Source organism: Salvelinus namaycush, chromosome 15 (assembly GCF_016432855.1).
Source record: "Salvelinus namaycush isolate Seneca chromosome 15, SaNama_1.0, whole genome shotgun sequence".
NCBI lineage: Eukaryota > Metazoa > Chordata > Actinopteri > Salmoniformes > Salmonidae > Salvelinus > Salvelinus namaycush.
Window position 1 is genome coordinate 5338593 of NC_052321.1, and position 125365 is coordinate 5463957.

The 125365-nt window shown below is 43.8% G+C and overlaps 3 protein-coding genes, 1 long non-coding RNA gene and 1 pseudogene across 5 annotated transcripts; 2 read left to right on the forward strand and 3 right to left on the reverse strand.

Moving 5' to 3' along the window:
• Window positions 1-13019: 13019 nt before the first annotated feature.
• Window positions 13020-15085, forward strand: LOC120060139 (annotated as a pseudogene).
• Window positions 15086-30998: 15913 nt separating this feature from the next.
• On the reverse strand, window positions 30999-31876 carry LOC120059804. The gene is made up of 2 exons (XR_005478174.1): window positions 31352-31876; window positions 30999-31124 (listed from the first exon to the last, which is right to left on the reverse strand). It is a non-coding gene; the product is annotated as an uncharacterized LOC120059804 (long non-coding RNA).
• Window positions 31877-48995: 17119 nt separating this feature from the next.
• LOC120060141 (oocyte zinc finger protein XlCOF6.1-like) lies at window positions 48996-86743 on the reverse strand. 2 transcript variants are annotated; one of them, XM_039009242.1, is made up of 5 exons: window positions 86571-86743; window positions 78219-78415; window positions 64697-64922; window positions 59978-60088; window positions 48996-50580 (listed from the first exon to the last, which is right to left on the reverse strand). In XM_039009242.1, exons 3-5 carry the CDS (start codon window positions 64794-64796, stop codon window positions 49475-49477), a joined length of 1317 nt encoding a protein of 438 aa, XP_038865170.1. In that variant the 5' UTR covers window positions 64797-64922; window positions 78219-78415; window positions 86571-86743; the 3' UTR covers window positions 48996-49474. The 2 variants fall into 2 exon arrangements, with proteins under 2 accessions (XP_038865170.1, XP_038865169.1); XM_039009241.1 differs by lacking the exons at window positions 78219-78415; window positions 86571-86743 and adding an exon at window positions 66412-66573.
• Window positions 72596-87268, forward strand: LOC120060140 (zinc finger protein 585A-like). The gene is made up of 4 exons (XM_039009240.1): window positions 72596-72681; window positions 80789-81504; window positions 83864-84095; window positions 84505-87268. Exons 2-4 carry the CDS (start codon window positions 81076-81078, stop codon window positions 87159-87161), a joined length of 3318 nt encoding a protein of 1105 aa, XP_038865168.1. The 5' UTR covers window positions 72596-72681; window positions 80789-81075; the 3' UTR covers window positions 87162-87268.
• Window positions 87269-94003: 6735 nt separating this feature from the next.
• LOC120059735 (synaptosomal-associated protein 25-B-like) lies at window positions 94004-120614 on the reverse strand. Its single transcript, XM_039008790.1, has 6 exons — window positions 120609-120614; window positions 109717-109765; window positions 99807-99924; window positions 94490-94609; window positions 94236-94380; window positions 94004-94066 (listed from the first exon to the last, which is right to left on the reverse strand). Exons 1-6 carry the CDS (start codon window positions 120612-120614, stop codon window positions 94004-94006), a joined length of 501 nt encoding a protein of 166 aa, XP_038864718.1.
• Window positions 120615-125365: the final 4751 nt, after the last annotated feature.

The following is a 125365-nucleotide window of genomic DNA, read 5'->3' on the forward strand; positions in this document are numbered from 1 at the left end:
ACACCAGAAGTTAAGGGTTATAGGAGGAAGGTATATAGTGGGTGCAACTAAGCTTAGAATGTGTTGAGTGCAGGGAAGGGATTACATGTGACAGGCATTGATAAGGGGAGACAGGTGGAGAGCTTAGAAACTAACAATGTCACTGAGGGAGAGAGGGTAATGTATAATGTTCACATTATGTCAGGACATGTTATTGTTAGCCATCGGGGATCCTCTGGGAGGAGAAGAGACACAGTCTGGTATCAATAACCATGACAGCCTTGAGTTGGGGAGGAGTGAACACTTTGGGGTAGAGATCAGGTCAGATGAAGTGAGGAAGAACAGATATCACTAATGTTCTGTCTAGCAACAGGGATGCTTTGGCTGTTCAGTTGTGGAGGAGGAGACTCAGCCTAGGAGAAAGGGTTTTAAACATCGTTAAATATCAGTGCTTGTGTGAAATGTTTTTTTTTTTCTGAATACAGCTATGTCGAACCTTTGGGAAGAATTAAACTTGGTTAAGCTTCTCTCGTGTCCGTGAGTTATTTACTCTGAAAAATAAGAACCTAACAGAGGGATGAGGCAAAACACATTTCAAATCTGTGTGGCTGCACAGCTGATCATCAAACGTACTGTATATTGAGGAATGAAATCAAATTTTATTTGTCACATACACATGGTTAGCAGATGTTAATGCGAGTATAGCGAAATGCTTGTGCTTCTAGTTCCGACCATGCAGTAATATCTAACAAGTAATCTAACAATTTCACAACAACTACCTTATACACACAACTGTAAAGGAATGAATAAGAATATGTACATAAAAATATATGGATGAGCGATGGCCAAACGGCATAGGCAAGATGCAGTAGATGGTATAGAGTATATACATATGAGATGAGTAATGTAGGGTATGTAAACATTATATAAAGTGGCATTGTTTAAAGTGGCTCGTGATACATTTATTACATCAATTTTTCATTATTAAAGTGGCTAGAGATGAGTCAGTATGTTGGCAGCAGCCACTAAATGTTAGTGGTGGCTGTTTAACAGTCTGATGGCCTTGAGATAGAAGCTGTTTTTCAGTCTCTCGGTCCCCGCTTTGATGCAAATGACTGATGATTGGCTGAAAGACATTGATAATAAGAAGCTTGTTAAGCTGTTTTGTTAGATTTCACTGCAGCTTTTTACATTATTGACCATAATCTGCTGCTGGAAAAACGTACGTGTTATGGATTTACATCCCCTGCTATAGAGTCGATCGAGAGTTACCTATCTAACAACAATGGAATTCTCTCCCACATAATCGAATCAAATCAAATTGTATTTGTCACGTGCTGCTGAATAGAACAGGTGTAGTAGACCTTACAGTGAAATGCTGACTGACAAGCCCTTAACCCAACAATGCAGTTTTAAGAAAAATAAGTGTTAAGTAAAAAAATAGATAAGTAAACATTTAAATAAAAGTAACAAGTAATTAAAGAGCAGCAGTAAAATAACAGTAGCGAGGCTATATACAGGGGGTACCGGTACAGAGTCAATGTGGAGGCTATATACAGGAGGTACCGGTACAGAGTCAATGTGGAGGCTATATACAGGAGGTACCGGTACAGAGTCAATGTGGAGGCTATATACAGGGGGTACCGGTACAGAGTCAATGTGGAGGCTATATACAGGAGGTACCAGTACAGAGTCAATGTGGAGGCTATATACAGGGGGTACCGGTACAGAGTCAATGTGGAGGCTATATACAGGGGGTACCGGTACAGAGTCAATGTGGAGGCTTTATACAGGGGGTACCGGTACAGAGTCAATGTGGAGGCTATATACAGGGGGTACCGGTACAGAGTCAATGTGGAGGCTATATACAGGGGGTACCGGTACAGAGTCAATGTGGAGGCTATATACAGGGGGTACCGGTACAGAGTCAATGTGGAGGCTATATACAGGGGGTACCGGTACAGAGTCAATGTGTTTTGAGTGTGCAAAGCTGTCATCAAGGCAAAGGGTGGCTACTTTGAAGAATCTCAAATATAAAATATATTTTAATTTGTTTAACACTTGTTTGATTACTACATGTTTCCATATGTGTTATTTCATAGTGTTGATGTCTTCACTATTACTCTACAATGTAGAAAATAGTAAAAATAAAGAAAAACCCTGGTACTGTGTACTGGTACTGTACACCTGCTAGCTCCCGAGATTGCTGAAAAGGCTATAAAATATTGTGTGCACAAACACCACCCACACATTGCTCTTGGCTGTGAAACATGTCTGTTATCACCACAGCCTTCCATGGTAGAGTGTAATAAAAATAGTATACAAGCAGTTTTACTAGGACTTCTGCCTTGCATGGCTGGACTAGTCCCGTGCCCTGGGGAAGAACATTTTAAAGGCACCTCTCATGGCATCAGAGTGAACAATGTGCAGTGTTCAAGCACATGTTGCCATGGAGATTGAGTTGGAAAAACAACATATTATTGATGGAGGGCTGTGAATACCAGTGACGGTCTGTGACGTTTACATTTCAGTCATTTAGCAGACACTGTTATCCAGGGCGATTTACAGGAGCAATTAGGATTAAGTGCCTTGCTAATGGGCACATTTACAGATTTTTCACCTAGTTGGCTCGGGGATTGGAACCAGCAACATTTTGTTTAAAGGCTCAACGCTCTTAATCACTAGGCTGCTACCTGTTTAAGATGAGGGAGGACGATAATTTTTTATGAGCATGGCCTATTTTCTAATACAGCATATTGGATGACTGTCATTCATATTCCATTCATCCAGCTCAACGTAACATTGATAGGCTTAGGCTACTACATGAAACTCAAATATTCCCTATACCCATCATGACCTAGCCTATGAATTAATGTTTACAACGTAGGTGCACAGGTCGAGACAAAGATGAATTAATTAAGGTGACAGACAGTGACATATTCAATACAACCTTGTACACTGTTGCCTGCATATATCTGATCTAGGGTGTAGTCATTAATCCAACAGTTGCAAACTAGTTTCTATTGGACAAATTCAGATATGTTTATTCCCATTTCATTCCGTTCATGAAACGTTTTTCAACAGAATCGGCAGAATGAATGAACACCCCTGATCAGACACAAACATAGTTCTCTTTAATAGCAGCCACATACAAACAGCATGAACATTTTGCTCGTTGTAGAATTCCTTCTCGCATCTACGCTCTCTCCTCCTCTCACCTTTTCCCTTCGCTTGTGGAATTCAGTGCACATCACATCAGCTGTCTGACCAGGCGAAAAAAACTTAAGCCAACCGCTACACAGCCTATTGTCAGAAACGTGTGTATAGGTGGCAGGGAAGTCAGGCGCAGGAGAGTCAAACGGAGTGTAAAATGGAGTCTTTTAATAAATGTCCAAGAAACATGCTCCATAACACTAAATAGAAAATGAATAATAAACAAATATGGGTACGAAGACCCGTCGCGCACCTATACAAAATAAACACTATACTGACAACAAACAATCTCTGACAAAGACATGAGGGGAAACAGAGGGTTAAATACACAAGAGGTAATGGATGGGATTGAAAACAGGTGTGTGGGAAGACAAGACAAAACCAATGGAAAATGAAAAATGGATCGATGATGGCTAGAAGACCGGTGACGTCGACCGCCGAACACCGCCCGAACAAGGAGAGGCAACGACTTCGGCAGAAGTCGTGACACCTATATTGTTGATTATAGCCATAGCCATAGCCAGCTAGCTAAAATAACATCCTTCTCTGTTTGAGCCAGGTGTTTGAGTAGGCTAAACTAGCTAGCTGCATTAGCTAGCTAAGTGAAAGTTTAAAAAAAATAAAACTAAATATAACTCTCTCTCTCTCTTTTCTTGCTTTTTCATTTTTAAAGAAATGTACATTTGTTCAAAACTGTTCAACTGTTGTCTTTCTCTCTCTCTCTCTCTCTCTCTCTCTCTCTCTCTCTCTCTCGAGTCAACAACTCACCACATTTTATGAACTGCCGTTCTAGCTAGCTGTAGTTTATGCTTTCAATACTAGATTCATTCTGATCCTTTGATTGGGTGGACAACATGTCAGTTCATGCCGCAAGAGCTCTTTGGTATTTTATTAGGTTCCTCATTAGCTGTTGCAAAGCAGCAGCTACTCTTCCTGGGGTCCACACAAAACATGAAACATAATACAGAATGACATAATACAGAACATCAATAGACAAGAGCAGCTCAAGAACAGAACTACATAAAATGTTTAAAAGTCACACGTAGCCTACATATCAACGAATACACACAAACTATCTAGGTTAAATAGGGGAGAGGCATTGTGTCATGAGGTGTTGCTTTGTAAGTCCATGGAAGGGGTGAGAACCATGAGCCTCCTAGGTTTTGTATTAAAGTCAATGTGCCCCAATAGGGGGCGCTAGTGCACATGGAGTAAAAGTGTTCCTTCAGATGTCCTCTTCTGAGAATTTTTTTATCTTTAATTTTTACAGTTTTATTTCCAGGTTTGCCCCCAAAAATAATATACACGTTGTTTAGTATATTCCCCAGGCACTAACTAGCAGGAAATAGTGAAATATGGCTAAGAAAACCAACAGAACATCTAACGCAAAGTAGACAAAGGCCCAGGCCCAACAGGCAGCAGCTAGCGCCATTTTGTGTACTGATGACAACAACAACTCTCTAGATACCGAGCAAAAGGATTTATCTTTGCCAGAATCTTCCAATTTTTCTTACCTCTTAATTTTTTAAGACATTGGATTCGACAATCTTGCCATTTGTCTTGGATTACAAAAACCATCGTATTTGTAAAACCTACTTGCAAAAGCCCAAGGAAAGTGGCGGCTTAGGCCTATGTAACGGATGTGAAATGTACACCTACCCATCTTTAAGCATTACTACTGGGCTGCAAATGTCAGGGCAACTGGGTTTCCCTGATAAATTGGACATGGTTGCCCCCCTGTGGCTAAATATGGAAGTCAAGTCTGTAATCAATTCAATCTCTCCTATTTAAAAAAAATTCTCCATTATTTACAAGTCAGACACTATATCAAAGGGCTAATTAAAAATGTTGATACCCTCCCTGTATAACATTCTTTTTGTGATTTGCTACAGCGCCCTCCCAACACAAAACACCCCATCTCACAGTTTGTCTCCTTTTTCTCCAACGATACAGAGGCCTCTACTAGTCATCTCAAGGACACCTGGGGAATCGAGTTAAATATTGAGATCTCAGATGATCTATGGGAAGAAGCCCTGTCTAGAATTCACTCTTGTTCCTTCAATGCCAGATATCAATTGATACAATACAAAGTCATGCATATACTTAATTTCTCCAAAACCAAATGAAATATAATTAATCCCCAGGTCTCCCCACTTTGTGGCTCTGCCTCCTACTTAATCATTTTTGGAGGAACATCTTTGATTGGCTATTCAAAGGTATATGAGAGGGCCATTGACCCTGACCCAGAACTTGCTCTCTTTGGCTGCTCAGAGTCTGTTCTAAGATCGGCCTATGAGGAACAACAGGCTCTGATGTTTGGAACGGTGGCTGCAACTATGAAAAAAAATCCTCACAGAATGGAAGACACACACCCCTCCCTTGCTTCCTTAGATGGCTAGCAGAAATGATTACCACCATAAACTTGGATAATATACGTTTTTTAAGGGCTAACCCCTCCATCAGATTTCTCGGGATTTGGGGTCCGTTTCTACCCCGTTTCTACCCCGTGGACGGAGACTGACTGTGAACACTGATCTGGAACACTTACTGTTGTTGTAACTGTCATTGTTGTTCTATTCTTGTCCCATGTCTTGCCTAAGCAATACTTCATTTCATATGTCGGGCAGCTGTGTTTTTTTGTTTTGTACTAAATTGCAAAATAAAATCTTTTTTTTTTCAAGTATAAAAGTAAAATATTATTCACACAATATACAGTATGTCATCACTATGTTGATAGGTAAATTTCAGTCAATAATTTGTAATGAAAAGTTAGCTAGGTAGGTTAGCCAGCCTGTGCATTTCAAATCAAATCAAACTTTATTTGTCACATGCGCCGAATACAACAAGTGTAGACCTTACCGTGAAATGCTTACTTACAAGCCCTTAACCAACAGTGCAGTTCAAGAAGAATTAAGAAAATATTTACCAAATAAACTAAAGTACAAAAAAAATAAAAATAAGTTACACACTAACATAACAATAACGAGGCTATATACAGGGGGTATCGGTATCAAGTCACTGTGCGGGGGTACAGGTTAGTTGAGGTTAATTTGTACATGTAGGTAGGGGTGAAGTGACTATGCATAGATAATTAACAGTGAGTAGCAGCAGTGTACAAAACAAATGGAGGGGGTCAACGCAGTCCAGTGGCCATGTGATTAGTTGTTCAGCAGTCTTATGGCTTGGGGGTAGAAGCTGTTAAAAATTAAGGAGCCTTTTGGTCCTAGACTTGGCGCTCCGGTACCGCTTGCCATGCGGTAGCAGAAAAAACTGTCTATGACTTGGGTGACTGGAGTCTCTGACAATTTTATGGGCTTTCTTCTGACACCGCCTATTATATAGGTTCTGGATGGCAGGAAGCTTGGCCCCAGTGATGTACTGGGCCATACGCACTACCCTCTGTAGCGCCTTACGGTCAGATGCCGAGCAGTTGCCATACCAGGCAGTGATGCAACCGGTCAGGATGCTCTCGATGGTGCAGCTGTAGAACTTTTTAAGGATCTGGGGACCCATGCCAAATCTTTTCGGTCTCCTAAGGGGGAAAAGGTTTTGTCGTGCCCTCTTCACGACTGTCTTGGTGTGTTTGGACCATAATAGTTTGTTGGTGATGTGAACACCAAGGAACTTGAAACTCTCGACCTGCTCCACTACAGCCCTGTTGATGTTAATGTGGGCCTGTTCGGCCTGCCTTTTGCTGTAGTCCACGATCAGCTCCTTTGTCTTGCTCACATTGAGGGAGTGGTTGTTGTCCTGGCACCACACTGCCAGGTCTCTGACTTCCTCCCTATAGGCTGCCTCATCATTGTCGGTGATCAGGCCTACCACTGTTGTGTCATCAGCAAACTTAATGATGGTGTTGGAGTCATGTTTGGCCACTCAGTCGTGTGTGAACAGGGAGTACAGGAGGGGACTAAGCACACACCACTGAGGGGCCCCAGTGTTGAGGATCAGCGTGGCAGACGTGTTGCTGCCTACCCTTACCACCTGGGGGCGGCCCGTCAGGAAGTCCAGGATCCAGTTGCAGAAGGAGGTGACGAATTTTGTGGGCACTATGGTGTTGAACGCTGAGCTGTAGTCAATGAACAGCATTCTCACATAAATCAAATCAAATGTATTTATAAAGCCCTTCTTACATCAGCTGATATCTCAAAGTGCTGTACAGAAACCCAGCCTAAAACTCCAAACAGCAAGCAATGCAGTTGTAGAAGCACGGTGGTCAGGAAAAACTCCCTAGAAAGGCCAGAACCTAGGAAGAACCCTAGAGAGGAACCAGACTATGAGGGGTGGCCAGTCCTCTTCTGGCTGTGCCGGGTGGAGATTATAACAGAACACGGCCAAGATGTTCAAATGTTCATAGATGACCAACAGGGTCAAATAGGTGTTCCTTTTGTCCAGGTGGGAAAGGGCAGGGTGTAGTGTGAATGAGATTGCGTCATCTGTGGATCTGTTGGGGAGGTATGCTAATTGGAGTGGGTCTCGGGTACCCGGCAGGATGCTGTTGATGTGAGCCATGACCAGCCTTTCAAAGCACTTCATGGCTACTGACTTGAGTGCTACGGGGCGGTAATCATTTAGGCAGGTTACCTTTGCTTCCTTGGGCACAGGGACTATGGTGGTCTGCTTGAAACATGTAGGTATTACATACTTAGTCAGGGAGAGGTTGAAAATGTCAGTGATGACACTTGCCAGTTAGTCCGCGCATGCTTTGAGTACACATCCTGGTAATCCATCTGGCCCTGCGGCATTGTGAATGTTGACCTGTTTAGAGGTCTTGCTCACATCGGCTACCGAGAAAGTTATCACACTGTCATCCAGAACAGCTGGTGCTCTCGTGCATGCTTCAGTGTTGCTTGCCTTGAAGCGAGCATAAAAGGCATTTAGCTCATCTAGTAGGCTTGCGTCACTGGGCAACTCACGTCTGGGTTACCGTTTGTAGTCCATAATAGTTTTCAAGCCCTGCCACATCTGACGAGCGTCAAAGCCGGTGTAGTATGATTCAATCTTTATCCTGTTATGACGTGCTTTGTTTGTTTGATGGTACGTCTGAGGGCATAGCGGGATTTCTTATAAACGTTCGGATTATTAGGCCGTCATTGAAAATAAGAATGTGTTCTTAACTGACTTGCCTAGTTAATAAATAAAGGTAAAATAAAAATGTTAAAATAATTATTATTGTCCCGCTCCTTGAAAGCGGCAGCTCTATACTTTAGCTCGATGCCGATGTTGCCTGTAATCCATGGCTTCTGGTTGGTGTATGTACGTATGGTCACTGTGGGGACGACGTCGTCGAGGCACTTATTGATGAAGCCGATGACTGAGGTGGTATACTCCTCAATGCCATTGTATGAATCCCGGAACATATTCCAGTCTGTGCTGGCAAAACAGTCCTGTAGTGTAGCATCCGCGTCATCTGACCACTTCCGTAATGAGGTAGTCACTGGTACATCCTGCTTTAGTTTTTGCTTGTAAGCAGGAATCAGGAGGATAGCATTATGGTCAGATTTGCCAAATGGAGGGCGGGGGAGAGTTTTGTATGCATCTCTGTGTGTGGAGTAAAGTTGGTCTGAAGTTTTTTTCCTCTGGTTGCACATGTGACATGCTGGTAAGAATTTGGTAAAACTGATTTAAGTTTGCCTGCATTAAAGTACCTGGCCACTAGGAGCACCGCTTCTGGATGAGCATTTTCTTGTTTTCTTATGGCCTTATAGAGATGGTTGAGTGTAGTCTTAGTGCCAGAATCTGTCTGTGGTGGTAAATAGACGGCTATGAAAAATATAGATGAGAACTCTCATGATAAATAGCGTGGTCTACAGCTTATCATAAGGTACTCTACCTCAGGCGAGCAATAACTCAAGACTTATTTAATATTAGACATCGCGCACCAGCTGTTATTGACAAAAAGACACACACCCCCACCCCTTGTCTTACCAAATGTAGCATCTCTCTTCTGCCAGCGCATTGAAAATCCCACCAGCTCTATATTTTCTGTGTTGTCGTTCAGCTACGACTCGGTGAAACATAAGATATTACAGTTCTTAATGTCCCGTTGGTAGGATAATCGAAATCGTAGGTCATCAATTTTATTTTCCAATGATTGCATGTTAGCTAGTAGAATGGATGGCAGTGGGAGATTACTCGCTCGCCTACGGATTCTCAGAAGGCAGCCCGATCTGCGTCCTATTTTCCTCGCCTTTTCTTCACGCAAATGACATTGATTTGGTCCTGTTCCCGGGAGAGCATATATCCTTCTCGTCGGACTCGTTAAAGGAAAAAGGTTTTTCTAGTTTGTGGTGAGAAGTTATTTTCGTCAAAAGAGACGGTAACAGCAACATTATGTACAAAATAAGTTACAAACAATGAAGAAAAAAAATAACAAAATAGCACAATTGGTCAGGGGCATGTAAAATGTCAGCCATCCTCTTCGGTGCCATCTTGTGGCATACCTTGTGTGTTAGTGGCGGATGGCTGGCTTGGGTCTCCAATCTTTTCCGTTGTCTGTTGTCATCCACAACACCCTCTTGCAGGTACTACCTTCATCTTCTCTGCGTCCTAAAGCAGGATAAGTGGAGAAAAGAGAACGAGAGGGGGTAAAAAGAGGCAGGGGTGTTAAACTGTACAGGCTGTGCTGTGAGTCATGATTCCTGTGCTGAAGGGTAAGTGGGCAGCCATCGCCACAGACACCTACGGCGTGACGTTATATGGGCTTCTGTTGTTAAGTTAAATTACCTCTGCAACTACTTCTTGCCGTACTTGAGGAACACCTCGTTTCCAAAACGTTGTGTTTCACTTTGAGGACTCGATCTATGAGTGTCGATGGCCCTTAGTTAAGTAGAGAGTCGACATGGGCTATAAATCTATAGTAAGTGATGCCTTCTCGACATGGCTCCTCGTGTTTAACTCTGAAATACAAAAAGGTACATTTCTACACACCTTTTATAGGGTTAGTGTTAGTGTTCCCACACGGCCATATCTCCATGTTAAGTAGCTTGTTTACGGAAGACATAAGCCGCCACCTGTGGTAATTAGCTATCTTGGGTGTTCCCGAACACCTGTGTGCAAGCCAACTGGGGAGGAAGTCAACTGGAGAGGAAGTCAACTGGGGAGGAAGTCAACTGGAGAGGAAGTCAACTGGGGAGGAAGTCAACTGGAGAGGAAGTCAACTGGAGAGGAAGTCAACTGGGGAGGAAGCCAACTGGGGAGGAAGTCAACTGGAGAGGAAGCCAACTGGGGAGGAAGTCAACTGGAGAGGAAGTCAACTGGGGAGGAAGTCAACTGGGGAGGAAGTCAACTGGGGAGGAAGTCAACTGGGGAGGAAGTGTAGTTCATCAACTGGATATGGATCTAAACTGCTACAGGAAGTGTATTTTTATTATTTGGAAAGATTATTTCTCGCTGACATGAAAGATAAAGGGGGAATATCAGCATTCGTTTTGAAAACCGTTTCGAAAGCGATGATTTATTGACGTTTCTAAACGTTAAAACACACAGCGTCGGAATTGTAGTTTTCACAGAGCCAAATGTGGGCGAATGTAATGACTGAAAACCTTACATACGAAGATGGTTTTCGAGTGTTACCTGTCACCCAGTCATTTATGATGCAGTTCTACCACTTTATTTAGGCCTTTCAATGTCTTATAGGCCTATCATGCAAACATACACATTTTTAAATCAATCATTCACTTGTGTGTCATGCCTATAATTTCCACTCGGACATCACAGTGCCACCTCTCCCTGTCTTCCCCCCACCTGTCTTCCCCAAACACTTCACCCTGTCTTCCCCAACACACCTCTCACTGTCGTCCCCAGCCCCCCCCCCCCCCCCCCCCTCCCTTGTCTTCATCAGCACACACCTACAGTAGGGCTCTATTTTCGGCTGCCGTTAAGGTGGCGCTAGTGTCATCACGTTTGTTGACAATTTCGACCTGTTAAAGCCAGCGCTCTGCTATTTTCAAACTGTTTCGCAACGATTGGTAATTCACCTATATCAGCTTGCTTGCACTCAGATGGGAGGGGTGGAAATATTTGAGGTGTGTCCTTAACGTCCTTAACGTATAGTGCTAATTTCAGGCAGCGCTGGTAGAGATATTTAAGACCAACCAAAATGTGGTTTTCTTGTGCCATTTTCAAACCCATGAGGCTTTCGACATTGCCGCTGACTTTAAAGGCAATTCGAGACTGACTGATCTACAAATCACTTTGCATCATAAATAACTACTCACTATTTTTGTTTAGATCAATCAGTCAGTCACAATTTACCCATGATACATTACGGCTTTGATGCTCTCGAACACGGCCACAGTTCGCCTAAAAATGGGGATTTGTGCAGTATCAATGAGATAATAAGATACATTTAATAATAAGAGATAAGAGCTTAATATTATATATATTGTATGAACTGTACAGCCAACATATAACTCAAACGTTGGCATAAAAGCAACTACATGACCACATCGCGTCTTTTAATGTGGGTTGATGTTAGTCTTTCAAAAATAGAAGCCTATTTACAGAACATTTGGAATTGATGTGGACTGTTTCCAGGCAGCACAGTCATATTCATGCCTGATTGTTTTTTAATGTATTTTTTAAAAAGAAAAAACGATTGTGGACAGAGAGACTCATCGGACTGCACTGCGGAGCCAGAGTTGTCGAGTAGCTGAAGGGGCCTCTTGTGCCATTTCCTGCAATTGAAGTTGTGCCACTTCCATTATTTAAACAAACACAGGAAGTGCTCTGCAGCCACATTTATTTACATACCACAGGAACTAAAGAACAATTCACTGACCCTGCTCAAGATCACTCCAATGGTACACTCTTAGAAAAAAAAGTGTTGTTTCCAGGTAGAACTCTTTAGGTTCCGAGTAGAACCGTTTTGGGTTCCATGTACAACCCTTTCCACAGAGGATTCTACATGTAACCCAAAATGGTTCTACCCGGGACCAAAAAGGGTTTTTACCTGGAACCAAAAATGTCCTCCAATGAGGTCAGCCGAAGAATCCATTTGGAACCCTTTTCTCTAAGAGTGTAGTATATAGCAACCTCAAATGACTATATTAAAACGACACACCTATGGGAATCGGTTGAAATATCAGCATTTACTTTTCTCAACCACATAAAACCATGGACACATAACAATAACAAGACAGCTAATACCACTAACATTATAGAACAAAATCACACATAGACACATTGAACATCTGTCAGTGGCTGTTTTTAATCAGTTATTCGGGTATAACAAAAAAAAGTAATGCTATCCTGTCTGCCAAGGGTAAAACACAGTGTTTAAGATGGCGGTGAGACTGACTGAGCTTCCACCAGCAGCCCTCAATAATAGCCTGCCAGTATGTCCCCTTGTTGTACTTACACAACCTGACCCATGAACCGGCATGGGTGTGAACTTCCTAGCATCTCTTCCCCATCCTGTCTATCTATTGTTTTAGAAATGAACTATTGTGCTTTTTCCCGGGCTTTCATGTCAGCAGAGGTTTTAAATTAGTTAGAAAAGGTTGTCTGGAAAGGGACCCTTTTTGTCCGTCCATTTAGAATGTAAATGAAAGGCTTAATTCTCTCAATTTAAATGAGATTAGTCGTTTCACATAACTAAATTAACTAAATTAATAATCAAATCAACAACTATAGCCTATCGAAAATGAAAGAAATATAATCTGACAAATTATTACAAACAAATCGTTATTTTCATATGAATTAATACATCGGGAAATCATTAAAATGCCATGTTATAGCGCTTTCATTTTTTTGCAAGCTATACATTATTTGATGCAGTTCGGTTGTTGTTTTTGTCCAGCTGGAAGATGATTACGTGACTTTGTATAGGATAAACAAGCAGTCTGACATTACGTTTACTCAGCACGGGAGCCATCTGGAGTACAAGTCAAAACAATGAGTGTGCTGCTATTGTTTTGGTTTTCCATAACGGAACTTGCTTCAGCGGGAGACAAAAACCAACTGGGGGAAAAAATTCCCGTCTTAAGTGTATATAGAAAACAGGATGCAGGAGGTTGAATGTACAATTCAAAGTCGCAACACGTTGTACTTTGGCAGGGAATAGAGAGCCTCATTTGTCATCCGTTTGCAAATTAGGCATAAATGTAGCATATAAAATATTTAAATCAATGGTTGTTGTTGGATTATGTGGGAATGATGCTTTTGCTACTTTTACTGCAAATCTCTGTCTGGGGAGCCACTGGAGCAGACACTGGCGGAGAAGTAACCGTGTGCACATCCAACGCCTGTTTCACTTTTCATATGGAGGGAGTCAGCTTCGAAGACGCTCGTATGAAATGTGTAGATAACGGGGGTTACTTGGTAACAACTAAAGACAAATCCGAGGAAGCGGAGCTTCAATCAATCCTTACACAGATCGATTTAAGACATCGCAATTTGGACTACAAATGTTGGATCGGACTGCAATTACATAAAGGGGACTGCATTATAACGGGCTTGAGTCTCCGAGGTTTTAAGTGGATATCTGGAAGTGAAACTTCCCAATATGCCAACTGGGAGAAGGAACCTCGCAGCACCTGCACAGAAGAGCGTTGCGTATTGGTATACTATTCTTCATCCGGTCGCAATGAATTAAAATGGACAGATGGATCTTGCAAAGAAAAGGCTTATTACGCGTGCAAATTCTACTTCAAGGGCATGTGTAAACCTTTGTTGTTGGCAGGAGGGGAGCAAGTGAATTACAAGCTCCCGTTCTCAGAAACTCCATTAAATGGGGCTAGTAACTTGACTGCGTTTCCATTTGGAACATTTGCTGAAATACGATGTAATGGCAACGACCACTCTTCTATTTGTAAATTAACGGATGGTGTCTATGGCTGGACTCTCCCCGGTCCGTTTTGCGCCACGGATAAACAGAGTTGTGGCTATAAAAACGGTGGATGTGATCATGTGTGCTTTGATAGTGACGCCGGTGGTGTCCGTTGTGGATGCAAGGACGGCTATGTGTTAGGACAGGACAGAGTATCTTGTGACTTAATGGAATATTGTCACAGTTCTCCATGTCAATACCAATGCGTAACAGGACCAACGGGGTTCTCCTGCGTATGCCCAAGCGGCTTCCAATTGGATAAAGACCAATTTGGTTGTATCGATGTTGATGAATGCCAAATGAATGCCTGCGACGGTGATCATTGCATCAATACCCAAGGTAGTTACACATGTAAGTGCAATAAAGGCTACAGAATGGTTGAGGGCAAATGCCACGATATAGACGAGTGCACTGAGACTAGATGTCGACAAATATGTCTTAACTCTGAAGGATCCTTCTCCTGCCATTGCATCGCAGGGTTCACTGTGTCCGAGGACGGACATACTTGTATAGATATAGACGAATGCCTCAGTAATCGATGCGAGGACAAATGCACTAATACCATTGGTAGTTTCAGGTGTTCTTGCCATCAGCACTTCCGGTTACACCCTAATGGAATCGCCTGCGTTCGAGATGTGACTGTTGTCTCCACTGCTGCGACGTCAAATGTTTATAGAGACAACGACCAACACGACAGGACCATTGACACTAAAACCATATCTACGGTTGAATTACAGAACGAGCCTCAGTTCACCGACGGACCACCTCAAGGCACTATTACGCGCGAGGAGCCATCCAGCAAAACCACCGGGACGAGTTGGTTTACGCAGAATGGCTCTTTTTTGAGCTCGTGGCTGTTTATTTGCATTATTGCTTCTCTTGTTCCACTACTTCTTCTAATTGCAGTAACCTCTGGTATTGTCATGTTTCGATGTAGTCGTTCAAAAAGAGAAGCGAGGAAGAAAATCGCCACTGCTGACAGTTATTGTTGGGTGGCTTCTGGTATAGAGACTCAGTTAGAACAATTTGACGGGTCACTTGAAAGCACGGCGTGAAATAGTGTCAACTCGGGAATGTAAAAACAATATAATTCTGACATTGCATTATCTACGAATATATAAATAAAAGGTGTTATTAATAAAATAACGGTTTTTTAAATTATGTTTGAGATCTTTGACTGTGCTTCAAAAAAGCACATGTTTTCTATGATTATTCATAAAGGTTACAATCGTATTTAATCATCATAGCAACCTGGTCTCAGAGTATTTCCCAATATTCTGTACGTACATACATCAGAGAAACTCCATTTAGTATAATATGTTATGTTTCATATGGTATTCATTGTGGATTTTTATCATCCCTTTCGTATGAGATGTTACGAATTTGCAAAACATACAATATGTTATGAATTTGGAAAACGTACAATATCTTACAACTTTGCAAAAGTATGATATGTTATGAATTCCATCTTGCTATGGCTAACGTCTAAGACACTACATCTCAGTGCAAGAGGCGTCACTGCAGTAGCTGATTTGAATCGAGTCTGCATCACATCCGGCCGTGATTGGGAGTCCCATAGGGCGGCGCACAGTTGTCTCAGTGTCATCTGGGTTTGGCCAGGTTAGGCCTTCATTGTAAATAAGAATTTGTCCTTAATGCAATATACACACTCTCTGATGTGTCTTCATCAGTATAGGTTTTACATTGGGGCTAAAGATGAAAATCCACTCACATTTTCTTTGACACATTTAACAATCTTACAGTATAGTGAGCTGTTTAATGATATTTCACCATTTTACAGTGTATTGACACCTCTGTACGCCAAACTGAAACACTATCTGATAGGCTCAACCATCAGTATGGGTTTCACATTGTAGATAAAGAGGAAAATCAACCCAAATGGTCTTTGGCACATTGGATGTGGCTTCTGCATTGGATTTTGCTCTCATTTAGTCTATTACAACCCTGCTGTTCACTTGTGTATGAGGACCTCTAGTGGTATACATTGGTACTGTTTCATTCGAAGTTGTCTTGTTTAGTAATGTAACGACCCTCGGTTTATAAGCGCTGAAATCGACTCTGTCGCACAAGCATGCTTTTGCGGCCCAGTCGATAGCGCGCTGGGCTTCGGGCTAGAAGGTCGAGGGTTCGAGACCTGCTCCCTGCTGTTTCATTACAGTAATTTGAAATTAGAACATAAAAAAAACTAATGGGGGAATGAAAACCTTATAGAATATGTACGACTCCCAGGTCGTTATATATTTGGAACTGGGTGATCATAAAGGCATAATAACATCATAAAACACTTTATACTGTTTTGATGGAAATCATTTATCTTAATAAATAGGTTGACAGTTTATCAATATGAATCAAGAAAAACGATAGGATGGTCGATCAATAAGAAGACACATTTTTTTATCAAGCTATTCACAAAATAATTGCCAGTGACACAAAGTTATTGACGCTAACATAAAGTGTAATTTAATTAAAATAGTAATTTGTTTCTCAGTAAGCCGTTGAAACACAAAGCAGAGGACAATGTTCAATGTTGTTAATTAAATGTGCAGTATGTTCAATCAAGCAATAATGCCTTGACAGAAGAAAACGGGGGTAAAAGCAAAAGTATCCAATTGACTGAAGCATGTAGATCCAGCCATTTCACACGCACTGACGCATTCTCCCTCGGCCACTGTTGAAATCAATATCGTTGGACAGACTCTACATAGCCTCCTAGAGGAACATTTGCCGACAAGTTAGTCTAGTGGTCAGAGCGTTGGGCTGGATCGAATCCCCGAACTGACAAGGTAAAAGTCTGTCGTTCTGCCCTTGAGCAACACTGTTCCCCGGGCCGTGGATGTTGATTAAGGCAGTCCCCCGCACCTCTCTGATTCAGAGGGGTTGGGTTAAATGCGGAAGACACATTTCAGTTGAATGCATTCAGTTGTACAACTGACTAGGTATCCCCCTTTCCCAGGCTGACAAAAATGGTGAGTTGTTTGGCTAGCTATCTACACTCTTTTGAGAAACTTTGCTAGATAGCTATTTATTGATTTGATATTAATATGACGCTTGCTAGTTAGCTAACTAACAAGCGTAGCTAGCTAGTAAACGTTAGCATTTATTGTGAGCAAAACTATGGGGGACATGCTTCATTGTTTAGTTTTGTATAAATATAAGGACATTTCTGTTAACGAAACAAAAATATGTAAACGCAACATGTAAAGTGTTGGTCCCATGTTTCATGAGCTGAAATAAAAGATCCCTAAAATTTTCCATATGCACAAAAAGCTTATTTCTCTCATTTGATGCGCTAATGTGTTTACATCCCTGAAACTGATTAAACAGCATGACCATTACACAGGTGCACCTTGTGCTGGGGACAATAAAAGACCACTCTAAAATGTGCAGTTATGTCACACACAATGCCACAAGTTTTGAAGGGCGCTGCAATTGGCATGCTGGTTACAGGGATGTCCACCAGAGCTGTTTCCAGATAATTGAATGTTCATTTCTCTACCATAAGTCTCATCCAACGTGGTTTTAGAGAATTTGGCAGTACGTCCAACCGGCCTCAACTGGTAAAAGTGAAAAATGTTCTTCATGGGGCCATCGCTACGAACAGACATTAGCGCTCAGTCCATCAGGTAAAGGGTTGTCCATTTTGCAGGCAATGGTAAAGTACTTAAGTAAAAATACTTTAAAGTACTAAAGTAATTTTGGGGTATCTGTACTTTACTTTTACTCCACGACATTCCTATAGAAAATATACATTTTCCCTGACATCCAAAAGTACTTTATATATTTAGAATGCTTAGCAGGACAGGAAAATGGTCCAATTCACACATCCCAGGTCACCCCTACTGCCTCTGATATGGTGGACTCACTAAACAGACATGTTTTATTTGTAAATTATGTCTGAATGTTGGAGTATGCCCCTGGCTATCTGTAATTTACAAAAAACAAGAATGGTGTCATCTGGTTTATTAATATAAGAAATGTTAAATTATTTATACTTTTAATACTTATGCATATTTTAGCAATCACATTTACTTTGTTATACTTAAGTACATTTAAAACCAAATACTTAGACTTTTACTCAAGTAGTATTTTACTGGGTGACTAACTTTTACTTGAATCATTTTCTATTAAATGAATCATTTCATCTGCTTCAATAAGGTACTGAGTAAAGGGTCTGAATATTTATGTAAATGTAATTTCATTATTTAATTTATTTGCAAACATTTCTAAAAACCTGTTTCTGCTTTGTCATTATGGGGTAGTGTGTGGGGGGGGGGGGACAACAATTTGATACATTTTTGAATAAGGCTGTAATGTAACAAATTGTGGAAAAAGTCAAGGGGTCTGAATACTTCCCGAATGCACATTACATCCCTCCATATTTACCATGATGTCTTACGAGGGTCCTGAACCTCCTTATTTGTAACATTTCTACTGATATTGCCCTAAAAATAAATACTTTACCCAAGACTATAATGATATTTCCCATTGACATATCGTAGTTCTTCAGATCCCCTAACAATACAGTTTGCAGGTCCATCTGAACCATGTTATTATGACACAGTAACCATTCCTGGACCTGAATCCAAAAGCGAGCCACCGATGGACAGTACCAGAGAATAAGCTCGCTTTATTGACTTTGTTTCCTTGTGGCAGTCTGCATAAGGCTGACTGTTCAATGCCCCCATACACTGAGTGTACAGAACATTAGGAACACCTTTCTAATATTGAGTTGCATACCCTTTTGCCCTCAGAACAGCCTCAGTGTGTCAGGGCATGGACTACAAGGGGTCGAAAGCATTCCACATAGATGTTGGCCCATGTTGACTCCAATGCTTCCCACAGTTGTGTCCAGTTGGCTGGATGTCCTTTGGGTGGTGGACCATTATTGATGCAAACACAAAACTGTTGAGCGTGGAAAAACCCAGCACTGGCAGTTCTTGAAACACTCAAACCGGTATGACTGGCACTTCCTCTTGAATTTGCAGACGTGTTGCTGTGCGTTTTGTTGCTGTGCGTTTTGTTGCCAACCTTACTTTACTAGCTGACAACTTTACGTTTTTTTTTTTTTCTTTTTAATTACCGTTTATATTTTTAGTTTTTCCATCACAACTTTTTTCCCTCATTCAACCTTTTCACTCCGGACGCTTTATCTGGACATGGTTCGTCAGCACTTTCAACAGCCGAAGCTAAGTAGTAACATTAACATGATGTCTTCTAATTGCAGTCGCTGTACTCATAATATACAGGAGAACGATCGCCTTACGTCGAGGATAGCTGTGCTGCAAGCCCAGCTTCAGACGCAATCGTTAGGCAAGGGTAATTTCAGTGTAGGAAAGGATGAAACAGCGTCTGTGCCACCAGTAAGTACAGATAGTAACGTTAGTATAAATCCCCTCGCACAGTCCCCGCAGCCGGACAATTTTCTCATGGCTTCTGGAAGGAAACGCTGTAGGAATGCTCAACCGGTGTCGCTCATTCAGCCGACAGAAACTTTCAACCGGTTCTCCCCATTAAGCAGAGAGTCGGAGTCAGAGGCCGAGCCTTCTCTGGTCTCTACTCCTCCCGTTACGGGGTCTGAGACGCCGAAGGCTCCCACCATTAGCTCTGACAAATTGAAAACCCTAGTCATTGGCGACTCCATTACCCGCAGTATTAGACTTAAAACGAATCACCCAGCGATCATACACTGTTTACCAGGGGGCAGGGCTACCGACGTTAAGGCTAATCTGAAGATGGTGCTGGCTAAAGCTAAAACTGGCGAGTGTATAGAGTATAGAGATATTGTTATCCACGACGGCACCAACGATGTTAGGATGAAACAGTCAGAGGTCACCAAGCGCAACATAGCTTCAGCGTGTAAATCAGCTAGAAAGATGTCGGCATCGAGTAATTGTCTCTGGCCCCCTCCCAGTTAGGGGGAGTGACGAGCTCTACAGCAGAGTCTCACAACTCAATCGCTGGTTGAAAACTGTTTTCTGCCCCTCCCAAAAGATAGAATTTGTAGATAATTGGCCCTCTTTCTGGGACTCACCCACAAACAGGACCAAGCCTGACCTGCTGAGGAGTGACGGACTCCATCCTAGCTGGAGGGGTGCTCTCATCTTATCTACCAACATAGACAGGGCTCTAACTTCTCTAGCTCCACAATGAAATAGGGTGCAGGCCAGGCAGCAGGCTGTTAGCCAACCTGCCAGCTTAGTGGAGTCTGCCACTAGCATAGTCAGTGTAGTCAGCTCAGCCATCCCCATTGAGACTGTGTCTGTGCCTCGACCTAGGTTGGGCAAAACTAAACATGGCGGTGTTCGCCTTAGCAATCTCATTAGGATAAAGACCTCCTCCATTCCTGCCATTATTGAAAGAGATCATGATACCTCACATCTCAAAATAGGGTTACTTAATGTTAGATCCCTCACTTCAAAGGCAGTTATAGTCAATGAACTAATCACTGATCATAATCTTGATGTGATTGGCCTGACTGAAACATGGCTTAAGCCTGATGAATTTACTGTGTTAAATGAGGCCTCTCCTCCTGGTTACACTAGTGACCATATCCCCCGTGCATCCCGCAAAGGCGGAGGTGTTGCTAACATTTACGATAGCAAATTTCAATTTACAAAAAAAAAAATCGACTGCGTTTTCGTATTTTGAGCTTCTAGTCATGAAATCTATGCAGCCTACTCAATCACTTTTTATAGCTACTGTTTACAGGCCTCCTGGGCCATATACAGCGTTCCTCTCTGAGTTCCCTGAATTCCTATCGGACCTTGTAGTCATAGCAGATCATATTCTAATTTTTGGTGATTTTAATATTCATATGGAGAAGTCCACAGACCCACTCCAAAAGGCTTTCGGAGCCATCATCGACTCAGTGGGTTTTGTCCAACATGTCTCTGGACCTACTCACTGCCACAGTCATACTCTGGACCTAGTTTTGTCCCATGGAATAAATGTTGTAGATCTTAATGTTTTTCCTCATAATCCTGGACTATCGGACCACCATTTTATTACGTTTGCAATCGCAACAAATAATCTGCTCAGACCCCAACCAAGGAGCATCAAAAGTCGTGCTATAAATTCTCAGACAACACAAAAATTCCTTGACGCCCTTCCAGACTCCTTCTGCCTACCCAAGGACGTCAGAGGACAAAAATCAGTTAACCACCTAACTGAGGAACTCAATTTAACCTTGCGCAATACCCTAGATGCAGTTGCACCCCTAAAAATGAAAAACATTTGTCATAAGAAACTAGCTCCCTGGTATACAGAAAATACCCAAGCTCTGAAGCAAGCTTCCAGAAAATTGGAACGGAAATGGCGCCACACCAAACTGGAAGTCTTCCGACTAGCTTGGAAAGACAGTACCGTGCAGTATCGAAGAGCCCTCACTGCTGCTCGATCATCCTACTTTTCCAACTTAATTGAGGAAAATAAGAACAATCCAAAATTTATTTTTGATACTGTTGCAAAGCTAACTAAAAAGCAGCATTCCCCAAGAGAGGATGGCTTTCACTTCAGCAGTAATAAATTCATGAACTTCTTTGAGGAAAAGATCATGATCATTAGAAAGCAAATTACGGACTCCTCTTTAAATCTGCGTATTCCTCCAGGGCTTAGCTGTCCTGGATCTGCACAGCTCTGCCAGGGCCTGGGATCGGGAGAGACACTTAAGTGTTTTAGTACTATATCTCTTGACACAATGATGAAAATAATCATGGCCTCTAAACCTTCAAGCTGCATACTGGATCCTATTCCAACTAAACTACTGAAAGAGCTGCTTCATGTGCTTGGCCCTCCTATGTTGAACATAATAAACGGCTCTCTATCCACCGGATGTGTACCAAACTCACTAAAAGTGGCAGTAATAAAGCCTCTCTTGAAAAAGCCAAACCTTGACCCGGAAAATATAAAAAACTATCGGCCTATATCGAATCTTCCATTCCTCTCAAAAATGTTAGAAAAAGCTGTTGCGCAGCAACTCACTGCCTTCCTGAAGACAAACAATGTATACGAAATGCTTCAGTCTGGTTTTAGACCCCATCATAGCACTGAGACTGCACTTGTGAAGGTGGTAAATGACCTTTTAATGGCGACAGACCGAGGCTCTGCATCTGTCCTCGTGCTACTAGACCTTAGTGCTGCCTTTGACACCATCGATCACCACATTCTTTTGGAGAGACTGGAAACCCAAATTGGAACCCATTTGTTACTTCTAGGTTAGACTACTGCAATGCTCTACTTTCCGGCTACCCGGATAAAGCACTAAATAAACTTCAGTTAGTGCTAAGTACGGCTGCTAGAATCCTGACTAGAACCAAGAAATTTGATCATATTACTCCAGTGCTAGCTTCCCTACACTGGCTTCCTGTTAAGGCAAGGGCTGATTTCAAGGTTTTACTGTTAACCTATAAAGCGTTACATGGGCTTGCTCCTACCTATCTTTCCAAGTTGGTCCTGCCGTACATACCTACACGTACGCTACGGTCACAAGACGCAGGCCTCCTTACTGTCCCTAGAATTTCTAAGCAAATAGCTGGAGGCAGGGCTTTGTCCTATAGAGCTCCATTTTTATGGAATGGTCTGCCTACCCATGTGAGAGACGCAGACTCGGTCTCAACCTTTAAGTCTTTACTGAAGACTTATCTCTTCAGTAGGTCATATGATTGAGTGTAGTCTGGCCCTGGAGTGTGAAGGTGAACGGAAAGGCTCTGGAGCAACGAACCACCCTTGCTGTCTCTGCCTGGCCGGTTCCCCTCTCTCCACTGGGATTCTCTGCCTCTAACCCTATTACAGGGGCTGAGTCACTGGCTTACTGGTGCTCTTTCATGCCGTCCCTAGGAGGGGTGCGTCACTTGAGTGGGTTGAGTTACTGACGTGATCTTCCTGTCTGGGTTGGCGCCCCCCCTTGGTTTGTGCTGTGGTGGAGATCTTTGTGGGCTATACTCGGCCTTGTCTCAGGATTGTAAGTTGGTGGTTGAAGATATCCCTCTAGTGGTGCGGGGGCTGTGCTTTGGCAAAGTGGGTGGGGTTATATCCTTCCTGTTTGGCCCTGTCCGGGGGTATCATCGGATGGGGCCACAGTGTCTCCTGACCCCTCCTGTCTCAGCCTCCAGTATTTATGCTGCAGTAGTTTATGTGTCGGGGGGCTAGGGTCAGTTGGTTATATCTGGAGTACTTCTCCTGTCTTATCCAGTGTCCTGTGTGAATTTAAGTATGCTCTCTCTAATTCTCTCCTTCTCTCTTTCTTTCTCTCTCTCGGAGAACCTGAGCCCTAGGACCATACGTCAGGACTACCGGGCATGATGACTCCTTGCTGTCCCCAGTCCACCTTGCCTTGCTGCTGTTCCAGTTTCAACTGTTCTGCCTGCGGTTATGGAACCCCTACCTGTCCCAGACCTGCTGCTTTCAACTCTTAATGATCGGCTATGAAAAGCCAACTGACATTTATTCCTGATTAGTATTTGACCATGCTTGTCACTTATGAACATTTTGAACATCTTGGCCATGTTCTGTTATAATCTCCACCCGGCACAGCCAGAAGAGGACTGGCCACCCCTCATAGCCTGGTTCCTCTCTAGGTTTCTTCCTAGGTGTTGGCCTTTCTAGGGAGTTTTTCCTAGCCACCGTGCTTCTACACCTGCATTGCTTGCTGTTTGGGGTTTTAGGCTGGGTTTCTGTACAGCACTTCGAGATATTAGCTGATGTACGAAGGGCTATATAAAATAAACTTGATTTGATTTGACCTACTACCATGTCCCATTCAAAGGCACTTAAAATCTTTTGTCTTGCCCATTCACCCTCTGAATGGCACACAAGCCATTTCTCAATTGTCTCAAGGCTCAAAAGTCCTTCCTGTCTCCTCCCCTACTTCTATCCTGATTTGAAATGGATTTAACGGGTGACATCAATAAGGGATCCTAATTTTCACCTTGTCAGTCTGTCATGGAAAGAACAGGAGTTCCTAAATGTTTTGTACATTTTATTTTTGTAACAAGTATTTTATATAATAGCTTAAATTGAAACGAATGGATTGATGTGTCAACTGTTGTTTTATACGTCCGTTCATAGACCCGATACCAAGGTATTTGGACATCAAAGACTTGTTCCCAACTAACTTGAATTTTATATGGCATTGTTTTCAAACCTTTTGACTTTAAGTAAAACTAATACATGTATTTATTTATACTAATTATTTCATCCATTTATGATCTTTAATGGACTAATAAAGAAATTAAATTAAGTAATTTTCTCTCGCAATTTGGTGGCAGAGCTGCGATGATTTGGTTATAAAATGGTATTGATCATACACCTCCATACACTGTTAGTTGCTTGTGTGACAATTTTACCGTCCTTGTTTACAATGTCCTTCATAAACATTATACCTTGTACATTTTCTCCAAGAAAATAGTTTCTTTTTCTCTAGCAGTACATTGAAGTTTAACCATATTATTTGCTGCAATGTTACATCTGACTTTTCTGGAGGATGAAATTGAAATGTGTAGAAAGGAGGATACTTTAACTTCTACTTCATCACAATCCCGGATCCGGGAGCACCCCCATCAGTAAAAAAGCTGACTAGCATAGCCTAGCATAGCGTCACAAGTAAATACTAGCATCTAAATATCATTAAATCACAAGTCCAAGACACCAGATGAAAGATACACATCTTGTGAATCCAGCCATCATTTCTGATTTTTAAAATGTTTTACAGGGAAGACACAATATGTCAATCTATTAGCTAACCACGATAGCAAAAGACACAACTTTTTTTTCTCCACCATTTTTTTCCTGCATAGGTAGCTATCACAATTGACCAAATAAAGATATAAATAGCCACTAACCAAGAAACAACTTCATCAGATGACAGTCTGATAACATATTTATTGTATAGCATATGTTTTGTTAGAAAAATGTGCATATTTCAGGTATAAATCATAGTTTACCATTGCAGCCACCATCACAACTCTCACCAAAGCAACTAGAATAACTACAGAGACCATCGTGTATTACCTAAATACTCATCATAAAACATTTCTGAAAAATACACAGCGTACAGCAAATGAAAGACAAAGATCTTGTGAATCCAGCCAATATTTCAGATTTTTTAAGTGTTTTACAGCGAAAACACAATATAGCATTATATTAGCTTACTACAATAGCCAACCACACAACAGCATTGATTCAGGCCAACAATAGCGATAACGAATAAACCAGCAAAAGATATTAATTTTTTCACTAACCTTCTCAAACTTCTTCAGATGACAGTCCTATAACATCATATTACACAATACATATAGAGTTTGTTCGAAAATGTGCATATTTAGCGGCACAAATCGTGGTCATACAATGAGAAAAGTAGCCAAGCTGCCAACAATATGTCGGGAGAAATCTTGGGAGAGGCATCTAAATCAGTAACTAATCCTAAACTTGACTAAAAAATACAGGTTGGACAGCAAATGAAAGATACATTAGTTCTTAATGCAATCGCTGTGTTAGATTTTTAAAATTAACGTTACTACGACATACAGCGTGCGTTAAAGCGAGACCGCACCGAAATTAATGGCGGAATATGAGTTTAACATTTTTCAACAGAACAACGAATTACCATCATAAATAGTTCTTACTTTTTGATGAGCTCCCATCAGAATCTTGGGCAAGTTGTCCTTTGTCCAAAAGAATCGTTGCTCGGTTGTAGAATGTAGTCTTCAACGTTGGAATTAGCAGTAAACATTAGCCATGTGGCAAAGACGTGTCCAACTCACTATAACGCAGCACTAATAAATATCCGAAAATCGCAATATACTGATATAACTCGGTTTAAAATAACATTATGATGTCTTTAACACCTATATCGAATAAGAACAGCCGGATATATCTAAGGGCTATAACGGGAGCTTTCTAGAACGACATCCAGAGGTCCTTTTTGCATCAGGGCGAAGAGAAGAAAGGGGGAACCCCACGTTGCCAGCCCATTTATAAGCTCTCAGATCTGCCCAGCAACTCCATTTCAATTCTCACTATTCGCTGACATCCAGGGGAAGGCGTATGCAGTGCATCTCAACCAATAGAAGACAGGCAAATTAATAAACCGACCTCAGAACAGCCAGCAGAATTCAGCATTCTCACATCCTCATAGGAAAATTGCTCTAACTCCAGTTCTGTTTTACTCACAGATATAATTCAAACGGTTTTAGAAACTAGAGCGTGTTTTCTATCCAATAGTAATAATAATATGCATATTGTACGAGCAAGAATTGAGTACGAGGCAGTTTAATTTGGGAACGAAATTATTACAAAGTGCCAACAGCACCCCCTATTGAGAAAAGGTTTTAAACAGAGATCCATTGTCAATCCACGAAAATGTCAGGTTTTAATCTGTAAAAAGGCTAAAAGCCCACTCTTAAACACAGAATGGGCCTCTCTTAGTAGCTTGCTAGAAAACCAGTTTGGATTTAGATACAATGGAGGCTTTAAGAGAGGTTTAATGCCCTAATATTTAATAGTTTCAACCCTCTAAACAACTTTTAGTTATAAATATGCTCGTTTAACTTTATCTGGTTTGCCATTCCAAATAAAGTGAGATGTTTTTTTCTCGCATGATTTAAAAAGGATTCTCCTTGAGTCGGTAGAGCCGTAAAAAAACTGCGATATCACAAGATAATTAATCAGGGTAATCTTCCCGTAAATGGATAGGTATTTCCCCCTCCACGGTGTCAAGATTCTGTCTATTAAGTTTTCTATCAAAGTTAATAGTTGCAAGACTTTTCCGGGATATTTACACCAAGAAAATCGACTTCACCATCCGCCCGTTTAATCTGGAGACCACATGGCAATTTTAAAGTTTGGATGTTCAAGGGAACTTGAATCATTGGCGTACAACGATTGAAATTTTTGATTCTTCGGTCTCTCATCCCATTAGATACATATCATGAGATACATGTTATCAAACGACCAGTTCAATGCCCATAATAGTAAGAGGGCAACCCTGTTTTACCCCTCTTGACAATTCAAAGTTCTCAGAAGTAACAATTATTTTTACATAAAGAGTTGTTGTACATTACTTTTACCCATCTTATGAGAGTATTTTCAAAGTTGAAAAAATTCAGGCAATTATAAACAGATTCTAGACATACTGTATTAAAGCAACTCTCAAAATCTGCTATAAAGATTATACCTGGTTTCCCTGCATTCGCAATAGTTTTCCATTATTGCTAATAGTTGTCTGTTGTCTCCAATATACACTACGTGCTCGTCAAACATCTCATTCCAAAATCATGGGCATTAATATGGAGTTGTCCCCCCCCCTTTGCTGCTATAACAGTCTCCACTCTTCTGGGAAGGCTTTCCACTAGATGTTGGAACATTGCTGCAGGGACTTGCTTCCAAGAGCATTAGTGAGGTCGGGCTCTGATATTGGGCGATTACGCCTAGCTTGTAGTCAACGTTACAATTCATCTCAAAGGTATTTTATGGGATTGAGGTCAGGGCTCTGTGCAGGCCAGTCAAGTTGTTCCGCACCGATCTCAACAAACCATTTCTGTATGGACCTCGCTTTGTGCACGGGGGCATTGTCATGTTGAAACAGCAAAGGGCATTCCCCAAACTGTTGCCACAAAGTTGGAAGCACAGAATTGTCTAGAATGTCATTGTATGCTGTAGCATTAAGATTTCCCTTCACTGGAACTAAGGGGCCCGAACCATGAAAAACAGCCCCAGACCATTATTCCTCCTCCACCAAACTTTACAGTTGGCACTATGCATTGGGGCAGGTAGCGTTCTCCTGGCATCCTCCAAACCCAGATTCGTCCGTCCGACTGCCAGATGGTCAAGCATGATTCATCACTCCAGAGAATGCATTTCCACTGCTCCAGAGTCCAATGGCGGTGAGTTTTACACCACTCCAGCCGACGCTTGGCATTGCGCATGGTGATCTCAGCCATGGAAACCCATTTCATGAAGCTCCCGACTAACAGTTATTGTGCTGATGTTGATTCCAGAGGCAGTTTGGAACTCGATAGTGTTGCAACCGAGGACAGATTATTTTTTTACGCACTATGCGCTTCAGCGGTCCCGTTCTGTGAGCTTGTGTGGCCGACCACTTTGCTGCTGAGCCGTTGTTGCTCTTAGACATTTCCACTTCACAATAACAGCACTTAGAGTTGACCGGGCAGCTCTAGCTGGGCAGAAATTTGACAAATTGACTTGTTGGAAAGGTGGCATCCTATGACGGTGCCACGTTGAAAGTCCCTGAGCACTTCAGTGAGGCCATTCTACTGCCAACGTTTGTCTATAGAGAATGCATGGCTGTGTGCTCGATTTTATACAACGGGTGTGGCTGAAATAACCGAAATAATAACTGAATAACTGAAATAACCGAATCCACTAAAAAGTGTTGTCCACATACTTTTGTGTATATATATATAGTGTATCTTCCTTTTTAAGTTTCCTGTCTGATCGTGATGAATAATGTAGGACCTTTTTTGTTGTCTATGAGCAATACATTTTGCCAATATTTTTGAGTCGTAACAATGAAGGGTGAGGGGTTTACATTTTTTGGGAGAGACTGGGTCTTTGTATTGCCCCCCTGGGAATGCCATCGAGACCAGGGGTTTCCCCGTCTGAAAGGACTCAATTGCCAAACATAGTTTGTCGTGTAATTAACAAGATTTTTGGGGGGAGAAGGATATCATCGTCAAATTATGTTGACGGAATTTGACATGAACATTTTGTAAAACATATTTTACTTCCTCATTCAAAATCTCTGTTGGTGACATAAGGATTGAGAAATCCATCTTTATGTCACCAACAGAGGTTTTGAATGAGGAAGTAAAATATTTTTTTACAAAATGTTCTCATGTCAAATTCCGTCAACATAATTTGACGATGATATCCTTCTCCCCCCAAAAATCTTGTTAATTATCTTGTTAATCTTGTCAACATAACATAAAATTTGTAACTTTTTTTTGTAGGTTCTTTTTGGTTGCATTTCTATATTGAAGGTTTAAGAAAAACTTTTTCCATTCTCTATCATAAAGTCTGTTATGAATTCCTTAATTTGTGTTATGAAAGTGGTGTCAGTGAATAAAACCATGCTTACATTTAAAATATCCCTGTCCTCATGGAAAGCCTGTCATAGTTATATGGAGGAATATAAATTGATGATCTGATCACATTCGATCCTCCAATCAATACATTTTTCACATTTAGCACCACCCGAAAAGGGTACCAGAAAATAATAAATCCAATTAGCTTGATTAAGCCTCCATGTACTGTATATTTTACGATTTTAAGCCTCCACATATCCGTCAATTCCAACATGTCCATAATATTTTCGGAATCTCTGAGTGCCAGAGGGTGACAGTTGGTACACTCAAACAATTAGGGGTTCAACAAGGTATTTTTTTAAGATCCTCAAAGTTCTTTGAAGAACATTAGGGTTCTTGTCACTGAAAATGGCACCCGAAAGGTTATTCCAAGAACACCATAGGAGATGGGGTTAGGAACGTCCTTAGTTGGTACCTAACTGTCCAACTGAAACATTTGGATTTGAAAGGACAGCAGTTGCAACCACTTACCTTAACTGAAAAATATAAAAGATCTCTTCAATTTAAGTCTCTTGTATGATCTAAATTGACATTGTTTTAAGATGATAGATGTTATCTTTTCATATTTGCGCAAATCTGTATAAAACAGAAAATGGACACAATTCAATGAATATCAATCAACAAAGAGGTAAGAATATAAGAATACTGAATAACTGAACTGCTCACTTTTGTGTCTGCAGGTATACAGACAAGGAGGCATACAAAGGTATGTTATGCAGATCACATTTACCATCCTACTCCCTTACCTCTTCAGAGACCTATACCATAGGTCTCTACGTTATGGACAAGGTATGTGTATGAAAACCATAATCAAACTTTTTTTTCTCACCACAAAAACCTATTCTGAAGGCCAGCATCCCGGAGTCGCCTCTTCACTGTTGACGTTGAGACTGGTGTTTTGCGTGTACTATTTAATGAAGCTGCCAGTTGAAGACTTGTGAGGCGTCTGTTGCTCAAACTAGAAACTCTAATGTACTTGTCCTCTTGCTCAGTTGTGCACCAGGGCCTCCCACTCCTCTTTCTATTCTGGTTAGAGCCAGTTTGCACTGTTCTGTGAAGGGAGTAGTACACAGCGTTGTACCCGATCTTCAGTTTCTTGGCAATTTCTCTCATGGAAAAGACTTCATTTCTCAGAACAAGAATAGACTGACGAGTTTCCGAAGAAAGTACTTTGTTTCTGGCCATTTTGAGCCTGTAATCGAACCCACAAATGCTGATGCTCCAGATACTCAACTAGTCTAAAGAAGGCCAGTTTTATTTGGGTTTTCTAATGATCAATTAGCCTTTTAAAATGATAAACTTGGATTAGCTAACACAATGTGCCATTGGAACACATGAGTGATGGTTGCTGATAATGGGCCTCTATACGCCTATGTAGATATAAATAGTTATTTATACCATGGCTGAAAGCCATGGTATATCAGACCGTAAACCACGGATATGACAAAACATCTAGTTTTACTGCTCTACTTACATTGGTAACCAGTTTATAATAGCAATAAGGCACCTCGAGGGTTTGTGGTATATTGCCAATATACCACGGCTATGGGCTATGTCCAGGCACTCCGCGTTGCGTCGCGATTAAGAACAGTCCTTAGCCGTGGTATATTGGCCATATACCACACTCACTCGGGCCTTATTGCTTAAATATACAACATCCCCACATGTGAATAGTATAGCTTATTTGTTGTTTCTATCTTTATAGGATTCCTTATTATATTTATTGTTTTCAAAGACAATCCCAGATGTGGATAATGTGTCATTATTCGTTACTTCAATGGGAACTTTCTAATATTTAAAACAGCTGACAAAGCTGGCTCATTTGAAAATGAGAGAACATGAGAATGTCAAACCACAAGCAAAACAAACTTCTGTACAATGATAAAATCTTCCAATCTTTGCCTCGTCTTTTTAATGTTTGACTTTTGTCTTCCAGTTTCACTGATGCCGTCTCTAGATCCTGGAACTGAATGTCTCTCCTGTGTGATTGACATCAGGTCAGTTGATGGTTTATACAATTCAATGCATTTTAAGAAGGTTTTAATCTACAGTAGTTGGGCGTTCAAGTTATTACCTCATAAATCTTATGAAATGATTTGGTGCATAGTTGGTAAATCATTTGATGGCAAGAAATTAGACATTGATTGCTCTTTTGCCCTCTATGATAACCATAACTCAGTCATGTACAGCTTCTTAACCTTCTTACCATCGACCAATCTTAGTCTCCTCTTCATCAGAATCACTGTAATTGTCCAATACGTCTGACATCTTCCTCCGTCGGGGAGCTGAATCAATGACCTTGTCCTCCTGGCTCCTTCTTTTGTGTCCGTTGAGGTTGAGAGTTCCATCTCTGTATCCTGCTGTACACACGGGGATCTGATGGCTAGAGCTAGTTTACAAGGTATGGACTTCTATAAAGAATAAGTCCTCAATAGACATCAAAAAGGAGGACCAAGGCACTTTTCATATAATTTATCGGAATGCTTTTGAGTACTCCCTGACGAAGGCCATGCAGCCGAAACGCATCAGTAAAAAAAAACAACTTAGTTTCCATTGAACATGTCATACAAATAAAGGCATTTTAATTCATTATATGAATAGTGCCCTAGTCCTCCTTTATTTCTGATGATCAATTTACTCCTTTTACCAAAGAGCACCTTCCGTCTACCAAAACCTACTATTGTGGACCTCCCGTCTACCAACACCTACTATTGTGGACCTCCCGTCTACCAACACCTACTATTGTGGACCTCCCGTCTACCAACACCTACTATTGTGGACCTTCCGTCTACCAACACCTACTATTGTGGACCTCCCGTCTACCAACACCTACTATTGTGGACTTCCCGTCTACCAGCACCTACTATTGTGGACCTTCCGTCTACCAACACCTACTATTGTGGACCTCCCGTCTACCAACACCTACTATTGTGGACCTTCAGTCTACCAAAACCTACTATTGTGGACCTCCCGTCTACCAACACCTACTATTGTGGACCTTCAGTCTACCAACACCTACTATTGTGGACTTCCCGTCTACCAAAACCTACTATTGTGGACCTTCAGTCTACCAACACCTACTATTGTGGACCTTCAGTCTACCAAAACCTACTATTGTGGACCTCCCGTCTACCAACACCTACTATTGTGGACCTCCCGTCTACCAACACCTACTATTGTGGACCTTCAGTCTACCAACACCTACTATTGTGGACCTCCCGTCTACCAACACCTACTATTGTGGACCTTCAGTCTACCAACACCTACTATTGTGGACCTCCCGTCTACCAACACCTACTATTGTGGACCTCCCGTCTACCAACACCTACTATTGTGGACCTTCCGTCTACCAACACCTACTATTGTGGACCTTCCGTCTACCAACACCTACTATTGTGGACCTTCCGTCTACCAACACCTACTATTGTGGACCTTCAGTCTACCAACACCTACTATTGTGGACCTTCCGTCTACCAAAACCTACTATTGTGGACCTTCAGTCTACCAACACCTACTATTGTGGACCTCCCGTCTACCAAAACCTACTATTGTGGACCTTCCGTCTACCAACACCTACTATTGTGGACCTCCCGTCTACCAACACCTACTATTGTGGACCTTCCGTCTACCAACACCTACTATTGTGGACCTTCAGTCTACCAACACCTACTATTGTGGACCTTCAGTCTACCAACACCTACTATTGTGGACCTCCCGTCTACCAACACCTACTATTGTGGACCTCCCGTCTACCAACACCTACTATTGTGGACCTCCCGTCTACCAACACCTACTATTGTGGACCTCCCGTCTACCAACACCTACTATTGTGGACCTCCCGTCTACCAACACCTACTATTGTGGACCTTCCGTCTACCAACACCTACTATTGTGGACCTTCAGTCTACCAACACCTACTATTGTGGACTTCCCGTCTACCAACACCTACTATTGTGGACTTCCCGTCTACCAACACCTACTATTGTGGACTTCCCGTCTACCAACACCTACTATTGTGGACTTCCCGTCTACCAGCACCTACTATTGTGGACCTTCCGTCTACCAACACCTACTATTGTGGACCTCCCGTCTACCAACACCTACTATTGTGGACCTTCAGTCTACCAAAACCTACTATTGTGGACCTCCCGTCTACCAACACCTACTATTGTGGACCTTCAGTCTACCAACACCTACTATTGTGGACTTCCCGTCTACCAAAACCTACTATTGTGGACCTTCAGTCTACCAACACCTACTATTGTGGACCTTCAGTCTACCAAAACCTACTATTGTGGACCTCCCGTCTACCAACACCTACTATTGTGGACCTCCCGTCTACCAACACCTACTATTGTGGACCTTCAGTCTACCAACATCTATTATTGTGGACCTCCCGTCTACCAACACCTACTATTGTGGACCTTCAGTCTACCAACACCTACTATTGTGGACCTCCCGTCTACCAACACCTACTATTGTGGACTTCCCGTCTACCAACACCTACTATTGTGGACCTTCAGTCTACCAACACCTACTATTGTGGACCTCCCGTCTACCAACACCTACTATTGTGGACCTTCCGTCTACCAACACCTACTATTGTGGACCTTCAGTCTACCAACACCTACTATTGTGGACCTCCCGTCTACCAAAACCTACTATTGTGGACCTTCAGTCTACCAACACCTACTATTGTGGACTTCCCGTCTACCAACACCTACTATTGTGGACCTTCCGTCTACCAACACCTACTATTGTGGACCTCCCGTCTACCAACACCTACTATTGTGGACCTCCCGTCTACCAACACCTACTATTGTGGACCTCCCGTCTACCAACACCTACTATTGTGGACCTCCCGTCTACCAACACCTACTATTGTGGACCTTCAGTCTACCAACACCTACTATTGTGGACTTCCCGTCTACCAACACCTACTATTGTGGACCTTCCGTCTACCAACACCTACTATTGTGGACCTCCCGTCTACCAACACCTACTATTGTGGACCTTCCGTCTACCAACACCTACTATTGTGGACCTTCCGTCTACCAACACCTACTATTGTGGACCTCCCGTCTACCAACACCTACTATTGTGGACCTTCCGTCTACCAACACCTACTATTGTGGACCTCCCGTCTACCAACACCTACTATTGTGGACTTCCCGTCTACCAACACCTACTATTGTGGACTTCCCGTCTACCAACACCTACTATTGTGGACTTCCCGTCTACCAACACCTACTATTGTGGACTTCCCGTCTACCAACACCTACTATTGTGGACTTCCCGTCTACCAGCACCTACTATTGTGGACCTTCCGTCTACCAACACCTACTATTGTGGACCTCCCGTCTACCAACACCTACTATTGTGGACCTTCAGTCTACCAAAACCTACTATTGTGGACCTTCAGTCTACCAACACCTACTATTGTGGACTTCCCGTCTACCAAAACCTACTATTGTGGACTTCCCGTCTACCAAAACCTACTATTGTGGACCTTCAGTCTACCAACACCTACTATTGTGGACCTTCCGTCTACCAACACCTACTATTGTGGACCTTCCGTCTACCAACACCTACTATTGTGGACCTTCAGTCTACCAACACCTACTATTGTGGACCTTCAGTCTACCAACACCTACTATTGTGGACCTTCAGTCTACCAACACCTACTATTGTGGACCTTCAGTCTACCAACACCTACTATTGTGGACCTCCCGTCTACCAACACCTACTATTGTGGACCTCCCGTCTACCAACACCTACTATTGTGGACCTCCCGTCTACCAACACCTACTATTGTGGACCTTCGTCTACCAACACCTACTATTGTGGACCTCCCGTCTACCAAACACCTACTATTGTGGACCTTCCGTCTACCAAACACCTACTATTGTGGACCTTCCGTCTACCAACACCTACTATTGTGGACCTTCCGTCTACCAACACCTACTATTGTGGACCTTCAGTCTACCAACACCTACTATTGTGGACCTTCAGTCTACCAACACCTACTATTGTGGACCTTCAGTCTACCAACACCTACTATTGTGGACCTCCCGTCTACCAACACCTACTATTGTGGACCTCCCGTCTACCAACACCTACTATTGTGGACCTCCCGTCTACCAACACCTACTATTGTGGACCTTCGTCTACCAACACCTACTATTGTGGACCTCCCGTCTACCAACACCTACTATTGTGGACCTCCCGTCTACCAAACACCTACTATTGTGGACCTTCAGTCTACCAACACCTACTATTGTGGACTTCCCGTCTACCAACACCTACTATTGTGGACCTTCAGTCTACCAACACCTACTATTGTGGACCTCCCGTCTACCAACACCTACTATTGTGGACCTCCCGTCTACCAACACCTACTATTGTGGACCTTCCGTCTACCAACACCTACTATTGTGGACCTTCAGTCTACCAACACCTACTATTGTGGACCTTCCGTCTACCAACACCTACTATTGTGGACCTTCAGTCTACCAACACCTACTATTGTGGACCTTCAGTCTACCAACACCTACTATTGTGGACCTTCAGTCTACCAACACCTACTATTGTGGACCTTCAGTCTACCAACACCTACTATTGTGGACCTTCAGTCTACCAACACCTACTATTGTGGACTTCCCGTCTACCAACACCTACTATTGTGGACCTTCCGTCTACCAACACCTACTATTGTGGACCTTCAGTCTACCAACACCTACTATTGTGGACCTTCCGTCTACCAACACCTACTATTGTGGACCTCCCGTCTACCAACACCTACTATTGTGGACCTTCCATCTACCAACACCTACTATTGTGGACCTTCAGTCTACCAACACCTACTATTGTGGACCTTCCGTCTACCAACACCTACTATTGTGGACCTCCCGTCTACCAACACCTACTATTGTGGACCTCCCGTCTACCAACACCTACTATTGTGGACCTCCCGTCTACCAACACCTACTATTGTGGACCTTCCGTCTACCAACACCTACTATTGTGGACCTTCAGTCTACCAACACCTACTATTGTGGACCTTCAGTCTACCAACACCTACTATTGTGGACCTCCCGTCTACCAACACCTACTATTGTGGACCTCCCGTCTACCAACACCTACTATTGTGGACCTTCGTCTACCAACACCTACTATTGTGGACCTTCGTCTACCAACACCTACTATTGTGGACCTCCCGTCTACCAACACCTACTATTGTGGACCTCCCGTCTACCAACACCTACTATTGTGGACCTTCAGTCTACCAAAACCTACTATTGTGGACCTCCCGTCTACCAACACCTACTATTGTGGACCTCCCGTCTACCAACACCTACTATTGTGGACCTTCAGTCTACCAACACCTACTATTGTGGACCTCCCGTCTACCAACACCTACTATTGTGGACCTTCAGTCTACCAACACCTACTATTGTGGACCTCCCGTCTACCAACACCTACTATTGTGGACCTCCCGTCTACCAACACCTACTATTGTGGACCTTCCGTCTACCAACACCTACTATTGTGGACCTTCCGTCTACCAACACCTACTATTGTGGACCTTCCGTCTACCAACACCTACTATTGTGGACCTTCAGTCTACCAACACCTACTATTGTGGACCTCCCGTCTACCAACACCTACTATTGTGGACTTCCCGTCTACCAACACCTACTATTGTGGACCTTCAGTCTACCAACACCTACTATTGTGGACCTCCCGTCTACCAACACCTACTATTGTGGACCTTCAGTCTACCAACACCTACTATTGTGGACCTTCAGTCTACCAACACCTACTATTGTGGACCTCCCGTCTACCAACACCTACTATTGTGGACCTCCCGTCTACCAACACCTACTATTGTGGACCTTCAGTCTACCAACACCTACTATTGTGGACCTTCCGTCTACCAACACCTACTATTGTGGACCTCCCGTCTACCAACACCTACTATTGTGGACCTCCCGTCTACCAACACCTACTATTGTGGACCTCCCGTCTACCAACACCTACTATTGTGGACCTCCCGTCTACCAACACCTACTATTGTGGACCTTCCGTCTACCAACACCTACTATTGTGGACCTTCAGTCTACCAACACCTACTATTGTGGACCTCCCGTCTACCAACACCTACTATTGTGGACCTCCCGTCTACCAACACCTACTATTGTGGACCTCCCGTCTACCAACACCTACTATTGTGGACCTTCCGTCTACCAACACCTACTATTGTGGACCTTCAGTCTACCAACACCTACTATTGTGGACCTCCCGTCTACCAACACCTACTATTGTGGACCTCCCGTCTACCAACACCTACTATTGTGGACCTTCAGTCTACCAACACCTACTATTGTGGACCTCCCGTCTACCAACACCTACTATTGTGGACCTTCCGTCTACCAACACCTACTATTGTGGACCTTCAGTCTACCAACACCTACTATTGTGGACCTCCCGTCTACCAAAACCTACTATTGTGGACCTTCAGTCTACCAACACCTACTATTGTGGACTTCCCGTCTACCAACACCTACTATTGTGGACCTTCCGTCTACCAACACCTACTATTGTGGACCTCCCGTCTACCAACACCTACTATTGTGGACTTCCCGTCTACCAACACCTACTATTGTGGACTTCCCGTCTACCAACACCTACTATTGTGGACTTCCCGTCTACCAACACCTACTATTGTGGACCTTCCATCTACCAACACCTACTATTGTGGACCTTCAGTCTACCAACACCTACTATTGTGGACCTTCCGTCTACCAACACCTACTATTGTGGACCTCCCGTCTACCAACACCTACTATTGTGGACCTCCCGTCTACCAACACCTACTATTGTGGACCTCCCGTCTACCAACACCTACTATTGTGGACCTTCCGTCTACCAACACCTACTATTGTGGACCTTCAGTCTACCAACACCTACTATTGTGGACCTTCAGTCTACCAACACCTACTATTGTGGACCTCCCGTCTACCAACACCTACTATTGTGGACCTCCCGTCTACCAACACCTACTATTGTGGACCTTCGTCTACCAACACCTACTATTGTGGACCTCCCGTCTACCAACACCTACTATTGTGGACCTCCCGTCTACCAACACCTACTATTGTGGACCTTCAGTCTACCAAAACCTACTATTGTGGACCTCCCGTCTACCAACACCTACTATTGTGGACCTCCCGTCTACCAACACCTACTATTGTGGACCTTCAGTCTACCAACACCTACTATTGTGGACCTCCCGTCTACCAACACCTACTATTGTGGACCTTCAGTCTACCAACACCTACTATTGTGGACCTCCCGTCTACCAACACCTACTATTGTGGACCTCCCGTCTACCAACACCTACTATTGTGGACCTTCCGTCTACCAACACCTACTATTGTGGACCTTCCGTCTACCAACACCTACTATTGTGGACCTTCCGTCTACCAACACCTACTATTGTGGACCTTCAGTCTACCAACACCTACTATTGTGGACCTCCCGTCTACCAACACCTACTATTGTGGACTTCCCGTCTACCAACACCTACTATTGTGGACCTTCAGTCTACCAACACCTACTATTGTGGACCTCCCGTCTACCAACACCTACTATTGTGGACCTTCAGTCTACCAACACCTACTATTGTGGACCTTCAGTCTACCAACACCTACTATTGTGGACCTCCCGTCTACCAAAACCTACTATTGTGGACCTTCAGTCTACCAACACCTACTATTGTGGACCTTCAGTCTACCAACACCTACTATTGTGGACTTCCCGTCTACCAACACCTACTATTGTGGACCTTCCGTCTACCAACACCTACTATTGTGGACCTTCAGTCTACCAACACCTACTATTGTGGACCTTCCGTCTACCAACACCTACTATTGTGGACCTCCCGTCTACCAACACCTACTATTGTGGACCTTCAGTCTACCAACACCTACTATTGTGGACCTTCCGTCTACCAACACCTACTATTGTGGACCTCCCGTCTACCAACACCTACTATTGTGGACCTCCCGTCTACCAACACCTACTATTGTGGACCTCCCGTCTACCAACACCTACTATTGTGGACCTCCCGTCTACCAACACCTACTATTGTGGACCTTCCGTCTACCAACACCTACTATTGTGGACCTTCAGTCTACCAACACCTACTATTGTGGACCTCCCGTCTACCAACACCTACTATTGTGGACCTCCCGTCTACCAACACCTACTATTGTGGACCTCCCGTCTACCAACACCTACTATTGTGGACCTCCCGTCTACCAACACCTACTATTGTGGACCTTCCGTCTACCAACACCTACTATTGTGGACCTGCAGTCTACCAACACCTACTATTGTGGACCTCCCGTCTACCAACACCTACTATTGTGGACCTCCCGTCTACCAACACCTACTATTGTGGACCTCCCGTCTACCAACACCTACTATTGTGGACCTTCCGTCTACCAACACCTACTATTGTGGACCTTCAGTCTACCAACACCTACTATTGTGGACCTCCCGTCTACCAAAACCTACTATTGTGGACCTTCAGTCTACCAACACCTACTATTGTGGACTTCCCGTCTACCAACACCTACTATTGTGGACCTTCCGTCTACCAACACCTACTATTGTGGACCTCCCGTCTACCAACACCTACTATTGTGGACTTCCCGTCTACCAACACCTACTATTGTGGACTTCCCGTCTACCAACACCTACTATTGTGGACTTCCCGTCTACCAACACCTACTATTGTGGACTTCCCGTCTACCAACACCTACTATTGTGGACCTTCCGTCTACCAACACCTACTATTGTGGACCTCCCGTCTACCAACACCTACTATTGTGGACCTTCCGTCTACCAACACCTACTATTGTGGACCTTCCGTCTACCAACACCTACTATTGTGGACCTCCCGTCTACCAACACCTACTATTGTGGACCTTCCGTCTACCAACACCTACTATTGTGGACCTCCCGTCTACCAACACCTACTATTGTGGACCTCCCGTCTACCAACACCTACTATTGTGGACCTCCCGTCTACCAACACCTACTATTGTGGACCTTCCGTCTACCAACACCTACTATTGTGGACCTTCCGTCTACCAACACCTACTATTGTGGACCTTCCGTCTACCAACACCTACTATTGTGGACCTTCAGTCTACCAACACCTACTATTGTGGACCTCCCGTCTACCAACACCTACTATTGTGGACTTCCCGTCTACCAACACCTACTATTGTGGACCTTCAGTCTACCAACACCTACTATTGTGGACCTCCCGTCTACCAACACCTACTATTGTGGACCTTCAGTCTACCAACACCTACTATTGTGGACCTTCAGTCTACCAACACCTACTATTGTGGACCTCCCGTCTACCAAAACCTACTATTGTGGACCTTCAGTCTACCAACACCTACTATTGTGGACCTTCAGTCTACCAACACCTACTATTGTGGACTTCCCGTCTACCAACACCTACTATTGTGGACCTTCCGTCTACCAACACCTACTATTGTGGACCTTCAGTCTACCAACACCTACTATTGTGGACCTTCCGTCTACCAACACCTACTATTGTGGACCTCCCGTCTACCAACACCTACTATTGTGGACCTTCAGTCTACCAACACCTACTATTGTGGACCTTCCGTCTACCAACACCTACTATTGTGGACCTCCCGTCTACCAACACCTACTATTGTGGACCTCCCGTCTACCAACACCTACTATTGTGGACCTCCCGTCTACCAACACCTACTATTGTGGACCTCCCGTCTACCAACACCTACTATTGTGGACCTTCCGTCTACCAACACCTACTATTGTGGACCTTCAGTCTACCAACACCTACTATTGTGGACCTCCCGTCTACCAACACCTACTATTGTGGACCTCCCGTCTACCAACACCTACTATTGTGGACCTCCCGTCTACCAACACCTACTATTGTGGACCTCCCGTCTACCAACACCTACTATTGTGGACCTTCCGTCTACCAACACCTACTATTGTGGACCTCCAGTCTACCAACACCTACTATTGTGGACCTCCCGTCTACCAACACCTACTATTGTGGACCTCCCGTCTACCAACACCTACTATTGTGGACCTTCAGTCTACCAACACCTACTATTGTGGACCTCCCGTCTACCAACACCTACTATTGTGGACCTTCCGTCTACCAACACCTACTATTGTGGACCTTCAGTCTACCAACACCTACTATTGTGGACCTCCCGTCTACCAAAACCTACTATTGTGGACCTTCAGTCTACCAACACCTACTATTGTGGACTTCCCGTCTACCAACACCTACTATTGTGGACCTTCCGTCTACCAACACCTACTATTGTGGACCTCCCGTCTACCAACACCTACTATTGTGGACTTCCCGTCTACCAACACCTACTATTGTGGACTTCCCGTCTACCAACACCTACTATTGTGGACTTCCCGTCTACCAACACCTACTATTGTGGACCTTCCGTCTACCAACACCTACTATTGTGGACCTCCCGTCTACCAACACCTACTATTGTGGACCTTCCGTCTACCAACACCTACTATTGTGGACCTTCCGTCTACCAACACCTACTATTGTGGACCTCCCGTCTACCAACACCTACTATTGTGGACCTTCCGTCTACCAACACCTACTATTGTGGACCTCCCGTCTACCAACACCTACTATTGTGGACTTCCCGTCTACCAACACCTACTATTGTGGACTTCCCGTCTACCAACACCTACTATTGTGGACTTCCCGTCTACCAGCACCTACTATTGTGGACCTTCCGTCTACCAACACCTACTATTGTGGACCTCCCGTCTACCAACACCTACTATTGTGGACTTCCCGTCTACCAAAACCTACTATTGTGGACTTCCCGTCTACCAAAACCTACTATTGTGGACCTTCAGTCTACCAACACCTACTATTGTGGACCTTCAGTCTACCAACACCTACTATTGTGGACCTCCCGTCTACCAACACCTACTATTGTGGACCTCCCGTCTACCAACACCTACTATTGTGGACCTCCCGTCTACCAACACCTACTATTGTGGACCTTCAGTCTACCAACACCTACTATTGTGGACCTCCCGTCTACCAACACCTACTATTGTGGACCTTCAGTCTACCAACACCTACTATTGTGGACCTCCCGTCTACCAACACCTACTATTGTGGACCTCCCGTCTACCAACACCTACTATTGTGGACCTTCCGTCTACCAACACCTACTATTGTGGACTTCCCGTCTACCAACACCTACTATTGTGGACCTTCCGTCTACCAACACCTACTATTGTGGACCTTCCGTCTACCAACACCTACTATTGTGGACCTTCAGTCTACCAACACCTACTATTGTGGACCTCCCGTCTACCAACACCTACTATTGTGGACCTTCCGTCTACCAACACCTACTATTGTGGACCTTCAGTCTACCAACACCTACTATTGTGGACTTCCCGTCTACCAACACCTACTATTGTGGACCTTCCGTCTACCAACACCTACTATTGTGGACCTTCCGTCTACCAACACCTACTATTGTGGACCTTCCGTCTACCAACACCTACTATTGTGGACCTTCCGTCTACCAACACCTACTATTGTGGACCTCCCGTCTACCAACACCTACTATTGTGGACCTTCAGTCTACCAACACCTACTATTGTGGACCTTCCGTCTACCAACACCTACTATTGTGGACCTTCAGTCTACCAACACCTACTATTGTGGACCTTCCGTCTACCAACACCTACTATTGTGGACCTCCCGTCTACCAACACCTACTATTGTGGACCTCCCGTCTACCAACACCTACTATTGTGGACCTCCCGTCTACCAACACCTACTATTGTGGACCTTCCGTCTACCAACACCTACTATTGTGGACCTTCAGTCTACCAACACCTACTATTGTGGACCTTCAGTCTACCAACACCTACTATTGTGGACCTTCAGTCTACCAACACCTACTATTGTGGACCTCCCGTCTACCAACACCTACTATTGTGGACTTCCCGTCTACCAACACCTACTATTGTGGACTTCCCGTCTACCAACACCTACTATTGTGGACTTCCCGTCTACCAGCACCTACTATTGTGGACCTTCCGTCTACCAACACCTACTATTGTGGACCTCCCGTCTACCAACACCTACTATTGTGGACTTCCCGTCTACCAAAACCTACTATTGTGGACTTCCCGTCTACCAAAACCTACTATTGTGGACCTTCAGTCTACCAACACCTACTATTGTGGACCTTCAGTCTACCAAAACCTACTATTGTGGACCTCCCGTCTACCAACACCTACTATTGTGGACCTCCCGTCTACCAACACCTACTATTGTGGACCTCCCGTCTACCAACACCTACTATTGTGGACCTTCAGTCTACCAACACCTACTATTGTGGACCTCCCGTCTACCAACACCTACTATTGTGGACCTTCAGTCTACCAACACCTACTATTGTGGACCTCCCGTCTACCAACACCTACTATTGTGGACCTCCCGTCTACCAACACCTACTATTGTGGACCTTCCGTCTACCAACACCTACTATTGTGGACTTCCCGTCTACCAACACCTACTATTGTGGACCTTCCGTCTACCACACCTACTATTGTGGACCTTCCGTCTACCAACACCTACTATTGTGGACCTTCAGTCTACCAACACCTACTATTGTGGACCTCCCGTCTACCAACACCTACTATTGTGGACCTTCCGTCTACCAACACCTACTATTGTGGACCTTCAGTCTACCAACACCTACTATTGTGGACTTCCCGTCTACCAACACCTACTATTGTGGACCTTCCGTCTACCAACACCTACTATTGTGGACCTTCCGTCTACCAACACCTACTATTGTGGACCTTCCGTCTACCAACACCTACTATTGTGGACCTTCCGTCTACCAACACCTACTATTGTGGACCTCCCGTCTACCAACACCTACTATTGTGGACCTTCAGTCTACCAACACCTACTATTGTGGACCTTCCGTCTACCAACACCTACTATTGTGGACCTTCAGTCTACCAACACCTACTATTGTGGACCTTCCGTCTACCAACACCTACTATTGTGGACCTCCCGTCTACCAACACCTACTATTGTGGACCTCCCGTCTACCAACACCTACTATTGTGGACCTCCCGTCTACCAACACCTACTATTGTGGACCTTCCGTCTACCAACACCTACTATTGTGGACCTTCAGTCTACCAACACCTACTATTGTGGACCTTCAGTCTACCAACACCTACTATTGTGGACCTTCAGTCTACCAACACCTACTATTGTGGACCTCCAGTCTACCAACACCTACTATTGTGGACCTCCCGTCTACCAACACCTACTATTGTGGACCTTCGTCTAACAACACCTACTATTGTGGACCTCCCGTCTACCAACACCTACTATTGTGGACCTCCCGTCTACCAACACCTACTATTGTGGACCTCCCGTCTACCAACACCTACTATTGTGGACCTTCCGTCTACCAACACCTACTATTGTGGACCTTCAGTCTACCAACACCTACTATTGTGGACCTTCAGTCTACCAACACCTACTATTGTGGACCTTCAGTCTACCAACACCTACTATTGTGGACCTTCAGTCTACCAACACCTACTATTGTGGACCTTCAGTCTACCAACACCTACTATTGTGGACCTTCAGTCTACCAACACCTACTATTGTGGACCTTCAGTCTACCAACACCTACTATTGTGGACTTCCCGTCTACCAACACCTACTATTGTGGACCTTCCGTCTACCAACACCTACTATTGTGGACCTTCAGTCTACCAACACCTACTATTGTGGACCTTCCGTCTACCAACACCTACTATTGTGGACCTCCCGTCTACCAACACCTACTATTGTGGACCTTCCGTCTACCAACACCTACTATTGTGGACCTTCCGTCTACCAACACCTACTATTGTGGACCTCCCGTCTACCAACACCTACTATTGTGGACCTCCCGTCTACCAACACCTACTATTGTGGACCTCCCGTCTACCAACACCTACTATTGTGGACCTTCCGTCTACCAACACCTACTATTGTGGACCTTCAGTCTACCAACACCTACTATTGTGGACCTTCAGTCTACCAACACCTACTATTGTGGACCTCCCGTCTACCAACACCTACTATTGTGGACCTCCCGTCTACCAACACCTACTATTGTGGACCTTCGTCTACCAACACCTACTATTGTGGACCTCCCGTCTACCAACACCTACTATTGTGGACCTCCCGTCTACCAACACCTACTATTGTGGACCTTCAGTCTACCAACACCTACTATTGTGGACTTCCCGTCTACCAACACCTACTATTGTGGACCTTCAGTCTACCAACACCTACTATTGTGGACCTCCCGTCTACCAACACCTACTATTGTGGACCTTCCGTCTACCAACACCTACTATTGTGGACCTTCCGTCTACCAACACCTACTATTGTGGACCTTCAGTCTACCAACACCTACTATTGTGGACCTTCCGTCTACCAACACCTATATTGTGGACCTTCAGTCTACCAACACCTACTATTGTGGACCTTCAGTCTACCAACACCTACTATTGTGGACCTTCAGTCTACCAACACCTACTATTGTGGACCTTCAGTCTACCAACACCTACTATTGTGGACCTTCAGTCTACCAACACCTACTATTGTGGACCTTCAGTCTACCAACACCTACTATTGTGGACCTCCCGTCTACCAACACCTACTATTGTGGACCTCCCGTCTACCAACACCTACTATTGTGGACCTTCCGTCTACCAACACCTACTATTGTGGACTTCCCGTCTACCAACACCTACTATTGTGGACTTCCCGTCTACCAACACCTACTATTGTGGACTTCCCGTCTACCAGCACCTACTATTGTGGACCTTCCGTCTACCAACACCTACTATTGTGGACCTCCCGTCTACCAACACCTACTATTGTGGACCTTCAGTCTACCAAAACCTACTATTGTGGACCTCCCGTCTACCAACACCTACTATTGTGGACCTTCAGTCTACCAACACCTACTATTGTGGACCTCCCGTCTACCAAAACCTACTATTGTGGACCTTAGCAGCGCTTCCCGTCCTCAATAGTGGTCTGAGTTCAACATCCTGGTCCTCCGCCGACATGCCACACCCCCCCCCCCCATTGCACTGTATGTATTGGCACATTTTAAAACAACGGCTGCAGTCCTTAGAACACAAAAGGGACGGTTTTGGTAGATGGGAGCTCTTTCATATTGAGCATCTATGTCAATGACTCTGAAAGATCTATTTGCATAAATAGTTTAAGTGATTTACTATTGACCTCCAGTGAGACAGTGTTTTTATTGTTGACGTTTATCGATTCAGCATAAAGACTAATTCTTACTCGTAGCCAATAGTTAGGCCTACATGAAATAAATATAGGCACATCAAATTGTTACGGACCAAACATAGTTCCTTATAGCATCTTTAATAGATTGAATTCAAATATGTATCAACACTTGTATGACATTTTTCTCCTTTTACACAAAATGTTAGCAACATTACTCAGTTACCCCCCTCCTTCATGTTGATTTTAAGTCCTTAAGTCACATTAAGCCATCGTTGGGAGATCAACGCAAGCATTTTAGAATTTCTTCTGTGAATGGAATTTTGGGTAACTTTATTCTCCGCAGATCTACCATTACTGATAAGGCTCCTGTGTGCTCAGTGAGGGTCTGTAAAGAATGTGCGTCAGTCATATGTAAGGCTTCTCTCCTGGTGACGTCTGCAGCCCAATTTAACACTGCTCTATATATGTCCCCCTCAACTCTCTGTTCTCCCTCCAAACTGAACCGGTCTCATCCTCCTCATCCCTGGTTTGCCCATGAACTTCGTGCTCTGAAACAAGCTGGCTGGAGCCTGAGCAGGAAGTCTGGGCTCACCGTCCACACTGAGGCCTACAAACTCTACCTCTCCACCTACAGGGATGGCCTCAGTGCTGCCAGGTCCACCTACTTCAACAACAGCTCAAATAAGAACCCCCAGACACTATTCCCCACTGTCAAGAAACTACTTCAGCCCTGTGACCACATCTTCTCTACTCCTTTGACTGAACTCTGCAACTCCTTCCTTCAGTTTTTCTCAAGGACAAGATTCAACTAATCACTGACTGATAAATCTGCCTCAGCCACCCCTCCCCGTCAACCTCCTCAACCGTTACCCCTGAAACCCGACTCTCCACATTCGGCCCCCTATTGACTCTCAATATATCTCTCAACTTGACATGTCACCCAGGACTACAACCTGCTCCCAGGATCCTCTCCCCACTGTTCTCATCAAAGCCTGCCTGCTCTGTCCATATCTTACCCACATCATCAACCTCGCCCATGGAGCTGTCCCGTCCATGTACAAAACAGCTGCAGTCCCCCCCATCCGAAAGAAGCCCGGACTAGATACCTCCATCCTCAATGACTATCGTACCATCTCCAACCTCTTCCTCGCTAAAACACTTGAAAAAGGCCAGTTGCCTCTCCACTACAAACCCACCTCCTGATCAATAACCTATTTGAGCCCATCCAGTCTGGTTTCCACTCCCTCAAAGTCATCAATGACCTCCTAACCTCTGCTGATGCCGGTGCCCTCAACATCCTGATTGTCTTTGACACGGTGAGCCAACAAGTCCTGGTCACCAGGCTTGAGGGTCTGGGTGTTGAGGGCACTCTCCTGGCTACAATCCTACCTCACCAACCAGACCCACTACATCACCCTCAATGGCCATACCTCACACAGCTGCAGTTACACAGGGTGTCCCCCAGGGCTCTGTGCTGGGCCCCTTACTCTTCATCTACATCCTCCCTCTTGGTCAGATGCTCCATCACTTCAACATCCAGTTGCCATAAATTGTCAACCTAACCATTGATGATACCATTGTCTCTGCCTCAACCTTGGGTGTTGTTCTGGACTGCACCTTCTTTCCACCACTACATCTGCGGCTGAAACCCTGATCCAAGCATTCATCATCTCCCGTCTCTGCAACTCACAAGCTCCCTCCATAAGCTCCAAATGGTTCAGAACTCTGCAGCCGAACTCCTCCCCCACACTGACATCACACTCGTTTCCCTTCTTTAAGCCCCTCCCCCTTGGTTTCATGGTTTTGTTTCTTCCTGCTGTTGTCTTGGCATCGTCTTGTTTTCTGTATAGTTTCCACAATGGTAAAAGCTATTGAAAATGTAATTGAAAATAAGTCCCATGTATTATTATAATAAACAGGGACACTATCAATGTTGTCACCATTCAATGAATATATGGATAAAACATCAAATACATTTAAGTGTTTTTTAAAATAACATACCTGGTTACCTGCATTAAGTACCAACTTCAATTCAACAAAGGCTTTCTGCAAAGCATAAGGCAGATTGTAGTTCTGGAAGAGCCTTGTAAACAGAAGGAGCAACAGAATACACTACAGTATCGTCCACATACAAGTGGAGGTTACAATTTCTTACAAACCAATAGTGTTTATATAGATAGTAAAAAGTACAGGGCCCAAAATCGACCCATGGGGGGACACCTTTAGTACTAAAGGAAACTTTACTTAACACCATCAGAAGTGTTCTCTCTGTCAGGTTGTTTTCAAACCAAATGCAGGCTGCCTGACCAGGCCAATTTTTATTTTACCTTTAAGTAGGCAAGTCAGTTAAGAACAAATTCATGTTTTCAATGACGGCCAAGGAACAGTGGGTTAACTGCCTTGTTCAGGGGCAGAACGACAGATTTTTACCTTGTCAGCTCGGGGATTCGATCTTGTAACCTTTCGGTTACTAGTCCAACGCTCTAACCACTAGGCTACCTGCCGCCAAAAATTGGTCAACACAATCAAAAGACTTCCACGGGTCTATAAAAAGGGCAGCACAATGTCATTTACAATGTAATTGATCAGCAAAGACGCAGCAGGTATAGTGCTATGATGAACACTTAACTGATTCAATGAGGTGAAGCACTTCTCACAGTCAGGACAAGAGTACGACTTCTCTCCTGTACTTATTCGCTGGTGGTGTTTGAAGCTATCCACATTCAGAACATTGATAAGGCTTTTCTCCTGTTCGCACTCTCTTATGAATGTTTAGATGACTTGGTGAGGTGAAATCCTTCCCCACAGTTAGAGCAGGAGTAAGGTTTTTCTCCTGTGTGTTTACTTGTGAAGGTTCAGGCTGTCCAGATGAGAGATTCTTCCACACAGTCAGATCATTAGTAAGGCTTCTCCCCTGTGTGCACTCTGATGTAGTGTTAGATTGCTTGATGTGGTGAAGCATTTCCCACAGTCAGAGCAGCAGTAAGGCTTCTCTCCAGAATGTTTCCGCAGGTGTCTTTCAAGATATGATGGGAATGGGAAACTCTTCCCACAGTCAGAGCAGGAGTAAGGCTTCTCCCCTGTGTGAGTTATCCGATGAGAGGTTAGATGACTTGATGTTGTGAAGCATTTCCCACAGTCAGAGCAGGAGTACGGTTTCTCTCCAGAATGTTTCCGCAAGTGTATTTCAAGATATGATGGGAATGGGAAACTCTTCTCACAGTGAGGACAGCGGTGAGGCTTCTCTCCAGTGTGTGTTCGCTGGTGCACGTTCAAGCCACTCAGTTGGGAGAAACTCATCCCACAGACCGAGCAGGAATAAGGCTTCTCTCCAGAATGTTTTCGCAGGTGTCTTTCAAGATATGATGGGAATGGGAAACTCTCCTTACACTGAGGACAGTGGTGAGGCTTCTCTCCAGTGTGTGTTCGCTGGTGCACATTCAAGCCACTCAGTTGAGAGAAACTCATCCCACAGTCATTACAGGAATAAGGCTTCTCTCCAGAATGTTTACGCAGGTGTCTTTCAAGATATGATGGGAATGGGAAACTCTCCTCACAGTGAGGACAGTGGTGAGGCTTCTCTCCAGTGTGTGATCGCTGGTGCACATTCAAGCCACTGCGTTGCGAGAAACTCATCCCACAGACAGAGCAGGAATAAGGCTTCTCTCCAGAATGTTTTCGCAGGTGTCTTTCAAGATATGATGGGAATGGGAAACTCTCCTCACAGTGAGGACAGTGGTGAGGCTTCTCTCCAGTGTGTGTTCGCTGGTGCACATTCAAGCCACTCAGTTGAGAGAAACTCATCCCACAGTCAGAGCAAGAGTAAGGCTTCTCTCCAGAATGTTTACGCACGTGTCTTTCAAGATATGAAAGGAACGGGAAACTCTTCTCACAGTGAGGACAGCTGTGAGACCTCTTAACTTTGCCCACCTTCCGATGTTTCTTGACTGAAGCAGGTAATGTCTCAACTTGGTCAGAGGAGTTAGGGGTCTCTCCTGTGTAAATGACAACAAAACAACAAGTGAGCTGGTGAAACACAAATGCATAATTTTTGAATCAAATTAAAAGAAAGCAATGTGCCCAATAAAGCAGTACTGAAATGGGTTACTTACAGTAGGTTTCTCTGCTTGGAACTAATGAGCAATCATTTTGACTGCAACATTCTAACAGTGTAATTTAATACATTTCATATATGCTTTCACAAAAATAACAACTTGGTTGTGTTTATGAAGGACTAAGGTAACATTAAAATATGTTTACTTTATTTCAAGCACAATATAATTATTTTGTTACTGTATGAAACAAAACCACAAAAAACGTGTTCAATCAATTTAATTCATGGAGTGCCCTTTCATAATGACTATGAAACAGAAAGTGTGTGTGTGTTGGAACACCGTAAAAGCTTATTTTTATAACGACAAAAACAAAATACCATTCAGATTTATTTTTTGAGGTCACTCCTTTCATTGGGAATCCAGATTTCTAATCGACTTTCTTGCAGTTCCTATCACTTCCACTGGATGTCAACAGTCTTTAGAAATTGGTTGAGGTTTTTCCTTTGAGAAATGAAGAAGTAGCACTGTTCAGAACGAGGGAAGTGTAATCTTTGTTAGAGGCGCGTTACACAGAGGCTCGCTACACATGGTTTTCCTCCGGCATTGAACACAGTATATCCCATCTTACATTTTATCAATTATTTACGTAAAAAAATACCTAAAGTTGAATTAGGAAGTAGTTTTAAATGTTTGAACAAAGCTTACAGGTAACTTTAGTAGTCATGTTGCGTGAGTTGGAACCGGTGTTTTTCTGGATCAAACGCGACAAATAAATGGACATTTTGGACATATATCGACGGAATTAATCGAACAAAAGGACAATTTGTGATGTTTATGGGACATATTGGAGTGCCAACAGAAGAAGCTCGTCAAAGGTAAGGCATGAATTATATCTTTATTTCTGCGTTTTGTGTCGCGCCTGGAGGGTTGAAATATGATGGTCTGATGGTCTGTTTGTTTGCTCGAGTGCTATCCTCAGATAATAGCATCGTTTGCTTTCGCCGTAAAGCCTTTTTGAAATCTGACGCGTTGGCTGGATTCACAACAAGGGTAGCTTTAATTTGGTGTATTGCATGAGTGATTTCACGAAAGTTTAATTTTTATAGTAATTTATTAGTTGGGACATATCCCAGAGAGGTTAACTTCTTTGGGATAGGGGGCAGCATTTTCACTTTTGGATGAATTGGTGCCCAAATTGAACGGCCTCCTACTCTGTCCCAGATGATAATATATGCATATTATTATTACTATTGGATAGAAAACACTCTGAAGTTTCTAAAACCGTTTGAATTATGTCTGTGAGTATAACAGAACTCATTTGGCAGGCAAACTTCCAAACAGGAAGTAAAAAATCTGAAATGGGTCGATGTGAAAGTCATTGCCTATTCAAATCTCTGTAATTTATGGATCTGTTTGTACTTCATACGCCTTCCACTAGATGTCAACAGTCAGTAGAACGTGGAATGAAGCCTCTAGTGTGATGTGGGGCTGGATGGGAGCTATTTGAGTGACTGGTCTGGCAGAGTTCCAGTTCCTGCCCACGCACGCTAGCCATGTGATGTCCATGTGTGCCATGGGTTACACAGACATGAAGAAATGCTCCGGTTGGGACGTTATTGGATATATATGATAACAAAATCCTAAAGATTGATTCTCTACTAATTTTGACCAGTTTATTCGACTTGTAATATAACTTTTTGAAGTTTTCATCCGACATTTGCCTTCAATGCGCCGGTGTTTGGACACGTGTACTACACATGCTAGATAAAGTTACTTATGTCATATTAGCAATGGACATAGTCGAACAAAAAAAACGATTTATTGTGGAAATAGGATTCCTGGCATTGCATTCTGATGAAGATATTCAAAGGTAAGGGAATATTTATGATGTAATTTCGTATTTCTGTCGAATCCAACATGGCGGAGAAATGTTATTTATATTTGAGCGCCGTCTCAGATTATTGCATGGTGTGCTTTTTCCTAAAGTTTTTTTTACATTTTTTTTTTTTTAAATCTGACACAGCGGTTGCATTAAGAACCAGTGTATCTTTAATTATATGTAAAACATGTATCTTTCATCAAAGTTGATGATGAGTATTTATGTTAGATGGCGTGGCTCTCTAAAAGTTCTCCGGATATTTGAGCCACTTCTGAACACGGCGCCAATGTAAACCAAGATTTGTGGCTATAAATATGCACATTATCGAACAAAACAAATGTATTGTGTAACATGATGTCATATGAGTGTCATCTGATGAAGATGTTCAAAGGTTAGTGATTAATTTTCTCTATTTCTGGGTTTTGTGAAAGCTATCTTTGCTGGGAAAAAATGGCTGCGTGTTTTTTGGATTTGGTGGTGAGCTAACATAAATATATGTTGTGTTTTCGCTGTAAAACATTTTAAAAATCGGACATGTTGGCTGGATTCACAAGATGTTTATCTTTCATTTGCTGTATTGGACTGGTTAATGTGTGAAAGTTAAATATTTCAAAAAAATATTTTTGAATTTCGCACGCTGCCTTTTCAGCGGAATGTTGGGGGGGGGGGGGGGGGGGGGGGTTCCGCTATCGGAACGTCTGTCCAAGAAAGGTTAACAGCTTCTACCCCCAAGCCATAAGACTGCTGAACAATTAAGCAAATGGCCACCGGATTATTTACATCGACCCCCCCCCCCTCTCTCCATTTGTTTTTTACACTGCTGTTACTCGCTGTTTATCTATGCATAGTCACTTCACACCTACCTACACGTACAAATTACCTTGACTAACTTGTGCCCCCACACATTGACTCTGTACCGGTACCCCTTGTATATAGCCTCGTTGTTATTATTATTTTTTTGGTAAATATTTTAACTCTTTCTTGAACTGCACTCTTGGTTAAGGGCTTGTAAGAATTTCACGGTTAGGTCTACACGTTGTATTCGGTGCATTTGACAAAGTTTGATTTGAATTTACGAACATCCAACAGTTGAATATGGAATTGACCATTTTTAGGACCTTCCTCTGACACCGCCTGGTGTAGAGGTCCTGGGTGGCAGGCAGCTTAGCCCCAGTGATGTACTGGGCCGTTCGCACTACCCTCTGTAGTGCCTTGCGGTCGGAGGCAGAGCAGTTGCCGTACCAGGCAGTGATGCGACCAGTCAGGATGCGCTTGATGTTGCAGCTGTAAAAGTTTTGAGGATCTGAGTACCCATGACAAATCTTTTCAGTCTCCTGAGGGGAATAGCTTTTGTCGTGCCCTCTTCATGACTGTCTTGGTGTGATTGGACCAAGATAGTTTGTTGGTGATGTGGACACCAAGGAACTTGATGCTCCACTACAGCCCCGTCGATGAGAATGGGGGAGTGCTCAGTCCTCCTGTTCCTGTAGTCCACAATCATCTCCTTTGTCTTGATCACGTTGAGGGAGAGGTTGTTATCCTGGCACCATCAAATCTAATTAGATATGTCACACGCGGTTAGCAGATGTTAATGCGAGTGTAGCGAAATGCTTGGCATCTAGTTCCGACCATGCAGTAATATCTAACCTAACAATTTCACAACAACTACCTTATACACACAAGTGTAAAGGAATGAATAAGAATATGTACATAAAAATATATGAATGAGCGATGGCCGAACGGCATAGGCAAGATGCAGTAGATGGTATAGAGTACAGTATATACATATGAGATGAGTAATGTAGGGTATGTAAACATTATATAAAGTGGCTAGTGATACATTACATCAATTTTTCATTATTATAGTGGCTAGAGATGAGTCAGTATGTTGGCAGCAGCCACTCAATGTTAGTGATAGCTGTTTAACAGTCTGATGGCCTTGAGATAGAAGCTGTTTTTCAGTCTCTCGGTCCCCGCTTTGATGCACCTGTACTGACCTCGCCTTCTCGATGATAGCGGGGTGAACAGGCAGTGGCTCGGGTGGTTGTTGTCCTTGATGATCTTTTTGGCCTTCCTGTGACATCGGGTGGTGTAGGTGTCCTGGAGGGCAGGTAATTTGCCCCCGGTGATGCGTTGTGCAGACCTCACTACCCTCTGGAGAGCTTTACGGTTGTGGGCGGAGCAGTTGCCGTACCAGGCAGTGATACAGCCCAACAGGATGCTCTCGATTGTGCATCTGTAAAAGTGTGTGAGTGTTTTTGGTGACAAGCCAAATTTCTTCAGCCTCCTGAGGTTGAAGAGGCGCTGCTGCGCCTTCTTCACCACGCTGTCTGTGTGGGTGGACCATTTCAGTTTGTCCGTAACTCTCCACCCTCTCCACTACTGTCCTGTCAATATAGATAGGGGGCTGCTCCCTCTGCTGTTTCCTGAAGTTCATGATCATCTCCTTTGTTTTGTGGACGTTGAGTGAGAGGTTATTTTCCTGACACCACACGCCGAGGGCCCTCACCTCCTCCCTGTAGGCCGTCTCATTGTTGTTGGTAATCAAGCCTACCACTGTAGTGTCGTCTGCAAACTTGATGATTGAGTTGGAGGCGTGCATGGCCACGCAGTCATGGGTGAACAGGGAGTACAGGAGAGGGCTGAGAACGCACCCTTGTGGGGCCCCAGTGTTGAGGATCAGCGGGTGGAGATGTTGTTACCTACCCTCACCACCTGGGGGCAGCCCGTCAGGAAGTTCAGGACCCAGTTGCACAGGGCGGGGTCGAGACCCAGGGTCTCGAGCTTAATGACGAGTTTGGAGGGTACTATGGTGTTAAATGCTGAGCTGTTGTCGATGAACAGCATTCTTACATAGGCATTCCTCTTGTCCAGATGGGTTAGGGCAGTGTGATTGCGATTGTGTCGTCTGTGGACCTATTGGGGCGGTAAGCAAATTGGAGTGGGTCTAGGGTGTCAGGTAGGGTGAAGGTGATATGGTCATGGACTAGTCTCTCAAAGCACTTCATGATGACGGAAGTGAGTGCTACGGGGCGATAGTCATTTAGCTCAGTTACCTTCGTTTTTCTTGGGAACAGGAACAATGGTGGCCCTCTTGAAGCATGTGGGAACAGCAGACTGGGATAAGGCTTGATTGAATGTGTCAGTAAACGCACCAGCCAGCTGGTCTGCGCATGAGGATGCGGCTGGGGATGCCGTCTGGACCGGCAGCCTTGCGAGGGTTAACACGTTTAAATGTTTTACTCACGTTGGCTGCAGTGAAGGAGAGCCCGCAGGTTTTCGTAGTGGGCCATGTCAGTAGCACTGTGTAGTCCTCAAAGCAAGCAAAGAAGTTGTTTAGTTTGTCTGGGAGCAAGACATTGTGGTCCGCGACGGGGCTGGTTTTCCTTTTGTAGTTCGTGATTGACTGTATACCCTGCCACATACCTCTCGTGTCTGAGCCGTTGAATTGCGACTCTTTGTCTCTATACTGATGCTTAGCTTGTTTGATTGCCTTGCGGAGGGAATAGCTACACTGTTTGTTTCCGGTCACCTTGCCCTGATTAAAAGCAGTGGTTTGTACTTTCAGTTTTGCGCGAATGCTGCCATCAATCCACGGTTTCTGGTTGGGGAATATTTTAATAGATGCTGTGGGTACAACATCCCCGATGCACTTGCTAATAAACTCGCTCACCGAATCAGCGTATTCATCAATGTTATTGTTTGACGCTATGCGGAACATATCGCAGTCCACATGATCGAAGCAATCTTGAAGCGTGGAATCCGATTGGTCGGACCAGCGTTGAATAGACCTGAGCACGGGCGCTTCCTGTTTTAGTTTCTGTCTATAGGCTGGGAGCAACAAAATGGAGTCGTGGTCAGATTTTCCAAAAGGAGGGCGGGGGACGGCTTTATATGCGTCGCGAAAGTTAGAATATCAATGATCCAGGGATTTGCCAGCCCGGGTTGCGCATTCCATATGCTGATAAAATTTAGGGAGCCTTGTTTTCAGATTAGCCTTGTTAAAATCCCCAGCTACAATAAATGCATCCTCAGGATATGTGGTTTCCAGTTTACATAGAGTCAAATTAAGTTCTTTAAGGGCCGTCAAAGTGTCTGATTGGGGCGGGATATACACGACTGTGATTATGATCTGGTAGATAATGCGGTCGGTATTTGATTGTAAGGAATTCTAGGTCAGGTGAACAAAAGGAATTGAGTTCCTGTATTTTGTTATGATCACACCACGTCTCGTTAATCATAAGGCATACACCCCCGCCCTTCTTCTTACCAGAGAGATGTTTGTTTCTGTTGGCGCGATGCATGAAGAAGCCAGGTGGCTGTACCGACTCTGACGTATCGCGAGTGAGCCATGTTTCCGTGAAACAAAGAACGTTACAATCTCTGATGTCGCTCTGGAAGGCAACCCTTGCTTGGATTTTGTCTACGTTGTTGTCAAGAGACTGGACATTGGTGAGTAGTATGCTCGGGAGCGGGGCACGATGTGCCCGTCTACGGAGCCTGACCAGAAGACCGCTCCCAACGGCCCCTTCTGGTCAGGCGCCATTGTTTTGGGTCGCAGGCTGGGATCCGATCCATTGTCCTGGGTGGTGGACCAAACAGAGGATCCACTTCGGGAAAGTCGTATTCCTGGTCGTAATGTTGGTGAGTTGACGTTGCTCTTATATCCAATAGTTCCTCCCGACTGTATGTAATAAAACCTCATATTTCCTGGGGTAACAATGTAAGAAATAACACATAAAAAAAAACAAAATACTGCATAGTTTCCTAGGAACGTGAAGCGAGGTGGCCATCTCTGTCGGCGCCAAGTCTCTGACCTCCTCCCTATAGGCTGTCTCGTCGTTGATCAGGCCTACTACTGTTGTGTCGTCTGCAAACTTAATCATGGTGTTGGAGTCGTGCCTGGCCATGCAGTCGTGGGTGAACAGGGAGTACAGGAGGGGACTGAGCACGCACCCCTGAGGGGCTCCAGTGTTGAGGATCGGCGTGGCAGATGTTTTGCTACCTACCCTTACCACCTGGGGGTGGCCCGTCAGGAAGTCCAGGATCCAGTTGCAGAGGGAGGTGTTTAGTCCCAAGATTCTTAGCTTAGTGATGAGTTTTGAGGGCACTATGGTGTTGAACGCTGAGCTGTAGTCAATGAACAGCATTCGCACATAGGTGTTCCTTCTGTCCAGGTGGGGAAGGGCAGTGTGGAGTGCAATAGAGATTGCATCTGTGGATCTGTTTGAGCAGTATGCAAATTGCAGTGGGTCTAGGGTTTCTGGGATAATGGCATTAATGTGAGCCATTACCAGCCTTTCAAAGTACTTCATGGCTATGGACGTGAGTGCTACGGGTCTGTAGTCATTTAGGCAGGTTACCTTAGTCCCTGTGCCCAAGAGCACTATGGTGGTCTGCTTGAAGCATGTTGGTATTAGACTCAATCAGGGACATGTTGAAAATGTCAGTGAAGACACCTGCCAGTTGGTCAGCATATGCCCGGAGAACATGTCCTGGTAATCCGTCTGGCCCCGCAGCCTTGTGTATGTCGACCTGTATAAAGGTCTTACTCACGTCGGCTACGGAGAGCGTGATCACACAGTCGTCCGGAATAGCCGATGCTCTCACGTATGCCTCAGTGTTGTTGGCCTCGAAGTGATTTGGCTCATCTGGTAGGCTCGTGTCACTGGGCAGCTCGCGGCTGTGCCTCCGTTTGTAGTCTGTAATAGTTTGCAGACTCTGTCACATCCGACGAGCGTCGGAGCCGGTGTAGTACGATTCAATCTTAGCCTTGTATTGACGCTTCGCCTGTTTGATGTTTCGTCAGAGGGCATAGCAGGATTTCTTATAAGCTTCCAGGTTAGAGTCCCGCACCTTGAAAGCGGCAACTCTAGCCTTTAGCTCAGCGCGGATGTTGCCTGTAATCCATGGCTTCTGGTTGGGGTGTGTACGTACAGTCACTGTGGGGACGACGTCCTCGATGGACTTATTGATAAAGCCAGTGACTCGTGGTGTACCATCAGTGCCATCAATGCCATCAGAAGAATCCCAGAACATATTCCAGTCTGTGCTAGCAAAACAGTCTGATTGTATGCATAACACTACCTCATCTATCACTGATAGTGACATTGTTCGTACTGTATATTATTTATATTGACAATATCTATTTCTACTATGCAATATTTATAAAATATTTTTTATCTGGACACTGTTTACATGGAATTGTTCCTTATTGTAGGCTACTACTTTTAGTCTTCATCTTTACTACACTACTCACTGTTTAGCACATGACCTCACATGTGAATCCTTAAAGAGATGGGTGGGGCTAAGGCTTAAGAAGATGTGATTAATGCTGAATGGGTGTAGACAAAGGAGAGCTCTCCAGTAAGTGTACCAAAATATTCACAGGCCATTTTCTCAAAAGTGAGTTTACAAGTTTATTAACTTTCAAAGCAGAATTACTTTCCCATTTGTTCCTCAACTGTAGTGTAATGATATACAATGTTGTAGCTCTGAGTCTCTACTTTTATCCAATGTAAAGAAACAACTCAATTTCAAATGTTGCTTCATAAGACCGATTTGAGCTGGATCGGTCACATGTACCAATACAATAGAATGGACTATCCTGTTCTTCATTCACAATTGGAGATTCCATAATTATGCATTGTTCACTTTAGCGATTATAGTGTTGAAGACCCACTCCAGCGTCCCTAGAGCAGCACCTGATTTCATTAACAATAGCACCTCAATAGGTGGTCCAGGTGTACTCCAACTTAGCACAAATGTGTGGTGTCACATCAGATCTTCTAAAGAGCTGATCTGATTTGTAAAAAAATAAATTAAAAAAATTAGTAGAAAAATATCTGAATTAGGCTGCCGTTTCGGGCCATTTGTTATCAAGTGGCCACTGGTTGGTGGGGGCAGCAGGTTGCCTAGTGGTTAGAGCGTTGGGCCAGTAACCAAAAGGTTGCTGGATCGAATCCCCGAGCTGGTAAAATTCTATCGTTCTGCCCCTGAACAAGGCAGTTAACCAACTGTTCACCGGTAGGACGTCATTGTAAGAATGTCTTAACCGACTTGCCTAGTTACATTTTTAAAAAGGCGCAATTGTCCTACATTGCTCCTCTATTGTTCTCGCAAGCAAGAGGGGAAGCCGATGACATCAGACCAACTCCTTGAATTGCCAAACTCTTGAATTTTGCAATTGTGTAAAAAATCAAGTAAAAACTATTTTGCTCAACCTCGTGTGTGCGTGCACTGCACTGCATTTACAAGCATTTCGCTACACCCGCAATAACATCTGCTAAACATGTGTATGCGACAAATAAACTGTGATTTGACTTGGAATGTCATTTTTTTCTACAGGAAAAGTTTTTTTTATAAATAGCTGGATTGGGACTTTAAACTGTGACGTCAACTAATGTGTTCCTGGATCATCGGACAGGCCTAAAAAAACTAGATCAAACCTGCTCTTACCATGATCAGATTCCCCAAAGCCATCCTTCTCCTCTTCTTTAACGGTGACATTCAGCCCCAGTGTTTGACTGCTGTCTGCCATCTTCACTGACGCCATCTCTGGACTCTCTTCTGTGTGAATGAGAACAAGGAAAAGGTTAAACTATGTTATCTTGCATTGACTTGAGGAAATAAAATAAATACTAAAACCATGTAGCAAAGTGGTTGGCGAGCAACTAAATAACCCAAATATGTCCTTTTTAAAATGCTTGGTGTCTTAACCCCAACCCCAGGCGTCCTAACCCCAACCCCAGGCGTCCTAACCCCAACCCCAGGCGTCCTAACCCCAACCCCAGGCGTCCCAACCCCAGGCGTCCCAACCCCAACCCCAGGCGTCCTAACCCCAACCCCAGGCGTCCCAACCCCAGGCGTCCCAACCCCAGGCGTCCCAACCCCAGGCGTCCCAACCCCAGGCGTCCCAACCCCGGCGTCCCAACCCCAGCCCCAGGTGTCTTAACCCTAACCCCAGGTGTCTTAACCCTAACCCCAGGTGTCCCAACCCCAGGCGTCCCAACCCCAGGCGTCTCAACCGCAGGCGTCCCAACCCCAGCCCCAGGTGTCCCAACCCCAGGCGTCCTAACCCCAGCCCCAGGCGTCCCAACCCCAGGCGTCCCAACCCCAGGCGTCCCAACCCCGGCGTCACAACCCTAACCCCAGGTGTCTTAACCCTAACCCCAGGTGTCTTAACCCTAACCCCAGGTGTCTTAACCCTAACCCCAGGTGTCCCAACCCCAGGTGTCCCAACCCTAGGCGTCCCAACCCCAGGCGTCCCAACCCCAGGCGTCCCAGCCCCAGGTGTCTTAACCCTAACCCCAGGTGTCCCAACCCCAGGTGTCCCAACCCCAGGTGTCCTAGCCCCAGCCCCAGGTGTCCTAGCCCCAGCCCCAGGCGTCCCAGCCCCAGGCATCCTAGCCCCAACCCCAGGTGTCCTAATCCCAACCCCGGGTGTCCTAATCCCAACCCCGGGTGTCCTAATCCCAACCCCGGGTGTCCTAATCCCAACCCCGGGTGTCCTAGCCCCAACCCCGGGTGTCCCAGCCCCAACCCCAGGCGTCCCAACCCCAACCCCAGGCGTCCTAACCCCAACCCCAGGCGTCCTAACCCCAGGCGTCCTAACCCCAGCCCCAGGCGTCCCAACCCTAGGCGTCCCAACCCCAGGCGTCCCAACCCCAGGCGTCCCAACCCCAGCCCCAGGTGTCTTAACCCTAACCCCAGGTGTCTTAACCCTAACCCCAGGTGTCTTAACCCTAACCCCAGGTGTCTTAACCCTAACCCCAGGCGTCCCAACCCCAGGCGTCCCAACCCCAGGCGTCCCAACCCCAGGCGTCCCAACCCCAGGTGTCTTAACCCTAACCCCAGGTGTCCCAACCCCAGGCGTCCTAACCCCAGCCCCAGGTGTCCCAACCCCAGGCGTCCTAACCCCAGCCCCAGGCGTCCCAACCCCAGGCGTCCCAACCCCGGCGTCACAACCCTAACCCCAGGTGTCTTAACCCTAACCCAAGGTGTCTTAACCCTAACCCCAGGTGTCCCAACCCCAGGTGTCCCAACCCTAGGCGTCCCAACCCCAGGCGTCCCAACCCCAGGCGTCCCAGCCCCAGGTGTCTTAACCCTAACCCCAGGTGTCCCAACCCCAGGTGTCCCAACCCCAGGTGTCCTAGCCCCAGCCCCAGGTGTCCTAGCCCCAGCCCCAGGCGTCCCAGCCCCAGGCGTCCTAGCCCCAGGCATCCTAGCCCCAACCCCGGGTGTCCTAATCCCAACCCCGGGTGTCCTAATCCCAACCCCGGGTGTCCTAATCCCAACCCCGGGTGTCCCAGCCCCAACCCCGGGTGTCCCAGCCCCAACCCCCGGCGTCCCAACCCCAACCCCAGGCATCCTAACCCCAACCCCAGGCGTCCTAACCCCAACCCCAGGCGTCCTAACCCCAGGCGTCCTAACCCCAACCCAAGGCGTCCTAACCCCAGGCGTCCTAACCCCAGCCCCAGGCGTCCCAACCCCAGGCGTCCCAACCCCGGCGTCCCAACCCCAGGCGTCCCAACCCCGGCGTCCCAACCCCAGCCCCAGGTGTCTTAACCCTAACCCCAGGTGTCTTAACCCTAACCCCAGGTGTCTTAACCCTAACCCCAGGTGTCCCAACCCCAGGTGTCCCAACCCTAGGCGTCCCAACCCCAGGCGTCCCAACCCCAGGCGTCCCAACCCCAGGTGTCTTAACCCTAACCCCAGGTGTCCCAACCCCAGGCGTCCTAACCCCAGCCCCAGGTGTCCCAACCCCAGGCGTCCTAACCCCAGCCCCAGGCGTCCCAACCCCAGGCGTCCCAACCCCAGGCGTCCCAACCCCAGGCGTCCCAACCCCAGGCGTCCCAACCCCAGGCGTCCCAACCCCGGCATCACAACCCTAACCCCAGGTGTCTTAACCCTAACCCCAGGTGTCTTAACCCTAACCCCAGGTGTCCCAACCCCAGGTGTCCCAACCCTAGGCGTCCCAACCCCAGGCGTCCCAACCCCAGGCGTCCCAGCCCCAGGTGTCTTAACCCTAACCCCAGGTGTCCCAACCCCAGGTGTCCCAACCCCAGGTGTCCTAGCCCCAGCCCCAGGTGTCCCAGCCCCAGGCGTCCCAGCCCCAGGCGTCCTAGCCCCAACCCCAGGTGTCCTAATCCCAACCCCGGGTGTCCTAGCCCCAACCCCGGGTGTCCTAGCCCCAACCCCGGGTGTCCTAGCCCCAACCCCGGGTGTCCTAGCCCCAACCCCAGGTGTCCTAATCCCAACCCCAGGTGTCCTAAATGAAAAATAAGATAACATCTTAAAAATAATGTAACCAATCTGTCTCTGACTAAAAGTATAAATATATGAAAACCAGCAGACACTTTGGCCCTTGAGAACCAGAACAACACTGGTGTAAAGCTGTTGATAAACTTTCGGGTGTAATCATTAGTGCACACTGTAGCAAACAGTTTGGCCTGATGCAAATCATTTTGCAATGGAAACCATTTATTCAAGGAACCAAACGCAACAAAACAGGGAGGGACCTACCTGAAATGTGTCCAATAGAAACTAATTTACATTGCAGAACGTTTTACGTTTAGTCATTTTATTTGACTCTAAACGTAAAGTTCTGAGCAATTATTATTTTATTTTTTTACATAAAATATTGTAAAAGCACCAACAAATCAGCTCCAAGTGATTTTCATTTTGGAAATCTGTTACAAAGAATTCCCACGCATTATAGAGATATACTGTATGTGATTGTATATAAACGTAAGCAAGGTTTTAGTCATATCTGTTTGGGCTTCTTGCGTCAATTTGCGGTCTACAAATTAGTTGTAGTTATGTTTCCCTGGCCATCCTCTCAAGAAAATAAAATTGTCCCACAGCAGAATCTAGTTGATGATCCCTGAAGTAAACGGTTTCCGTTGCAAAACGTTTCGCAAACAGACCAAATGTTTTGCTACAGTCTAATGGCCTAATGAATATACTCCTGCCGTCCTACCTTGGTTGTAACCACTGTTGATTAAAACCTGCTCTGTCACCTGGGTAATCATCCTATTCCCATGATAAACCCTGCTCTGTTACCTGGGTAATGATCCTATTCCCATGATAAACCCTGCTCTGTCACCTGGTTAATCATCACATTCCCATGATAAACCCTGCTCTGTTACCTGGGTAATCATCACATTCCCATGATAAACCCTGCTCTGTCACCTGGGTAATCATCACATTCCCATGATAAACCCTGCTCTGTTACCTGGGTAATCATCACATTCCCATGATAAACCCTGCTCTGTTACCTGGGTAATCATCACATTCCCATGATAAACCCTGCTCTGTTACCTGGGTAATGATCCTATTCCCATGATAAACCCTGCTCTGTTACCTGGGTAATCATCCTATTCCCATGATAAACCCTGCTCTGTCACCTGGGTAATCATCACATTCCCATGATAAACCCTGCTCTGTCACCTGGGTAATCATCACATTCCCATGATAAACCCTGCTCTGTCACCTGGGTAATCATCACATTCCCATGATAAACCCTGCTCTGTCACCTGGGTAATCATCACATTCCCATGATAAACCCTGCTCTGTCACCTGGGTAATCATCACATTCCCATGATAAACCCTGCTCTGTTACCTGGGTAATAATCCTATTCCCATGATAAACCCTGCTCTGTTACCTGGGTAATAATCCTATTCCCATGATAAACCCTGCTCTGTTACCTGGGTAATCACCCTATTCCCATGATAAACCCTGCTCTGTTACCTGGGTAATCATCACATTCCCATGATAAACCCTGCTCTGTTACCTGGGTAATAATCCTATTCCCATGATAAACCCTGCTGTTACCTGGGTAATCATCCCATTTCCATGATAAACCCTGCTCTGTTACCTGGGTAATAATCCTATTCCCATGATAAACCCTGCTCTGTTACCTGGGTAATCATCACATTCCCATGATAAACCCTGCTCTGTTACCTGGGTAATATCACATTCCCATGATAAACCCTGCTCTGTTACCTGGGTAATCATCACATTCCCATGATAAACCCTGCTCTGTCACCTAGGTAATCATCCTATTCCCATGATAAACCCTGCTGTTACCTGGGTAATCATCCTATTCCCATGATAAACCCTGCTCTGTCACCTAGGTAATCATCCTATTCCCATGATAAACCCTGCTCTGTTACCTGCGTAATCATCGCATTCCCAAATCTTCACTTCCTCTTCTATATCTTTTGTGATGATATTCAGCCGGATTGTTTGACTGCTTTCTTTCACTGATGCCATCTCTCCTGCGGTGCCCAGGGAACTTCTTTGTCACAATCAGGACCCAGTCAGTATAGTCTTGGGCTCAGTGTGGAAGGAGAGCGGCAGGCTGGTTATCCTCGCTGTCCTAAAGTAAAGATAAATAACCTGTAAAAGAAAAAAAGCCTGTATGAAATACAGGACTGTTATGTCATTTGGTGGCTGCGCTATCTAGTTAGCGCACACATTCTTTGTTTTCTGAGGTAGCCAGTCATTTGATCAACGTTGCTATGCTCATTTAGTTTACTGTATGGGGCCTCAGCTGGCTAAGCTAAGAAATAAAGTGTAAAATTGCAAGGTAGCTAGCTATTATTCGGGTTTGGTTTTTAGCTGAACCAGTATATGGGCAGAGGAGGAGATAATGAATATAGGAGTCACCTCTCTAGCCCAGTTAGCTACCATTTCATTTACTGCCGCCATGCCCGGAATGGACTTCCCAAAAATGTCTAAATAAACATTTACAAGCAACCGGAAAATAATTGTCTGGAAAGGGTGCATGAGCCAAATTCACTTTTTTTGGCACCTCCAATAAGTGTTGATAGATTAGATACATGGCATACTTGGTCTAAAATAATACTGATTACTTCCAGACAAGGCATTTTTTTCAATTACTTGTACATTTTTATTTAGACCATTTTTGGAAGTACATACCAGGCATGAAGGTAGTAAATGACGATAGTTGCTCAGCGAAACCCAATATTTTGGTGAGTAACTAACATATATTGACATTTATAACACTTGCAGAGCTGTCTAATGGGAAAATGAATGGTAGCCAACTGTGGACTTCTCTGCCCAAGTGTATTCATTATGTATTACAACAGGGTTTACTAAGTTTATTATCCATGCATAGTCACTTTACCTCTATCTACATGTTACCTCAATTACCTCGACTAACCAGTGCCCCCGCACATTGACTCTGTACCAGTACCCCCTGTATATAGCCTCACTACTGTTTATTATTTTGTTGCTCATTTCTCATTTTTTACTTCGGTTTATTTGAGTAAATACTTTAACACTTAAACTGCATTGTTGGTTAATGAAGGGTTTGTAAGTAAGCTTTTCACTGTAAGGTTGAACACCCGTTGTATTCGGCGCTTGTGACAAATACAATTTGATTTTGTTTAATTACCAAACGAACACAAACAGATCAAATCGAACGAAACGGGTAGGGACCTAGCTACCTAAATTTGTCCAATGGAAACTCGTTTTCGTTGCAGAACATTTTCCGTTTTGAGTAAACTGTTTGTTGCAACACGTTTTACAACAGACGAAACGTTTCTCTACCAATCGGCGTTATGAATACCTTCCAAGTAAATGAAGCAAAACAAAGCAAACGAAACTGGGAGGGACATACCTGAATTTGTGCAGGTTTTAGCCACCATTTCCCGCTAACTACAGAACATTTGGTTTAGCTAACGTTAGGTAGCTACATATTTCCCTATTTTGTTATTAGAACACGTATGTGGTGACAGTTTAATGTATTGTTTGTTAACTTTAGCTATGAGTTGAGTTAACATTAGCCAACGTTAGTTAGCTAACTGTAGGCCTTGTCTGGCCATTTGCCCTGCTGCAACAGACTAACGGAGAAGGTTCTTACCTGAGGCCTTGCTTCGCTAAAACGGAATTTAAGAAATGCTTATTTTGAATCAAGTGTTTATTGTTTAACGAATAAATTGTTATTTACGCATTGATGTCTATTCCAAAAGGATCGTACACAAAAGCGATGGCAATTTGCGCATTTTTCTTTTTCGACAGACTAGGCGTGTTTCAAACTACACTAACGTAGACAGTCGGTCGCCACCTGTGTGCGGGAGTGTGAATCACATATAATACTTACTCAGGTTGTGGTCACTTTATTTATAACAACATGTGATACTGGATTATTCTCATTCGAAAGTGTGAAGTCCTCAAACTAAACAATAAATATTTTGTTTACACATAAAAAGGAGTGACTTTAGCCAGAGTATTCCTAACCATCAAGTTCTCTAAGGCTGTGTTTACACAGGTAGCCCAATTTTGCACTAATTGGTCTGTTGACCATCGGATATCTTAGACAGAGGTGATTAAACACGTTTTTGGGCTACTTCTAAATTTCACCTCATTTCATACAAAACATATGTATATGGGGTGGCAGGTAGCCTAGTTGTTAGAGCGTTGGGACAGTAACCGAAAGGTTGCTAGATCGAATCCCTGAGCTGCCAAGGTAAAAAATGTGTCATTCTGCCCCTGAACAAGGCAGTTCCTAGGCAGTCATTGTAAATAAGAATTTGCTCTTAACTGACTTGCCTGGTTAAATAGAAATGTGATCATGTTTCTTGGCCCAAGCAAGTCTCTTCTTGTTTTTGGTGTACTTTAGTAGTGGTTTCTTTGCATCAATTTGACCATGAAGGCCTGATTCACACAGTCTCCTCTGAACAGTTGATGTTGAGATGTGTCTGTTACTTGAACTCTGTGAAGCATTTATTTGGGCTGCAATTTCTGAGGCTGGTAACTCTAATGAACTCATCCTCTGCAGCAGAGGTAACTCTGGGTCTTCCTTTCCAGTGGCGGTTCTCATGAGAGCCAGTTTCATCATAGCGCTTGATGGTTTTTGTGACTGCACTGCAAAGTTCTTGACATTAACCCGAATTGACTGACCTTCATGTCTTAAAGTAATGATGGACTGTAATTTCTCTTTGATTATTTGAGCTGTTCGTGCCATAATATGGACTTGGTCTTTTACCAAATAGGACTATCTTCTGTATACCACCCCTACCTTGTCACAACACAACTAATTGATTCAAACGCATTAAGAAGGAAAGATTTTTTTTTTTAACAAGGCACACCTGTTAATTGAAATGCATTCCAGGTGACTACCTCATGAAGCTGGTTGAGAGAATGCCAAGATTGTGCAAAGCCGTTATCAAGGCAAAGGGTGGCTACTTTGAAGAATCAAAAATCTATTTTAATATGTTTAACAGTTTTTTTGGTTACTACATGATTCCATATGTGTTATGTCATAGTTTTGATATCTTCACTATTATTATCCAATGTGGAAAATAGTAAAAATAAAGAAAAACCCTTCAATGAGTAGATGTGTCCAAACTTTTGACTGGTACAATACCGTTCAAAAGTTTGGGGTCACTTAGAAATGTCCTTGTTTTTTTCCATTAAAATAACATAATATTGATCAGAAGTACAGTGTAGACATTGTTAATGTTGTAAATGACTATTTTAGCTGGAAATGGCTGTTTTTAAAAAAAAAATGGAATATCTACATAAGCGTACAGAGGCCCATTGTCAGCAACCGCCACTCATGTGTTCCAATGGCACGTTGTGTTAGCCAGTCCAAGTTTATCATTTTAAAAGGCTAATTGGTCATTAGAAAACCCTTTTGCAATTATGTTACTATAGCACAGCTGAAAACTGTCGTGCTGATTAAAGAAGCAATAAAACTGGCCTTCTTTAGACTACGTTGAGTATCTGGAGCATCAGCATTTCTGGGTTCGATTACAGGCTCAGAATGACCAGAAACAAATAACTTTATTCTGAAACTCATCAGTCTATTCTTATTCTGAGAAATGAAGGCTATTCCATGCGAGAAATTGCCAAGAAACTGAAGATCTCATACAATGCTGTGTACTACTCCCTTCACAGAACAGTGCAAACTGGCTCTAACCAGAATAGAAAGAGGAGTGGGTGGGCCTGGTGCACAACTCAGCAAGAGGACAAGTACATTAGAGTTTCTAGTTTGAGCAACAGACGCCTCACAAGTCCTGAACTGGCAGCTTCATTAAATAGTACCCGTAATACACCAGTCTCAACGTCAACAGTGAAGAGCCGACTCCGGGATGCTGGTCTTCTAGGCAGAGTTGCAAAGGAAAAGCCATATCTCAGACTGGCCAATGAAATTAAAAGATTAAGATGGGCAAAAGAACAGACACTGGACAGAGGAACTCTGCCTAGAAGGTTAGCATCCCAGAATCACCTCGGAAAGTATTCAGACCCCTTCCCTGTTTCCACATTTTGTTACATTGCAGCCTTATTCTAAAATTGATTTAAAAAAATGTTTAATCAATCTACAAACAATACCCCATAATGACGACGTGAAAACAGATTTTTAGAATGTTTAGCAAATTTATGTAAATAAGTTCTGTTTTTTTATGTTGTATACGTATTCAGACCCTTTGCTATGATACCTGAAATTGAGCTCAGGTAGATCCTGTTTCAATTGATTATCCTTGTGATGTTTATACAACTTGATTGGAGTCAAATTCAATTGGAAATTATTTGGAAAGGCACACACCTGTGCCACTCTTGACAGTGCACGTCAGAGCAAAAACCAAGCCATGAGGTCGAGACACAGATCTGGGGAAGGGTACCAAACATTTCTGCAGCATTGAAGGTCCCCAAAAACACAGTTACCTTCATCATTCTTAAATGGAAGAAGTTTGTAACCATCAAGACTCTTCCTAGAGCTGGCCGCTCGGCCAAACTGCGCAATCGGGGGAGAAGGGCCTTGGTCAGGGAGGTGACCAGGAACCCGATGGTCATTCTGACAGAGCTCCAGAGTTCCTCTGTGGCGATGGGAGAACCTTCCAGAAGGACAACCATCTCTGCAGCACTCCACCAATCAGGCCTTTATGGTAGAGTGGCCAGACGGAAGCCACTCCTCAGTTAAAGGTACTTGACAGCCCGCTTGGAGTTTGCCAAAAGGCACCTAAAGACTCTCAGACAATGAGAAACAAGATTATCTTCGACTGAATGCCAAGCGTCCCGTGTGGAGGAAATCTGGCACCATCCCTACGGTGAAGTAGGGTGGTGGCAGCATCATGCTGTGGGGATCTTTTTCAGTGGCAGGGACTGGGAGACTAATCAGGATCGAGGGAAAGATGAACGGAGCAAAGTACAGAGAAATCTTTGATGAAAAACCTGCTCCAGAGCGCTCAGGACCACAGACTGGGATGAAGGTTCACCTTCCAACAGGACAACGACCATTAGTACAGAGCCAAGACAACACAGGAGTGGCTTCGGGACAAGTCTCTGAACTTCCTGGAGTGGCCCAGACAGAGCCTGGACTTGAACCCGATCAAACATCTCTGGAGAGACCTGAAAATAACTGTGCAGCGACGCTCCCATCCAACCTGACAGAGCTGGAGAGGATCTGCAGAGAAGAATGGCAGAAACTCCCAAAATACAGGTGTGCCAAGCTTGTAGCGTCATACCGAAGAAGACTGAGGCTGTAATCGCTGCCAAAGGTGCTTAAACAAAGTACTGAGTAAAGGGTCTGAATACTTACGTAAATGTGATATTTCACTTTATTTTGTAAATAAATGTGCCGAAATGTTCTAAAACCCTGTTTTTGCTTGGTCATTATGGGGTATTGTGTGTAGATTGAGGGGAAAAAAATCTATTTAATCCATTTTAAAATAAGGCTGGAATGTAACAACATTTGGAAAAAGTCATGTGCCATGTGTATGTAGGCGGGAGGAGTATCATACGCCAGCTGAGCCTAAATGCCGAAAATTGTGGTGGTGAACATGCACCCGAATTTCTGAAGTGTCCTGTTAGGAGACGTTGAGAAGAGTGGAAGAAAGGAGGGAAGTTGAAGAAGTAATGGTAGTAGAGACACAAGATCATATTCCTTGTCAACAGATGGATCCTGACGTGTTGCATGTTAAGGTGGACTTTGTTGTGTTTATTACTTTGGTTATCAACTGTGCAAACGGAGAGAATCTGAGAAAATAAGCATCATCGTGAGTGCTGCTGAGTGCTGCTGAGCGCTGCTGAGTGCTGCTGAGCGCTGCTGAGTGCTGCTGAGCGTTGCTGAGTGCTGCTGAGCGTTGCTGAGTGCTGCTGAGCGCTGCTGAGTGCTGCTGAGCGTTGCTGAGTGCTGCTGAGCGTTGCTGAGTGCTGCTGAGCGTTGCTGAGTGCTGCTGAGCGCTGCTGAGCGTTTTTTGAGACTCAGGAATTCTGTGATGAATGCTTCCTCCTCGCAGGCAGACGAGCCTGTGTAAAGATGGGATTTGAATGTGACTGAAGTGGGATGGTTGTTAGATTTATTTATTTATTTGTATATTTTGCATTACCCCCCCCCCCCCCCTACCCTTCCAGCAATGGAATATATTATTGTTTGTTTTGTTTCAGTAACCCATAGAGTAGGTGGCGGCAATACACCAATAGGTGTAGTCTGCCATAAAACCTCAAAGAAAGAAGAAGTACTCAGATCTTTTCAGTGGAGAGGAAGATGGCAGAAGTGGATGCTGAGTTCGAATTAGGCAGCGAATGTTCTGAATGGACACAGTAGAGTAACGGAAACTGAAGAGACAAAAAAAAAGGAAATTGTCTAAAACTGGACTGTAAACGATAATGAATCGCTTCTTGTTGGGATGCGTTTCTTGAGTAAGGATGAGGCGTCAAATTGTGAAGTATGCGCTTGGAAAAGTGGAGTCTGTTAGAGTGGTCTTATTCTGATTGTATTTCTGAAGAGCAGAGGAAGATTGCAGTGGGCCTCAAAAGAATCTGGACAACAGAAGTTTTGTGTTTTGAACTTCGGAGTAGAGCAAAGGAGTCATCTCAGGGGTGACGACGGATGTTCAGGTTGAATACCTGAAAATAATTCCTGGTGTGGTTGGTGCACAGGGTCTGACCCGCTGGGTGAATGTTGTTTTTTGATAAAGAGCAAATACCTAAGCATGTAAAGCTTGGTTATTGTTATGTTCTGTTAATTGCTGATGTCCCCTTTAAGAATGGCGCACCCTTGGTCATGCGCAGTGTTCTTCTATGTTATTCTGCTACCAACTCGTTTGAGTAAATGTGAAGCTCCAGTTCATTTCTTTGCATTCGGAGTCTTTCTTATTATATAAATAAGTAATACGAGCTAAGACACTACAGTTATGTAAGATACATCGTAAGAGCTTTCGTCCCCAGACCACTGCAGTGTAAGAATTGTAAAGGATTTGACCATGTTTCAAGTGTGTAGACGAACAGAGTATACTATAAAAGGACGACTGTATTTGTGGTGGGGATCATGATCCCAAGTTCCTGGAGTCGCCTGTAGTGACACATCTTGCACTGAGATGCAGTGCCATAGACTACTGCGCCACTACATTGCAATCTAAAAAAGCACCAATTATATTATTATAACACATCTCGCAGTACAATCTCCTTCAGACACACTGCTTGCTAATGACGCACGTCCATCACACAAGGTTCAGGTTTACAATTATTTAATTAATAATTTTTCGTTCACGTTTTAGAACGCTCCAAAGTAATGAATGTTCCTTACTCTTCTGATTGAGGCCCACACCATCCGTGGGGATATAGCGCCATCTACTGTACACATACTGTTATATTAAAAATATGGATTTTGTTGCGTTCATTGCCACGGTTATAAACTGTACGCACAAGTCTCAAAGAACTCGAAGAAGCTAGACAGTATTGTGGCTGCAGCAGAAAAGTTTTTGGGACTCAAAGATTTTACATCGAAAGACTTGCAAGGGGTACTGGTGCTGGAAGACCCGCCCCCCCCCCCATGTTCCCCTTGAGCATGTGTAGGGATCAGAACAGATTTATAGATTTATTTTTAACAGAAAAGCTGTTCGATTTATTTATTAAATTTTTGTAGTTTTTTGGAAGTTCAGTTTTTTTGGGGAATCCTATTTCCGACCCGCATAGTATGTGGCGGGATGCACAGTCCATTGCGTGATCGCCAATATACCAGGGATAGAAGAAGAGGTACTCTTTAATTTCTTTATAAAGAAGAAGAAGCAGCAGCTACCGGAAATGAGTATTTGCTTGCGATCAGTTCAAATTTGAGCATGGCAATGAGGGCATTTCCACGAGTTCGACTGATTTAAGATTCATACATGCTTAAAACGTTAATATGGTGAGTTATTCAACTAGCTATATACAGTTTTGTGCAAAACTTGACTATAGATGTGTTTATTCGGTATGAATATGATGCACGCTAGCGAGTAGTTAGCTAACGTTAGCATGTCTTGTGAACAAAATGGGGGACGTACATTGTTTTATTTTTTGTATAAATGTGAAGACATTGTTGTCTTAACAAAATGATGTAGCTTCAAATTATGACATAGGCCTATTGTTAAAATGATGCTGTAAAGGTATACACCCTAACATAGTTCTCAACTCCATGATATGTAGTTCAGTGGCGTAGCGATGAGTTTTGGCAGAGTGTCGTATACTATACTTTACAGTCGTCACAGAATGGAGTAATTTTTTAAGCGACGGATTGCAGCACCCAAAGAAAATGACGCCTTATCGCAGGACAAACAAAGGTACATAGTATCGAGTTACTGACTCGATCCCAGTATGCAAAAAAAAAAAAAGGCCTCCCGCTTGCTATTTGTTGTCTTCTTCCCTACGCCCAAGGCTATACATTCCTTTTTCTTTAAGAAGTGATTTGTGTCTGGCGGGGAACCACCACCCAGAGAACCGCAATAAGCCCTATGTAAACCATTTAGCCATGGGTTAAGTTGAACTTTGTGACACATGGGCCGTCTGTGTATTGGTTTGACTCACTGAAAATAACCCTACCACAATATAGCCGGCTTCACCCAACAACCAAAACTTTCCAGTCCACAAAGGCATATGTATAATCTCCAGCTCTACCAGACCTAAAGTGAAATGTGACCCTCACTATCAAATATTCTGAATCTAACTTTTGTCTTAACTGCACCATATTCCTGCTGTGTCAAGTGGTAGATTTCATGGCAGTCCTCTGGAACTTAGGTATATGGTGCGGTTCGGACAAAAGTTGGATTGAGGTTTATTTGATAGGGAGACATTTCACTTTACATCCGGTAAGTAGAGTTCCTAGAGATTATACATAAGCCTTTGTTGAAAGGAAATGTTATTTTGGTGAAGCTGGCTATATTGTGGTAGTTTATTTTCCATCGCCAGCCACGAGAACGATGCACAACTCAGGGGGTCCAACCAATACAGACTCCCGTTGTTTCCCAAAGCTAGGTTAATTTGTAACACAATAGTAAGGTAGTTCTCTCCATATCAAACTCTGCCTGCCACCTTCCAGCTAACTGCTGCAAGCTGATTTTGTTGTGATTTTGATGTATTTGCCCATTTCAAGACATACAACCACACATGTGGACACAATGAATTTAATAATTTGAAGATGACAGTGATACACCAAATCGTTTAGTTTTAAGACGATTTATGTACGTGATTTATTCATAATCCCTGTAATAGCTTACATTTTTGTCATAGATTTTTATATACTAGGCTATATTTGAGGCAATAGCAAATGTTCCTTACAGGGTGTTAATTTGTTGAAGAGATACCACTCCCTAAACGGCCTCACCCACTGGAAGAAAATTGATCACTGTCATTAAAGCAGAACTGAACTTGAGAACCTACTTCTCTTGTTGAAAACAGCATATGTGACATCGATATTAGTAGGAAACATTTATTCCACTGCCAAAATTCACTTAAGTGCAAGTAGGGTTAATTTTGGTCATAAAGTCAGTATCTTCCAAAACTGATATTTGAGTACGAGAGGGTATCAGGACTTAGTTGAGGGTTGGGTTTTGATTTCAACAATGCCCACTAATAGGGGATACACAGCTGTGGATTGCGTGATATCTGTTCTGCCTGCGGTTATGGAACCGCCACCTGTCCCAGACCTGTTGTTTTTCAACTCTTAATGATCGGCTATGAAAAGCCAACTGAAAATTATTCATGATTATTATTTGACCATGCTTGTCACTTATGAACATTTTTGAACATCTTGGCCGTGTTCTGTTATAATCTCCACCCGGCACAGCCAGAAGAGGACTGGCCACCCCTCATAGCCTGGTTCCTCTCTAGGTTTCTTCCTAGGTTTTGGCCTTTCTAGGGAGTTTTTCCTAGCCACCGTGCTTCTACACCTGCATTGCTAGCTGTTTGGGGTTTTAGGCTGGGTTTCTGTACAGCACTTCGAGATATTAGCTGATGTACGAAGGGCTATATAAAATAAACTTGATTGATATCCAATCCTACCGCAGAACAAAGACAGTTACCCAGACAATGGGGCTCTACTCTCACTTTTTAAGGACCACATGTGCACTTAAGTTGAAAAATGTAGGGACACACAAAGAAATTTAGGAGCACAATGGAAAATATTTCAGGTAATAAAGCTAGAATCCTTAATTTTGTATATAAAAAATTTCCAGGTCGCACAGCAAAATATTTTGGCGTATATGCAATTAAAATGATGGACAACCACCCCTGGACAACACATTGTACATTTTTGAACTTGAGAAATACTGCACCAAGAGCTTGCAGAAAATTAGTTAAGAAGTTATCTTTCTGAGAATTGTAGAACTCCTGCATCTTGTCACAGGAAGATTTGGTCTGGTTGTGGTGGCAGTCCGTTAACCACAACGGACGTTACGAAAGTTCAGAGATTTAAACTTTTTTTTCATGTCTCTACGACAAGGGAACTCCGTTGCAGCGACAATCTGACTTTCCACCTGAGTATGTTAAGCGTTGTTTTGAGCATCACCTGTACATTGTAATTGTCTACAGATGGGGGATCATCAACTAGAATCAGCTGCTGGACAATTTGTTCTGGAGCGGCTGGTCAGGGGGCCGGAATATAATTAGCAAACTGCAAATTGACCACTAAGGCAAAACAGATCATATTTGACTAAAACAATCATTTCAAACCTTGCTTATTACATTTGTATATGATCGAACAAATATCTATTATGCGTGGGAATACTTTGGAACAGATTTCCAAAATTAAAGTCACATGGAGCTAATATGTTGGTGTTTTTAGTAGTTTGTTCAACAATAAACATATAAAAATAATAATCTAATCATGGGGGGGGGGGGGGGGGTTGTCCAGCAGTCTGCCAGTTGGGGAACCCTGGTCTACAGAGAACAGACATGTAGTTAGACCAGGTATAAACTGGCCTTGTTGGCAGAATAGATTCAATGCATGATTAAAATAATTCACCAATACATTTCTTGATTTCTTGGTAGTCCAACAAATATTGCTGTTAGGTTGTAAATCACAGCTGGCCTTGTGCATTGCTTGCTTCCTCCAGCCATTCGGGATGGACTGTTTCAGTTGGGAAAAGCATTGGCAGGCAAGCTGCAGAAATGCAAAGCAGGCTACTATTTCCCCATCGTTTATCAGTGCAATTTGTCGGCCAACTACAAGAAGATAAAGTTTGAGGGTTTATCTACTGTTACTGTTCCCTGTTCCCTTGTTAGCTCATCTCTCTCTGGCTAACAGTTTCTTGTTGTGCATAACTGAGGGAGAGGGAGCTTACCTAATAATGGTGGTTTGATCAACAGGACTGTAAAGTTCAGAAATGTAAGAGGACTCCTGTGAAATGTACATGTTTGCGGAAAGCCATTCGATTGTAATTTTTGGCGAATGCTTTCTAATGAGCTGAAGTCTGTGTAGAGTCCGGTTCTGGACAAGACTACAATGTGTTTTATTTACTGCAGTGTCTATTAATTGTCCAAACGCACGGCCGCTTTCCCAGTCTATATTGCTGTAGACCACACCCCTAAGACTGAAGTCAAATTTTTCTTAATGTGCAGAAGAAAAGCATATGCAGAATTGGTTAGTTTAGTCTCTCTTTTAGGGGTGAAATTGTCTGTGGTTGGAGGTAGGCTACACTCTGCCAAAACTCATTGCCTCGTCACTAAACTCGTAGTTTACACTGTAGCTGTGGTCTAGGTTGCCTGGTTTCTGTGTCTAGTTTTAAAGCCTACACCCACCGTGCCAGCTCTTTGCTGACCCATGCCTCTGCCTGTTTGGCAACACTTTTCAAATGTCTGACTGTATATCCATAATCAGTAGACGGTTTTGATGAAGAGGTTGTTTGGGTCGCCGAGCAGTGCCCAAGAAATAATTAAATCCAATTTATTAGGTTATATCACCCCCCCCTCCTCCGAAAAAACAAAACAAACACGGGTTCTGTGTTGTCTTCTCACTTTGCGCGCACACAGGCGCCTGTGTTCCGCGCGCGCCTGTGTTCCGCGCGCGCCTGTGTTCCACGCGTTTGTCCTAGCTACGTTTCATAACGGTTTGTACAGAACGACACATTTCCCCAAAACATTCTTGAACAGACTGAGGTACGTGTGGTGGGATGTGGCTTGAAGCAGGCAGTGACGTATTTAAAGGACAGCGGCCATGCTGACAGCGTCCCACGACCCAACCCCCTCGTTTTGAAATGGCCATTAAGAACACCACCGTTTCTGTTGAATTGAACGCTGCCGTACTTTGTTTCGTACTGAACACAGCTCATGCATCATACCACCGCAGACAGGAAGCAGACAAGCAGTTGAACGGAGCGTGTGCAAGCCAAAATTGACATCCATGTTTTGATTTAGCTTCTAACAATTGGATGTAATTCTTTCCTGGCCACCGGTCGGCGATGCCACAGACTACAAAGTGGGAAAAGCGTTTCCGAACAGGCAGACGGACACAGGTCTCGAACTATGTCTATAGTAGGTGGGCTAATGTTATACAGCTAGACATCCTATTTATCAACCTAAACGGGTCTCTCAACTAATGATGACATTTTTGGCCAATATCCAATATTTTCCTTGCCAAAACAAAAAAGAGACCGATATTGACCATTTTAGCTGCCTCTTTAAGCATTCTAGTACAGTTAACTATTTAACACACACATGGACACAGCGGTCTAAGGCACTGCATCTCAGTGCAAGACGTGTCACTACAGTCCCTGGTTCGAATCCAGGCAGTATCACATCCGTCTGTGATTGTGTGCCACCCTATGGGACTCCCAATTGGCCCAGCGTCGTCTGGGTTTGGCCGGGGTAGGCCCTCATTGTAAATAAGAATGTGTTCTTAACTGACTTGCCTAGTTAAATAAAGGTTACAATCATACTGACCAAAAAGTTATTTTGTTGGCATTTACGTATGTCCCCATTACCAGTAAAACATAATCAAAACCCATTTCTTCCACTTATTTGCTGTGTTTTGTTGTTCATTTCTTCAGTCGTTTCATTCTCAACCAGGATTTCATCATGTCAAACAGTTTCAGCTCTGTCTGTGGCATCTCTTCCTCGGTGTGGACTGTCACTGTTCGTTTCCATCTTGTCCAGCTGTGAATGTAACATTTCACGTAAAACCGGTTTCTTGTCTGCATCGAAGTAGAGGTACTTGTACCTAGCGTCGAGCATGGTGGCGACACGGTGAAGGGAGAATGTCACCGAATCGCTTGTTCACAGCCTGTTGGCAGTTTTGTTGAGCAGGTATTTCAGTGCCATTACAAAGGTCTGCTACAGACGCAGTTGATGAGCTTATTTCTCCAGTCAGTTGTTTGAATGGAGCTAGCTAGTGTGTTCATGTTCTCAAATGCCATTGAAATAGCAGCAGCTGTATGACAACCAGCATATTCATGAGCATGCAATACGACTTACCTCAGTACGAAGTCCTCGACGACCCACTGTGCTGTCACACTCAGCATGCTCAATGGGGCTGATATTGCTCGTTCAAATGTCAGTCGTGAGGCTAATAGCAGTGACGCTATTACTGTGTAACGTCGGTGGGGCAACATCTGAAAAGTAGTGCAGTTGGTATTGGAGTTGCACATTTCGGGGAAAATGTCCGTGGGAATCTATTGGATTTAAAGGAAATGTATGCAAATTAATATTAATACCATTAAAATGTAATGTTTTTTGCTTTGGATATATTTATCATAACATATGGAGACAAACATAAACCTTTTACCTTGTCATAAGTAATTGGAAAATTATTAAATAGAAAAGGGAAAAAAACGATTTAGTTACGCATTGAACTTTAATTAAATGAGTTAACTCTTCACATGATTTCACTGAACAACGAAAGGGAATATTGAATCATCCCCAATGATCTATCCCATCTCCCATAAACATTTTCAACATACATCTGTAAAATGATGGTCAAGAAACTAAAGCTTTGGTTGTCTTCCTCTCAGGCTTCCATGTCTTCTCCCGGGACCTCCTCAATGTCCACCTCTTGAACATCAAACTCTGAGGCCTCATCTTCACTGTCACTTTCCAACCTTGTTGAGGATGGCTCGTTATCAGGCTCAAAAAGCCTCAAATTTGCACAAATGGCCACCAATTTTTCAACCCTTGTATTGCTTTGAACATTTGAACATTCAGAAATCTCTTCCAATACACATTGCCTGTGAGCATCAATACACAGCTCGAGCAAGACATTCATCAGCATTTCTCTGACTACTTTCCTCCATTGAGTCAACTTCTGATTCCAGGAGGACCATGAGCTGTTGCTATCGATAAAGTGTCTGATTCATCATTTTCACCTCGAATAGAAGTAGAGGGTCAGAGGTTGCTTGTCGTGAGCGGAACTTTATGCACTTGGCCAGATGATTCTGCATATTTGTTGCATTCTTCACACATGATTTGGCACAGTATTTGCAAATGTACACAGCTTTTCCTTCTACATTAGCTGCAGTGACATGTCTCCAGACATCAGATGGTGCCCTTGGCATTATCCTGTTTTAGAATAAATAAATACATTTCCATGTACAGAAATAGTTAAGCAGTTAGATTAAACAACTCCTTTGTAAGATAAATGTTTTAAAATTAAACATGTATGGAAACAGGTGAATTAACACTCCTCAGTTAGCAGGCTCAAAAAGCAAGATAAAACCCACATGGTAGCAAAAACTAACTAGCAGAAATTGTTAACAAGTTAGAAATGATTTAAACACACTTTGCTGTAGGCTACTATTTACTAGTTAGCAAAAAATCATGCGTCATATAAAATAGATTTAATCCCACCCAATATTGTAATCAAAACTTACCAGAAAGCATGTAGTCCTTGGCTCAGACAGTGTAGTAGTGTGGGCTCAATAGCATCTCATTAGTGTGCAAGATCTTGAGAATCAGCTGTACATGTGATGGAAGAGTGCACTGTGCATGCAGAGGGTTGCAATTCTATTGAATTGGGGATAGTTTAACCAAAATATGCCACAAGACTGAGAATTACCTCATGTGTATCCCACGAAAAAAGCTTCACTGTTATAAGCTAACTTTTTTGATGAATTTAAGCAGAATTCCCCTAATTCCAGGGCTTAACTTCCCACTGAAAATTTCCTGAAATTGTTTGTGTGCACCGGTGCTCGACCAGTCGGCGAAAGCCAACATCACGACAGAGAACGGTTGATTGTCAAGGGCAATGAGTTCTATCTTGGCGTTTTTAATGGATTTAGTCTTTGACTTGTCTCGCTGAAATGTTCATACTCTTTCAAATGACTGCTCGACTTGTTGACTGCTCGAGCCACACAGCAGACATTGTGGGCTAGGTTAGGAATGCTGTGTTGCACGTGTAGCGCAAAATTATACGCGTTGTTACGTCAGGTACCTACGTTTATAGGTATGCACTTCAGCTTTGACATCGGTTTTGCACATCGGCGTTAAACTAGACATCGTGCCGATGGCATTTGTAGTTAATATCGTCCGATTTCTGATATGTTCACCGATATATCGTGCACCCCTACTATCAACCTAGACGGCCTATCAACCTAGACTATGGTGAAAATTAATGACTTTATGAAGTGATTTCTATCTCTGGCGGGTTGATTTGCATTTGAAAGTGGGCGCCCCGCCAGTATGAGCAAGTCTGCTGTCGCCAGAATCACTTTGGAGGGGCGCCTGCCTGCTGAGAGGTCTGGGTATGGTGAAAAATGAGATGCATTTAATTTCCCCATTGTAAAGTCTGACTGGTGGCCCACATTAGATGGAATGCACATTAGAATGTACCTTTTCCAACCCAACATTGAATGGGTCGAGGGGTGGAATGGGTCGAGGGGTGGAATGGGTCGAGGGATAGCAGAATAAAACATTTTTGTAGGAGACTATTACCTCGTTCTAACATGTTGCTAATCAATATAATAATAGTTCATGTTTGAGTGTACTGACTACCTTTTTATAAACTCAGAGTTGGCTTACATTGAGTTTTCTTTGTGTGTTCTAATTTTAAGGACAGCGGGACATACTCATCCTGCTCCTCTCCTTTGATGCTGGAAGCAGCACTCGGACTGATCTTCATGTGAGCACAGGCGCAGAAGAAAAGCTGGAGAAGACAAGTTTTTCTATCTCTGGCGAGTTGATTTACATCTAAAAGGGCCAGAATCGCTTTGGCAGGCCGCATGCCTGCTGAGTGCTCGTTGCTAATTGGGGATTGTGAGGAATTTGAAGAGTAACCAGCTGGCAAGTCATCATTTACCAAACTGACTATTGCCTTGTTTACCACTTGAATAGGAAAAAAATGAGTCCAGAGAGGGAAACGTTGTTGGATGACATAGCACTGAGTTTATGGACTTTAACTGAGGATAATTTACGTTACCTATGTGAGCGGTGTGGAATATGTGTCAAAGATGGGTCTGAAGTCAAAGGAGAGAGTCGACGCTCATTGCGTCGTAAAATACTGGAGGAATATTGTGAGAATGCTGATCTAACAGAATCAGAGGAGCAGGGAATGTCTCGGTTACTACAACTGAAAGAAGACATCACCGGAATAGAGGAAGAGGCTAGCGTTGTACCCGCGAGTCCCAGCCAATCAGCGACAGCGGGCAGCTCACAAGCATGCTGCCATGGAGAACAGAATGAAGAGAGAGGGGGTTGGTTTCCCAGCAGGCAGCTGGAGGCAGAGCCAGTTCCACATTGGCTCATTATACCACAGCAGAGAGTGAGGGGGGTGAGTATTCCGTTTATAAAGACTTGAACATACATGAACGGATAGATCTGAATCAGGAAGGTTAACTGGGCCTCAGCAGCGTAGGTCCTAGCACATCAGGTTGAAAAATGGACTGTTAAAGGGAAATGGAACATAGAACCAGTGTCTCTGTTTTTACCACGTAATTGCAATAAGTGAACTTGTTCAAACAGTCACAATTTCACACACAAACAGGGTGAGGAAAACGGTGACAACCGACTGCTAACCTGCTTAACAACCGACTGCTACCTTGCTGCTAACCTGCTTAACAACCGACTGCTACCTTGCTGCTAACCTGCTTAACAACCGACTGCTACCCTGCTGCTAACCTGCTTAACAACCGACTGCTACCCTGCTTAACAACCGACTGCTACCTTGCTGCTAACCTGCTTAACAACCGACTGCTACCCTGCTGCTAACCTGCTTAACAACCGACTGCTACCCTGCTGCTAACCTGCTTAACAACCGACTGCTACCTTGCTGCTAACCTGCTTAACAACCGACTGCTACCTTGCTGCTAACCTGCTTAACAACCGACTGCTACCTTGCTGCTAACCTGCTTAACAACCGACTGCTACCCTGCTGCTAACCTGCTTAACAACCGACTGCTACCCTGCTGCTAACCTGCTTAACAACCGACTGCTACCTTGCTGCTAACCTGCTTAACAACCGACTGCTACCTTGCTGCTAACCTGCTTAACAACCGACTGCTACCTTGCTGCTAACCTGCTTAACAACCGACTGCTACCTTGCTGCTAACCTGCTTAACAACCGACTGCTACCTTGCTGCTAACCTGCTTAACAACCGACTGCTACCTTGCTGCTAACCTGCTTAACAACCGACTGCTACCTTGCTGCTAACCTGCTTAACAACCGACTGCTACCTTGCTGCTAACCTGCTTAACAACCGACTGCTACCTTGCTGCTAACCTGCTTAACAACCGACTGCTACCTTGCTGCTAACCTGCTTAACAACCGACTGCTACCTTGCTGCTAACCTGCTTAACAACCGACTGCTACCTTGCTGCTAACCTGCTTAACAACCGACTGCTACCTTGCTGCTAACCTGCTTAACAACCGACTGCTACCTTGCTGCTAACCTGCTTAACAACCGACTGCTACCTTGCTGCTAACCTGCTTAACAACCGACTGCTACCTTGCTGCTAACCTGCTTAACAACCGACTGCTACCTTGCTGCTAACCTGCTTAACAACCGACTGCTACCTTGCTGCTAACCTGCTTAACAACCGACTGCTACCTTGCTGCTAACCTGCTTAACAACCGACTGCTACCTTGCTGCTAACCTGCTTAACAACCGACTGCTACCCTGCTGCTAACCTGCTTAACAACCGACTGCTACCCTGCTTAACAACCGACTGCTACCTTGCTGCTAACCTGCTTAACAACCGACTGCTACCTTGCTGCTAACCTGCTTAACAACCGACTGCTACCTTGCTGCTAACCTGCTTAACAACCGACTGCTACCTTGCTGCTAACCTGCTTAACAACCGACTGCTACCTTGCTGCTAACCTGCTTAACAACCGACTGCTACCTTGCTGCTAACCTGCTTAACAACCGACTGCTACCTTGCTGCTAACCTGCTTAACAACCGACTGCTACCTTGCTGCTAACCTAATTAACAACCGACTGCTACCTTGCTGCTAACCTGCTTAACAACCGACTGCTACCTTGCTGCTAACCTGCTTAACAACCGACTGCTACCTTGCTGCTAACCTGCTTAACAACCGACTGCTACCTTGCTGCTAACCTGCTTAACAACCGACTGCTACCTTGCTGCTAACCTGCTTAACAACCGACTGCTACCTTGCTGCTAACCTGCTTAACAACCGACTGCTACCTTGCTGCTAACCTGCTTAACAACCGACTGCTACCTTGCTGCTAACCTGCTTAACAACCGACTGCTACCTTGCTGCTAACCTGCTTAACAACCGACTGCTACCTTGCTGCTAACCTGCTTAACAACCGACTGCTACCTTGCTGCTAACCTGCTTAACAACCGACTGCTACCTTGCTGCTAACCTGCTTAACAACCGACTGCTACCCTGCTGCTAACCTGCTTAACAACCGACTGCTACCCTGCTTAACAACCGACTGCTACCTTGCTGCTAACCTGCTTAACAACCGACTGCTACCTTGCTGCTAACCTGCTTAACAACCGACTGCTACCTTGCTGCTAACCTGCTTAACAACCGACTGCTACCTTGCTGCTAACCTGCTTAACAACCGACTGCTACCTTGCTGCTAACCTAATTAACAACCGACTGCTACCTTGCTGCTAACCTGCTTAAAATTGTGTTCCCCTTCGGTGTGTGTTTTTAGAACGGTGAAGACGAACCCAACTCGCCTCTTTCTTTCAAGTCTGAGACCAAATGTACAGAGTCACTGGGTCCTGGTTGTGACGGAGGGCAGCAGGCTCCAGAGACGGCGTCTTGGCAGACTCTAAAGAGGTTAACAGTGCTGCTGGAGGACTGCAGGTTTATGCCGGGCCAGAGAGTCAACATCAAAGCAGAAGAGGAGGAGGAGGAGATTATTTCTGTCTTCGCTGATGATGGTATGAACAGAACAGAGCGCATTGAAAACCCACTACAGGTGGTGATGAAGTTGCATCGTATTTAGGGCATGTTTTCAGTAAAAATTATTTTAAAATATATATATATTTGACCCTGAATCCTTGGGTGTCTTGTCCAATCGCTGGAAGTGCACTTCAGAGGAGTTGGGGAAACATGCTCTACAACATATCCTATCCCCAAGTTATTGATTCCTAGATATAGTAGAACTGTCTGTGGAATACCGGGTGGGCTCCCAAAATACTTAATAGAAGTTCTCTTTATGCTGTTTTATTCTGTTTAATGACTTTTTTATATATCTACTGCTATAATGCCGACTGTGTTCAACAATTGATATGGTGTAACTTGTTTCAGCAGCTGACATGTATTTTTTTTCTGTCGTCATTCGTACAGGAAAGAGCTCCGAGTCCTCAAGACCCCAAGAAAAGACATCTCACAGTTCTCAACGTGAGAAGAGCTCCACAAAACAATCACGTCTTAAACGGCACCTGCACTCTGGAGAGACGCCGTCCCACTGTTCAGGTAGCAAAGAAAGTGTCTCTACTGTGACGTTGTCAAAGAGACCCGAGACAGTCCATCCTAAAGAGAAGTGTCAGGGCTGCGGGAGAAGTTTCTCATCATCAGGATGTATCAGGAAACACATGCCGTTGTTCCGTTCAAGAGAGAAACCCTTCCACTGCCTAGAGTGTAGTAGGAAGTACACCAGATCAGATCATATGGTTATATGCTCTGGTGTGAGACCTTACCAATGCCCTGACTGTGAAAAACAATGTCAGGAAGTATCACATGCTTTAGTAAAAAGTTCTGATCCTAATCATGTGTTAGTACATTCTGGAGAGAAATTGTATCAATACCCTTACTGTGAGAAGACTTTCACCGCATCAGACCATACTCAACAGCTGTACACACACACTGGAGAGACACCTTACTGTTGTTCAGTTTGTAATTCATATTTCGTTAATGCGTTACAATTTAAGAGACATAAGCAAGAGCACACTGGAGAGAAGCCTCACGTCTGCTCCAAATGTGATCTTTGTTTCTTTATAGAAGAGGACTTAAAAGCACATGAAATGATTCACACAGAGAAGCTTCACCCCTGTTCGGACTGTGGGCAAACATTTTCTACAGCGCGGTATTTAACCAAACACAAGAGGATACATTTAGGGATTAAGCCTTTCCGTTGCACCCAATGTGACAAGGGGTACACCAATTCAGATCAGCTAAAAGTTCATACGATGACGCATACTGGGGAGCGGCCTTACCAATGTGGTCAATGTAAGAAGAGTTTTAAAACCAAGCCCCATCTTAAATACCACCTGTTAATTCATGAGGTAGGGATGTTTCACCACTGCCCTGACTGTGATCAAAGGTTCTCTGCTGAGGAAACTTTAAAAGAACACATGCAGTTACACATGGGAGAGAAACCTTTCCACTGTCTGCAATGTGAGAAGACGTACAGTACTTCAGATGGATTAAAAGAACACATGATGACTCATACTGATTCTGATGGGTCACCAAGTACCAGAAATGTAGAAGAACAATGTCAGGAAATACATGCTGTCGAACAGAGTTCCAATATTAATCAACACCCGCGTGAACATTCTGTAGAGAACCCTCACCCTCATCAGTGTCCTCACTGTGAGAAGGGTTTCTCAAAACAATCGTATCTTAAAGAGCACTTGCTTTTACACGCTTGTGAGATGCCTTACCAGTGTAAGAAAAGTTATCCGACTTCCAGAAGATTAAAAGATCATAAGGCAAACTCTCATATAGAAAGGCCTTGTATTTGTTCTGACTGTGGAAAGAGCTTTGCTCATCTACGCAGCCTTACTAGGCACCAGCAAATACACACTGGGGAAAAGCCTCACCAGTGCCACATCTGTGAGAAGAGTTTCTACAGAAAATCTAATCTTCAACAACACTTGGCAGTACATGCTGGCAAGAAACCTTACCAGTGCTCTCATTGTGAGAAGAATTTCTCAAGACAATTACAACTTAAGATACACATGTACTCACACACTGGAGAGCAAACTTACCATTGTGCCGATTGTAATTCATATTTCCTTTATGCGTTACAATTTAAGAGACATATGCAAGAGCACACTGGAGAGAAGCCTCACCTCTGCGCTGACTGTGGTCTAACCTTCCTTATCGAAGAGGACTTAAAAGCACACGAAAGGATTCACAGAGGAGAGAAGCCTCATCACTGCTCTGACTGTGGGCGAAATTTCTCCTCGGCGGGATGCTTAAAGCAACACAAGCTCTTACATCTGGGACACAAATCTTTCCAATGTGAGCGATGTGATAAGAAGTTCTCAAGATCGATTCAGTTGAAAGTTCATATGTCAAGACACACTGGAGAGAAACCATATCAATGTTCTGACTGTGATAAAAGTTATTGTCTTTCCAACCTCTTACAAAAACATCGTAGTATAACACACAGGGGAGAAAAACCTTACCTTTGCTCTGACTGTGGAAAGTGTTTTGGTTACCGACACCAACTCGTAGTCCACCAGCGAATGCACACCGGGGAAAAGCCTTTTGTCTGCTCTGAGTGTGGAAAACAGTATTCCAATACATGTGGCTTGAAGATACATCAGCGAACACATACTGGAGAGAAACCGTACCAATGTCCTGACTGTGATCAATGTTTCATCCGGGTAGATTCCCTTAAACACCATCAATCATCAACGCATACCGGGAAGTGGCCTTTCAACTGCATTATTTGTGGGAAAGGTTTTTCGTCTAGCTGTGAGCTGAAAGGCCACATGCGCAGTCATAGTGGTGATAAACCTTATCAATGCCCCGTCTGTGAGAAGCGTTTCACGCTCGCGGGAACCTGTCGAAAACACCAGAAAACTCACACCGTGAGAGAGAAACCTCATGCCTGTTCTGAATGCGGAAAGAGTTTCGTAAATGTACAAAGACTAAAGGTACACAAGAGAGTACATACTGGTGAGAAGCCATACCACTGCTCTGACTGTGGGAGGAACTTCACTCAATTGACAAGCTTAAATAGGCACAAGGTCAAACAACACAAAAGGATATAGAAAAAAGCAGACTGCCTCCTGAGTGGCGCAGTGGTCTAAGGTACTGCAGTGCTAGCTGTGCCACTAGAGATTCTGGGTTTGAGTCCAGGCTCTGTCGCAGCCGGCCGCGACCGGGAGACCCATGTGGCGGCGCACAATTGGCCCAGTGTCGTCCGGGTTAGGGGAGGGTTTGGTCGGCAGGGATATCCTTGTACCATCGTGCCCTAGCGACTCCTGTGGCGGGCCGGGCGCAGTGCATGCTGAAACGGTCGCCTGGTGTACGGTGTTTCCTCCGACACATTGGTGAGGCTGGCTTCTGGGTTATGTGGGCATTGTGTCAAGAAGCAGTGCGGTTGGGTTGTGTTTCGGAGGACGCACGTCGCCTCTCCTGAGTCTGTACGGGAGTTGCAGCGATGAGACAAGACTGTAGCTACCAATTGGATACTATGAAAAGGGGGGGGAGACTGAACATGGCCAAGGAAAATATCACTGTACTGCTACCATCCAGTTCCTTCAAAGTATTCCCACTCCTTGACTTTTTCCACATTTTGTGTTAAAGCCTGAATTTTTACAGCATGAATTTAAAATGGATTAAATTGAGACTTTGACACTGGTTCCTAACTCAGTTGCCGGAGAGGAAGAGAACCGCTCTGGGATTTCACCATGAGGCCAACGATGACTTTTAAACAGTTACATAGTTTAGTGGCTGTAATAGCAGAAAACTGAGGATACTAACTTAAATGGCAGTGAAAAGAATGTAGCCTGTACAGAATAAAAAATATTCCAAAACATGCATCCTGTTTGCAACAATGCACTATAGAAATACTTCCAAAAATGTGGCAAAGCAATTAACTTTGTCATGTTTGTCAATACGACACATTACTGAGTACCACTCTCGAAGCATAGTGGTGGCTGTATAATGTTATGGGTATGCTTGTAATTGTTAAGGACTGGGTAGTTTTTCAGGATAAAAAAGAAACGGAATAGAGCTAAGCACAGGCAAAATCCTAGAGAGAACCTGGTTGTCTGCTTTCCACCAGACACTGGGAGACAAATTGACCTTTCAGCAGGAATGTTCCTGAGTGGCCGCGTTAGTTTTGACTTAAATATATGACAAGACCTGAAAAATGGTTGTCATGCAATGCTCAACAACCAATTTGACAGAGCTTGAAGAATTTTGAAAAGGATAACGTGCAAATGTTGAACAATCCAGGGGTGGACTTACACAGAAAGACTCACTGTAATTGCTGCCAAATGTATTTTTTTATTTCGTTTTTTCAGTAAATTTGCTTGCATTTCTAAAGCCATGTTTTCACCTTGACATTTATGGGGCATTGTGTGTAGATGGGTGGAAAATATATTCAATCCATTTTAAAAATGTAGGCTTTACCAAAATGTGGAATAAGTCATGGGGTATGAATACTTTCTGAAGGTACTCGATATTGACTACTTCTGTTTTACAGTACCTTTTGACTACCTAACCTGCACATGTATATCAACGATGTTGTTTTGTATGCTATTGCTCCACGGTTGACGAGGCTATATCTGAACTACAGGAAACTTTATTGACCTGAAATTAGTATTGAATGTAGGTGAAACTAAGTATACTGTATGTTCTTCTATAGAGTGCATGCAAATTAATTGATGATTTAAATCATATGTACTTTGGATGGTGCCCATATTGATCGTGTCTCTGCTTACAAATATTGGGGCATCTGGATAGATGAAAATCTGTCTTTCAATATAAAGCATATTGACGAGTTGAAGATCTGAGAATATATTTTTTATAAGTAGGTCATGCCTCTCACTAAATAGGAGAAAGCAGATCGTTCGGTCGATGTTCCTACCGGTCCGACTATGGCGACATCCTCTATATGAACGCAGCTGCCACTTCATTAAAGCCGTTAGATGCAGTTTATCATAAGCACATTGCTTTATTACGGGCGACAGGTTTTAGTACTCATCACTGCGTTCTCTACCAAGACAGTTGGTCCTCTTTGATGTCACGTAGGTTGATAAATTGCTATGTTTTCATTTGTAAAGTTCCATTTTTACAAAAAGTCCCACTGTACCAAACACAATTACTAACCTTAAGACCTACAGAGTTACTAAACCCAGTCTCAGGGATGGTTAACTCTGGGCATTCCTTTGGTCTCTACAGCTTTCTGATTTCTATATTTTTATTTATTTTGCACGGTATTTGTGGAACAATCTTCAAGTTGTTTTGATGCCTCTGGAAATTTATAAAGCTGTTTTTTTGAGGACCTTTTTATTACTGATGAATGTGTGATTTCTTTTATGACCATGTTTTTCTTTCTGCTTGCATTCTGTTTTGTGTTTTCGTGTGTTATTTTCTGTAATTCAGGGCTCATCTGTAAAAGACACCTTGGTCTCAGTATGACTCCCTGATTTTAATAGAAAGTGTAGTTAAGGTGAGTTAGTCATCACAGTGAAGACACTAGTCTGCATAAATAGGAGAATATGTCATGATTTAACTGCATGGTGTAACAACGATTAGCTCCATGACGTAATGATAAGTTACAGGACTCATTTCACCTACAGCTCGAATGTATTCAGTTTAACCCCTTCAGAACGCAGTCTTAACTTTTCTTTTTTCAACTGATCACAACGATGATTTGACTAAGCTAAGGCCAAGCTAAATTATTTTCCACCTGCCAATTAAAATGTAGAGCTTAATTGTAACAAGGTTGTTTTAGTAGAATTATTTGCCCCGTTGTTCTATTTTCAACTTTTTAAAATAAATGTATTTTATCATTTTGAAGGACTAATCTTTTTTTGACATATTTGGAACTTGATTTAATTGTACGTGTTCTTTATCCTGGCTACCACTCTGTCATGCCACTCGGGGTCATATGCCAAACATGCTAGCAGAAACGGATTGGCACCCAGGCTTCATGTTCTGCACTTCTTTTTTTATTTGTATTTTATGCAGGCCCTATATGAACATTTTTTTAAACAATTCAGCTACAGATGTGGAAACACTGCATTTTAAAATAAAAATATACACTACTGTTCAGAAGTTGGGTCATAAATGTCCTTGTTTTTGAAAGAAAGAAAATTGTTCAGTTAAAATAACATCAAACTGATCAGAAATAGTTTAGACATTGTTAATGTTGTAAATTACTATTGTAGCTGGAAAGGGCTGATTTATTAATGGAATATCTACATGGTTGTACAGAGGCCCATTATCAGCACTGCTGTGTTCCAATGGCACGTTGTGTTAGCTAATCCAAGTTTATCATTTTAAAATGGCTTTGATCATTAGAAAACCCTTTGCTATTGTTAGCACAGCTGGAAACTGTTCTGGTTTACGGAAGCAATAAAACTGGCCTTTTAGACTAGTTGAGTATCTGGAGCATCAGCATTTGTGGGTTTGATTACAGGCTCAAAATAACCAGAAACAAAGAACTTTCTTCTGAAACTCGTCAGTCTATTCTTGTTCTGAGAAATAAAGGCCATTTGATGCGAAAATTGCCAAGAAACTGAAGATCTCGTACAACGCTGTGTACTACTCCCTTCACAGAACAGCACAAACTGTCTCTAACCAGAATAGATAGAGGAGTGGGAGGCCCCGATGCTCAACTGAGCAAGAGGACAAGTACATTAGTGTCTAGTTTGAGAAACAGACGCCACAAGTTCTCAACTGGCAGCTTCATTAAATAGTACCCGCAAAACACCAGTCTCAACGTCAACAGTGAAGAGGCGACTCGGGGATGCTGGCCTTCTAGGCAGAGTTCCTCTGTCCAGTGTCTGTGTTCTTTTGCCCATCTTAGGCTTTTCGTTTTATTGGCCAGTCTGAGATGTGGCTTTTTCTTTGCAACTCTGCCTGGAAGGCCAGCATCCCGGAGGAAGTGAATCACTCAAGCTGATTGTAACACAACTACTTCCTCTAGAGACGTGGATTCTGATCAAAGCTACATTTTGTAGTTTGTCATTACCGTATATAGTTGGTGCAAGTTGTCAGCTTCCCTTGTTTCAGGACGAACAACCACCCGTCATACCAGAACTACTAGTCTCTGTAAGAGTAGCAGGTAGCCTAGCGGTTAGAGTGTTGGGCCAGTAGCTAATTTCCTGAGCCGACAAGTTGAAAAATGTGCCCTTGAGTAAGTCACTTCACCCTAATTTGCTCTATGGGTGCTGTACTACTATAACTGACCCTGTAAAACAACACACTTTCACTGAACCTAACCAGTGAATGTGACAAAGCATGTTTTTCTTGCCGCTAGATGGCACTGTTGACACATCCACATAACACATTTATCTCAGAAGATTCTGCCTTCCTTGGTCTGTTGAATGTGCTCCAGGGTGGAGGTTGCCCTTAAGGTTAGGGTGAGGCACTGGTCAGCTAACCCTGTTTCAATCATGTTGGGGGTTATAAACTGGTCAACTAACCCTGTTTCAAACATGGGGGTTATAAACTGGTCAACTAACCCTGTTTCAAACATGTTGGGGGTTATAAACTGGTCAGCTCAAGGTCATTCAGTTAATTTGCATAATTAAAATGAGTGTTTTGTAATTGTCAGTTTGTTTATATTGGTCTGTCTCATTGATGCAAGGTTCAGGGATTACCTGTGTGTGTAAGTTCAAGAGAGTGTGTTCTTAGTTACGTGATGAGCTCTAATCCACCTTAAACCCAGGGCCCAAAGAGGTTATCCATCAGTGTAATGTCAGTCCTCTCCTTCCTTCCTGTGGAGTGTAGCCTGTCAGTCCTTTTAGTTTCTCCAGTCTAGTTTTGCAGTATGTATAATAAGTATATAACTCCCACACAGTCCATCTACATTTTCAATAAATAATGTTTTTTTTGGTTCTACAGTCATGTTTTTTTATTGGCATTTTTTTCACATTATTTTACAATGATGATCACAGTCTGGAAATGTGTGAACAAAAGAGTGGCACTATTGCAGAGTGGCAGGAAGCAGGGTATCCTCTCAGCCGGGAGTGTCCTACACACTGCTGGGCATGCTGTGGTGGCCATGTTACTTGTTCTAGAAGATGTTGTTCTATCTGCTGTGGGACACACACAGGGCTACAGTACATCCAAGGGCGTAAGAGCGCCGAGCGGTTGAGCCGGACATAACCAGAGGTTGATGAGCCAACCATGAATCGGCTGCTACTCTATTGGAGGCCACCTGGGTTAAGTTATCAAAGCATTCTGCTCGTTGTTGTTCTCCTACCTCCAACCCATCTCCAGGTCTGTCTGAGAGAGAGGGGGGGTTTAGATACTCTTGCCCCTGACAATGAGTTGGTTTGAGCATGGTGCTGCTAAACCCTAGGTTGTGGGTTTCAATTCCCCACATGGGACATGTGGGCTCACGTACACTGACTGTGTGTATTGACTTTAGAAATGACCATTGCTGCTCATCTCGGTCAATGATAATGCAAAGTAACGTTGCATTGAAGGCGTGAGCCTGGCTGAAGAATGGGCTGCGTCACTGGTTATGTTCCCAGCACCGTTGCACATTGTGCCTTATGGGAGTGTCTGGGAGGAAGATGACAAGTGTTTTAGGATAAGGGAGTTCTGACTTGTATGTTTGTTTACTTTCGTTTAGCATCAAAACAACAACATTAACTACGGAGTGTCTCACATGGATGACACTGTCACACCACTGACACACGGAAGAAACAGCATGTGATGCTGAGCGTCGTCCTGCTCATGTAAAGAAATAGTAGTCGTGGTATCTGAGTAATGATGTAAATACAGTTAATATAAAAGAAGATGAGCAAGACGGAAACAGAGAACTGCACAGGTGAGCTACAGCCATCACAGAAGCACTATATACTTTAGGAGGAGAGACAGAATGGGGAGTAGAGGAACAACTAGGAACAGAGAAATAATGGAGGGTAGAGGAACAACTAGGAACAGAGAAATAATGGAGGGTAGAGGAACAACTAGGAACAGAGAAATAATGGAGGGTAGAGGAACAACTAGGAACAGAGAAATAATGGAGGGTAGAGGAACAACTAGGAACAGAGACAGAATGGAGGGTAGAGGAACAACTAGGAACAGAGACAGAATGGAGGGTAGAGGAACAACTAGGAACAGAGACAGAATTGGGGAGTAGAGGAACAACTAGGAACAGAGCAATAATGGAGGGTAGAGGAACAACTAGGAACAGAGACATAATGGAGGGTAGAGGAACAACTAGGAACAGAGACAGAATGGAGGGTAGAGGAACAACTTTAGGAACAGAGACAGAATTGGGGAGTAGAGGAACAACTAGGAACAGAGACCGAATGGAGGGTAGAGGAACAACTAGGAACAGAGACCGAATGGAGGGTAGAGGAACAACTTTAGGAACAGAGACAGAATTGGGGAGTAGAGGAACAACTAGGAACAGAGACCGAATGGAGGGTAGAGGAACAACTAGGAACAGAGACCGAATGGAGGGTAGAGGAACAACTAGGAACAGACAGAATGGGGAGTAGAGGAACAACTAAGAACAGACAGAATGGAGGGTAGAGGAACAACTAGGAACAGACAGAATGGGGAGTAGAGGAACAACTAGGAACAGACAGAATGGAGGGTAGAGGAACAACTAGGAACAGACAGAATGGGGAGTAGAGGAACAACTAGGAACAGACAGAATGGGGAGTAGAGGAACAACTTTATGAACAGAGACAGAATTGGGGGGGGGGGGGGGGTAGAGGACGAGATAATTAACCAGGACTATCATTTTAATAAAAGCCAAAGATAGACGACGACAGAACAACATTTTACAACAGGAAGAGGAGGAGGGGGGCGGGTCTGAGAAAGTGCCATGATAAAAGCATGTTTTTTGGGGGGGGGGGGGTGAAACCATGTTTTTGGGGGGGGGGGGGTGAAACCATGTTGTGGCTGCAGCTTAGCCCAACATCTTTGTGGCACGCTGGTTGGCTTCGTCAATCCTGGTCTTGTTAGAATCAGCCTGAGGAGAGAGAGATTTGGGATGATGTGAAATTATTCCAAGCCATATCAATCAAGATCAAGACTTTAATTGTAAGTAGACTTGTCAACTCAGCGCATGTCTGACCATCTCTGACACTGAAAATTGATTGATTGTGATTGATTGTCATCGTTATGATCGGGGACAGCACCTTGTCCATGATCCTGTCGATCTGCCGGTTCTGGGTGTCTATCTCGTTGCCCATGTCCAGGGCCATGTGACGTAGGTTACCGATGATCCCGCCCACCTGCTCCAGGTTCTCATCCATCTCATTCTCCCGGGCATCGTCCGTTACCCTGGAAACGCACATTAGATAGTCCATAAAACTGTCGGTAGATTTCGGCGTGGCAAGGAGAGGGAGTCCATATGCACACGTGCACCCACAAACACACACACACTCCTCACCTGCGGATGAACCCCCCACTGATGGCCATCTGTTCACGTTCGTCCACCACACGGGCCCCTGGCTGACTGTTCACCACTCCATCCTGGTTGGCCCCCCATGCCTGGCCCCCCCCCTTTATCCTGCAGGGACACATACCAGTCAGTGTGTGTGTGTGTGTGTAAACTTTAATTTGATGTAATAGATCCATTATACGACAAGTAATGTGTAGTGACAGCAAGGCAGCACACCAACACAGCATGCCAATGGTAGATATCTATCTATCTCTCTATCTACGGTTCATATATATATGTTATACAATATATGTTATGATCTATCAATCAATAATTGATCCAAGTACTGATCAGTTCCGTTTTATTTACTGTCTTGTCTATGTGGTCGATAGAAAGGGGTCCTTTATATACCTGTAGATAGAAGAGACAGACACAAACACACACTAACAGGACATAAAGGAGACAACACAGACAGACGCCAGCGGACAGACTGACAGACAGAGACGGCAATGGACAGACAGGGAGACAGGAGGACAAACACGCAGTAATGAGTAAGGACACAATTATACTGAGTGCAAAAAACATTAGGAACACCTGCTCTTCCCATGACAGACTGACCAGGTGAATCCAGGTGAAACCTATGATCCCTTATTGATGTCTCTTATTTAATCCACTTCACTCAGTGTAGATGAAGGGGAGGAGACAGGTTCAAGAAGGATTTCCAAGCCTTGAGACAATTGAGACATGGATTGTGTATGTGTGCCATTCAGAGGGTGAATGGGCAAGACAAAATATTGAAGTGCTTTTGAATGGGGTATGGTAGTAGGTGCCAGGTGCACCGGTTTGAGTGTTTCAAGAACTGCAGCGCTGCTGGGTTTTTCCACGCTCAACAGTTTTGTGTTTGCATCAAGAATGGTCCACCACCCAAAGGACATCCAGCCAACTGGACACAACTGTGGGAAGCAGTGGAGTCAACATGGACCAGCATCCCTGTGGAACGCTTTCGACACCTTGTAGAGTCCATGCCCCCGACGAATTGAGGCTGTTCTGAGGACAAAAGGGGGCATCTGAATATTAGAAATGTGTTCTTAATGTTTGGTATACTCAGTGTTGACAGACAGACAGACAGACAGACAGACAGACAGACAGACAGACAGACAGACAGACAGACAGACAGACAGACAGACAGACAGACAGACAGGAGGACAGACAGACAGACAGACAGACAGACAGACAGCCTCCCTCCCTCCCTCTGGTTTTAGAGGGAAAAGGTGATATGGTAAAGATCAGAAGAAGAGCACCCTTCTAGGAAGTCCAGTTCGGTTGAACCTTATAGACATGTTTAACTACAGCATTAAAATAATAGCTTTGAAATACAACTTTTGTGGGCTTCTACATACTAGCGAGCTACACAGACAAATTTCACACGAAATAACATTAACTCAACATCCTGAAACACATTCAGTTCCTTCTATTTCAACACACACATGGATCATGCACAACAACGCTGGTCCTAGACCTATCATGTCAGGGACAAATTCTGGATTCATTATTTCAACACTTTGCTTGAGAGGAAATCTTTAAATGTAAAGATCAAGTTAGGTGCACAAATCTCGAAACAGACATTTTGACTGTTAGTTTCCTCAAATCACGTACAAACAGTTTTGGGATTGAAACATCTGGTTTAAAGACCTCGCTTCCTTCGGACTCATTGTGGAGTTTGATCTGAAGCCATTTCCTGTGATGATTGTGTTTTTGCTATCCATTGTAACTAATATTGTGTTTGTAGGCCTATATGTTGTAGCCTAATTGAATCTATGATCGTATGTTATCCATTCATGCTTTTTTATATGTACTATTAATGTTTGTAAACCGACTAACGAAATCATGAAACAGCCAGCCAAGATTACAAACACCTGTGTCCTTCGAAACCCTATTTAAAACCTATATAAAATCTATATAAAACCCTATGTAAAATCTATTTAAAACCTATATAAAATCTATTTAAAACCTATATAAAATTTATATAAAACCCTATATAAACCCTATATAAAATCTATATACAATCTATATAAAACCTATATAAAATTTATATAAAACCCTATATAAACCCTATATAAAATCTATATACAATCTATATAAAACCTATATAAAATCTATATAAAACCCTATATAAAATCTATTTAAAAGCTATATAAACCCTATATAAAACCTATATATACCCCTATATAAACCCATATATAAACCCTATATAAAACCTATATATAACCTATATAAAATCTATTTAAAACCTATATAAAACCCTATATAAAATCTATATACAATCTATATAAAAAACCTATATAAAATCTATTTAAAAGCTATATAAAATCTATATAAAATCTATATAAACCCTATATAAAATCTATTTAAAACCTATATAAAACCCTATATAAAATCTATATACAATCTATATAAAAACCTATATAAAATTTATACATAACCTATATAAACCCTATATATAACCTATATAAACCCTATATATAACCTATATAAACCCTATATATAACCTATATAAACCCCTATATATAACCTATATAAACCCTATATATAATCTATATAAAATATATAAACCCCTATATCAACCCTATAAAAACCTATATAAACACCTATATAAACCCTATATAAAACCGATATAAACCCCTATATAAAACCCTATATAAACCCTATAAAAAAACAATATAAAACCTATATAAACCCTATATAAAACCCTATATAAAACCCTATATAAACCCTATATAAACACCTATATAAACCCTCTATATAAACCCTATATTAAACCCTATATAAACCATATATAAACACCTATATAAACCCTATATAAAACCCTATATAAACACCTATATAAACCCCTATATAAAACCCGATATAAACCCCATATAAACACCTATATAAACCCTATATAAACACCATATAAACCCTATATAAAACCTATATAAACACCTATATAAAACCTATATTAAAACCTATATAAACTCTACATAAACCCTGTATAAAACCTATATATATACCCTATATAAAACCCTGTATGATACCCTATATAAACCCCATATAAAACCCTGTATGATACCCTATATAAACCCTATATAAAACCTTATATAAAACCCTGTATGATACCCTATATAAACCCTATATAAAACCTTATATAAAACCCTGTATGATACCCTATATATAAACCCTATATAAAACCTTATATAAAACCCTGTATGATACCCTATATAAACCCTATATAAAACCTTATATAAAACCCTGTATGATACCCTATATATAAACCCTATATAAAACCTTATATAAAACCCTGTATGATACCCTATATATAAACCCTATATAAAACCTTATATAAAACCCTGTATGATACACACAAACTGAGTGTGGAGATGGTGGAAGGATCCATTTTCAGTTTGAATTATATCTTAACCCAAACAATTCAACAAGGCTGACCTGACTCCGTTCCAGTGGCGCTTTGTCTGCTGCCAACATTTTGCGAAAAGAAACTTTTCTCATCTACGTGCATCCATCTACATTCAAAATGACCACACATGAGCTTGGAAAATATTGTACGGTGTAAATATAAAACCTTATATAAAACCCTGTATGATACCCTATATAAACCCTATATAAAACCTTATATAAAACCCTGTATGATACCCTATATAAACCCTATATAAAACCTTATATAAAACCCTGTATGATACCCTATATTAAAACCTTATATAAAACCCTGTATGATACCCTATATAAACCCTATATAAAACCTTATATAAAACCCTGTATGATACCCTATATAAACCCTATATAAAACCTTATATAAAACCCTGTATGATACCCTATATAAACCCTATATAAAACCTTATATAAAACCCTGTATGATACCCTATATAAACCCTATATAAAACCTTATAAAACCCTGTATGATACCCTATATAAACCCTATATAAAACCTTATATAAAACCCTGTATGATACCCTATATAAACCCTATATAAAACCTTATAAAACCCTGTATGATACCCTATATAAAACCTTATATAAAACCCAATATAAACCCCTATATAAACCCTATATAAACCCTATATAAACCCTATATAAACCCCTATATAAACCCCTATATAAAACCTATATAAACCCCTATATAAACCCCTATATAAAACCCTATATAAACCCTATATAAACCCCTATATAAACCCCTATATAAACCCCTATATAAACCCTATATAAAACCTATATAAACCCCTATATAAACCCTATATAAAACCTATATAAACCCCTATATAAACCCCTATATAAACCCCTATATAAACCCCTATATAAACCCGATATAAACCCCTATATAAACCCGATATAAACCCTATATAAACCCCTATATAAACCCTATATAAACCCCTATATAAACCCTATATAAACCCCTATATAAACCCCTATATAAACCCCTATATAAACCCCTATATAAACCCTATATAAAACCTATATAAACCCTATATAAACCCTGTTTTCTTTCTGTATCTACAGCAGAACAGCAATGATAAAATGCTCAAATATATCTACACAACTGATCATTTTCTTGCCTTTGTATCTGACTTGCTTAACTTAGACCACCTTTTACTAAACTTTAAATAAAAATGTAATTAGTTAATACAGATTTAACTTCAGTGTTTTGTTCACTGAATATTAACACTTTTTTTTCATCACAAGAGAACTGTGTGCAATTGTGTTCACTTCCTCCGGTAATCAGTAAACTACTGAATATACTGTGACCTGGATACCTGCTGTGTGTGTGTGTGTGTGTGTGTGTGTGTGTGTGTGTGTGTGTGTGTGTGTGTGTGTGTGTGTGTGTGTGTGTGTGTGTGTGTGTGTGTGTGTGTGTGTGTGTGTGTGTGTGTGTGTGTGTGTGTGTGTGTGTGTGTGTGTGTGTGTGTCTGCCATGCATAGGCAGTATGTTTGTGCATATGTACAAACAACAGCAGTAATCAGGTCACGTTAAATCGTACTGTAGGCCTACTGCCTCATGTTGTAGCATTATGTAACATGCTGATACAAGTATGCCATGTATGACTGTGATCATTTGAAGGAGAAAGTAGCCCAACATGCATCTCTCTCTAAGTGCAGGAGGAAGCAGCATGGAAGGCCTTGGGTAAGGTCTGAAGATGACACGCCATAGTGTTGTACTGGTCACCATGCACTCAACTTTAGGCATTAAAGCAGGCAAGCAGACAGGCAGGCAGACAAACAGACAGGTAGACAAGCAGACAGGCGGCAGGCAGGCAGGTAGGTCGGCAGGCGGCACCTACTTGTTACAGGGACACGAACAAAGACCACAGAGAGACCCTAGATTGTTCAAATTCTTTTCTGCATCCTTCATGTCCTTATTGATCTGGTCCATCCCCTCCTCGATCCGCTCCAGTTGCTCTGATTGTCAGCGCAAGTCATTTATCCCCACAGAGAACGAGGGCACGTGACAGAGAACGGGGGAGTAGGAGAGAGAGGGAGAACAAAGGAGAGGAGACAAAAAGAGACTGTGACAAAAGAGACAGAGACATTGGAAGATTGGACAGCACTACCAACCCAACACAGGCCAGATTCCAGGGCCTGTCACCACCGGTACCTACTTGGCAACACATGGACATAATTGGCCAAAGCATTGCCTAGTCAGGTAGCCTAGTGGTTAGAGCGTTGGGCCAGTAACCGAAAGGTTGCTGGATTTGAATCCCTGAGTTGACAAGGTAAAAATCAGTCGTTCTGCCACTGAACAAGGCGGTTTAACCCACTGTAGGCCGTCATTGTAAATAAGAATTTGTTCTTAACTGACTTGCCTAGTTAAATAAAGGTTCAATTTAAAAATATCTATATATTTCTCGGCCTCCTTCAAGTCTTGATGAACCTTGTTCATGCCATCTTCAAACCAATCCAGTTGTTCTGGCAACGACAAAGGAAATGAGAACAGTGAATTGGCTCTTGTGATGATTGAGGTCTAAGTTACAGCCTATCAAACACAACCATAATGCAATGCCTTATGGAGCCACACTGACACACTCACAGCCAGTGCAGTGAGAGAGAAAGATTGTGACAGAAGAACACATAAAGGCTGGATTCCAATACAAAATAATCTCCCTCATTGGGCACTCCTTCTGCTCGAGTCTAGGGAAGGGAGCACACCTATGAGCACATGATGTTGAAAATACCTGTTCTTATTTTAACCAACTTTTACTGGGACACTTGTATTGGAAACCAGCCAGTGGTGATAGAGCGAGAGAGCGAGAGAGAGGTGATAGACGAAGAGAGAGAGAGAGAGAGAGGTGATAGACGAAGAGAGAGAGAGAGAGAGAGAGAGAGGTGATAGAAGAAGAGAGAGAGAGGTGATAAGACGAAGAGAGAGAGAGAGAAAGGTGATAGACAGAGAGAGAGAAAGAGGTGATAGACAGAGAGAGAGAGGGAGAGAGAGAGAGGTGATAGACGAAGAGAGAGAGAGAGAGGTGATAGACAGAGAGAGAGAGAGAGGTGATAGACAGAGAGAAACAGGATGAGAGTGAAGGACTGAAACAGAGTCAGATATTGGTTCATTCCCTCAACCACTGAAACAGGGTCAGATATTGGTTCATTCCCTCAACCGCTGAAACAGTATCAAATATTGGTTCATTCCCTAAACCACTGAAACAGGGTCAGATATTGGTTCATTCCCTCAACCACTGATACAGGGTCAGATATTGGAAATGGTGAGTTGGGTTAGTATTGCAAGTACTCTGATCCTAGACCTGTAGTTACGGTCCTTATCTACCTGGAGTGGGTCCAGGGAGAAGGGAGTGGTCTGTAGCATAGGTAAGGGTAAGGGAATTCATGGCTGTGGTGGCTTGCTTGTTGATGTGTGAACATTTGTAAAATCCCTGGGTTGTGGCGAAACAACTCACAATGTTTGTAGACAGATACAGTGGGGCAAAAAAGTATTTAGTCAGCCACCAATTGTGCAAGTTCTCCCACTTAAAAAGATGAGAGAGGCCTGTAATTTTCATCACAGGTACACTTCAACTATGACAGACAAAATGAGAAAAAAAAATCCAGAAAATCACATTGTAGGATTTTTAATGAATTTATTTGCAAATTATGGTGGAAAATAAGTATTTGGTCACCTACAAACAAGCAAGATTTCTGGCTCTCACAGACCTGTAACTTCTTCTTTAAGAGGCTCCTCTGTCCTCCACTCGTTACCTGTATTAATGGCACCTGTTTGAACTTGTTATCAGTATAAAAGACACCTGTCCACAACCTCAAACAGTCACACTCCAAACTCCACTATGGCCAAGACCAAAGAGCTGTCAAAGGACACCAGGAACAACATTGTAGACCTGCACCAGGCTGGGAAGACTGAATCTGCAATGGGTAAGCAGCTTGGTTTGAAGAAATCAACTGTGGGAGCAATTATTAGAAAATGGAAGACATACAAGACCACTGATAATCTCCCTCGATCTGGGGCTCCACGCAAGATCTCCCCCCGTGGGGTCAAAATGATCACAAGAACGGTGAGCAAAAATCCCAGAACCACACGGGGGGACCTAGTGAATGACCTGCAGAGAGCTGGGACCAAAGTAACAAAGCCTACCATCAGTAACACACTACGCCGCCAGGGACTCAAATCCTGCAGTGCCAGACGTGTCCCCCTGCTTAAGCCAGTACATGTCCAGGCCCATCTGAAGTTTGCTAGAGAGCATTTGGATGATCCAGAAGAAGATTGGGAGAATGTCATATGGTCAGATGAAACCAAAATAGAAGTTTTTGGTAAAAACTCAACTCGTCGTGTTTGGAGGACAAAGAATGCTGAGTTGCATCCAAAGAACACCATACCTACTGTGAAGCATGGGGGTGGAAACATCATGCTTTGGGGCTGTTTTTCTGCAAAGGGACCAGGACCACTGATCCGTGTAAAGGAAAGAATTAATGGGGCCATGTATCGTGAGATTTTGAGTGAAAACCTCCTTCCATCAGCAAGGGCATTGAAGATGAAACGTGGCTGGGTCTTTCAGCATGACAATGATCAAAAACACACCACCCGGGCAACGAAGGAGTGGCTTCGTAAGAAGCATTGCAAGGTCCTGGAGTGGCTTAGCCAGTCTCCAGATCTCAACCCCATAGAAAATCTTTGGAGGGAGTTGAAAGTCCGTGTTGCCCAGCAACAGCCCCAAAACATCACTGTTCTAGAGGAGATCTGCATGGAGGAATTGGCCAAAATACCAGCAACAGTGTGTGAAAACCTTGTGAAGACTTACAGAAAACGTTTGACCTCTGTCATTGCCAATAAAGGGTATATAACAAAGTATTGAGATAAACTTTTGTAGGTCACCAAATACTTATTTTCCACCATAATTTGCAAATAAATTCATTAAAAATCCTACAATGTGATTTTCTGGAAAAGAAATTCTCATTTTGTCTGTCATAGTTGAAGTGTACCTATGATGAAAATTACAGGCCTCATCTTTTTAAGTGGGAGAACTTGCACAATTGGTGGCTGACTAAATACTTTTTTGCCCCACTGTACACTCGTCTCTGGTCATGGCTAGCCACTGTACAGTGTAGACAGACACACTCGTCTCTGGTCACGGCTAGCCACTGTACAGATACACTCGTCTCTGGTCACGGCTAGCCACTGTACAGTGCTGACAGATACACTCATCTCTGGTCACGGCTAGCCACTGTACAGTGCTGACAGATACACTCGTCTCTGGTCACGGCTAGCCACTGTACAGATACACTCGTCTCTGGTCACGGCTAGCCACTGTACAGTGTAGACATATACACTCGTCTCTGGTCACGGCTAGCCACTGTACTGATACTCTCGTCTCTGGTCACGGCTAGCCACTGTACAGTGTAGACATATACACTCGTCTCTGGTCGCGGCTAGCCACTGTACAGTGTAGACATATACACTCGTCTCTGGTCACGGCTAGCCACTGTACTGATACACTCGTCTCTGGTCACGGCTAGCCACTGTACAGATACACTCGCCTCTGGTCACGGCTAGCCACTGTACAGTGTAGACATATACACTCGTCTCTGGTCACTGCTAGCCACTGTACAGATACACTCGCCTCTGGTCACGGCTAGCCACTGTACAGTGTAGACATATACACTCGTCTCTGGTCACGGCTAGCCACTGTACAGATACACTCGCCTCTGGTCACGGCTAGCCACTGTACAGTGTAGACATATACACTCGTCTCTGGTCACGGCTAGCCACTGTACAGATACACTCGCCTCTGGTCACGGCTAGCCACTGTACAGTGTAGACATATACACTCGTCTCTGGTCACGGCTAGCCACTGTACAGATACACTCGTCTCTGGTCACGGCTAGCCACTGTACAGATACACTCGCCTCTGGTCACGGCTAGCCACTGTACAGTGTAGACATATACACTCGTCTCTGGTCACGGCTAGCCACTGTACAGTGTAGACATATACACTCGTCTCTGGTCACGGCTAGCCACTGTACAGATACACTCGCCTCTGGTCACGGCTAGCCACTGTACAGATACACTCGTCTCTGGTCACGGCTAGCCACTGTACAGATACACTCGCCTCTGGTCACGGCTAGCCACTGTACAGTGTTGTTATCCACACTGACCTCTCTGTTGCCCCTGACAACACTACCCCCACAGATAATTAGCCTCCCCAGGTAATCCCAGGGAACACGAGGGATTGGAGAAGAGGTGGAACGTGACAGAGAGAGAGAGCGTGAGAGAAATCTTATGATCATAGCTCAGTTGGGTGACTGTCTGCTTACAGCATGCCTTTTACACACTGAATATGGTGTAATTGCAGACCACAATTCAGGGCGTTTTTTTTAATGTGGGTGTTCCCTGATATCAGGAAACACCCATTGATACATGCCATTGGTCAGTTCCAGTGTTATGAGCCTGAGGGTTAATCGACACAGAGGATTTGTTCACATAGCAGGTTAGGATAACTAACGTGTCAGGTTAGGATAATGAATGTGGCAGGTTTTGTGAATTAGCGTGGCATTTTAGGAGACTGAGGTTAAGGTTAGGAAAAGGGTTAGGGTTAAGCTTAGCTACAATGCTACATTTGTCAGCAACTGTTGTCCCCGACGTGAAAGAAACTGCCATGGACCAATGGAGAGCACCAATGGGTGTAACGTGACATCAGAAAGCACCCCTAATTGCAGTCTGCAATTACACACTTCTCTACACAATCAGAGTGTGGAAGACTGCCCTTGACTGACCAATGGGAACACTTGGGTTAACAGTAATGTAGCCAATCAGATCACTTCTGAAGTCACTCCACGACTGCCGTTTCCAAGGAGCTCTGACACCTGGTTCTAGACTCTCTGGAGGTGGAATCTCTCCAACACTGATACCTGGTTCTAGACTCTCTGGTTCTAGACTCTCTGGAGGTGGAATCTCTCCAACACTGATACCTGGTTCTAGACTCTCTGGAGGTGGAATATCTTCAACACTGATACCTGGTTCTAGACTCTCTGGTTCTAGACTCTCTGGAGGTGGAATATCTCCAACACTGACACCTGGTTCTAGACTATATGGTTCTAGACTCTCTGGAGGTGGAATATCTCCAACACTGACACCTGGTTCTAGACTCTCTGGTTCTAGACTCTCTGGAGGTGGAATATCTCCAACACTGACACCTGGTTCTACACTCTCTGGAGGTGGAATATTTCCAACACTGATACCTGGTTCTAGACTCTCTGGTTCTAGACTCTCTGGAGGTGGAATCTCTCCAACACTGATACCTGGTTCTAGACTCTCTGGAGGTGGAATTTCTCCAAGACTGACACCTGGTTCTAGACTCTCTGGTTCTAGACTCTCTGGAGGTGGAATATCTTCAACACTGATACCTGGTTCTAGACTCTCTGGTTCTAGACTCTCTGGAGGTGGAATATCTCCAACACTGACACCTGGTTCTAGACTATATGGTTCTAGACTCTCTGGAGGTGGAATATCTCCAAAACTAACACCTGGTTCTAGACTCTCTGGTTCTAGACTCTCTGGAGGTGGAATATCTCCAACACTGACACCTGGTTCTAGACTCTCTGGTTCTAGACTCTCTCCAACATTTTACAACCAGAGGAGACTGAATGAATGTGAGTATATAAGATCAGATATCATGTAACTACTGTATGTGCATATATTCTTGTTAAATGACAATGTAAAGGCAGGGAATCCAAGAGGAGACATCAGTATGTGAGACAGTGAGCAGCCATTTTGTCTCCCTGCTTCAGCTAATCAGGCATTTAATTACACAGAGACCAACGCTCTCATGCATTACCACAAGACACATACATGACTGATCACCCGCCAGTGGCTGTGTGTGTGTTGGGGTGTGTGCGTGTGTGTGTTAGTGAGTATGTGCCTGTTGTGGTGGGGGAGGGTTTTGGTGGACTGATGTTCAAATAGACAGAACTTGTAGAGCGTTTTTTAGATGGTCAATAATCTCAGAATGATTTGATTGGCTGAACCTAGAAGCCGAGAAAGACAACATCCTCATGTCTCGCCGGCGTTCTGACGAAGCCACAGCGAAGCTCCTTGTCATGTTGGCGAGATTGGAGACCACACCGTGGTGTTAGCCACATTCAATGTAATGTCCGCCGATCCGTGCAAATGGATGTTGCTCTGGTCCTTCCTTCCAGGTCCTCCTGTATGTTCCTGTGACAGGCCTAATAGGTCCTTTCGTCAAGTGTGGAACGGGGGGGGGGGGGGGGGGGGGGGGGGGACCATCCTATAGAGCGGAACCACAAATGAAACCTCTGCCTTGCTGGAACCTGGGAGGAAGCAAAGCACTGAATGTTGCAGATAGAAATACCACCGATAGAGCGGATATGATCGCTTGATCTACATGACAGAGGCATATATTTCTGTTGAAACATTCCATTAAGTCCAATTGAACGCAGGAGTGGATGTGAATGCTTTATGTTTGCCTATTTCTATACCTCACTGACATTATAATACACCTCACTGACATTATTCTATACCTCACTGACATTATTCTATACCTCACTGACATTATTCTATACCTCACTGACATTATTCTATACCTCACTGACATTATTCTATAGCTCACTGACATTATTCTATAGCTCACTGACATTATTCTATACCTCACTGACATTATTGGAGCCTCCCGGGTGGCGCAGTGGTCTAGGGCACTGCATCGCAGTGCTAGCTGCGCCCCCAGAGTCTCTGGGTTCGCGCCCAGGCTGGGCTGGGTTCGCGCCCAGGCTCTGTCACAGCCGGCCGCAACTGGGAGGTCTGTGGGGCGACGCACAATTGGCATAGCGTCGTCCGGGTTAGGGAGGGTTTGGCCGGTAGGGATATCCTTGTCTCAGTATGTAAAATGTATGCCCTCTACTGTAAGTTGCTCTGGATAAGAGCGTCTGCTAAATGACTAAAATGTAAATGTAAAAATTATTCTATACCTCACTGACATTATTCTATACCTCACTGACATTATTCTATACCTAACTGACATTATTCTATAGCTTCTATAGCTCACTGACATTATTCTATATCTCACTGAGATTATTCTATACCTCACTGACATTATTCTATACCTCACTGACATTATTCTATACCTCACTGACATTATTCTATACCTCACTGACATTATTCTATACCTCACTGACATTATTTTATACCTCACCGACATGCTTCTCCTGGCTAACCAACCAGTACAATCAAGCTGATTCTCCTGGCTAACCAACCAGTACAATCAAGCTGATTCTCCTGGCTAACCAACCAGTACAATCAAGCTGATTCTCCTGGCTAACCAACCAGTACAATCAAGCTGCTTCTCCCACCTAACCAACCAGTACAATCAAGCTGCTTCTCCTGGCTAACCAACCAGTACTATCAAGCTGCTTCTCCTGGCTAACCAACCAGTACTATCAAGCTGCTTCTCCTGGTTAACCAACCAGTACTATCAAGCTGATTCTCCTGGCTAACCAACCGGTACTATCAAGCTGCTTCTCCTGGTTAACCAACCAGTACTATCAAGCTGCTTCTCCTGGCTAACCAACCAGTACTATCAAGCTGCTTCTCCTGGCTAACCAACCAGTACTATCAAGCTGATTCTCCTGGCTAACCAACCGGTACTATCAAGCTGCTTCTCCCACCTAACCAACAAGTACTATCAAGCTGCTTCTCCTGGCTAACCAACCAGTACAATCAAGCTGCTTCTCCTGGTTAACCAACCAGTACAATCAAGCTGCTTCTCCTGGCTAACCAACCAGTACAATCAAGCTGCTTCTCCTGGCTAACCAACCAGTACAATCAAGCTGCTTCTCCCAACTAACCAACAAGTACTATCAAGCTGCTTCTCCTGGCTAACCAACCAGTACAATCAAGCTGCTTCTCCTGGCTAACCAACCATTACAATCAAGCTGTTTCTCCTGGCTAACCAACCAGTACAATCAAGCTGCTTCTCCTGGCTAACCAACCAGTACAATCAAGCTGCTTCTCCCACCTAACCAACCAGTACTATCAAGCTGCTTCTCCTGGCTAACCAACCAGTACAATCAAGCTGCTTCTCCCACCTAACCAACCAGTACTATCAAGCTTCCACAAGGATCCATTTCCTTAACCAAAGCCTAAACTCAGGGATTCTACAAATGTGTCCTCTTTGAGTGGAGGTAAATGTAGATGTTTTGTCACTACTACGAGTATAACGGATCAGTGTGTCCTCTTTGAGTGGAGGTAAATGTAGATGTTTTGTCACTACTACGAGTATAACGGATCAGTGTGTCCTCTTTGAGTGGAGGTAAATGTAGATGTTTTGTCACTACTACGAGTATAACGGATCAGTGTGTCCTCTCGGTAAAGAGGATGTGCTATTAACCAACAGCTTTCTTCACCTCAATACTACAGGTCATTATTACTGTCTACTGAGAAAATGTACTATACCTCTTATAAAGATACAAGACAGCAAACAGTTCATACACTATATACAGTATTATAGAAATAACAGAACTACAAAACCATGGTGCTTTTAACTTTCTGACTATACTTCGGGAAAGTATTCAGAGCCCTTGACTTTTTCTACATTTTGTTAGGTTACAGCCTTATTCTATAATCGATTCAATAATCCCCCCCGCCATCTATCGACACACAAGACAACATAATGACAAAGCAAAAACAGGTTTTTAGAAATTTTTGCAAATTTATACAAATTAAATAAACTGAAATATCACATTTACATAAGTATTAAGACCCTTTATTCAGTACTTTGTTGAAGCACCTTTGGCAGCGATTACAGCCTTGAGTCTTCTTGGGTTTGACGCTACAAGCTTGGCACACCTGTATTTGGGGGAGTTTCACCCATTCTTCTCTGCAGATCCTCTCAAGCTCTGTCAGGTTGGATAGGGAGCACATCCAGAGATGTTTGATCGGATTCAAGTCCGGGCTCTGGCTGGGACACTCAAGAGACTTGTCCCAAAGACACTGCATTGTCTTGGTTGTGTGCTTAGGGTCGTTGTCCTGTTGGAAGGTGAACCTTCGCCCCAGTCTAAGGTCTTGAGCGCTCCCCGATTGCTCAGTTTGACTTGGCGGCCAGCACTAGGAAGAGTCTTGGTTCCAAATATCTTCCATTTAAGAATGATGGAGGCCACTGTGTTCTTGGGGACCTTCAATCCGGTCTCGGAGTCCTTCGACCTCATGGCTTGGTTTTTGCTCTGACATGCACTGTCAACTGTGGGACCTTATATAGACAAATGTGTGCCTTTCCAAATCATGTCCATTCAATTGAATTTATCACAGGTGGATTCCAACCAAGTTGTAGAAACATCTCAAGGATGATCAATGGAAACAGGATGCACCTTAGCGCAATTTCGAGTCTCATAGGAAAGGGTCTGAATACTTGTAAATAAGGTATCTGTTTTTTTTAAACTTGATTTGGCTTTCTCATTAAGGTTTATTGTGTGTAGATTGATGAGAATTTTTATTTTTTTAATCCATTTTAGAATAAGGCTGTAAGAAAACAAAATGTGGAAAAAGTCAAGGGGTCTGAATACTTTCCGAACTGCACTGTCATTCCTAAAACCCCGATTTAGAAGATTCCCGGAATAAGGAGAGAATATTAAGCAGGAATTCCATAATCCTCCAACCAGGATTTCTAGAAAACCTGGGATATTTGTGAAAGTGAACAGAATTTCAGAGTGTAATATTGTGTCTCTATAAGGACTTACCTCCCTGCTCATCCAGCATAACCAGAGTCCTGATACCAGCATCTTTACTCTGCACACCCCGGGTCAGACAGACAGGGAGAAGAGAGGGGAGAAGAGAGGGGAAGGAAGAGAGGGGAAGGAAGAGAGGGAAGAAGAGAGGGGAAGGAAGAGAGGGAAGAAGAGAGGGGAAGGAAGAGAGGGAAGAAGAGAGGGGGAGAAGAGAGGGGAAGGAAGAGAGGAGGAGAAGAAGAGGTGAGATAAAACAGTTCAGTGTGAACAGAAGAGAAATATAATATATATATATTATCATCATTATTATTAAATGGAGGGACACTGAGTTAATGCGATCAGTTTCTCAACAGGTATTGATCCAGACATGAGATCATATATATGGGACATCAAATCAAATCAAATCAAATTGTACTGGTCACATACACATGGTTAGCAGATGTTATTGGTCACATACACACGGTTAGCAGATGTTATTGGTCACATACACATGGTTAGCAGATGTTATTGGTCACATACACATGGTTAGCAGATGTTATTGGTCACATGGTTAGCAGATGTTATTGGTCACATACACATGGTTAGCAGATGTTATTGGTCACATACACATGGTTAGCAGATGTTATTGGTCACATACACACGGTTAGCAGATGTTATTGGTCACATACACATGGTTAGCAGATGTTATTGGTCACATACACATGGTTAGCAGATGTTATTGGTCACATACACATGGTTAGCAGATGTTATTGGTCACATACACATGGTTAGCAGATGTTATTGGTCACATGGTTAGCAGATGTTATTGGTCACATGGTTAGCAGATGTTATTGGTCACATACACACGGTTAGCAGATGTTATTGGTCACATACACATGGTTAGCAGATGTTATTGGTCACATACACATGGTTAGCAGATGTTATTGGTCACATGGTTAGCAGATGTTATTGGTCACATACACGTGGTTAGCAGATGTTATTGGTCACATACACACGGTTAGCAGATGTTATTGGTCACATACACATGGTTAGCAGATGTTATTGCGAGTGTAGTGAAATGCTTGTGCTTCTAGTTCCGACAGTGCAGTAATATTTAACATGTAATCTAACAATTCCACAACAACTACCTAATACACACAAATCTAAGTAAAGGAACAGATTAGGAATATATACATATAAATATATGGATGAGCAATGACAGAGCGGACGTGGGTTATAGATCGAGTCAGAGCCATGTACCTAGAGAGTTGGGACAACGTTTAGAATGTTGAATATTGTTCTAGTAGACGACAGAGCGGACGTGGGTTATAGATCGAGTCAGAGCCATGTACCTAGAGAGTTGGGACAACGTTTAGAATGTTGAATATTGTTCTAGTAGACGACAGAGCGGATGCGGGTTATAGATCGAGTCAGAGCCATGTACCTAGAGAGTTGGGACAACGTTTAGAATGTTGAATATTGTTCTAGTAGACGACAGAGCGGATGTGGGTTATAGATCGAGTCAGAGCCATGTACCTAGAGAGTTGGGACAACGTTTAGAATGTTGAATATTGTTCTAGTAGACGACAGAGCGGATGTGGGTTATAGATCGAGTCAGAGCCATGTACCTAGAGAGTTGGGACAACGTTTAGAATGTTGAATATTGTTCTAATAGACGCAGTAAAAGGGGTCCGGGGTCAGACGTTCCATTGACCAGATTGGCACACATTCAACAAATCTTTTCTTTTTTGTAATTATTTTTATTTAACCTTTATTTAACTGATCTAACAAAGTGGATATTTGTCAAATCCGTCATGATTTATGTATTGTACCAGACACAAAATGTGGTTACTTAAGTCCGATTTGGATACGTTTGGCTGTTTTCGCTGCATAACATGTAGAAGTTGTCCCTTTTCAGGTTTAGAAGAAGTGACTTCTAAATGCCAACTCCTGTCAGTATATTGTAAGCTGATTAGCATAGCTAGCATACAGAAATCGGTGGTGGTTGTTAATGTCATTTTTAACTGGAATATAGTTGATTGGTAATGATGACATGAAGATATGTTGGGGTTGACATCCACACAAGCATTATACTCCCATTATTACCTCAACATAGTGTCAAATACACATACAGTGGGGCAAAAAAGTATTTAGTCAGCCACCAATTGTACAAGTTCTCCCACTTAAAAAGATGAGAGAGGCCTGTAATTTTCATCATAGGTACACTTCAACTATGACAGACAAAATGAGAAAAAAAATCCAGAAAATCACATTGTAGGATTTTTAATGAATTTATTTGCAAATTATGGTGGAAAATAAGTATTTGGTCAATAACAAAAGTTTATCTCAATACTTTGTTATATACCCTTTGTTGGCAATGACAGAGGTCAAACATTTTCTGTAAGTCTTCACAAGGTTTTCACACACTGTTGCTGGTATTTTGGCCCATTCCTCCATGCAGATCTCCTCTAGAGCAGTGATGTTTTGGGGCTGTTGCTGGGCAACACGGACTTTCAACTCCCTCCAAAGATTTTCTATGGGGTTGAGATCTGGAGACTGGCTAGGCCGCTCCAGGACCTTGAAATGCTTCTTACGAAGCCACTCCTTCGTTGCCCGGGCAGTGTGTTTGGGATCATTGTCATGCTGAAAGACCTAGCCACGTTTCATCTTCAATGCCCTTGCTGATGGAAGGAGGTTTTCACTCAAAATCTCACGATACATGGCCCCATTCATTCTTTCCTTTACACGGATCAGTCATTCTGGTCCCTTTGCAGAAAAACAGCCCCAAAGCATGATGTTTCCACCCCCATGCTTCACAGTAGGTATGGTGTTCTTTGGATGCAACTCAGCATTCTTTGTCCTCCAAACACGACGAGTTGAGTTTTTACCAAAAAGTTATATTTTGGTTTCATCTGACCATATGACATTCTCCCAATCTTCTTCTGGATCATCCAAATGCTCTCTAGCAAACTTCAAACGGGCCTGGACATGTACTGACTTAAGCAGGGGGACACGTCTGGCACTGCAGGATTTGAGTCCCTGGCGGCATAGTGTGTTACTGATGGTAGGCTTTGTTACTTTGGTCCCAGCTCTCTGCAGGTCATTCACTAGGTCCCCCCGTGTGGTTCTGGGATTTTTGCTCACCGTTCTTGTGATCATTTTGAGCCCACGGGGTGAGATCTTGCGTGGAGCCCCAGATCGAGGGAGATTATCAGTGGTCTTGTATGTCTTCCATTTCGTAATAATTGCTCCCACAGTTGATTTCTTCAAACCAAGCTGCTTACCTATTGCAGATTCAGTCTTCCCAGCCTGGTGCAGGTCTACAATTTTGTTTCTGGTGTCCTTTGACAGCTCTTTGGTCTTGGCCATAGTGGAGTTTGGAGTGTGACTATTAGAGGTTGTGGACAGGTGTCTTTTATACTGATAACAAGTTCAAACAGGTGCCATTAATACAGGTAACGAGTGGAAGACAGAGGAGCCTCTTAAAGAAGAAGTTACAGGTCTGTGAGAGCCAGAAATCTTGCTTGTTTGTAGGTGACCAAATACGTATTTTCCACCATAATTTGCAAATAAATTCATTAAAAATCCTACAATGTGATTTTCTGGATTTTCTTTTCTCCTTTTGTCTGTCATAGTTGAAGTGTACCTATGATGAAAATGACAGGCCTCATCTTTTTAAGTGGGAGAACTTGCACAATTGGTGGCTGACTAAATACTTTTTTGCCCCACTGTATAAACAATAGCCTACATGTAGTCAAATTTTGCTTGGGGGGGGGGGGGGGGGGGGGGGATGAGGAGACTCAGGATCTTTCCCCCACGTGTTTCCATGGCAATTCCATTGTTTTGGTCATGTTCGATTTAACCCTTTGCTGCATCTATTCTTGAAATTCAGTGACATGGCGTTGTTGAAATATTCCCCGTGTCATGTTAATGGGGAGATAAACATGGCTGCCATAGAATGTTGTAGTGTCATGTAAATGCATCATAATGCAGAAACGTCAATGTCCCATCTCTCTAAATACATGACTGGATAGAGTCGATGTGAAATACAGTTCATTCATAAGGTGTTCAGTGGTGATGCAGTGATGATACCAGTGCTGAAGTACATAGTAACTCATAGAGCTACGGTGCGAGATGTAACATTGCCTCCTTAGGGTAAAACAAGGCTCTATTGAAATAAAATAAAATAATCCTATTTGATTTCAGAAAAACCCTGAAGAGTGTATTATCATATCTGCTTTTAGAGAAGGTATGATAAAGTGCTCTATTACATTGACTCAGAACACAACAGGTATAAGGATGACAAAGAAGCTTCTACTAAACTAATGAGTATGTTATGTTGCAGATCCAACCAGGTTTGAAACCCCTTTCCCTGATTGGTCAATGACAGAACTACACTTCCTCAGAGAGGTTCCAACAGCCTGCCCCTTTTTTGAACCTTTATTTAACTAGGAAAGTCACTTAAGAACAAATTCTTATTTACAATGACGGACTACACCGGCCAAACCCGGACGATGCTGGGCTAATTGTGCGCCGCCTTATGGGACTCCCAATCACGGCCGGATGTGATACAGACTGGATTCGAACTGAGATGCAGTACCTTAGACCACTGCGCCACTCGGGAGCCCATCTCGTGTGATTTAAATGATTGTTGCTCGCACGCATACCAAGGAATGGAAAGAGACGCGCACGCACGCACACACACCACAACCCCTCAGGCATACACTGAATTCCCCGGCCCCATCACACACAGAATACTGGACATACACTGAATTCCCCGGCCCCATCACACACAGAATACTGGACATATGCTGACACCAATAACAAGCCGACAACAACCTCACAAAACCTCCATTAAATTCCATTGGTGGGTTTATAGGAGTTTCTTAACAGGGAGAGGAACAAAGGTCAAAGGGCTATTGATGTACGGGCCAACGCTTTGAGATCAGATCGATGCTTGACCTTCTCAGGGCAGTGTTGGACTCCATCTCAATCACCTTTCTGTGATTCCTGTCATATTATCTCCTCAGCTCCATTTAAACCAACTGATGGATGTTTCCATCAAGGTTTCTGCCCTTTGACCTTCTTCTCCAATGTGTTTAGAAAAGGAGGCGAGGAAAGAGGATGTGAGGAATCAAGGTTTCTGCCCTTGGACCTTCTTCTCCAATGTGTTTAGAAAAGGAGACGAGGAAAGAGGATGTGAGGAATCAAGGAAAGAAGAACTTTGAACCATAGAGACAACACAGAGGAGAATGCACCCTTGCCTTTCTTGAACTAACGCTCGCAATAGTATTTTCTTACTAGCGCTGACTTGGCTGATTAGTTACTTTATTGAGGAAAAATGTACTTAATATGCCTGTGATATGTAGTTGTCTCACCTAGCTATCTGAATATACTAACTACTGTGATATGTGGTTGTCCCACCTAGCTATCTGAATATACTAACTACTGTGATATGTGGTTGTCCCACCTAGCTATCTGAATATACTATCTACTGTGATATGTGGTTGTCCCACCTAGCTATCTGAATGTACTAACTACTGTGATATGTGGTTGTCCCACCTAGCTATCTGAATATACTAACTACTGTGATATGTGGTTGTCCCACCTAGCTATCTGAATATACTAACTACTGTGATATGTGGTTGTCCCACCTAGCTATCTGAATATACTAACTACTGTGATATGTGGTTGTCTCACCTAGCTATCTGAATATACTAACTACTGTGATATGTGGTTGTCTCATCTAGCTATCTGAAGATGAATATACTAACTAATGCGATATGTGGTTGTCCCACCTAGCTATCTGAAGGTGAATATACTAACTACTGTGATATGTGGTTGTCTCACCTAGCTATCTGAATATACTAACTACTGTGATATGTGGTTGTCCCACCTAGCTATCTGAATATACTATCTACTGTGATATGTGGTTGTCCCACCTAGCTATCTGAATGTACTAACTACTGTGATATGTGGTTGTCCCACCTAGCTATCTGAATATACTAACTACTGTGATATGTGGTTGTCCCACCTAGCTATCTGAATATACTAACTACTGTGATATGTGGTTGTCCCACCTAGCTATCTGAATATACTAACTACTGTGATATGTGGTTGTCTCACCTAGCTATCTGAATATACTAACTACTGTGATATGTGGTTGTCCCACCTAGCTATCTGAATATACTAACTACTGTGATATGTGGTTGTCTCACCTAGCTATCTGAATATACTAACTACTGTGATATGTGGTTGTCCCACCTAGCTATCTGAATGTACTAACTACTGTGATATGTGGTTGTCCCACCTAGCTATCTGAATGTACTAACTACTGTGATATGTGGTTGTCCCACCTAGCTATCTGAATATACTAACTACTGTGATATGTGGTTGTCTCACCTAGCTATCTGAAGATGAATATACTAACTACTGTGATATGTGGTTGTCCCACCTAGCTATCTGAATATACTAACTACTGTGATATGTGGTTGTCTCACCTAGCTATCTGAAGATGAATATACTAACTACTGTGATATGTGGTTGTCCCACCTAGCTATCTGAATGTACTAACTACTGTGATATGTGGTTGTCCCACCTAGCTATCTGAATATACTAACTACTGTGATATGTGGTTGTCCCACCTAGCTATCTGAATATACTAACTACTGTGATATGTGGTTGTCCCACCTAGCTATCTGAATATACTAACTACTGTGATATGTGGTTGTCCCACCTAGCTATCTGAAGGTGAATATACTAACTACTGTGATATGTGGTTGTCCCACCTAGCTATCTGAATATACTAACTACTGTGATATGTGGTTGTCCCACCTAGCTATCTGAATATACTAACTACTGTGATATGTGGTTGTCCCACCTAGCTATCTGAATATACTAACTACTGTGATATGTGGTTGTCCACCTAGCTATCTGAATGTACTAACTACTGTGATATGTGGTTGTCCCACCTAGCTATCTGAATGTACTAACTACTGTGATATGTGGTTGTCCCACCTAGCTATCTGAATATACTAACTACTGTGATATGTGGTTGTCCCACCTAGCTATCTGAATATACTAACTACTGTGATATGTGGTTGTCCCACCTAGCTATCTGAATATACTAACCTCTGCGATATGTGGTTGTCCCACCTAGCTATCTGAATATACTAACTACTGTGATATGTGGTTGCCCCACCTAGCTATCTGAATATACTAACCTCTGCGATATGTGGTTGTCTCACCTAGCTATCTGAATATACTAACTACTGTGATATGTGGTTGTCCCACCTAGCTATCTGAATATACTAACTACTGTGATATGTGGTTGCCCCACCTAGCTATCTGAATATACTAACCTCTGCGATATGTGGTTGTCTCACCTAGCTATCTGAATATACTAACTACTGTGATATGTGGTTGTCCCACCTAGCTATCTGAATATACTAACTACTGTGATATGTGGTTGCCCCACCTAGCTATCTGAATATACTAACCTCTGCGATATGTGGTTGTCTCACCTAGCTATCTGAATATACTAACTACTGTGATATGTGGTTGTCCCACCTAGCTATCTGAAGATGAATGTACTGAATACTGTGATATGTAGTTGTCTCATCTAGCTATCTGAATATACTAACTACTGTGATATGTAGTTGTCTCACCTAGCTATCTGAAGATGACTGTACTGACTACCGGGATATGTGGTTGTCTCACCTAGCTATCTGAAGATACTAACTACTGTGATATGTAGTTGTCTCACCTAGCTATCTGAATATACTAACTACTGTGATATGTGGTTGTCCCACCTAGCTAGAGATCTAGGATAGAGAGAGAGCCCTGAGAGGATAGAGAGAGAGCCCTGAGAGGATAGAGAGAGAGCCCTGAGAGGAGAGAGAGAGCCCTGAGAGGAGAGGGAGAGCCCTGAGAGGAGAGGGAGAGCCCTGAGAGGAGAGGGAGAGCCCTGAGAGGAGAGGGAGAGAGCCCTGTGAGAAGAGAGAGAGAGCCCTGTGAGAAGAGAGAGAGAGCCCTGAGAGGAGAGAGAGAGAGAGCCCTGAGGAGAGAGAGAGAGCCCTGAGAGGAGAGAGAGAGCCCTGAGAGGAGAGAGAGAGAGCCCTGAGGAGAGAGAGAGAGCCCAGATTGGAGAGAGAGAGCCCTGAGAGGAGAGAGAGAGTGCCCTGAGAGGAGAGAGAGAGTGCCCTGAGAGGAGAGAGAGAGAGCCCTGAGAGGAGAGGGAGAGCCCTGAGAGGAGAGGGAGAGCCCTGAGAGGAGAGGGAGAGCCCTGAGAGGAGAGGGAGAGAGCCCTGTGAGAAGAGAGAGAGAGCCCTGTGAGAAGAGAGAGAGAGCCCTGAGAGGAGAGAGAGAGAGAGCTCTGAGGGGAGAGAGAGAGAGCCCTGAGGGGAGAGAGAGAGAGCCCTGAGGGGAGAGAGAGAGAGCCCTGAGGAGAGAGAGAGAGCCCAGATTGGAGAGAGAGAGCCCTGAGAGGAGAGAGAGAGTGCCCTGAGAGGAGAGAGAGAGTGCCCTGAGAGGAGAGAGAGAGTGCCCTGAGAGGAGAGAGAGAGAGCCCTGAGAGGAGAGAGAGAGAGCCCTGAGAGGAGAGAGAGAGAGCCCTGAGAGGAGAGAGAGAGAGCCCTGAGAGGAGAGAGAGAGAGCCCTGAGAGGAGAGAGAGAGAGCCCTGAGAGGAGAGAGAGAGAGCCCTGAGAGGAGAGAGAGAGAGCCCTGAGAGAAGAGAGAGCGAGCCCTGAGAGGAGAGAGAGAGCCCTGAGAGGAGAGCGCTCCATAATGGCACCCTATATAGTGCACTGAATTTGGCCATAGAGGCTCTTTCATCCCCTATATAGTAGCCTAGTATACAGGTTGCCATGTTTTACGCAGCCCTGCCACTCCAGGGGCATTATTAGATAAGAGGTCAAAGGTTGAATGAAGACCACCGTAATGTCATCACGCAGCTGGAGATGAACCGCAACGCTGTCATATAACTTGCAAGGTCAGCTGTTTATGAAATATGAGGCTGAGGCTCATATGCCCTGTCCTCTATGGACGAGGCTAGTTTGACCCTCCTACTAGATACATGGAAAATAGCACTGGTTTCTAAATCAGATGGATCTATTCATGCCCTGTTGTGTGGAAGATGAGATGTTTTATAGATCACATCATCTGCACAGTGACTTACTATTGCCTACAGTAATGAACCATCAGGTATATAGCAGAGGGTATAGGAGGATGGACTCATTGAGAGAGAAAAATAAATCTTAGTGACTCGGGGAGCAATTGTAATCGGTTTTATCGCCGTCTCCTGTACTGACCTTCAGTCGCTATGACAACGACCTCGCCCAGCCCCCCCTCCCCTGTATCCCCTCGCTGCTCAGCCATTTGTCAGCCAGAGTCAGTTGCACGTCGTATGATATTCATGGCGTGTATGATTTAGTACATGTAATTCCAATACAGCTAGCAAACACACACATAGATATGAGGAGGAAGTAGGCCTATGAGACATGGAAATAGACTTGATAGCACCAGATGCTTCTTTTCAACATGTATTATTTATGGATCAATTTTACACCACGACCCAATTACACGGAGACAGTATTACTGTGTGTTAGACAGGCATTGAAGCTGCTACTGTCCCACCAACCATTCAGTAAGGGCATTCAGAAGTGTTTTCACCACAGATATGTTGTCTACAGTTTGCACCGGGTGCAAAGTTTTCAGCTTTTGTCAGTGTCACCTTGTTTACACACTCAAGTCTCAGCCATGTTTTTCTACATTTTTCTAAATCTGGACTGTCTTGTTCAATGAATGAATGAATGAATGAATGACTGTCTGTCTGTCTGTCTGTCTGTCTGTCTGTCTGTCTGTCTGTCTGTCTGTCTGTCTGTCTGTCTGTCTGTCTGTCTGTCTGTCTGTCTGTCTGTCTCTGGAGATAGCCACCAACCAGCAGCATTGATTATTTTCCTCTTGCTCTCTCCCTCCACCACTTCCACAGAGTCCTGATATAACAGACTTTACATTACTGTCTGTCTCCCTCCACCACTTCCACAGAGTCCTGATATAACAGACTTTACATTACTGTCTGTCTCCCTCCACCACTTCCACAGAGTCCTGATATAACAGACTTTACATTACTGTCTGTCTCCCTCCACCACTTCCACAGAGTCCTGATATAACAGACTTTATAATACTGTCTCTCTCCCTCCACCACTTCCACAGAGTCCTGATATAACAGACTTTATAATACTGTCTGTCTCCCTCCACCACTTCCACAGAGTCCTGATATAACATACTTTATAATACTGTCTGTCTCCCTCCACCACTTCCACAGAGTCCTGATATAACAGACTTTATAATACTGTCTGTCTCCCTCCACCACTTCCACAGAGTCCTGATATAACATACTTTACATTACTGTCTCTCTCTCTGTACCACTTCCACAGAGTCCTGATATAACAGACCTTACAATACTGTCTCTCTCTCCTCATCTTGAACGGCTTAAAGCTTATATGGGGGATAGACCGATAGATCTAACCCCTCCGTCACTGGTTTGTTCTGTGAGGACAGACACTGGGAGACGAGAAGCAAGTACAGGGAGTGAACATTTAATTAATAACGGACATGAAACGAAATAAGGACAGCGTCTGGACAAGGGGAACAAAACGATATTAATGCAGACACGGGGAAGAAACTAAGGAAGTGACAGATATAGGGGAAGCAATCAATAAGGTAATAGAGTCTAGGTGAGTTCCATGATGCGCTGATGCACGTAACGATGGTGACAGGTGTGCGTAATGACGGGTCGCCTGGCGCCCTGGAGCGCCAGAGAGGGGGAGCAGGAGCAGGCGTGACATGTTCAAATCTTTGGATTTAAATATTCAACTGGAATTTATGCCTGATGCTTCACTGAATGTTAAATAGGTGGTCCCACCGGCATTATCACGGGTCAAGAGATGTATATACTGTAGCTACAGATAAAGCGCTTAGATTTGCCTGAGGTTTATTCATTTATCAATGTCATCTCAGTCAATGACAACATTATTAGAGTTATTTATAACAGGGCGGCTCAGAGGGTAACTCAGTTTATTGGGGCTGAGTAAAGCTAGACTAGAGTGTTATAATGCTTCATAACAGGGCGGCTCATTGGATAACTCAGTTTATTGGGGCTCAGTAAAGCTAGACTAGAGTGTTATAATGCTGCATAAGAGGGCGGCTCAGAGGATAACTCAGTTTATTGGGGCTGAGTAAAGCTAGACTAGAGTGTTATAATGCTTCATAACAGGGCGGCTCATTGGGTAACTCAGTTTATTGGGGCTGAGTAAAGCTAGACTAGAGTGTTATAATGCTTCATAACAGGGCGGCTCATTGGGTAACTCAGTTTATTGGGGCTGAGTAAAGCTAGACTAGAGTGTTATAATGCTGCATAAGAGGGCGGCTCAGAGGATAACTCAGTTTATTGGGGCTGAGTAAAGCTAGACTAGAGTGTTATAATGCTTCATAACAGGGCGGCTCATTGGGTAACTCAGTTTATTGGGGCTGAGTAAAGCTAGACTAGAGTGTTATAATGCTTCATAACAGGCCGGTTCAGAGGATAACTCAGTTTATTGGGGCTGAGTAAAGATAGACTAGAGTGTTATAATGCTGCATAACAGGGCGGCTCATTGTGTAACTCAGTTTATTGGGGCTGAGTAAAGCTAGACTAGAGTGTTATAATGCTTCATAACAGGGCGGCTCATTGGGTAACTCAGTTTATTGGGGCTGAGTAAAGCTAGACTACAGGCCAGAGGCAGAGCTGACAACATTACATCAGACAGATGGATAACCCAACACTAACCACATTCACAACCTCTATAAAACGTACCATCACCCCATCAGTCAAAGAGAGCACTTAAGTCTAGGAGCAAAAGGCTCCTCAAAAGCTTCTACCCCCAAGTCATAAGACTGCTGAACAATTAATAAAATGGCCACCAGACTATTTACATTGTTCTCCCTCCCTTTTGTACACTGATGCTACTCGTTGTTTATTATTTATGCATAGTCACTTAACCCCTACCAACATGTACAAATTACCTCAACTAACCGCACACTGACTCGGTACCGGTACCCCTGTATATAGCCTCCACACTGACTCGGTACTGGTGCCCCCTGAATATAGCCTCCACACTGACTCGGTACCGGTACCCCCTGTATATAGCCTCCACACTGACTCGGTACTGGTGCCCCCTGTATATAGCCTCCACACTGACTCGGTACCGGTACCCCCTGTATATAGCCTCCACACTGACTCGGTACTGGTGCCCCCTGTATATAGCCTCCACACTGACTCGGTACCGGTACCCCCTGTATATAGCCTCCACACTGACTCGGTACTGGTGCCCTCTGTATATAGCCTCCACACTGACTCGGTACCGGTACCCCCTGTATATAGCCTCCACACTGACTCGGTACCGGTACCCCCTGTATATAGCCTCCACACTGACTCGGTACCGGTACCCCTGTATATAGCCTCCACACTGACTCGGTACCGGTACCCCCTGTATATAGCCTCCACACTGACTCGGTACCGGTACCCCTGTATATAGCCTCCACACTGACTCGGTACCGGTACCCCTGTATATAGCCTCCACACTGACTCGGTACCGGTACCCCTGTATATAGCCTCCACACTGACTCGGTACCGGTACCCCCTGTATATAGCCTCCACACTGACTCGGTACCGGTACCCCCTGTATATAGCCTCCACACTGACTCGGTACCGGTACCCCCTGTATATAGCCTCCACACTGACTCGGTACCGGTACCCCCTGTATATAGCCTCCACACTGACTCGGTACCGGTACCCCCTGTATATAGCACTCCACACTGAACTCGGTACCGGTACCCCCTGTATATAGCCTCCACACTGACTCGGTACCGGTACCCCCTGTATATAGCCTCCACACTTACTCGGTACCGGTACCCCCTGTATATAGCCTCCACACTGACTCGGTACCGGTACCCCCTGTATATAGCCTCCACACTTACTCGGTACCGGTACCCCCTGTATATAGCCTCCACACTTACTCGGTACCGGTACCCCCTGTATATAGCCTCCACACTGACTCGGTACCGGTACCCCCTGTATACCGGTACCCCCTGTATATAGCCTCCACACTGACTCGGTACCGGTACCCCCTGTATATAGCCTCCACACTGACTCGGTACCGGTACCCCCTGTATATAGCCTCCACACTTACTCGGTACCGGTACCCCCTGTATATAGCCTCGTTATTGTTATTCTTATTGAGTTACTTTTTATTCTTTTTTTTTTATTTTAGTCTTAGTTTAGTTAAAAAAAAAATCTTAACTCTTCTTAAAACTGCACTGTTGGTTAAGGGCTTGTAAGTAACCATTTCACGGTAAGGTCTACACACGGTAAGGTCTACACACGGTAAGGTCTACACACGGTAAGGTCTACACACGGTAAGGTCTACACACGGTAAGGTCTACACACGGTAAGGTCTATGTGACAAATAAAGTTTGATTTGATTTGAACAGCGCTGCAACGATACTCTCCCTGCACCGATACTCTCCCTGAACAGATACTCTCCCTGAACAGATACTCTCCCTGAACAGATACTCTCCCTGAACCGATACTCTCCCTGCACCGATACTCTCCCTGCACCGATACTCTCCCTGCACCGATACTCTCCCTGAACAGATACTCTCCCTGCACCGATACCTCCCAGCACCGATACTCTCCCTGAACAGATACTCTCCCTGCACCGAACTCTCCCTGAACAGATACTCTCCCTGCACCGATACTCTCCCTGCACCGATACTCTCCCTGCACCGATACTCTCCCTGAACCGATACTCTCCCTGAACAGATACTCTCCCTGCACAGATACTCTCCCTGAACAGATACTCTCCCTGCACCGATACTCTCCCTGCACCGATACTCTCCCTGCACCGATACTCTCCCTGAACAGATACTCTCCCTGAACAGATACTCTCCCTGCACCGATACTCTCCCTGAACAGATACTCTCCCTGCACCGATACTCTCCCTGCAAAGATACCTCCCGACAGATACTATCCTGAACAGATACTCTCCCTGCACCGATACTCTCCCTGCACCGATACTCTCCCTGAACAGATACTCTGCCTGCACAGATACTCCCCCTGAACAGATACTCTGCCTGCACAGATACTCTCCCTGAACAGATACTCTCCCTGAACAGATACTCTCCCTGAACAGATACTCTGCCTGCACAGATACTCTCCCTGAACAGATACTCTCCCTGAACAGATACTCTGCCTGCACAGATACTCTCCCTGAACAGATACTCTGCCTGCACAGATACTCTCCCTGCACAGATACTCTCCCTAACAGATACTCGCCTGACAGATACTCTCCCTGAACAGATACTCTGCCTGCACAGATACTCTCCCTGAACAGATACTCTGCCTGCACCGATACTCTCCCTGCACCGATACTCTCCCTGAACAGATACTCTCCCTGAACAGATACTCTCCCTGCACCGATACTCTCCCTGCACCGATACTCTCCCTGAACAGATACTCTCCCTGAACAGATACTCTCCCTGCACCGATACTCTCCCTGCACCGATACTCTCCCTGCACAGATACTCTCCCTGAACAGATACTCTCCCTGAACAGATACTCTCCCTGAACAGATACTCTGCCTGAACAGATACTCTGCCTGCACAGATACTCTCCCTGAACAGATACTCTCCCTGAAACGATACTCTGCTGCAAAGATACTCTCCCTGAACAAGATACTCTGCCTGCACAGATACTCTCCCTGCACGATACTCCCTGCACGATACTCTCCCTGCACCGATACTCCCTGCACAGATACTTCCTGAACAGATATCTCCCTGCACCGATACTCTCCCGACAGATACTCTCCTGCACAGATACTCTCCCTGAACAGATACTCTCCCTGAACAGATACTCTCCCTGAACAGATACTCTCCCTGAACAGATACTCTCCCTGAACAGATACTCTCCCTGAACAGATACTCTCCCTGAACAGATACTCTCCCTGAACAGATACTCTGCCTGCACCGATACTCTCCCTGCACCGATACTCTCCCTGCCGCCCTGTTATACTCTTGCCTGATTGTATTAGCCTTGTGTTGAAGATTTCAAAGCCCACACAACATAGACTCTCACCCTGTTAGTGCTCCTGTGCTACAGAGGATAATTGGAAAAGTATTGACCTGGGTGGGTGGGGTAGGTTTCTCAATGCCTCGGTAGCTAAAGTAATGTGTTATTTATCTCCACAACCCAGCCTCGTAGCCGTGAAAGAGTTACAATTACAAAAGTGATGTTTTGATGTCATTCGTCAATGTGTGAATGAACAACAATATCGGACCAAAGAACACACTATTCTAGGATTTGTCATAACAAATCAAATCAAAGTTTATTTGTCACGTGTGCCGAATACAACAGGTATTACCTCACAGTGAAATGCTTACTTACAGGCTCTAACCAATAGTGCAAACAAAGGTATTAGGTGAACGATAGGTAGGTAAAGAAATAAAATAACAGTAAAAAGACAGGCTATATCCCGTAGCGAGGCTATAAAAGTAGCGAGGCTACATACAGACACCGGTTAGTCAGGCTGATTGAGGTAGTATGTACATGTAGATATGGTTAAAGTGACTATGCATATATGACTT

What these genes read in the sequence shown, in the direction of transcription:
- LOC120060140 (XM_039009240.1), top strand. Translation starts at nt 81,076, where the DNA reads ATGAGTCCAGAGAGGGAAACGTTGTTGGATGACATAGCACTGAGTTTA. An exon ending in CACAGCAGAGAGTGAGGGGG is followed by an intron (nt 81,505 to 83,863) that starts GTGAGTATTCCG and finishes GTGTGTTTTTAG; the next exon opens with AACGGTGAAGACGAACCCAA. An exon ending in TTCTGTCTTCGCTGATGATG is followed by an intron (nt 84,096 to 84,504) that starts GTATGAACAGAA and finishes TCATTCGTACAG; the next exon opens with GAAAGAGCTCCGAGTCCTCA.
- LOC120059735 (XM_039008790.1), bottom strand. An exon ending in TGTTCGTGTCCCTGTAACAA is followed by an intron (nt 94,610 to 99,806) that starts GTAGGTGCCGCC and finishes GTGTCCCTGCAG; the next exon opens with GATAAAGGGGGGGGGCCAGG. An exon ending in TCGACAGGATCATGGACAAG is followed by an intron (nt 94,067 to 94,235) that starts GTGCTGTCCCCG and finishes CTCTCTCCTCAG; the next exon opens with GCTGATTCTAACAAGACCAG.
- LOC120060141 (XM_039009242.1), bottom strand. Translation starts at nt 64,796, where the DNA reads ATGGCATCAGTGAAAGAAAGCAGTCAAACAATCCGGCTGAATATCATC. An exon ending in GGAATGCGATGATTACGCAG is followed by an intron (nt 60,089 to 64,696) that starts GTAACAGAGCAG and finishes TCATTCACACAG; the next exon opens with AAGAGAGTCCAGAGATGGCG. An exon ending in CTTTGGGGAATCTGATCATG is followed by an intron (nt 50,581 to 59,977) that starts GTAAGAGCAGGT and finishes TCATTTACACAG; the next exon opens with GAGAGACCCCTAACTCCTCT.